The sequence below is a fragment of the Coregonus lavaretus genome (assembly GCF_964263955.1).
Source record: "Coregonus lavaretus genome assembly, chromosome: 1".
NCBI lineage: Eukaryota > Metazoa > Chordata > Actinopteri > Salmoniformes > Salmonidae > Coregonus > Coregonus lavaretus.
The window spans coordinates 87,668,515-87,811,030 of NC_139988.1; the positions used below are offsets into that span (position 1 = coordinate 87,668,515).

General features: G+C 43.2%; 8 protein-coding genes across 9 annotated transcripts in view; 4 read left to right on the forward strand and 4 right to left on the reverse strand.

Annotated features, from left to right (window-relative positions):
* Positions 1-20,858: 20,858 nt before the first annotated feature.
* Positions 20,859-25,173, reverse strand: LOC311100708 (large ribosomal subunit protein mL38-like). Of its 2 annotated transcripts, none has more exons than XM_084141665.1 (9): positions 25,075-25,173; positions 24,698-24,886; positions 24,279-24,410; positions 23,927-24,129; positions 23,734-23,806; positions 23,543-23,588; positions 23,129-23,287; positions 22,534-22,670; positions 20,859-21,049 (listed from the first exon to the last, which is right to left on the reverse strand). In XM_084141665.1, exons 1-9 carry the CDS (start codon positions 25,157-25,159, stop codon positions 20,913-20,915), a joined length of 1,161 nt encoding a protein of 386 aa, XP_083997791.1. In that variant the 5' UTR covers positions 25,160-25,173; the 3' UTR covers positions 20,859-20,912. The 2 variants fall into 2 exon arrangements, with proteins under 2 accessions (XP_083997791.1, XP_083997792.1); XM_084141666.1 differs by lacking the exon at positions 20,859-21,049 and adding an exon at positions 21,493-21,623.
* Positions 25,174-25,254: 81 nt separating this feature from the next.
* On the forward strand, positions 25,255-39,739 carry LOC311136066 (E3 ubiquitin-protein ligase TRIM65-like). Its single transcript, XM_084170131.1, has 8 exons — positions 25,255-25,339; positions 26,220-26,667; positions 26,840-26,935; positions 32,685-32,912; positions 37,556-37,724; positions 37,911-38,000; positions 38,206-38,423; positions 38,695-39,739. Exons 2-8 carry the CDS (start codon positions 26,233-26,235, stop codon positions 39,001-39,003), a joined length of 1,545 nt encoding a protein of 514 aa, XP_084026257.1. The 5' UTR covers positions 25,255-25,339; positions 26,220-26,232; the 3' UTR covers positions 39,004-39,739.
* Positions 39,585-45,236, reverse strand: LOC311136081 (WW domain-binding protein 2-like). The gene is made up of 8 exons (XM_084170154.1): positions 45,026-45,236; positions 42,764-42,872; positions 42,516-42,654; positions 42,190-42,282; positions 41,934-42,077; positions 41,676-41,798; positions 41,467-41,537; positions 39,585-41,115 (listed from the first exon to the last, which is right to left on the reverse strand). The coding sequence occupies exons 1-8, from the start codon at positions 45,082-45,084 to the stop codon at positions 41,068-41,070; spliced, it is 786 nt and encodes a 261-aa protein (XP_084026280.1). The 5' UTR covers positions 45,085-45,236; the 3' UTR covers positions 39,585-41,067.
* Positions 45,237-46,600: 1,364 nt separating this feature from the next.
* LOC311132837 (protein unc-13 homolog D-like) lies at positions 46,601-73,133 on the forward strand. The gene is made up of 34 exons (XM_084166191.1): positions 46,601-46,729; positions 53,130-53,162; positions 53,319-53,369; positions 53,607-53,663; positions 53,815-53,922; positions 54,039-54,098; positions 54,437-54,503; positions 54,669-54,849; positions 55,464-55,508; positions 55,611-55,682; positions 55,872-55,941; positions 56,183-56,287; positions 56,617-56,709; positions 57,131-57,231; positions 58,579-58,696; positions 58,783-58,904; positions 59,022-59,112; positions 59,212-59,268; positions 59,459-59,556; positions 59,690-59,741; positions 60,118-60,248; positions 64,361-64,481; positions 64,575-64,727; positions 64,893-64,988; positions 65,189-65,395; positions 65,524-65,598; positions 69,954-70,033; positions 70,830-70,944; positions 71,706-71,777; positions 71,922-72,005; positions 72,099-72,219; positions 72,323-72,446; positions 72,673-72,878; positions 72,955-73,133. Exons 1-34 carry the CDS (start codon positions 46,667-46,669, stop codon positions 73,059-73,061), a joined length of 3,336 nt encoding a protein of 1,111 aa, XP_084022317.1. The 5' UTR covers positions 46,601-46,666; the 3' UTR covers positions 73,062-73,133.
* Positions 73,065-90,652, reverse strand: LOC311132847 (RING finger protein unkempt homolog). Its single transcript, XM_084166202.1, has 14 exons — positions 90,440-90,652; positions 89,643-89,852; positions 88,758-88,934; positions 88,503-88,633; positions 88,184-88,319; positions 84,851-84,968; positions 84,589-84,676; positions 83,926-84,281; positions 81,080-81,287; positions 76,152-76,247; positions 75,879-76,064; positions 75,542-75,723; positions 74,946-75,206; positions 73,065-74,799 (listed from the first exon to the last, which is right to left on the reverse strand). Exons 1-14 carry the CDS (start codon positions 90,586-90,588, stop codon positions 74,653-74,655), a joined length of 2,445 nt encoding a protein of 814 aa, XP_084022328.1. The 5' UTR covers positions 90,589-90,652; the 3' UTR covers positions 73,065-74,652.
* Positions 90,653-97,335: 6,683 nt separating this feature from the next.
* On the forward strand, positions 97,336-99,766 carry LOC311127286 (histone H3.3A). The gene is made up of 4 exons (XM_084159093.1): positions 97,336-97,426; positions 98,382-98,515; positions 98,664-98,817; positions 98,961-99,766. Exons 2-4 carry the CDS (start codon positions 98,388-98,390, stop codon positions 99,087-99,089), a joined length of 411 nt encoding a protein of 136 aa, XP_084015219.1. The 5' UTR covers positions 97,336-97,426; positions 98,382-98,387; the 3' UTR covers positions 99,090-99,766.
* Positions 99,767-106,446: 6,680 nt separating this feature from the next.
* LOC311106920 (butyrophilin subfamily 1 member A1-like) lies at positions 106,447-127,831 on the forward strand. The gene is made up of 9 exons (XM_084149312.1): positions 106,447-106,586; positions 116,667-116,758; positions 116,935-117,033; positions 117,117-117,224; positions 117,402-117,563; positions 121,626-121,766; positions 122,913-122,964; positions 126,409-126,435; positions 126,537-127,831. The coding sequence occupies exons 2-9, from the start codon at positions 116,696-116,698 to the stop codon at positions 127,121-127,123; spliced, it is 1,239 nt and encodes a 412-aa protein (XP_084005438.1). The 5' UTR covers positions 106,447-106,586; positions 116,667-116,695; the 3' UTR covers positions 127,124-127,831.
* Positions 127,832-130,576: 2,745 nt separating this feature from the next.
* LOC311134315 (integrin beta-4-like) overlaps positions 130,577-142,516 on the reverse strand; it is a gene marked incomplete at its 5' end in the record, with an annotated part of 18,543 nt that continues 6,603 nt past the window's right edge. The window contains 14 exons of the mRNA XM_084167956.1: positions 130,577-132,090; positions 132,233-132,556; positions 132,802-132,966; positions 133,208-133,363; positions 133,776-133,964; positions 136,006-136,155; positions 136,555-136,683; positions 137,265-137,438; positions 137,700-137,891; positions 140,037-140,165; positions 140,384-140,566; positions 140,866-141,003; positions 141,207-141,387; positions 141,926-142,092. Coding sequence (XP_084024082.1) covers positions 131,945-132,090; positions 132,233-132,556; positions 132,802-132,966; positions 133,208-133,363; positions 133,776-133,964; positions 136,006-136,155; positions 136,555-136,683; positions 137,265-137,438; positions 137,700-137,891; positions 140,037-140,165; positions 140,384-140,566; positions 140,866-141,003; positions 141,207-141,387; positions 141,926-142,092 — 2,423 coding nt within the window. The 3' untranslated portion in view covers positions 130,577-131,944. The remainder of the gene's footprint in view (positions 132,091-132,232; positions 132,557-132,801; positions 132,967-133,207; positions 133,364-133,775; positions 133,965-136,005; positions 136,156-136,554; positions 136,684-137,264; positions 137,439-137,699; positions 137,892-140,036; positions 140,166-140,383; positions 140,567-140,865; positions 141,004-141,206; positions 141,388-141,925; positions 142,093-142,516) is intronic.

Sequence of the window (142,516 nt, forward strand, 5' to 3'; positions counted from 1 at the left end):
GAAAAAAAGTTAAATAAAATAACAGTAGGGAGGCTATATACAGGGGAGTACCGGTGCAGAGTCAATGTGCCGGGGCACCGGCTAGTTGAGGTAATATGTACATGTGGGTAGAGTTAAAGTGACTATGCATAAATAATTAACAGAGTAGCAGCAGCGTAAAATTCTCTTGATTGTATCTTGTTTTTTTTATATACATTTGAAGTCGGAAGTTTACATACACTTAGGTTGGGTTCATTAAAACTTGTTTTTCAACCACTCCACAAATTTCTTGTTAACAAACTATAGTTTTGGCAAGTCGGTTAGGACATCTACTTTGTGCATGACACAAGTAATTTTTCCAATAATTGTTTACAGACAGATTATTTCACTTATAATTCACTGTATCACAATTCCAGTGGGTCAGAAGTTTACATACATTAAGTTGACTGTGCCTTTAAACAGCTTGAAAAATTCCAGAAAAAGATGTCATGGCTTTAGAACAGGGGTGTCAAACTCATTTTAGCTCAGGGGCCACATGGAGGAAAATCTATTCCCAAGTGGGCCGGACCGGAAAAATCATGGTGTATATATAACTTAAAAACAACAACTTCAGATTGTTTTCTTTGTTTTAATACGATCAACATACAACATAAAGCTGGAGCCTGATGACAGTGTGTCCAAAATAGTACAAGCACAACATCACTATTAATCATAAAAAACGTCAAGTTTATTTGAAAATTCTAAAGAAAAAGAACACACAAACACACAATGCCTCAGTGATTAACAGAACTGTTTCACAGATCACAGAACTATATCAGGGTGTCATTTCTCAGGCAGAAATGTAGATAAAAATAATGAAATCCTGTTCCCCAAACAAGTGCAAGAACCACAGAGTCAAGAATAGGTTAAATATACAAATAAAATAAAATCAATTAAAAACAATAGCACATCAACATAAAAACATATAAACATAAATCTGAAAGCGTTGCTCAAACTCCCGTAACAGTCCAGTTATTTTATCTTTGAACCGCTTCATGTCTGCCACATGTTGGGTCGCGCACACATTTTTCAGACAGGGGAAGTGAGCTGCATCACCACCGGCAAGTTGCGTCTCCCACAATGACAGCTTCAACTTGAAAGAACGTATGCTGTCATAATACTGCGTGACAACTTTGTTGCGCCCTTGCAGCTGTTTGTTCAAGTTATTCAGGTGCTCTGTAACATCCACCATAAATGCAAGGTCCGGCATCCATTCTGCGGAATGAAATTCTAACACTGGTTTGCCCTTTTCTTCCATGAACTGTTCAATTTCTTCTCGGAAATCAAAGAAACGCCTCAGCACAGCACCTCGGCTTAACCATCTTACCTCAGTGTGGTATGGCAGGCCATAGATGTGGTCTTTCTCTCTGAGAAGGCTGTCAAACTGACGGTGATTCAGGCTTCTGGATCGGATGAAATTAACAGTTTGGATGACCACCTTCATGACGTTATCCATCTTTAATGACTTGCAACACAAAGCCTCCTGGTGCAAAATACAGTGAAAAGTCAAAAAGTCACGTCCTCCATTTGCAGATTGCACTTTCTCTCTGAACTTTGTCACAACGCCTGCTTTTTTCCCGATCATTGAGGGCGCACCATCTGTAGCCAGGCTGACAGCGCGGGACCAGTCCACTCCGACCCTGTCCAGCGCGCCGACGAGTGCGGTAAAAATATCAGCTGCTGTCGTTGTATCTGTCATCGGCACCAACTCCACGAACTCCTCGGTGACGGTCAATGTGTCATCAACTCCGCGGATGAAAATGGCCAGTTGTGCAACATCTGTAATGTCCGTGCTTTCATCAATTGCAACCGAAAACGCAATAAACGACTTTACTTTTTGCTTCAACTGGCTGTCCAAATCCACTGAAAGATCGGAAATCCTGTCTGCAACTGTGTTTCTTGTCAGGCTGATATTTGCAAAAGCCTGCCGCTTTTCAGGGCACACAATCTCCGCTGCCTTCATCATGCATGTTTTTACAAATTCACCCTCACTAAATGGTTTTGAAGCCACTGCGATTTCATTAGCAATGAGGTAGCTAGCTTTCACTGCAGCGTCACTGATGTCTCGGCTGTGAGTAAACACAGACTGCTGTTTCTTCAGACCCGCCAACAGTTCATTCACCTTCTCTCATCTCCGCTGTCCTTGAAAGTTGTCATATTTGTCGGCATGTAGACTCACATAGTGGCGACGAAGGTTATATTCTTTCAGCACTGCAACATGCTCTGAACACACCAAACATACAGCTTTCCCATTCAATTCTGTGATTAAATAGGATGACCATTTTTCTTGGAACACTCTGCACTCTGCGTCCACTTTTCTCTTTTTTGACAGAGACATATTGGGGCAATGAGGGTGCCAAAGCACATAATGTTAAAAGTAGAAGCCGTAATAAATATCGCGGGCAAAACAAAGTAGCTCATTGGCTGCACGTGCTTGACCTACTTGCTCTGCCCCGGTATAAACAGCTTGCTTGCTTAACACAATTGCTATTGCGCCATCCAGTGGACGCAATTGGAACAGCAGTTTATTTTATAGAAAAATTGCAGCGCATTTTTATACTTAAATTTTTTTTTTTTTTTTTTTTTTTTTTTTTAATCATCTCGCGGGCCGGATTAAACCCGTTTGCGGGCCTGATCCGGCCCGCGGGCCGTATGTTTGACACCCCTGCTTTAGAAGCTTCTTATAGGCTAATTGACATCATTTGAGTCAATTGGAGGTGTACCTGTGGATGTATTTCAAGGCCTACCTTCAAACTCAACGCTACTTTGCTTGACATCATGGGAAAATCAAAAGAAATCAGCCAAGACCTCAGAACAAACATTGTAGACCTCCACAAGTCTGGTTCATCCTTGGGAGCCAAATGCCTGAAGGTACCACGTTCATCTCTACAAACAAGAGTATGCAAGTATAAACATCATGGGACCACACAGCCGTCATACCTCTCAAGAAGGAGACACGTTCTGTGTCCTAGAGATGAACGTACTTTGGTGCGAAAAGTGCAAATCAATCCCAGAACAACAGCAAAGGACCTTGTGAATATGCTGGAGGAAACAGGGACAAAAGTATCTATATCCGCAGGAAAACAAGTCCTATATCGACATAACCTGAAAGGCCGCTCAGCAAGGAAGAAGCCACTGCTCCAAAACCGCAATAAAAAAGCCAGACTACGGTTTGCAACTGCACATGGGGACAAAGATCGTACTTTTTGGAGAAATGTCCTCTGGTCTGATGAAACAAAAATAGAACTGTTTGGCCATAATGACCATCGTTATGTTTGGAGGAAAAAGGGGGTTGCTTGCAAGCTGAAGAATACCATCCCAACCGTGAAGCACGGGGGTGGCAGCATCATGCTGTGGGGGTGCTTTGCTGCAAGAGGAACTGGTGCACTTCACGAAATAGATGGCATCATGAGGAAGGAAAATTATGTGGATATATGGAAGCAATATCTCAGGACATCAGTCAGGAAGTTAAAGCTTGGTCACAAATGGCTCTTCCAAATGGACAATGACCCCAAGCATACTTCCAAAGTTGTGGCAAAATGGCTTAAGGACATCACAAAGCCCTGACCTCAATCCTATAGAACATTTTTGGGCAGAACTGAAAAAGCGTGTGCGAGCAAGGAGGCCTACAAACCTGACTCAGTTACACCAGCTCTGTCAGGAGGAATGGGCCAAAATTCACCCAACTTATTGTGGGAAACTTGTGGAAGACTACCCGAAACGTTTGACCCAAGTTAAACAATTTAAAGGCAATGCTACCAAATACTAATTGAGTGTATGTAAACTTCTGACCCACTGGGAATGTGATGAAAGAAATAAAAGCTGAAATAAATAATTATCTCTACTATTATTCTTACATTTCACATTCTGAAAATAAAGTTGTGATCCTACCTGACCTAAGACAGGGAACTTTTACTAGGATTAAATGTCAGGAATTGTGAAAAACTGAGTATAAATGTATTTGGCAAAGGTGTATGTAAACCTCCGACTTCAACTGTATGACTTTTAATAGCCATAAATAATTTAAGAGCTACAGGGAGCTTGATATGTTCTACTCTGATTTAGCCACTATCTCCTGTATTCCTGACCCTGAGTTGGTTCTAGAACATTTCTCCTCCATATTTATTCCTCTGGCAGATAAACACGGCCCATTTAAACAATTCAGAATTAAAGCTAGATCTAAACCTTGGTTTTCTTCAGAGCTATCTGAGCTCATTCAGATGAGAAATCAGGCTTGGGACAAAGCAAGGAAAACTGACTCTGTAGTTGACTGGCAATCTTTCAGACAATTGAAAAACAGATGTACTATCTCGATTAAGAAAGCTTAATCAAGCAACTTTTTAAGCTCTATCTCTGACTCTGCTGGTGATCCTTCTAAATTTTGGAAAACAGTAAATGCACTGAAGAGTACAAATTCCTCTTCCTCCCTGACTAAGCAAGTTCTGTCTGACTCTGGCATCATAACTGAGACGAATGGGCTAAGTTTTTTAATCATAATTTTATCTCGGCAGGCTTTTATTCGAGAGAAACTGTGGTTTAATTGACCACCGGGGCTGATATGCTTGATCCATTTTTGCTGCAGTTCTCTGTCCCCCTGATTGCTGAATCATTAACCCATATTTTTAACCCAACGATTATATCTGGTACTATCCCCAAGGTTTGGAAGGTGGCCCATGTTCTCCCCCTTCACAAAGGGGGTGACCCTTGTGACCTAAATAATTATCGCCCTATTTATAAACTTTCTTGCTAGCCAAAATACTAGAATGCTTAATTAATTCTCAGCTAAGATCTTTATTATCTTTGAAATGTATTATAAATGTACATCAGTCAGGTTTTAGACCAGGTCATAGCACTATATCTGCTGCATCTCTAGTTATAAATGATGTGGTTAACTGTATGGATAAAAGGCAACATTGTGCTGCCCTCTTCATTGACCTGTCAAAGGCTTTCGATACTGTTGATCACTCACTGCTAATTAATAGTCTTTCCTCAATTAGCCTAGACCAGGCTGCATGTAACTGGTTCTAAAGTTACTTGACAGATAGAACTCAATGTGTATCTACTGATTGTGTTAAATCAGGTTTCCTGGATATTACGAAAGGTGTCCAGCAGGGGTCGATTCTGGGTCCTGTACTTTTTACTGTTTACATCAGCCTTTATTAAAGTATGGGTCGCGCAGCCGTTAATGGTGGGTCGTGACGTGTCAGAGTAAATGTATAATTATTTAATTAATTATTGAAAATTGATCCGTCAAAGTGAAGTCTGTATGTATTGTGATATGTCATTTTCCTGTTCCAGGCTAACAACTTCTCAGAGGTGCTGCAGTGGTATAACTACTCCATGAGCTCTGCAGTGGTATAACTACTCCATGAGCTCTGCAGTGGTATAACTACTCCATGAGTTTCTACAGATGGAACCCAACCTGGCCAAGCTTCATAGGAACAGAGCCTCTTCCTGCACCTGCTGGTGTTGCCAAGTGCAACTGCGCTCTCTGTTTAGTGCACTCTCTGCTTAGCAGCGGTGTCTCTGCTCCGTTTGGCAGCTGCGTGAGTGGGTGGGAGATGCCCGTGTGCTTCGCGGTTTACCAGATATTTTTACCGGCAACTTTCTTGAAGATCAAGGGTCCCAGCTTTGATGCACCTGTACTGACCTCGCCTTCTGGATGATAGCGGGGTGAACAGGCAGTGGCTCGGGTGGTATGTGTCCTTGATTATCTTTTTGGCCTTCCTGTGACATCGGGTGCTGGCAGTGTCCTGGAGGGCAGGTAGTTTACCCCCGGTGATGCGTTGTGTAGACCACACCACCCTCTGGAGAGCCCTGCGGTTGTGGGGGTGCAGTTGCCGTACCAGGTGGTGATACAACCCGACAGGATGCTCTCAATTCTGCATCTGTAAAAGTTTGTGAGGGTTTTAGGTGACAGGCCAAATTTCTTCAGCCTCCTGAGGTTGAAGCGACGCTGTTGCGCCTTCTTCACCACACTGTCTGTGTGGGTGGACCATTTCAGTTTATCAGTGAAATGTACGCAGAGGAACTGAAAACGTTCTACCTTCTCCACTGCTGTCCCGTCTATGTGGATAGGGGGGGTACTCCCTCTGCTGTTTCCTGAAGTCCACGATCATCTCCTTTGGGTTTCTTTTAACGTTGAGTGAGAGCTACTGATAGTGCAACCCTAAGTAACAGATGAAGATGAAAAATGATCAGACCTACTGTACATCTTACTGTAGAAATTATTGAACAAAGTCTAGGTTGGAACTGTTGCTGTTAAAATACAAGTAATCATTTTTATTCTGAACTGGAATAAATTGATTGAAGCAAGATGCTTTTTGAGGCAAACACACTCACACGGTTCTGGGTTTCTCATCTACAGCAGTAGATGTTCTGAGAAAGCAGTAGATGTTCTGATCCAGTTTGGCACCTCTGTCTCTCCGCTACAGCACATGGACATTTCGACCCTCCTGATCAAGTTCAACGCGTGTGAACAACACAGACACAGACAAGTGGCCCTTCACCCCTCTCCACGAGGTGGCTCAGAAGGGCCGTACTACACTGAATGTTCTACTGCGGACAAATGCTCAGCATATGTGGGACTGTTGGAAAAGCATTCCAGGTGAAGCTGGTTGAGAGAATGCCAAGAGTGTGCAAAGTTGTCATCAAGGCAAAGGGTGGTTATTTGAAGAATCTCAAATATAAAATATATTTTGATTTAACACTTTTTTGGTTACTACATGATTCCATATGTGTTATTTCATAGTTTTCTACAATGTAGAAAATAGTAAAAAATAAAGAAAAACCCTTGAATGAGTAGGTGTTCTAAACCTTTTGACCGGTAGTGTAAGTAATGAGCTTTGTGGGCACTATGGTGTTGAACGCTGAGCTGTAGTCAATGAACTGGAATAAATTGATTGAAGCAAGATGCTTTTTGAGGCAAACACACTCACACAGTTCTGGGTTGCTAATCTACAGCAGGAAGCGGTCTCCTGCCTGGCTGAGAAAGCAGTAGATGTTCTGATCCAGTTTGGCACCACATACCTATGCCAGTCAGGGTTCTCAACTCTGGTGTACTTAAAAAACAAGTACAGAAACAAACTCAATGCTGAGCATGACCTCCGGGTTGCACTGTCAACAACTGAGCCCAGAATAGACCTGCTTGTTGAAAACTTCAACCAGTCGACACACGTCTCATTAGGATTGTGTTTTCTGTTCTACATCTGTGTGATGTGATCAGTCAGTTTATTCCAGTTCAGAATGAAAATTAATTATTGTATTTTAACAGCAACAGTTCCAACCTAGATAGATATGTGTTTTTAATGGGGAAAAATAAACATGAATAGCTGTTTATATGGGTATTTCATTTCATTGTTATTGTAACGTATATGCCGGGAGTCAGGAAGCAGGTGCAGAAAGTGAGTTTAATAATGAACCAATGCAGATGACCAAATATGCACAGAACATGAGCAAAAACAATACTCCCTACTGACTGCTACTACTGGGGGCTAAATAAAGGGAGAGTAATCAGGGTGATGATGAAGTCCAGGTGTGCGCAAAGTCCAGGTGTGCGCCGGAGGAGCAGGTGTGACCGTTATTTGTCTGTGATGCATTAGTTTTAGGCTTAAGGGCGATGAAATGCACCGATATTTACATATAGTTGCACGTTTTAATAAGCTTGGGTCCCAGGAAAACACAGAATTTCAAATTTGGGTCCCAGGCTGAAAAAGTTTAAGGACCCCTGGTTTACATTAACAATATTGACTTGTCTGTAAAAAATTGTAACCTGCACTTGTGTCCCGACTGATGTACTGTACATGACAACCCCACCCCGCAGTGAAGGATAACTTTAACCCCTGGACTCGGGAGTTAGAGAAGCTGTTCAGAGATTTGTCAGTTCTCTCCCATCAATGCACAAAATTCCCCTCTAAGGCTTTGTCAGTTCTCTCCAATCAATGCACAAAATTCCCCTCTAAGGCTTTGTCAGTTCTCTCCAATCAATGCACAAAATTCCCCTCTAAGGCTTTGTCAGTTCTCTCCAATCAATGCACAAAATTCCCCTCTAAGGCTTTGTCAGTTCTCTCCAATCAATGCACAAAATTCCCCCCTAAGGCTTTGTCAGTTCTCTCCAATCAATGCACAAAATTCCCCTCTAAGGCTTTGTCAGTTCTCTCCCATCAATGCACAAAATTCCCCTCTAAGGCTTTGTCAGTTCTCTCCCATCAAGGCACAAAATTCCCCTCTAAGGCTTTGTCAGTTCTCTCCCATCAATGCACAAAATTCCCCTCTAAGGCTTTGTCAGTTCTCTCCCATCAATGCACAAAATTCCCCTCTAAGGCTTTGTCAGTTCTCTCCCATCAATGCACAAAATTCCCCTCTAAGGCTTTGTCAGTTCTCTCCATTCAAGGCACAAAATTCCCCTCTAAGGCTTTGTCAGTTCTCTCCCATCAATGCACAAAATTCCCCTCTAAGGCTTTGTCAGTTCTCTCCCATCAATGCACAAAATTCCCCTCTAAGGCTTTGTCAGTTCTCTCCAATCAAGGCACAAAATTCCCCTCTAAGGCTTTGTCAGTTCTCTCCCATCAATGCACAAAATTCCCCTCTAAGGCTTTGTCAGTTCTCTCCCATCAATGCACAAAATTCCCCTCTAAGGCTTTGTCAGTTCTCTCCCATCAATGCACAAAATTCCCCTCTAAGGCTTTGTCAGTTCTCTCCCATCAATGCACAAAATTCCCCTCTAAGGCTTTGTCAGTTCTCTCCCATCAATGCACAAAATTCCCCTCTAAGGCTTTGTCAGTTCTCTCCCATCAATGCACAAAATTCCCCTCTAAGGCTTTGTCAGTTCTCTCCCATCAATGCACAAAATTCCCCTCTAAGGCTTTGTCAGTTCTCTCCAATCAAGGCACAAAATTCCCCTCTAAGGCTTTGTCAGTTCTCTCCCATCAATGCACAAAATTCCCCCATAAGGAACTAGAGATTCGACTAGTTTCAGTTCCAAAGTATCCTCACTAGTAGTACAGCAGAGAATGGCTCAGAATATGAATACATGAATGCACATGAATACATTTGAACATGAATAAGGAAATAAAAACGACAATATCGGATAAGTATATATAAAAATATAAAAATAAAGGTCAACAGGACAGTCCTTGCATCATAATCAGGATATATAAATGATAGAAAAATGAGTAATTGATGCACATCCCACCCAAAGCTGTTGCCTGTATTTGTGGTCTAGACAGGAAACATCAACTTACTTCTGGTGATGAGACCATTAGAGACCAGACTGTTTTTATCAGCACCATTGCCACAAAACCGTTAAAGTCACAGTGCAGTCAAAAACGTGTTTTTCAAAAACACCAATAACTCTTTGTTAAGATGGAATTTTTGTTGGTTGAAACAACACCATTGTTTCAATGAGAGCTCTGGTGAGTAAGATGCTCCGTGTATTTATTACATTTGGCAAGTCAACTTGGAACTTAGGTATTATGTGACTGGCATTCCATGCACAAATTGATTCTGCATGTGTGTACCGAGGACAGACAAGTCACACACAAGTCACTACATCCTGTCCATCAATTATTCTAAGATCAACATCAGTAATCCCCTTCGACATAAGGAATGCAGACTCTGTGGCACCAAGTCACTTACAGCGTCTACCAACTCTCCCCTGCGTCACACAACACTAACGACTTACAGGAGCAATTAGGGTTAAGTGCCTTGCTTAAGGGCACATCGACAGATTTTTCACCTAGTCGGCTCGGGGATTAGAACCAGCGACCTTTCGGTTACTGGCACAACGCTCTTACCCACTAAGCTACCTGTGTTATTGTTCTCCGGTGGCTAGTAAGCTAGCTAAAATCGGCCCTTTCCTAAATTAGCCATGGATGGAGATAGGGATTTGGACTTGTGGTTTTACTTAATTCTCCGTACTGGCCAATGGTGATTCTGATCCAAACATAAATTCATACATTGTGCCCCTGGCCTGAGAGGATGTAAGTTCAACATGTAGCTAGATGTAGTATGCTAACGTTAATTAGCTGGCCTGGCGTATCGTTGCCCATGAAAGGGAGTTAGGCTAGCGAGCAAGTATTTTAGCCAGGTAGCCTAGGACAACAAAAGCTAAAAGTGTGTACTGTATGAAAGAGTCATAGACCGTTTAGGCAACATGAAAGAGGAGGATTGTCACGGATCCCCCCAGTACTGCTGCTCATTCCGTTCACCAGCTCCGGAGGTCTACGTCACCGGCCTTCTAGGCGTCACTGATCTGGTTCATTACCACCAACCCCGGACTGTCTTGTCTCATTACGCACACTTTCCTGTTGAATGCTTTCCAATCACATTTAATGTCTTATTCAACTGGCTGTGTCCCACCCTTAATCTTGTAAAAAATAGCCTCCTCTCTTCTGTCCCTTCCTGCCATCCTCCCCTCCCCAACTTTCCTCTGTACTTTAAATAAATGCCTTCCCTTATTATCTCTATTCCACTGCTCCTGCCATCTCCACACCATCACTGTATATATCATTATTTTTGCCTCTGTCTTAATCATTGAAACTTCAACATCAACATCCCCACTACTAAGTGCTTGTTTAGCCTGTTCATCTACTGCCTCATACCCCTCCACCCCCACATGGGCTGGGACCCAAGTACATTTTATCTGAATACCCATCTGTTTAATCCTGCCATGGGTTTGTAGCACCTCATAAAGCAGGTCTTGTCTGCTACGTGAGCTAAAGGACTGGAGACTCATTAATACTGCACATGAATCAGAGCAAATAACTACTCTGTCTTGTTTGACTTCCTCCACCCACTGCAAGGCCAACAGTATGGCCATCATCTCTGCCGTATATACAGCCAGATGATCTGTAATACGTTTCCTGACTTCCACCCAACATTCCTGCACTACAAATGCTGATCAAGTACATCCTGTCCTTGGGTCTTTTTAACAATTTTTGGGTATTTTTTTAGTAGACCACACAGAGCCATGGTACCGAGTAGTACCGAAGGTCAGACCATAGGTTGAAAATAGTAAATCTTTCTATAAAGATTCAAATATAGCCAATTATAAAGACGTGGTAAATCTTTTTAGACTATAAAGATAAAAAAATATAGCTAATTATATAGACAGAGTGTGGTACAGAATGGTATGAAGGATGAGGCAATGAGACTAAGTGATGTGGAGTGTGGTACCGAGTGCTACACACCACATGACCTTACTTCTATCCTGGTCCTCCACCCTCTCCAGCACTTTCAGGTCCAATATCTGACCAGGATTATAGTAGTTCACTACCACTACCACCCATCCTCTCAACCACACCTCCACCACCACATACTCCTGCTCAATACCTTTGCCTATCATCCTGTAGGGAATTCCTTGTTTTATGAAGGTGGCACATTCCCCCCCTCCCCCTATATCTCTGTCCCTACGAACCACTACATATCCCTGTATGATAAACACCACAGTCGGTTTGAGCAGTGTTTCCTGCACACAAATCACATCAGGCTTAGCTGGCATATCAACAATGAACTGCTTGAACTCCTGCCCATTAGGCAACAGGCTTCGAGCATTCCACTGTAGTACTACCACTATAACTAAGACCAAGTAATACATGACTCCACCATCGGCTGATTGCGATCATCTCGAACCTCTTCCCATGTCAACCCTGTCATACTCAAATGTCTCCCAGCAGCTTTCACTATTAGTTTAATCCTCTCCGTTTCAGACTCTACTTTATCAGTGCTATTGATAGCTCCTGCTATGAACGTCACTCTTATCACAGCCGTCAACCTTATCGGACTCATCGCCCCGACTCCCCCAAACTTCAGAATCACTTTATGTTCCTCCTCATCTCGTGTCTTATCATGCCCTTCCTCGGTTCTTTCTACATCCGAACTTCCACTAGTGTTTATTATTTATTTATTTTATTTAGCGGATGCTCTTATCCAGAGCGACTTACAGGAGCAATTAGGGTTAAGTGCCTTGCTCAAGGGCACATCGACAGATTTTTCACCTAGTCGGCTCAGGGATTAGAACCAGCGACCTTTCGGTTACTGGCACAACGCTCTTAAAACCCTCCCGTTGTCCTAGGGTCAAAATGACCCGCCACTGTGTTGAACCAACTTTATTAAATTTTTATATTTTGGGGATCATTTGTGAGAAGGAGGCAGTGATACTTTCTTTAAAGTCTCACTGCCTCCTTCTCACAAATGATCCCAAAAATATAAAAATTAAATAAAGTTGGTTCAACACAGTGGCGGGTCATTTTGACCCTAGGACAACGGGAGGGTTAACCACTAAGCCAAGTGTTGGAAGCTAGGTTGCTCTCCTCAAATGTCCTTTTCTGCCTCCTCTCTGCCTCCGTAGACCTCTCGCTCACCTTCAAACACCTACTACCTTTCTCTCCCGCTTTCTTTTTCTCTTTCCTACTCCCTCCTTTATTTGTACCGCTATGTTCCATACTTGCTTCACTTTCTTCTCCATCACTATCTCCTACCATCTCTGACCCAGTCACAGCACGGCCGAACCGCTGCCACAACGAGTAAAGTTAGTTTGTTTTTCAACCATTTATCCCACCTACTCCTCTAACCTTCTCTAGCTCTTCTTCTTCTCTTGAGTTATCTTACCTTCATTCTTACTATTTAGAAGAAGTGTCTACTGGCTACGGCGTCGCAAAATGGACAAATAGTACTATTGCCGCTGATTCAAATGATCAACTCATCATCAAGCTTTGATGATTTTAATCAGGTGTGTAGTGCTAAGGCAAAAACAAAAAATGTGCACCCCTTTGTGTCCCCAGGACCAGGTTTGAGAACCACTGCACCAAGAGAATAAGGGTTTGTCCTTGTATACCATCGGTTATATGTTAGCAAATCTTGTAAACAAAAAATACAATTTAAAAGTCACACAATATATAAGGGTCTTTCTATAAACTAGGGTACCAGTGAGGATTTCCTTTTGATACAGCTTTTCATAAATCATTTATAATAATCTGCCAATTTTTCTCATCAAATTACAGTAAGATATAAGGTGTGAACATAGCTATATTCAATCAAATTCACGAGTTCATTTAAAATCGATGTTTTACATTTCTCATTGTTGGTGTCTTGACAGATGTGTCCAAATCGTGTGACATAAAACATTACTTTTCTGTCCTTGCAATGGCAGTGTAAGTTGTCATTATATCATATATTAAGCATTAATTAGTTAAATTAGTCATTGAACCCTGTAATAATCCTGGATCTAGCTCAGTTTTTGTATAGAGATCCCATAAATGCAGTGTAACTACATAACATGTATTGTCTCCTTATGGTATGGGGTGAAAACAGTTTCCATGGGCACACAAATCCCCAAACATGTATGCAATTGCAAAATCAAATCACATTTTATTTGTCACATGCTCCGAATACAACAGGTGTAGACCTTAAATTGAAATGCTTACTTACAAGCCCTTAACCAACAATGTAGTTTTAAGAAAGAATACCCCCCCACACCCAAAAAAATAATAATTAATAATAATAATAATACTAAATAAAAGTAACAAATAATTAAAGAGCAGCAGTAAAAATAACAATAGCGAGGCTATATACAGGGGGTACCAGTACCCAGTCAATGTGCGGGGGCATCGGTTAGTCGAGGTAATTGGGGTAATATGTACATGTAGGTAGAGTTATTAAAGTGACTATGCATAGATAATAAACAGAGTGTAGCAGCAGCGTAAAAGAGGGGTGGAAATAGTCTGGGTAGCTATTTGATTAGATGTTCAGGAGTCTTATGGCTTGGGGGTAGAAGCTGTTTAGAAGCCTCTTGGACCTAGACTTGGCGCTCCGGTACCGCTTGCCGTGCGGTAGCAGAGAGAACAGTCTATGACTAGGGTGGCTGGAGTCTTTGGCAATTATTAGGGCCTTCCTCTGACACCGCCTGGTATAGAGGTCCTGGATGGCAGGAAGCTTGGCCCCAGTGATGTACTGGGCCGTACGCACTACCCTCTGTAGTGCCTTGCGGTCGGAGGCCGAGCAGTTGCCATACCAGGCAGTGAGATTTGTCCAAGTGTGAAAGGGCAGTGTGGAGCGCAACAGAGATTGCATCATCTGTGTATCTGTTGGGGCAATATGCAAATTGGAGTGGGTCTAGGGTTTCTGGGATAATGGTGTTGATGTGAGCCATGACCAGCCTTTCAAAGCACTTCATGGCTACAGACATGAGTGCTACGGGTCGGTAGTCATTTAGGCAGGTTACCTTAGTGTTCTTGGGCACAGGGACTATGGTGGTCTGCTTGAAACATGTTGGTATTACAGACTCAGGAAGGGAGAGGTTGAAATGTCAGTGAAGACACTTGCCAGTTGGTCAGCGCATGCTCAGAGTACACGTCCTGGTAATCCATCTGGCCCTGTGGCCTTGTGAATGTTGACCTGTTTAAAGGTCTTACTCACATCGGCTACAGAGAGCGTGATCACACAGTCATCCGGAACAGCTGATGCTCTCATGCATGTTTCAGTGTTACTTGCCTCGAAGCGAGCATAGAAGTAATTTAGCTCATCTGGTAGGCTTGTGTCACTGGGCAGCTCGGGGCTGTGCTTCCCTTTGTAGTGTGTAATAGTTTACAAGCCCTGTCACATCCGACGAGCGTCGGAGCCGGTGTAGTACGATTCGATCTTAGTCATGTATTGACGCTTTGCCTGTTTGATGGTTAGTCGGAGGGCATAGCGGGATTTCATATAAGCTTCCGGGTTAGAGTCCCGTTCCTTGAAATGGCAGCTCTACCCTTTAGCTCAGTGCGGATGTTGCTTGTAATCCGTGGCTTCTGGTTGGGGTATGTACGTACAGTCACTGTGGGGACGATGTCATCGATGTACTTATTGATGAAGCCAGTGACTGATGTGGTGTCTCGTCAATGCCATCGGAAGAATCCCGGGTACATATAACAGTCCTGTAGCTTAGCATCTGCTTCATCTTGACCACTTTTTTTTATTGGCCGAGTCACTGGTGCTTCCTGCTTTAGTTTTTGCTTGTAAGCAGGAATCAGGAGGATAGAATTATGGTCAGATTTTCCAAATGGAGGGCGAGGGAGAGCTTTGTATGCATCTCTGTGTGTGGAGTAAAGGTGGTCTAGAGTTTTTCTCCCTCTGTTTGCACATTTAACATGCTGGTAGAAATGAGGTAAAACGGATTTGAGTTTCCCTGCATTAAAGTCCCCGGCCACTAGGAGCGCCGCCTCTGGATGAACGTTTTCCTGTTTGCTTATGGCCGTATACAGTTAACTGAGGGCGGTCTTTGTGCCAGCATTGGTTAGTGGTGGTACATAGACAACTACTAAAAATATAGATGAAAAATCTCTTGGTAGATAGTGTGGTCTACAGCTTATCATGAGATACTCTACCTCAGGCGAGCAACCTTGAGACTTCCTTATATATTGTGCACCAGCTGTTGTTTACAAATTTACATAGACTGCCACCCCTTGTCTTACCAGAGGCTGCTGTTCTATCCTGCCGATACAGTGTATAACCAGCCAGCTGTATGTTATTCAAAATCGAATGCTTCTAACCTAGAGTCACCTTACCATGACACTTAAAACCTAAATTGATACTGTCATTAACATGGTTATTCATTAATTATGCATAATACTTGTTGGATGCGCATTTGGTGTTGAGCTGTTTAATTACAGCATGATATTTTCACACATCATCTGATCCAGAATTTTCTGAATGACAGTCAAGTGATGAACAGCTGTTCTGATGTTGCATCGCATGCGCTAAAAGCCCAAGTGCTGGAAAAAAGGTGTTTGCGAGGAATGTCCACGGCGGTTAAGAGCGTGGGGCCAGTAACCGAAAAGTCGCTGGTTCAAATCCCCAAGCTGACTAGGTGAAAAACCTGTTGGTGTGCCCTTGAGCAAGGCACTTAACCCTAATTGCTCCTGTAAGTCGCTCTGGATAAGAGCGCCTGCTAAATGACTAAAATGTAACATATTTTGGATTCTCAATCGTTAAACCGGTGAAGACAGTTGTGCCTGGATCCTCGTTGGATCTAATATCCCTAGCAAATTTATGTTAAATTAATCTGCTGTCTGCTTGATTTACAGCACGGTCTTGTTGGATTTAACAGATAAAGAAAGTATCAAGGTAATGAGTTCATGTTTTCATATTGTAATGACCCAGCTGGGTCATAAAGGAAAAGAAAGACGGGCACCAGGTGTACAGGGCAGAACACAGGTTTATTCCTACATTGGGCTATTGTTCAGGCCACAGCCCACGCCGCTAAATTCCGAACGTACACAAATATAACATGTCAAGTTAAGGGTCCTGAACAGAAGAGAGAGAGATGAGACAGTAACCCCTATTTATGCATTTCAAAACCCAGCGGGATTACCCATCATACCCCCCCAACCTTTCCGTCTGTCCTGGCATATTTAACCCCTGTTAGCACCCATGAGAACAATAACACACCCACGAACACAGCACACAATACCGGGTCGTTACAATATGTTTTAGTGACTCGGATTGGACTTGAATTTGAAGCTCAGAAATTCATTAGGCCTACCTTGAAAATCTGACATTTCCTCAATTTGGTGATTTAAAAATCCTTGTAATTATTGTAGCCAATTTATAAGTTCTCCTGCTCCCTTATAATTATCTGTGATTTAATTTTTGATCTGTTTTTTGTGGGAGATGTGGCCACTTTCGTTTGTTTCCCACCGCTTCAATTTAAAGGTGTTGCACTACTCTGTTGCGTCATTATGATGACGAGTCGACAACATCTAATGCTGGCTTCAACTTACATACAAATCCTAACATTACGAAAGGCACCTGTTTGTTTTGGTCGCTTTCTCATTATAAAAACTGCAATGGTGATATTCAAAGGGCGAGATTAATGCTAGCTACCGCTATTCATGGATTTATTATGTGCGCCTGAAAAATCTAAAGGAAAACTCATAAAAAACACTTTAGGAAAACATTTGAGCTGTGTTCGAATACCGATACTAACATACTGTATGCTACAGTGGGGGAAAAAATTATTTAGTCAGCCACCAATTGTGCAAGTTCTCCCACTTAAAAAGATGAGAGAGGCCTGTAATTTTCATCATAGGTACACGTCAACTATGACAGACAAAATGAGAAAAAAAAATCCAGAAAATCACATTGTAGGATTTTTTATGAATTTATTTGCAAATTATGGTGGAAAATAAGTATTTGGTCAATAACAAAAGTTTCTCAATACTTTGTTATATACTCTTTGTTGGCAATGACACAGGTCAAATGTTTTCTGTAAGTCTTCACAAGGTTTTCACACACTGTTGCTGGTATTTTGGCCCATTCCTCCATGCATATCTCCTCTAGAGCAGTGATGTTTTGGGGCTGTCACTGGGCAACACAGACTTTCAACTCCCTCCAAAGATTTTCTATGGGGTTGAGATCTGGAGACTGGCTAGGCCACTCCAGGATCTTGAAATGCTTCTTACGAAGCCACTCCTTCGTTGCCCGGGCGGTGTGTTTGGGATCATTGTCATGCTGAAAGACCCAGCTACGTTTCATCTTCAATGCCCTTGCTGATGGAAGGAGGTTTTCACTCAAAATCTCACGATACATGGCCCCATTCATTCTTTCCTTTACACAGATCAGTCGTCCTGGTCCCTTTGCAGAAAAACAGCCCCAAAGCATGATGTTTCCACCCCCATGCTTCACAGTAGGTATGGTGTTCTTTGGATGCAACTCAGCATTCTTTGTCCTCCAAACACAAAAAGTTATATTTTGGTTTCATCTGACCATATGACATTCTCCCAATCCTCTTCTGGATCATCCAAATGCACTCTAGCAAACTTCAGACGGGCCTGGACATGTACTGGCTTAAGCAGGGGGACACGTCTGACACTGCAGGATTTGAGTCCCTGGCGGCGTAGTGTGTTACTGATGGTAGGCTTTGTTACTTTGGTCCCAGCTCTCTGCAGGTCATTCACTAGGTCCCCCCGTGTGGTTCTGGGATTTTTGCTCACCGTTCTTGTGATCATTTTGACCCCACGGTGTGAGATGTTGCGTGGAGCCCCAGATCGAGGGAGATTATCAGTGGTCTTGTATGTCTTCCATTTCCTAATAATTGCTCCCACAGTTGATTTCTTCAAACCAAGCTGCTTACCTATTGCAGATTCAGTCTTCCCAGCCTGGTGCAGGTCTACAATTTTGTTTCTGGTGTCCATTGACAGCTCTTTGGTCTGTCAATGCAGGTCTACAATGTGATTTTCAGGATTTTTTTTCTCAAATTGTCTGTCATAGTTGACGTGTACCTATGATGAAAATTACAGACCTCTCTCATCTTTTTAAGTGGGAGAACTTGCACAATTGGTGGCTGACTAAATACTTTTTTCCCCCACTGTACATACTATTAGTTCATTTTAGTATACTGTCACGAACAGTATCCATTCAGTTGAGCGTACTAGCACTTGGCCTGTCTACCAGAAGTTGATGCTATTGCAATGCAACTGCTTGTTAGCATAACAAATTACTAACTAGACATCTTACGACTTCATTAACAATGTCAATTGAGAACGCACAACGATTATACCACTTAGCTAAATTAAGAATGATGTGAATAATCAAGTCAATAAACGTTGGTTAGTTAGATAGCATCTAGTTAATATACTGGCAAGTTTGATGTATTAGTAGGCAACTAACGTTAGGTAGCTAGCTAACATACCGGTACATACAAGCAACTGCTGTAATGATATGCTTTGCGGTTCGTAAGGCTAGCGTAGCTAGCAAATTGTCAGCGTAACGTAACTTATTTGAAAAGTCATTAGATTGCACAACATTTCTTAACATTTGTCATAATTAGTTAAAGCAATGAATTTGTATTCGCTCTTGTCAGACTTTTCCGCAAATCTGTAATGTGAAGCCACGCCCATTTCTCGAAGAATTGCATTATGGGCCCTAAAAGCACAGACATTTTTAGTCATTTAGCAGACGCTCTTATCCAGAGCGATTTACATGAGCAATTAGGGTTAAGTGCCTTGCTCAAGGGCACATCGACAGATTTTTCACCTAGTCTTAGCTCCTGAGTGGCGCAGTGGTCTAAGGCACTGCTTTGCAGTGCTAACTGTGCCTCTAGAGATCCTGGTTCGAATCCAGGCTCTGTCGCAGCCGGCCGCGACTGGGAGACTCATGGGCGGTGCACAATTGGCCCAGTGTCGTCCAGGGTAGGGGAGGGAATGGCCGGCAGGGATGTAGCTCAGTTGATAGAGCATGGCGTTTGCAACGCCAGGGTTGTGGGTTTGATTCCCACGGGGGGGCAGTATAAAAAAAAAATATATATATGTATTCACTAACTGTAAGTCGCTCTGGATAAGAGCGTCTGCTAAATGACTAAAATGTAAATGTAGTCGGCTCGGGGATTAGAACCAGCGACCTTTCGGTTACTGGCACAACACTCTTAACCACTATGCTACCTGCCGCCCCAAGTAAATGTGTGTTTACTTTGTATTTTGGCGAATGTAGTACCACAAATAGAACAAAAATAACCTCTGTGGCTAGCTACTTCTTGTTCCTCACGCTAGTCAGAGCACAGTCAAATGAATGATATGGCATGTTTTGGAGACCATTCCCCCTTCTTGTTGCAGGTTATCAGGAGTCCCTAAAACATTAAACACGAATTACAATTTCATATACATGTAAAAACGCCCATAAAAATAGATAACTGGCTAATGTTAGCTAGTAACTTGCTTGCTAAATAGCGATTTTCATAACTTTGACAAAAACGAATCATTTCTCTACATTAACATATTCCTTGCAACTTGTTTTGCATGATTCGTTATGAGACTTGTTAGAAATTGCGTAATTCAAATCTGGTATTGGAATAAGAGAAAACATAATCAAGAGATATTCAATCCAAGCTAAATTTATTATATGCAAAATGTATGTATGATAAGTATGTTGGTTCGTATACGGGCTCACTGAAAGACCACGCAGGGCACTCAGAGAACTGATCCATTGTTATGAGTTCTTCTTAAAGTACTCTGACAGAGATAGTTCCCACTCCCTGCTGGCCAATCAGGGTAGAGACTGAGCGTGGTTTAAACTTACTCAGCCTATCCGTTGGAGCACCGGCTGGTCCCAGTCCCTTGGCGCTCCACTGTTGCCAGGCATAAGTTGTTTTGCAACTTATCCAGAAAGTCAGCACTTTTGCAGTACACGTCCTTGGACGGTTCACAGATCACAATAGAGGCAGTGTGTATGTGTCTGTGAGAAATACAAGTCTTTTCTCATCCTACCCCCTAACAGTACAATGCATTCCTTCTAAGCTATTCATCACATCCAGATCCAATGATGAGAAAATAGACCCCCACAGACTATAATTACTTCCATTTGCTTACATTCTAGTATTTGCCAGCCATCTTTGCTGAAGCCCTCCATCCACATAAAACATTGTTTTTGCTCCAGCCTTCGGTCGTAGTTTTGGGAACTACTCGATTGGTCATCATCGCCCTGCGTTCGGCGCTGGTGATTTGGCTCCAATGCCAAGTTCTCACCGTCCAACGGTCCCCCCCCACTCCGCTTCTCACCGCTTTCATTTAATTGAAAATGAATAGGAAGCGTTGTTTCACCGCGCATTACTGCTTGCTAGTGTACACACTTTTCCTAACAACCTCATTTACCTAACCAGCTGCTTTAGTTTTCCTAACCTGCTATGTAAACAAACCATCTGGAGTAACAAACCATCTGGAGTGACAAATCATCAGTATCACCACACTGGCAACAGACCCAGCTGCAGATGGTATCATGGTTTAAAATTAGCTCTTTTCACCTTTTAAAAAAGGGGAGAATTCAGACAGAAATAGAAGCAAGTCAAAAGTGCACAAGAGCATCCAGACAAATACGTTTCATAGAAAAAATGCTTTATTGTATTAACTCCATACAGATTGTACACATCAGTAGATTCCGTAGGTGTGTTCCTGTCCGTCTCGGTACCTGTCCAGGTACCGTAGGGGCTGTCCATGAGGGTACTTCACCTGAGGAGGGTGGTACACAGGAGGCCGCTCAAACTCAAACACTGGCTCTTTCATGTCTGAGGGACGAAGAGAGAGAGGATGGGTGAATCTCGTCAGTCCCCCCTGATGACCTCCTAAGAGAAAAGACGATGGGCGCGTTCGACATTGCAGCCGACTTAAATGGGGAGTCGAGACTGACTGATCTATAAATCACCTTGCATCATAAACTGCTCAATATTGTTTGTAGATCAGTCAGTCAGTCACAATTTACCCATGATACATCACGGTTTTCATGCTCTCAAACATGGCCTACAGTGTTCGAGAGCATCAAATCCATGATGCGTTGTGGGTAAATGGTCAGTGACAGTCAGTCGGCAGCAGTTGTCTGCACTGTCGGCTCCAATGTTGAACACGCCCCATGTTGACTTCCTCCGGAAGGCGATCAACCCATTACGGCATTATAACCGATGACGTCACCTCTCGGGATAAGATAGAACTCCCCCAACCTGCCCATCCTTCAGATCCAGTAGTCTAAGGATACTTATCACAAAATCACCCACACAATTAAATCCCCACACTAAACCTTTCCCAGAAAGAGCATTACTCAAGGTCCACGATTGTCTTGTAAGAGACATGTCTTCAACCGCTGAGCTGCAATAGAGATAAGATGCCACAGCACACACATTGCAATGAGTGTATACCAAAGTATAATGAACAAAAATATGAACGCAACATGTGAAGTATTTGGTCCCATGTTTCATGAGCTGAAATAAAAGATCCCAGACATTTTCCATACGCACAAAAAGCTTATTTCTCTCAAATTCTGTGCACAATTTTGTTTATATCACTGTTGGTGAGCATTTGTCCTTTGCCAATATAATCCATCCACCTGACAGGTGTGGTTTATCAAGAAGCTGATTAAACGGCATGATCATTACATAGGTGCACCTTGTGCTGGGGACAATAAAAGGCCACTCTAAAATGTGCAGTTCTGTCACACAACACAATGCCACAGATGTCTCAAGTTGAGGGAGTGTGCAATTGGCATGCTGAGTGCAGGAATGTCCACCAGAGCTGTTGCCAGAGAATTGAATGTTCATTTCTCTACCATAAGCAGCCTCCAACGTAGTTTTAGAGAATTTGGCAGTACTTCCAACCGGCCTCACAACCGCAGACCACGTGTAACCACACCAGCCCAGGACCTCCACATCCGGCTTCTTCACCTGCGGGTTCGTCTGAGACCAGCCACCCAGACAGCTGATGAAACTGAGTATTTTTTCTGTCTGTAATAAAGCCCTTTTGTGGGGAAAAACTCATTGTGAATGGCTGGGCCTGGCTCCCCAGTGGGTGGGCCTATGCCTTCCCTGGCCCAACCATGGCTGCGCCCCTGCCCGGTAATGTGAAATCCATACATTAGGGCCTAATTTATTTATTTCAATTGACTGATATGAACTGTAACACAGTAAATTCATTGAAATTGTTGCGTTTATATTTTTGTTCAGTATACATTTGCAAATATTAAATTACCAGCAACATTCCCAAAGGTTGTGTGTGTACTTACCGAGTGTGTTATGGAAGGTGTTGGTAACAGACTGGTCCCACTGACTCTGGAAGAAGGAGAGGCCTGCTGGAGTCATGCTGTCCTGGTGCTTCCTGTAGAACTCTACCGTCTTAAAGCTCCGCTCTGACAGAGACACACTGGGGGAACAGAGAAGGGGGGGGGAGCATGTTACTGTGTGTGTTCGTCTGTCTGGGTACCCTATGGAATAAACTGATTGATGATTACATTTACATTACATTACATTTACATTTTAGTCATTTAGCAGACGCTCTTATCCAGAGCGACTTACAGTTAGTGCATACATTATTTTATCGAACCCACAACCCTGGCGTTGCAAACGCCATGCTCTACCAACTGAGCTACATCCCCTGCCGGCCAAATCCCTCCCCTACCCTGGACGACGCTGGGCCAATTGTGCGCGCCGCCCCATGGGTCTCCCGGTCGCGGCCGGCTACGACAGAGCCTGGATTCGAACCAGGATCTCTAGTGGCACAGCTAGCACTGCGATGCAGTGCCTTAGACCACTGCGCCACTCGGGAGACAGAAATTGATGTCATGGAGCGCGAGTGATACTTGTGTATGTCCTGTTCCTCACCATGGCGGCGGTCGGATGTCTTCATGGAAGTCGATGGTTCCTTCCTGTCTGAACAGGATGTAGACAAAGCGGTGAAAGCCGGTACCCTTGGCGGGGATCGGGGCCAGGTATTGACACAGCTCCTCTCCTGACATCACAGCCCCGCCTGGGATGTTCCCACTGGAAACAAGGAGAGGACGTCAATGACTCGCTTTTTTTTTGGCAACCAATTTGTGATTGTTGTCATTTGAAATTACAGGTGTAATAATTTTCTGATTCATCATCATAAATTAAAAACAGATTATCTAAAAAGGGTCATCATCATCCTAATCAATCAATCATCATCATATTGGTGGTTGAAGGAGTTGGCAACCACCAGACTATTTAAACCACTGACAAGTTTGACAATATAATTATCATTATTGCAATACTCACACCAGCCAGTGCACATACTCCCCTTCACTGTCCAGCAGATGCTCGTCTGAAACAAATAAATCATTGGTTTACACACAAAACATGAAGTAAATGTTTCTTTATTCATACAGTGCCACCATGTGGACATGTTAACTGGATTACAAAATTCTTGGTATTTTCTGATGGGGTGTGTGTGTGTGTGTGTGTCTGACCTGGGCTGGTGAGCAGCAGTGTCCACATGGAGCCCTCCTCCGCCTCAAAACTGACCTGAGGCGCCACAGCAGCCTGTTAAACACAGAGGCGGGGAGGTGAAATAGGAGAACACAAGTGTCTGAACAAAGATACAATCTGTCGCTAAATCGGTTCTGAAAACTACTGCATCCCCCTACGATACGTTTCTCTTACCTCTGTGGGGGTCAAGTGGTTCCCATAATGTACTTGTGCGGGACTGTCCTGGTCGTAGCTGACACACAGTGTGGTGCGGGGGTAGAAGTAGGCCATGGGGAACAGATCCTTGAAGATCCCATAGTGATCCGCTAGCCTCTGGACGTGGTATGGGCCGCTCGTCTCCTCCCAGCCTGCCTGCACCCGATCCAGGGAGATCTTAACTGGAAAAACAACAAAGACCAACATCCATAATAATCAAGATGAACTGTTACGGTCTTTGAAATTAAGTTAATATGTCTGGTTCATCAAGCTTCTCCTGTATGTAGGGGCCTGGTATTCAGTAATAGCAGGCCTAGCTGGGGGAACTTACAGGTGCGCAGACGTGTGGCTCTCTCCAGCTCTATACTACGTCTGTTCTCCTTCACAACCCTCTTCCGCTCCCTCGCTTCCTTCACCCTGGAGGGCCGACAATGTGGCAGCCCGATGTTGACTCGCTCCACATCTGGACCAGAATGACACACAGGAGAGAAGACTGAGCATGCCAGACAATAAAGGGTTCAAATGTATACTGTGTAGGTTGACATTCATCTTTATATTTTAAATCTTCTAAAACTGGGCTGATAACACTACTTGAACCAGTAACTCGGCTGCAGATGCTGGACAAATGCACTACCTCCAGTGCCATAAAGCAAGGTCCAGACCTCTTGGCAGAGCCGAAGTAAACACACTGTAGAAGGAGGGCACATTAGGTAACGTTATTGTATCAGTGTATAAGAAAATACTGCGCACCATGCCCAGGGTCCTCTTGCTCCTGATACTGTCTGTAGGTCTTCCACCAGGCCGGTGTGTTCTTAGCCTCCTCAGCTTTCTTGAGGTAGCGTGTGTAGCTGCGATACTTTTCCAGTGATTCCAAGTTTTTGTAGTCTATGTCCTCATTTGGCATTGGTCCCAATGGAGCAGACCGTCGGCATAAAATTGCTGAAATTCACAAACACATATTACCAGAATAAATATGATATGCAAGTAACGTTATAAGACATAAGCAGGGAGTAGCCACTAGCCAGCTATGCTCTGCAACCTTGCTTTCGGTATTCGCTTGCGACAGGCTCGCCATTCTAATAATTCCTCAATTTGGCACCATAATTCTGTCATCAATAACATCGTACCTGCGGTTCCAAATGTCTTGGCATTGCTGACCCCTATATCTGTGCCCGTTCGCAGCACAGAGGAGAAAACCATGCGCAACGCCATTTTGGTGGCGAGTGGAGAAATGACGAAAAACGCAAACTGTAACATCCGGCATGTGGGGTATAGCCACGTATGATATTCATGCGTACCTCGTCATCATATGGAGCTTCATATGTATTTTAGCGAGGCAGATTCTTAGCAGCTGTATTCAAATCCGATACCCTACATACATTTATTGCACTGGTGAGCTACATTTACTTTTAAATGGAATCTTATAATGATAATATGTTACGTGTTTTACCTTTGATTCATAGAACTGTACTCATATTTCGACTTGATAGCTGTCTTTTTACTAATGGTTACAAAGTAGCTAACTAGCTAGCTGGCTAAGTAGTAGCTACTATGATTTCCATTAATTTGATATAGGCTTGCTAGCTACAAACTGCTGGCTTTGCTATAGCAGGGCTCAATGGTTACCTAAATTGCACGTGTGCGCCTAAGTTGAAAAATGTAGGCGCACACAAATAAATTTAGGAGCACAATTAAAAATATTTGAGATATTAAAGCAAGAATCCTTAATTTTTCTAGGTCACACAGCAAAATATGTAGGCGCCAGTGGAGGCTGCTGAGGGGAGGACGGCTCATAATAATGGTTGGAATGGAGTTGAATGGAATGGTATAAAACATATGAAAACCATCTTTATGATACCATTCCATTTACTCCATTCCAGCCATTATTATGAGCCGTTCTCCGCTCAGCAGCCTCCACTGGTAGGCGCATATGCGAGTAAAATGGTCGCACTGTAGAGCCCTGTATAGCCTATGCAGCATCATGTGACTCATGCAATGACATCCCATAATGGAAGGTCGAGTTGCTGATCAGGTCCAGCTGTCAACATGGTCATTCTCCTAAATGGCTCTTTCTCTAGTGATGCTGTTGATAAGAAATTAATGAACATGTTACAGTAGGCCAGTATACAGTAATGTTTGGGGTTTCAAGTGACATTATGATGACTACAGTATGCATAAAGCAATCTTAGAATCAATATTGAAAGCCATATCCATGTAATGTAGCTACTGTATCAGCAACCTACATGTCCTACTTCTCCCATTAATTTCTCAGATCGACTGGAGGGATGGAGGCCCACAATTTGTCCTGTATCATTTGCTTGGACCCCTTCATGGTCCCAGTCACCATCCCATGCGGTCACACCTTCTGTCGAGACTGCATCACGGCGCACTGGGACATCAAGTCCAAGTCCGACATAGGGCCGCATTGCCCTATCTGCAATGAGAAATTCACCACCAGGCCTGTCCTGAATCGCAACGTGTCCCTGTCCTTTCTGTCCGAGGCCACAGCGAACAGTGCCAGTGTGTCCAGTAGAGACACTGTACCAGTTATGAGGGGCGACATGACCAGAGCCATGGCCCTGATTATGTGTGACCGACACAAGAAACCCCTGGTGTATTACTGCCGGACAGACAACATGTGCGTGTGCTGCGAGTGTGCCATCTCCGAGTGTAGGAACCACGAGCAGGTGCTGGTGGAGCGTGAGAGGGAGAACCGAGAGGCGAGTGACAGACAGACCTTATGTGACTGTTTTTGTGGATGTCAACGAGATTAACACACACCAAAACAATTCTGCGGTCAACATTTGTGTGCTGCAGATGTCATGGAATTGAATTCATATTCTATTGCATATCCTACACACTCAATGTGGTATTGTCCGTCTGTTTCAACAGTTACTGCTGAGGAGGAAGAGTGTGAAGGTGGGAATATGTATGGAGGAGACTGAGAGGAGCATCGCTGGGCTGACAGAAAATATTGCCAAAGCCAAGGTAAAGTCGTTTTTTTTTGTTGTGACAGTCAATACACTGTTGAAAGTACTGAAATAGTCAATGGATAGGCCTACATTGGTTCATTGAAAAAAGGTTCCCGTTCCTTGCAAAGTAGATTTGTCTGATAAGAGTCATTGTTTCAATTAGGGCTGCGACGGTCATGGAATTGTAGATGACGGTTATTTGTCAGCCAAATGTCCCGCAGTCACCATTATAATAGTCTTTTTTTAAAGACCCACATTTTCTGTTCTCCTCCACTCCTGACTGCATGTGCTGCTGCAGGGAAGGTGGGAGGTGTTGCCTAGGCAACCAAAGACTCGTTTGCTACAACACCTTGCTTGTTTCAGCAAAGAACAACAAAGTTTCATCACGTTGTAAAGAGTCTATGTTACCGTGGAAACGGACTTAACTGCATGAATGCCCGTGTGTACCGTCTTTAGTCAGCTGTTCGTTCCCCCCCCCCCCCCGCTTCTGACGCTTATTTTATTTTCATGACGGTCTTCATCCATAATCGGCGGTTACACGATTATATACGGTGCCAGCCCTAGTTTCAATAATGGTTTATTGGAAAGTTGGCACTAGAGTTCTTCACGGGTCTAACAGACCCGGAATTGAGTGGGTCCGGGTCCTAAACTCTGACTTTTATCTCGGATCCGAGTCGGGTCGGATATAATTGTCTCGGGTGTGTGCAATTAAAATTGATTTACCTACTGGACCCATCCTCTCTCTGTGTGTGAGGTGATGAGAACTGCGCAAGCTTGTTATCTGTCAGCCAATTGCAAGTTTTAAAAAAGTATAGCTTATGTCCAGCTGAAACTGGTTCCGGCTGTTCACCTCACGTGCTGATGAGGGGAGGGAGAGAGCAAGTTAAAGGAGCCTTTGCCTAGGCTACTGTTGATTGCGAAGATGAAGGCCTTTTTCATTGAACTAAAATACAGCAGGTGTAGACTTTACAGTGAAACGCTGACTTACTTACGAGCCCTTAACCAACAGCGCAGAGTTAAAAAGTAAGACAAATATTTTCTAAATAGTAACACAATAAAAATAATCATGAGGCTATATACAGGAAGTACCAGTACTGAGACAATGTGCAGGGGTACCAGGTAGTTAAGGTAATTTAGTTAATAAAGTATGTACATGTGGGTAGGGTTAAAAGTGACTAGGCAATCAGGATATATAATAAACAGAGTAGCAGCAGCATATGTGAAGTGTAAAAGTGTGTCTGTGTGAGTGTGTGTGGCGTCAATATCAAAAATATAAACACAACATGCAACAATTTCAACGACTTTACTGTGTTACAGTTCATATAATGAAATCAGTCAATTGAAATGCATTCATTAGGCCCTAATCTATGGATTTCACATGACTGGGAATACAGATATGCATCTGTTGGTCACAAATACCTTTAAAAAAAAGTTAGAGGCGTGGATCAGAAAACCAGTCAGTATCTGGTGTGACCACCATTTGCCTCATGCAGCGTGACATCTCCTTCGCATAGAGTTGGCCAGGCTGTTGATTGTGGCCTGTGGAATGTTGTCCCACTCCTCTTCAATGGCTGTGCGAAGTTGCTGGATATTGGTGGGAACTGGAACACGCTGTTGTCGTACACATAGATCCAGAGCATCCAAAACATGCTCAATGGGTGACATGTCTGGTGAGTATGCAGGCCATGGAAGAACTGGGACATTTTCAGCTTCCAGGAATTGTGTACAGATCCTTGTGACATGGGGCAGTGCATTATTATGTTGAAACAGGGGTGATGGCGGCGGATGAATGGCACAACAATGGGTCTCAGGATCTCGTCACGGTATCTCTGTGCATTCAAATTGCCATCGATAAAATTAAATAGTGTTCGTTGTCCATAGCTTATGCCTGCCCATACCGTAACCCCACCGCCACCATGGGGCACTCGCTGTTCACAACGTTGACATCAGCAAACCGCTCGCCCACACGATGCCATACACGTGGTCTGCGATTGTGAGGACGGTTGGAACGTACTGCCAAATTCTCTAAAACGACGTTGGAGGCAGTTTATGGTAGAGAAATGAACATTCAATTCTCTGGCAACAGCTCTGGTGGACATTCCTGCAGTCCGCATGCCAATTGCACACTCCCTCAAAACATGAGACATCTGTGGGATTGTGTTGTGTGACAAAACTGCACATTTTAGAGTGGCCTTTTATTGTCCCCAGCACAACGTGCACATGTGTAATGATCACTTGTCAGGTGGATGGATTATCTTGGCAAAGGTGAAATGCTGACTAACAGGGATGTAAACAAATGTGAGAGAAATACTGTAAGCTTTTTGTGCATATGGAACATTTCTGGGATCTTTTACTTCAGCTCATGAAACATGGGACCAACACTTTACATGTTGCGTTTATATTTTTGTTCAGTTGACATCGTACAGTTCAGGCTGGATTTTATTTATCTCTAGAGAAACAATGTGCAATTTGCGCATTGAGCCCACAGAAAAAAAACACAAACTAAATTTAATTCAAATAATTGAACCGACATCGGTCAATTAGTTGTTTAAAAAGCGAAAAATAATATTTTTGTTCTGTGTAGTTACTGGCTATCTAGGTCTTCAGTCAGCATGGAACAAAGGGGGGATTGTCGTTCAAAAGTCAGACACAGTTGTCAAATCAACAAATCCGTTGGTGCTGGTGTGAACCGCATATAAAAAAAGGCTTGACATCATTGATGCAATTTCAATGTTGCTTGAGTTGCTTTGTGTATCACCAAATTAGCTTGAGATGATTTTACTGCAACACTGCTCACTGCATCCAAGTTGCTTGACATAGGACTAATATGTAAATATATACTGAACAAAAATATATATTTTTTTTTATTTATTATACTTTTATTTATACAGGAGATCAACTGAGACCAACATCTCATTTGCACATGTTCCACATTTTGTTACGTTACAACCTTATTCTAAAATTGATTAAATCGTTTTTTTCCCTCATCAATCTACACACAATACCCCATAAATGACAAAGCAAAAACAGGTTTTGATAAATTTTTAGCAAATGTATTACAAATAAAAAACTGAAATATTACATTTACATAAGTATTCAGACCCTTTACTCAGTACTTTGTTGAAGCACCTTTGGCAGCGATTACAGCATCGAGTCTTCTTGGGTAAGACGCTACAAGCTTGGCACACCTGTATTTGGGGTGTTTCTCCCATTCTTCTCTGCAGATCCTCCAAGCTCTGTCAGGTTAGATGGGGAGCGTTGCTGCACAGCTATTTTCAGGTCTCTCCAGAGATGTTCGATCGGGTTGAAGTCCGGGCTCTTGCTGCGCCACTCAAGGACATTCAGGAATTTTTCCCGAAGCCACCCCCGCGTTGCCTTGGCTGTGTGCTTAGGGTCGTTGTCCTGTTGGAAGGTGAACCTTCGCCCCAGTCTGAGGTCCTGAGTGCTCTGGAGCAGGCTTTCATCAAGGATCTCTCTGTACTTTGCTCCGTTCATCTTTGCCTCGATCATGACTAGTCTCCCAGTCCCTGCCGCTGAAAAACATCCCTACAGCATGATGCTGCCACCACCATGCTTCACCGTAGGGATGGTGCCAGGTTTCCTCCAGAGTTCAATCTTGGTTTCATCAGACCAGAGAATCTTGTTTCTGATGGTCTGAGAGTCTTAAGGTGCCTTTTGGCAAACTCCAAGCGAGCTGTCATGTGCCTTTTACTGAGGAGTGGCTTCCGTCTGGCCAGTCTACCATAACATAAAGGCCTGATTGGTGGAGTGCTGCAGAGATGGTTGTCCTTCTGGAAGTTTCTCTCATCTCCACAGAGGAACTCTAGAGCTCTGTCAGAGTGACCATCGGGTTCTTGGTCACGTCCCTGACCAAGGCCCTTCTCCCCGATGCTCAGTTTGGCTGGGCGGCCAGCTCTAGGAAGAGTCTTGGTGGTTCCAAACTTCTTCCGTTTAAGAATGATGGAGGCCACTATGTTCTTGGGGACCTTCAATGCTGCATAAATTTTTTGGTACCCTTCCCCAGATCTGTGCCTCGACACAATCCTGTCTTGGAGCTCTATGGACAATTCGTTTGACCTCATGGCTTGGTTTTTGGTCTGACATTCACTTTCAACTGTGGGACCTTATATAGACAGGTGTGTGCCTTTCCAAATCATGTCCAATCAATTCAATGTACCACAGGTAGACTCCAATCAAGTTGTAGAAACATCTCAAGGATGTACAATGGAAACAGGATGCACCTGAGCTCAATTTCGAGTCTCATAGCAAAGGGTTTGAATACTTATGTAAATAAGGTATTTATGTTTTTTATTTTTAATACATTTGCAAAAATTTCTAAAAAACTGTTTTCACTTTGTCATTATGGGGTATTGTGTGTAGATTGCGGAGGATATTCATTTATTTAATGAATTTTAGAATAAGGCTGTAACGTAACAAAATGTGGAAAAAGTCAAGGGCTCTGAATACTTTCCAAAGGCACTATATACAGTATGCATTAAGAAAAACAATCAAAATTAACATTTAAAAGATCAGAAATCGATTTTTTTTAAATTTCCCAGAGGCACCAGAACATCCATTCTAAGAGTTGTTTGTAAATTGTTCCACATATAAGGTGCAGCGTAACTGAAGGAGCATTTTCCAATATGTGTAGAAACTGGAGGGATCTGAAGTGTAATGTAATTCATTGACCTAGTTTTATAATTAGTCATTCTATAAGAGATTAGAGATGTCAGATACATTGGAAGTTTTTGCATTAATGCTTTATAGATGAATAACATAAAACATGCAACAACTTCAACGATTTTATTGAATTACAGTTCATATAAGGAAATCAGTCAATTGAAATAAATTAATTAGGCCCTAATCTATGGATTTTACATGACTGGGCAGGGGCGCAGCCATGGGTGGGCCTGGGAGGGTATAGGCCCACCCACTGGGGAGCCAGGCCCAGCCAATCAGAATACTTTTTTCCCCACAAAAGGGCTTTATTACAGATAGAAATAATCCTCCGTTTCATCAGCTGTTCTGTGGCTGGTCTCAGACAATCCCGCAGGTGAAGAAGCCGGATGTGGAGGTCCTGGGCCGGCGTGGTTACACGTGGTCTAAAACTGCACATTTCAGAGTGGCCTTTTATCCCCAGCACAAGGTGCACCTGTGTAATGATCATGCTGTTTAATCAGCTTCTTGATATGCCACACCTGTCAGGTGGATGGATTATGTTGGCAAAGGAGAAATGTTCGCTAATAGGGATGTAAACTAGTTTGTTGCCAAAATTATAGAGAAATACATTTTATGTGCGTATGAAACATTTCTTGGATCTTTTATTTAAGTTCATGAAACATGGGACCAACACTTTACATGCTGCGTTTATTCAGTATAATAAGCGTTTCAAAGAGCTGTCAGTCAAGGCGAGCTCATGAATATAAGCTCCCTGCCCACTCAACCTGTCTTTTCAAACTTCCTGGTAGTTAGACATGAATGTAATTTATAAATAATTTCTATCCAAAACATATTATGGGTGATATTTTAGTCACTCAAAAGGCTATTTTACATGGGAATCAGAATGACTGTTCGGGACCTTTTAAAATGTATTTATGCGTATTGGTCGGTGGGAAAGCTCACGGATCCATTTCCAAATGGGTCCAACTTTTTGGACCCGTGAAGACCTCTAGTTGGCACCTTGCTCACTGCAGACCCAAACTACAATCCAAAATGTCCCCCCCCCCCCCATTCTGTTCTCATCCCCAACTTCTCCCCCTCTGTAGGTGACCCTGCAGCAGACCTCCCACTGGGTGAATGCCAAGTTCTCCATGCTGTTGAAGGTCCTAGCAGAGAAACAGGCGTCTACGGGGAACTTCATTGAGCAGGAGGAGGCTTCTCTCTCCCAGGCAGAGGTCAGGCTAGAGGAGCTGCAGGAGAGGGCCCAGCAACTCAGGGAAAGCCAGGGCCAGATCGCAGCCCTTAGCAACCTGTCCGACACCCAGCTAATACAGGTTAGAAAATACAGTATGCTAATCAGCTCAGAGCTGGCTTTGCATGTAAGCATTCTAGAACACTGATTGTAGATTAGGAGACTCAAGCCGAGTATACACCCAGCAGACTAATAAAAAATGTAAAGATCGACAACATTGATATTTAGCACTAACACCGTCTATCTGCAATGTTTTACCCTTCTGGTCTCAGATCAACAGTAGAAAAAAAGAAGGCTTAAATATTTGATATTATATTGTATATTCTTCAACGATATTAGGGGAGAATACCCAAATCAACATTTATTATAATAATAATAATAATAATAATTAATCATGATAATTAATCAAATTTCTATAGCGCTTTTCATAAGAATCTCAAAGCGTTTCAAAAGCAAAAAAACTAACAACCAATACGTCATCATGAGTAGCCTAGCTATACAGGGAGGGAAAAAAGTATTTGATCCCCTGCTGATTTGGTACGTTTGCCCACTGACAAAGACATGATCAGTCAGAGACAGAATAACAACAAAAAAATCCAGAAAAACGCATGTCAGAAATGTTATACATTGATTTGCATTTTAATGAGGGAAATAAGTATTTGACCCCCTCTCAATCAGAAAAATGTCTGGCTCCCAAGTGTCTTTTATACAGGTAACGAGCTGAGATTAGGAGCACACTCTTAAAGGGAGTGCTCCTAATCTCAGCTTGTTACCTCTATAAAAGACACCTGTCCACAGAAGCAATCAATCAATCTGATTCCAAACTCTCCACCATGGCCAAGACCAAAGAGCTCTCCAAGGATGTCAGGGACAAGACTGTAGACCTACACAAGGCTGAAATTGGCTACAAGACCATCACCTTGCAGCTTGGTGAGAAGGTGACAACAGTTGGTGCGATTATTCGCAAATGGAAGAAACACAAAAGCCTGTCAATCTCCCTCGGCCTGGGGCTCCATGCAAGATCTCACCTCGTGGAGTTGCAATGATCATGAGAACGGTGAGGAATCAGCCCAGAACTACACGGGAGGATCTTGTCAATGATCTCAAGGCAGCTGGGACCATAGTCACCAAGAAAACAATTGGTAACACACTACGCCGTGAAGGACTGAAATCCTGCAGCGCCCGCAAGGTCCCCCTGCTCAAGTAAGCACATATACAGGCCCGTCTGAAGTTTGCCAATGAACATCTGAATGATTCAGAGGAAAACTGGGTGAAAGTGTTGTGGTCAGATGAGACCAAAATCGAGCTCTTTGGCATCAACTCAACTCGCCGTGTTTGGAGGAAGAGGAATGCTGCCTATGACCCCAAGATCACCATCCCCACCGTCAAACATGGAGGTGGAAACATTATGCTTTGGGGGTGTTTTTCTGCTAAGGGGACAGGACAACTTCCCCGCATCAAAGGGACGATGGACGGGGCCATGTACCGTCAAATCTTGGGTGAGAACCTCCTTCCCTCAGCCAGGGCATTGAAAATGGGTCGTGGATGGGTATTCCAGCATGACAATGACCCAAAACACACGGCCAAGGCAACAAAGGAGTGGCTCAAGAAGAAGCACATTAAGGTCCTGGAGTGGCCTAGCCAGTCTCCAGACCTTAATCCCATAGAAAATCTGTGGAGGGAGCTGAAGGTTCGAGTTGCCAAACTTCAGCCTCGCAACCTTAATGACTTGGAGAAGATCTGCAAAGAGGAGTGGGACAAAATCCCTCCTGAGATGTGTGCAAACCTGGTGGCCAACTACAAGAAACGTCTGACCTCTGTGATTGCCAACAAGGGTTTTGCCACCAAGTACTAAGTCGTGTCTTGCAGAGGGGTCAAATACTTATTTCCCTCATTAAAATGCAAATCAATTTATAACATTTTTGACATGCGTTTTTCTGGATTTTTTTGTTGTTATTCTGTCTCTCACTGTTCAAATAAACCTACCATTAAAATTATAGACTGATCATGTCTTTGTCAGTGGGCAAACGTACAAAATCAGCAGGGGATGAAATACTTTTTTCCCTCACTGTAGTTTCAGTAGATGTCGGAAGTTTACATACACTTAGGTTGGAGTCATTAAAACTCGTTTTTCAACCACTCCACAAATGTCTTGTTAACAAACTATAGTTTTAGCAAGTCGGTTAGGACATCTACTTTGTGCATGACACAAGTAATTTTTCCAACAATTGTTTAGAGACAGATTATTTCACTTATAATTCACTGTATCACAATTCCAGTGGGTCAGAAGTTGACATACATTAAGTTGACTGTGCCTTTAAACAGCTTGGAAAATTCCAGAAAATGATGTCATGGCTTTAGAAGCTTCTGATAGGCTAATTGACATCATTTGAGACAATTGGAGGTGTACATGTGGATGTATTTCAAGGCCTACCTTCAAACTCAGTGCATCTTTGCTTGACATCATGGGAAAATCAAAAGAAATCAGCCAAGACCTCAGAAAAATAATTGTAGACCTCCACAAGTTTGGTTCATCCTTGGGAGCAATTTCCAAATGCCTGAAGGTGCCACGTTCATCTGTACAAACAATAGTACGCAAGTATAAACACCATGAGACCACGCAGCCGTCATACCGCTCAGGAAGGAGACGCGTTGTCTCCTAGAGATGAACGTACTTTGGTGCGAAAAGTGCAAATCAATCCCAAAACAACAGCAAAGGACCTTGTGAAGATGCTGGAGGAAACAGGTACAAAAGTATCTATATTCACAGTAAAACAAGTCCTATATCGACATAACCTGAAAGGCCGCTCAGCAAGGAAGAAGCCACTGCTCCAAAACCGCCATAAAAAAGCCCGACTATGGTTTGAAACTGCACATGGGGACAAAGATTGTACTTTTTGGAGAAATGTCCTCTGGTCTGATTAAACAAAAATAGAACTGTTTGGCCATAATTACCATCGTTATGTTTGGACAATGACCCCAAGCATACTTCCAAAGTTGTGGAACAATGGCTGAAGGACAACAAAGTCAAGGTATTGGAGTGGCCATCACAAAGCCCTGACCTCAATCCTATAGAAAATTTGTGGACAGAACTGAAAAAGCGTGTGCAAGCAAGGAGGCCTACAAACCTGACTCAGATCCACCAGCTCTGTCAGGAGGAATGGGCCAAAATTCACCCAACTTATTGTGGGAAGCTTGTGGAAGGCTACCTGAAACGTTTTACCCAAGTTAAACAATTTAAAGGCAATGCTACCAATTACTAATTGCGTGTATGTAAACTTCTGACCCACTGGGAATGTGATGAAAGAAATAAAAGCTGAAATAAATAATTCTCTCTACTATTATTCTGACATTTCACATTCTTAAAATAAAGTGGTGATCCTAACTGACCTAAGACAGGGAATTTTTACTAGGATTAAATGTCAGGAATTGTGAGAAACTGAATTTAAATGTATTTGTCTAAGGTGTATGTAAAATTCCAACTTCCAACTGTAGATCACATACACTATATATACAAAAGTATGTGGACACCCCTTCAAATTAGTGCATTCGGCTATTTCAGCCACTCCTGTTGCTGACAGGTGTATAAAATCGAGCACACAGCCATGCGATCTCCATAGACAAACATTGGCGGTAGAATGGCCTTACTGAAGAGCTCAGTGACTTTCAACGTGGCACCGTCATAGGATGCCACCTTTCCAACAAGTCAGTTCGTCAAATTTCTGCCCTGCTAGAGCTGCCCCGGTCAACTGTAAGTGCTGAAATTGTGAAGTGGAAACATCTAGGAGCAACACCGGCTCAACCGCAAAGTGGTAGGCCACACAGGCTCACAGAACGGGACCGCCGAGTGCTGAAGCGTGTAGAAATCATCTGTCCTCGGTTGCAACACTCACTACCGAGTACCAAACTGCCTCTGGAAGCAACATCAGCACAATAACTGTTCATCGGGAGCTTAATGAAATGGGTTTCCATAGCCTAAGATCACCATGAGCAATGCCAAGCGTCGGCTGGAGTGGTGTAAAGCTCGCCGCCATTGGACTCTGGAGCAGTGGAAACGCGTTCTCTGGAGTGATGAATCACGCTTCACCCTCTGGCAGTCCGACAGACTAATCTGGGTTTAGCGGATGCCAGGAGAACGCTACCTGCCCCAACGCATAGTGCCAACTGTAAAGTTTGGTGGAGGAGGAATAATGGTCTGGGGCTGTTTTTCATGGTTCGAGCTAGGCCCCTTAGTTCCAGTGAAGGGAAATCTTAACGCTACAGCATACAATGACATTCTAGACGATTCTGTGCTTCCAACTCTGTGGCAACAGTTTGGGTAAGGCCCTTTCCTGTTTCAGCATGACAATGCCCCCGTGCACAAAGCGAGGTCCATTCAGAAATGGTTTGTCGAGATCGGTGTGGAAAAACTTGACTGGCCTCCACAGAGCCCTGACCTCAACCCCATCAAACACCTTTGGGATGAATTGTTACGCCGACTGCGAGCCAGGCCTAATCGCCCAACATCAGTGCCCGACCTCACTAATGCTCTTGTAGCTGAATGAACGCAAGTCCCCGCAGCAATGCTCCAACATCTAGTGGAAAGCCTTCCCAGAAGAGTGGCTGTTATAGCCGCAAAGGGGGGACCACCAATAAATACATTTAATTAGCTTTGGGATAGAATCCTCATATTGTATTATTATTATTAACATAAATCTAATCATATTTTCTTCCTATCCTCTGTAGGAGTCTCGGCTGGTGGAGGTCCCTCGTATGAAGGACATTCCAGTGGATGTGACCCTTAACCTGCAGGAGAGGCTCAGTGGGGTGACAGACGTCCTGTCGCGGATCTCAAAGCTGGTGTCTGAGGACCTGGAGAAGGCCGTGTCTACAGCTGTGAGGCAGGACAAGCAAGGTAACCTAACCTCACTGTATGAAGGAGGAGGCTGTGTGTTAAGGTCCCCTTATTGTAATGAGGAGCATATTGTCTTACTGTGCTAAGGGAAATGCTCTATATTTAGAGAGAGCTGTGTGTGGTTTCTATGGATAGTCATCTCCAATCTGTTAATATGTCTCTGTGTTTCTCCCCCCTCTTCCCTAGGTTCTCCCCAGGATAAGCGCCCCGTCCTGGCTGTGGTCCCCAGCCCTGCTGTTCCATTACACCCAGCTGGGAAGAAAGGCCTCAGTGAATGTATGTGTTTGTACCTTACTTTATTATAAAACTCCTAACTCTCAGTAACTATAAATAATAGCATAGCAATTTATTCTGGGCTCTATAATTAGTGACCTGAATGATGTTTAAAAAGTTTGCCAACATAACCGTGATGCATCACCCATCTGTTGATTTTAGAGCCAATTTAGACTAATAAGCATCTTCTGACGTGCTCCCTCCTCAGACCACTGCACCCTGACCTTTGACCCTCGTACGGCCAACAGTCACCTGCTACTCTCCCAGGAGAATCGACGGGCAGAACACCTGACCTCTGCGCCGCGCCGTGTCCCAGCCCACGAGGCTCGCTTTGACCACACCTGGCAGGTGCTCTGCTTCCAGGGCTTCAAACACGGACAGCATTACTGGGAGCTAGAGGTGTCTAAGCCATGGGCCTACCTGGGGGTAAGAGTGTGTGAAGGCCATGGTAGCCCAATGTCATGTCAATATTAGTATTCTAGAGCAGGGCTATTCAACTCTTACCCTACGAGGTCCGGAGCCTGGTTTTCTGCTCTACCTGATAATTAATTGCACCCACCTGGTGTCCCATGGGGGGGGGGGGGGAGCAGTGGGACTGGCTTAGAGGTCCAGAGTTGAGTTTGGGAGCTATAGAAATGCGCCTGTGTCTTTCGAGACTCCCCGCCATAACCTTTGACCCCTGCGTCTCTCCCCCCAGGTGACCTACGAGGGCATCCCCAGGAAGGAAAAGGGAAAGAGTTGCATGGTGGGAATGAACGATCTGTCCTGGAGCCTCCAGCTGGATGAGCACCAGCTGAGCGCCTGGCACAACGGGCGCCGGGAGACGGTGGCTGGCCACTACCACCACTCCCACATCGGAATGCTGCTGGACTACGAGGCGGGAACGCTGACGTACTACGGAGACGGGCAGACGCGGCTGCATTCCTTCTACTGTGCCTTCACTCAGGAGCTGTTCCCCGCCTGTTGGATAGGGGAGGGCGTCAGCATTACCCTCTGCTCGCCATGACGACAACACCAAAGGGAATGACTGTGACCTAAATGTCATAAGGGACTAGTCTTGTAAAGCTGATGACAGTGTTGTGATGTCACCTTACTGTGGGAGACTGACTTGAACGGGAGCGATTAGTAAGCACACATGTGACACGGGACTGTTAATGTTCTGAAATATGGGATCAGACTCGGGACAGTGGACTAGTCTTTGGGATACTGATGTGGATTTGCAAGTTGTCCGAACCGGAAGCACAGTTAGCAACTGGAAATGACTACTGTACGGGAAACCGGTTTTCCATAAGAGGAGGGAAAAGCACATTTCTAGGGCTTCTAGAGGCTGAAGAAATTTCACAAAAGTTCCTGTTGGAATTGTACTGGAGCTGATGTTAAATGTTTTGCACTACTTTGTGTTGGAAGTTGGAACTGGACATAACTATGGTATTAATGTAGACATGGTGCCAGCCTGTTTCTGATTTAGACCACTTGTCATTTTGTCAAACAAGGCTATAAAAACACAGAAATAGTCAGGTACCCTGGTTAGCATCACAATGTGTACAGAAAAATAAAAGACTGTCAAATGAATAAAAATGGACACAATTCAACATCACAAGATCAGTTTAATAAAAATCCAATGCATATTAGTTACAATTCAGCCCATGCTTTGCTTTTGTCTTTTTTAATAATATATTTGACCATTTCAAATGAATTAACTCAATAAATTAGTGGGAGCTTGAAATAAATATATAGCCATATCTTACTTTTTTACTATACACATAGCCATGGCAGGAGCGAAGAGGCCCGATGCATAGCATTCTGAAAGTGCAAAGAATCTGCCGGCTGCATTGTGCCACAGAGAGAAAAGAGATGCCCAAATATTAAAGGTGCTCAGATCAGATTCAGGAGACTGACCTCAAACATGTCAGTAAACTACACACCACAAGAGAAGTAGATAGCCATTAGTGTTGTTCGATGAGAGAGAAGTGACTATTGATCTAAACTGTTAGTCCAGAACACTGCAGAGTGATGTGATGCAAGGAATTCTTTTATTTGTTTAATTCCTTGATGTGGTGGGTGAGTGAGTTCTAGAATGTTTAGAAGAGTGACACAGGACATGACATCATAGGGCAACTGCTCTATACACACACACACAGGAAGTAGCAGATAGCTAAAATAATCTTTCCATGTAGTTAGTTCACCTAGGATCAGGGATTCCTAGTATTCTAGCTAGCTGTCCACTATACCGGACATTATGGTTCCTATCAACACAACAGGAAAGTCTCAAACAACACTATATCCCCTTTATAGAAGGTTGTCATTTCAGATATGTAAATTGTCAACAAAAGACCTGGTCCAATGATCTACTGCTATCCTCTCATATTGAAGTTGTCACATTAAAAGCCTGTACAGACAAAGAATACATGTTTTTAATCAACAATACAGCCTTTCGCTAGCCCCTGGATAGCAGAGAAATCACTTAATTCAGCCCAGTTCGATTAGTCATCAACGGTCTTATGAAATAAATCAGCTTCTCACCAAAACGACCTGCTAAACCTTGAGCCTGCATGTCTGTCCGTTTCTGCTTTAACCAACTTGCCGTTGTCTGATCTGGCAAGAAAATTTTGTGTTTGGCAATGCAGAAAAAAGCAGGTACCCAAGAATACTACTACCTCAATCAAAAACGCCTCTGTCTTAACCTAATATTCCCGTTTCCTGACATCTTTGGCTCAAACAAGCTACAATCATATCATCAACCACTCTAGAAGAGCTGTAAGTAACACTGTTTAGTTAAAGTCAGGTGGGTATGAGAGAACTGGTTAGTGGAACTCAGAAGGGAACTGCCTGTACACGAGCTGGGGAGGGTGGAGCTAACATAGCTAGCTGGTTGCTGCAATTATCATTAAGAGGAACGTGAGTCAAGAGACTGACCAGAGGAGGGGAGGAGAAGGGGGGAATGAAAGGGAACAAGGTAGACAGAGAGGAGAGAGACCAAAAGGAGGGGTTGGTGGAAGAGAGACAACATCGGGATGGAAAGGGGGGGGTACAGGCCGTGTGAAGGAGGGGTGGGAGCTGAGATACAGCTCTACTGGGTCTTCTTGTCTTCAGTAGGGGAGTAAGGGGGGGGGTTGTCCTGGAGAAAAGGAAAAAACATACGATTACATATTACAGATATACACAGTTTGGAGAACAACATAAACTGAGTTAAAAGCATTTGATAAAAGTACTACAGTGCGCTCTCATTGGTCCTGTGCTGCTTCCTGCACAGCATTCATTGGCTGTACTCTGACCTGCTCTTTGTTTATTGGTTGGGCAGCTGTCTGCATGGACCTTCCCTGATGACCCTGCCTCTCTTACCTGCTACTGGGCCAAAGTGCAAACTATTTAAATATAAAATGGGGAGAATCCATACCCTTCTAAATAGATTAAAATGGCTTCCTACACGTCAGATTTAGAGAGGTAGAAAGGTGGTAAACGGGCGTACCTGTGGCAGGTAGGTGGGAGGGAGTGTGGAACAGCTGCCACTGGTTGCTGCCTCTGCTGCCTTTGCCTCCGCTGGTGGAAGGAGAGAGAAGTGAATGACTTAATGCTTCAGCAGCATGGGATCACTCACATCGTGCTAATTAAAACTATCATTACTGAAGGAACTTTGCAAGACAGAGTGAGAGAGTGAGAACCAAAATGTATTCTGACCTGCAGTTGTGGAGGGCAGGGCAGGGTCGTGGGGGGGCTGCTGCCCCAGGGGGGCGGAGTAGGGAGGAGGGGGCATGTAGGCCGCAGGGCCATCAAACGCTGCGGGGTTGGGGTAGAATACACCTGCAGAGAAACAGACATATTAGATGCAATAATACATGGACTGGTTTTTATGATTAAACTAATTTTTCCATTTTCAACTAGACAAGTACAAAACATTAAAAAGGAAGACAACAGTACTCTTTGTCTGGTCCGTACCTGGTGGAGGGGGGTTGGGGTAGGAGTACCCGGGTGGGGGTCCTGCCGGGTACCCATTGGCTGGGGGAGGAGGGTAGGCATAGGCCCCATTGGCCATGTAGGGACAGCCCCCAAAGCCACCACTCACAGGCTGCCCTCTGGACGCTGCACAGGGGCAGAGTAGAGGTTGGAAAGACATCCATTTAAAACTAGCTATTTAAAAAGGAGATAGTCAATGGGTAAATTGGTCACAGAATCAGCTCCAAAAGTCATTTACCTTGTGCAGCGACCTGTAACATGTACTGTCCAAACTCTATGGCTCCTCCTGCAGCAAACACCAGCTTAAAGGTGGCACAGCCCTCCCAGCCTCCTGGATAGTGACAGAAGTACAGTTACCAACTTTTAAAAACTAAAAAATGATCAAATATAATCCAGATTTGTATTTTTCCAAGTCCATTTTGAGCACAGCAGTGGTCCTTGGCTAGATACGTCTCATAAAATGTACTTATTATATTTATCTGGTACTGACAGTGTGAAGTTCTTTGAGGGCTTGTGGGAGACACAGTCATTGACTCCCTCTCTCCCTCTCACACACAAACACACCTCCGGGCTCTGCGCTGACGGTGCCTTTGATGTAGTTGGCCCCCAGGACAGGCTGTTTGACCTCACAGCCTTTCATCAGGTAGAAAGGCATCATGAAGGACTGCAGAGCATCACGACCCCCCTTCGCCACAAAGATCACCTGAGGAGAGGCAACCTGGGTTACACCCATCATATCTAGATAGGTGCCTATAGGTTAGGGGGGTTGGGTGTATAAAATGTTTGCATGGTAAAGAAGTGTCTCCTCTTACCCTGTAGGGGGTCAGGAAGATGCTCCCCTTCTTACTCTTCCTGAAGGCATCAGGCAGGCACTCAGCTTCACAGAACACCAGCTCCACGTTCTCATAGCTCATCAACACACTGATGACACACACACACACACGGCAACATATAAGGTAGACGTTGCAAGCCAATTCATTGTTCCTTTACCTAAATCAACATGACAATCATCCTTTTTCATAACCACACACTGAGCTAGAAAAAAAAAAACACAAGAGGAAGAAAAGAACATGCTTATGAGATTAGGGGGCATTGTGTAACTGTCCAAGTTGGTCAGTTACCTAAAGTGGTCCATTGCTTCTCTGCAGTAAAGAGCTAGTAAGGTATAATAGGCTTGGGTCTGGTGACACTAGTGGCTGGCAGTGATGTAAAGTACTTAAGTAGTACTTTAAAGTATTTTTACTTAAGTAGTTGTTTTTTTTTGGGGGGGGGGTATCTGTGCTTTACTATTTATATGTTTGACTACTTTTACTTCACTACATTCCTAAAGAAAATTATGTACTTTTTACTCCATACATTTTCCCTGTCACCCAAAACTACTTGTTATATTTCAAATGCTCAGTAGGACAGGAGAATGGTCCAATACACACACTTATCAAGAGAACATCCCTGGTCATCTCTACTGCCTCTGATCTGGCGGACTCACTAAACACAAATGCATCGTTTGTAAATGATGTCTGAGTGTAGGTGTGCTCCTGGCTATCAGTAAATAAAATAAAAACAAGAACATGGTGCTGTCTGGTTTGCTTAATATAAGGAATTTGAAATTATTTACACTTTTACTTTTGATACTTAAGTATATTTCAAACAAAATACTTTTACACATGTATTATTTCACTGGGTGACTTTCACATGAGTAATTTTCTATACTGAACAAAAATAAACACAACATGCAACAATTTCAACATTTTACTGAAGTTACCGTTTACATTATTACATTACATTTACATCATTTAGCAGACGCTCTTATCCAGAGCGACTTGTTTATATAAGGAAATCAGTCAATTGAAATAAATAAATTAGGCCCTAATCTATGGATTTCACATGACTGGGCAGGGGCGCAGCCATGGGTGGCTAATCAGTCAATCAGAATACGTTTCCCCCCACAAAAGGGCTTTATTGCAGACAGAAATACTCCTCAGTTTAATCAGCTGTCCGGGTGGCGGATCTCAGACGATCCCGCAGGTGAAGAAGCCAGATGTGGAGGTCCTGGACTGGTCTGTGGTTGTGAGGCCGGTTGGAAATACTGCTTCTCTAAAACGACGTTGAGGCGGCTTATGGTAGAGAAATGAACATTCAATTCTCTGGCAACACCTCTGGTGGACATTCCTGCACTCTGTATGCCAATTGCACACTCCCTCAAAACTTGAGACATCTGTGGCATTGTGTTGTGTGACAAAACTGCACATTTTAGAGTGGCCTTTTATTGTCCCCAGCAAAAGGTTCACCTGTGTAATGATCATGCTGTTTAATCAGTTTCTTGATATGCCACCCCTGTCAGGTGGATGGACTATTTTGGTAAAGGAAAAATGTTCACTAACAGGGATGTGAACAAATTTGTGCAGAAAATCTGAGAGAAATAAGCTTTTTGTGCATATGGAAAAATAGTGGGATCTTTTATTTCAGCTCATGAAACATGGGACCAACACTTTACATGTTGCGTTTATATTTTTGTTCAGTACATTAAGGTATCTTTACTTTTACTCAAGTATGACAATTAGGTAGTTTTTCCACCACTGGTGGCTGGCTAGGAGGCTAGTTACAACACCTTACCTGTTTACCTGCCAAACCCGCATGACAGATACATAACACGTAGCTATGTTCGGGAAAATAAATATCATATTTGCCAGAGCAGGCTATTTGTACAGCCACACATCGCTAGCTAGCTAGTTACTTAGCTATCTTTTGCATCTTTTGGGGGGCTAACTTAGCTCAACCTCACCCGATGAGCTGACGTGATCGGCAGTCAACATACGATGACCATCATTATGGCAAACAATAGTTAGCTTCTGAGTCCCGGCCAAGTGTTGACAAGACACAAGGTAAGATCTGTTAGCTAGTTGGTGCCTGAAAGAATACGCAATGTCAACGCTACAAAACATTTAATGGCTAGCTGGTAAACTACACAAAAAGCTAAGCTACAGACTACCTAGCTAGCTACATTCACACAGTTAGCTCACGTTGACTGATAATCGCTACGCTACTGTTAATACGTATAAGCTAGCTAACGTTACCTTTCACTGTTGGTGATAATGACGCCTCCGGATTCAGAATTGTTCTTGTTCAAAGCCATTGCGATGTCGCCTCGTGATTACAGAGTGTGGAATGAACAAAGTAAAATAATGACAGATGCGGTCTCAAACGTGAACTGGATCAAATCGTTTCGTCGCTTCCCCGTTTCACCTGCCAAGCCTGCTCCACTTTTGTTGTGATGCTGAGGCACCTGCACTTCCGGCATGCGTTACGCCCAGACGGTGATGTCATCTTCTTCTTCTTCTTCTTCTTCTTCTTCTTCTTCTTCTTCTTCTTCTTCTTCTTCTTCTTCTTCTTCTTCTTCTTCTTCTTCTTCTTCTTCTTCTTCTTCTTCTTCTTCTTCTTCTTCTTCTTCTTCTTCTTCTTCTTCTTATTATTATTATTATTATTATTATTATTCTGTGGGTTTTATGGCGAACTACAATCCAAAAGGTGTATTGCCGCCACGAACTGGACGGGTTGAAACCATACGTGATAGGGAAACGAACTTAATCCATCCAAAGAAAATAGTACATTGACAAAACAAAACTCCCACTTCTTCCTTCTTTCAATTTACCATATCTCCCTTCTCAGGCTCTAGGGCCTATCTGTCAATGTCCCCTTGAGCAAGGCACCCAACCCTAATTGCTCCTGTAAGTCGCTCTGGATAAGAGTGTCTGCTAAATGACTAACATGTCAAATGTAAATATTAGCAAATGATTTTGAAAGATGAAGGGTACTTATTGACACAGGAGGGTGAAAGTGCTCATGAACTCTTCATTTTGTTGACACCATAAATTGGTTGAGGACACAACCTTGTGTGTAGGCTACTCATCCCTGTATGTCAGGAAAAAGCACAACTCAACAAAGATTAAGTGTAACATGAAGTTATGTTTATTTTCTCTGCAGGGGATTCATTTTGGTCAAAAACAGCTAGTCTGCTCTATTACCTCACCCACCCCACACATACTGAATCAGTGTGTATACGTGTGTATGTGTTAGCCACATTCAGATAGAGCTTGCATATTCAGCCTACCAAGAGCGGTAGGTACTTTTTGTGGTCAGTGCAGGCTGCAAGAGCTCATGTTGCTGCCCACCTTCTTTAGCAGTGGTATTCTGAGAAGGTCTTATCCTGACTGTAAATGGTGTGCTGGTTTACTGTGCAGGGGTTGACCGTCCAACTTCCAAGTTTAATCTTTTGTTATATCTCGTGATATGCTTTTATGTAAAATGATTACTACTGTGGACATTTCTATGCCTAATGTAAATCAACCATGTACAGTATTTACATGTAATTGTCTTGCCTAATCCACACATAACAAGACATATCCTTTTGGGTTTTGGGGTTTGTTTGTCTGTTTATGCGTGTGTGTGTGTGTGTGTGTGTGTGTGTGTGTGTGTGTGTGTGTGCGTTCGAGAGAGGAAGAGAGAGAGGGCATTTGGACACAGATGAAGAAGTGGAAAGTCACACCAACCACCTTCTACAGGAAATGATGACTTCCTGCAAAGTGATAACTTGGCCCCGCTTTACACTCCTCTCTCTTATAACCTCTCACTGCCTCCCATCCTTTAAACACAGCAGACAACCATCAACCACACAGCCTCACCAGAGAAGGGCCTTTGGCTGTTCATCCACCTCAACCATGATGCCAAGCCAGGATAGGTTCTCCACAACCGGAGACAACCTACTGCAACCTCCCGATCAGGCAAGTACCAAACTTTGTCATGTAAAAAATAAGTTCATTTAATACAGTGAGGTCCGAAAGTATTTTGACAGGGACAGTTGTGTTGTTGTTTTGGCTCTGCACTCCAGAACATTTGGATTTCATATTGAATGAACCGTTTACAAATTACAGCAGTTTTTGTACATACAGTGGGGGAAAAAAGTATTTAGTCAGCCACCAATTGTGCAAGTTCTCCCACTTAAAAAGATGAGAGAGGCCTGTAATTTTCATCATAGGTACACGTCAACTATGACAGACAAAATAAGAAAGAAAAATCCAGAAAATCACATTGTAGGATTTTTTATGAATTTATTTGCAAATTATGGTGGAAAATAAGTATTTGGTCAATAACAAAAGTTTCTCAATACTTTGTTATATACTCTTTGTTAGCAATGACACAGGTCAAATGTTTTCTGTAAGTCTTCACAAGGTTTTCACACACTGTTGCTGGTATTTTGGCCCATTCCTCCATGCAGATCTCCTCTAGAGCAGTGATGTTTTGGGGCTGTCGCTGGGCAACACGGACTTTCAACTCCCTCCAAAGATTTTCTATGGGGTTGAGATCTGGAGACTGGCTAGGCCACTCCAGGACCTTGAAATGCTTCTTACGAAGCCACTCCTTTGTTGCCCGGGCGGTGTGTTTGGGATCATTGTCATGCTGAAAGACCCAGCCACATTTCATCTTCAATGCCCTTGCTGATGGAAGGAGGTTTTCACTCAAAATCTCATGATACATGGCCCCATTCATTCTTTCCTTTAAACGGATCAGTCGTCCTGGTCCCTTTGCAGAAAAACAGCCCCAAAGCATGATGTTTCCACCCCCATGCTTCACAGTAGGTATGGTGTTCTTTGGATGCAACTCAGCATTCTTTGTCCTCCAAACACGACGAGTTGAGTTTTTACCAAAAAGTTCTATTTTGGTTTCATCTGACCATATGACATTCTCCCAATCCTCTTCTGGATCATCCAAATGCACTCTAGCAAACTTCAGATGGGCCTGGACATGTACTGGCTTAAGCAGGGGGACACGTCTGGCACTGCAGGATTTGAGTCCCTGGCGGCGTAGTGTGTTACTGATGGTAGGCTTTGTTACTTTGGTCCCAGCTCTCTGCAGGTCATTCACTAGGTCCCCCCGTGTGGTTCTGGGATTTTTGCTCACCGTTCTTGTGATCATTTTGACCCCACAGGGTGAGATCTTGCGTGGAGCCCCAGATCGAGGGAGATTATCAGTGGTCTTGTATGTCTTCCATTTCCTAATAATTGCTCCCACAGTTGATTTCTTCAAACCAAGCTGCTTACCTATTGCAGATTCAGTCTTCCCAGCCTGGTGCAGGTCTACAATTTTGTTTCAGGTGTCCTTTGACAGCTCTTTGGTCTTGGCCATAGTGGAGTTTGGAGTGTGACTATTTGAGGTTGTGGACAGGTGTCTTTTATACTGATAACAAGTTCAAACAGGTGCCATTAATACAGGTAACGAGTGGAGGACAGAGGAGCCTTAAAACAGAAGTTACAGGTCTGTGAGAGCCAGAAATCTTGCTTGTTTGTAGGTGACCAAATACTTATTTTCCACCATAATTTGCAAATAAATTCATTAAAAATCCTACAATGTGATTTTCTGGATTTTTCTTTCTCTCAATTAGTCTGTCATAGTTGACGTGTACCTATGATGAAAATTACAGGCCTCTCTCATCTTTTTAAGTGGGAGAACTTGCACAATTGGTGGCTGACTAAATACTTTTTTCCCCCACTGTAGTTCCACATTTTAGGGAACCAAAAGTATTTGGACAGATTCTACTAATACTAAACTTTTGACCACTTTAATACAATATAATTGAATTTGTCCAAATACTTTTGGTTCCCTAAAATGTGGAACTATGTACAAAAAGTGCTGTAATTTCAACGGTTCAGCCAATATGGATGAAAATACCCTCAAACACTTGAAACCCTACCTCTTTAAGGAATACCTGGAATGGTATAAAAGTAATCCTTCTCCCCCACCCACCCCCCCCCCCCCCCCCCCCCATAAAAAAAAGGAAAAAAAAGTGGTTGTCCCACTGGCTATCATAAGTTGAATGCACCAATTTGTAAGTCGCTCTGGATAAGAGCGTCTGCTAAATGATGTAAATGTATATGTAAAATCAAAGCTGACAGTCTGCACTTTAACCTCATAGTCATTGCATCATTTCATATCCAAAGTGCTGGAGTACAGAGCCAAAACAACAACAACAATTGTCCCTATCAGGCTCCTATGTGTGTGTGTTGGGCGTTTGATGTCCTCTAAGATAACAGTTTGGGATGATGGCCTCAAAAAATGGATGCTGAGGTCAAATCGGTTTCCGAAACTTTATCTTCACCATCAGTGAAATGCTCTTATGTTTTGAGTGACTTGAGAATATCTTTGTATTGAGATGAAATGTGTCATGATCATTGATGTTTTGATAAGACTAACTGACTGTTGTTTATTATGAATGTACTCGTTTTGTAAACGTTACATGCAGTCCATTTGGTATTTTTAGATAAGATCCCACTGGGCAAAACTGGTTCAATCAATGTTGTTTCCACGTCAACAAAAACATGGTATGTGATGACATTGAATCAACATGTAAAACTCATTGGACTTGCAAAAAGTCATCACCTTTGGTTGATTTCACGTTGAATTAGTTAGTTCACAACTCAACCAAATGTACAGTGGGGAAAAAAAGTATTTAGTCAGCCACCAATTGTGCAAGTTCTCCCACTTAAAAAGATGAGAGAGGCCTGTAATTTTCATCATAGGTACACCTCAACTATGACAGACAAATTGAGAAAAAATATCCAGAATATCACATTGTAGGATTTTTAATGAATTTATTAGCAAATTATGGTGGAAAATAAGTATTTGGTCACCTACAAACAAGCAAGATTTCTGGCTCTCACAGACCTGTAACTTCTTCTTTAAGAGGCTCCTCTGTCCTCCACTCGTTACCTGTATTAATGGCATCTGTTTGAACTTGTTATCAGTATAAAAGACACCTGTCCACAACCTCAAACAGTCACACTCCAAACTCCACTATGGCCAAGACCAAAGAGCTGTCAAAGGACACCAGAAACAAAATTGTAGACCTGCACCAGGCTGGGAAGACTGAATCTGCAATAGGTAAGCAGCTTGGTTTGAAGAAATCAACTGTGGGAGCAATTATTAGGAAATGGAAGACATACAAGACCACTGATAATCTCCCTCGATCTGGGGCTCCACGCAAGATCTCACCCCGTGGGGTCAAAATGATCACAAGAACGGTGAGCAAAAATCCCAGAACCACACGGGGGGGACCTAGTGAATGACCTGCAGAGAGCTGGGACCAAAGTAACAAAGCCTACCATCAGTAACACACTACGCCGCCAGGGACTCAAATCCTGCAGTGCCAGACGTGTCTCCCTGCTTAAGCCAGTACATGTCCAGGCCCGTCTGAAGTTTGCTAGAGTGCATTTGGATGATCCAGAAGAGGATTGGGAGAATGTCATATGGTCAGATGAAACCAAAATAGAACTTTTTGGTAAAAACTCAACTCGTCGTGTTTGGAGGACAAAGAATGCTGAGTTGCATCCAAAGAACACCATACCTACTGTGAAGCATTGGGGTGGAAACATCATGCTTTGGGGCTGTTTTTCTGCAAAGGGACCAGGACGACTGATCTGTGTAAAGGAAAGAATGAATGGGGCCATGTATCGTGAGATTTTGAGTGAAAACCTCCTTCCATCAGCAAGGACATTGAAGATGAAACGTGGCTGGGTCTTTCAGCATGACAATGATCCCAAACACACCGCCCGGGCAACAAAGGAGTGGCTTCGTAAGAAGCATTTCAAGGTCCTGGAGTGGCCTAGCCAGTCTCCAGATCTCAACCCCATTGAAAATCTTTGGAGGGAGTTGAAAGTCTGTGTTGCCCAGCGACAGCCCCAAAACATCACTGCTCTAGAGGAGATCTGCATGGAGGAATGGGCCAAAATACCAGCAACAGTGTGTGAAAACCTTGTGAAGACTTACATAAAACGTTTGACCTGTGTCATTGCCAACAAAGGGTATATAACAAAGTATTGAGAAACTTTTGTTATTGACCAAATACTTATTTTCCACCATAATTTGCAAATAAATTCATAAAAAAATCCTACAATGTGATTTTCTGGATTCTTTTTTCTCATTTTGTCTGTCATAGTTGACGTGTACCTATGATGAAAATTACAGGCCTCTCTCATCTTTTTAAGTGGGAGAACTTGCACAATTGGTGGCTGACTAAATACTTTTTTCCCCCACTGTAAGTCAAAACTAGACATTGAAATGACGTCTGTGCCCAGTGGGATGTGACCATGAGTTATACTACGGCATGATCAGTGTTTCTGAAATCAGATGACACAGAGGGAGGTGTTTTCACTTCTCATAGAAGAACCACAGACAAGACATCCATAGTTTTGATACCCGCGTGTGTCTGTATTTGCATGAGTGTGTGTCTGTGTATTCATGAATGTGTGTGTATACTGAGTGTGTGTGTATTCATGGGTGTGTGTGTGTATTCATGAGTGTGTGTATATGCATGAGTGTGTGTCTGTGTATTCATGAGTGTTTGTGTATGCATGAGTGTGTGTCTGTGTATACATGATTGTGTGTATATGCATGAGTGTGTGTCTGTGTATTCATGAGTGTGTGTATATGTGTTAAGATAATTTATTAACTAACTATTTCAGTGTCTCTGTGCGTCTCCCAAAAGGTTGTAAGGCTTTTGGATCAAGAAACGGACAGAGCTCCCAGTCTGCAATAGTCAGGTCGTCTTTATTCAGAGAATTCTGCCCAGAGAATTCTGTTATCACAATTTCAGAGTCCATCTTTTATACACACACGTCATACAAAAATCCCACCCCGCTTTAGGCTGTATATTTCCACTGTACACATCTTGTAAACTCACACCTGGGTTTATCTCATGTGGTTTTCCTCTGATCTCCTGACCATCAGGTCACACACACACACACACACACACACACACACACAAACACACACACACACACACACGTGTTCTTATCATAGTCTACTCCTTGCTCGGGCAGGCTGCATTCTTTAGTTATCGCCGTCCTCACAATATCCTGCAAGCCTTTTTTCACTCCCCTTTCCCTGTATGTTTTGGGAACCAGTCTCCTGTTATTGGTTTCAATCGTTCTGCACTTCTGCTCGCCTAATTACAAGACACAAATACTCGGTTGCTGTGATGTAAACAAATTTGATTAACTCTCTGAGCTCTAGTCTACTAATTATTCATACATTATTAGTTTAACTGAGGGTGTGACATTTCAGTCATATCTTACTCACACATTTCTTTATCAATATGCATGAGTGTGTGTCTGTGTATTCATGAGTGTTTGTGTATACATGAGTGTGTGTATGTGTATTCATGAGTGTGTTTATATACATGAGTGTGTGTATGTGTATTCATGAGTGTGTGTATATGCATGAGTGTGTGTATATGCATGAGTGTGTGTGTATACATGAGTGTGTGTGTATTCATGAGTGTGTGTGTATTCATGAGTGTGTGTGTATTCATGAGTGAGTGTGTATACACGTGTGTGTGTGTGTGTATTCATGAGTGTGTGTGTATACATGAGTGTGTGTATTTTCATGATTGTGTGTGTATTCATGAGTGTGTGTTTATTCATGAGTGAGTGTGTATACATGAGTGTGTGTGTATTCATGAGTGAGTGTGTATTCATGAATGTGTGTGTATTCATGAGTGTGTGTGTATTCATGAGTGTACGTGTATTCATGAGTGTGTGTGTATTCATGAGTGTGGGTGTATTCATGAGTGTGTGTGTATTCATGAGTGTATGTGTATTCATGAGTGTGTGTGTGTGTGTATTCATGAGTGTGTGTGTATTCATGAGTGTGTGTGTGTGTGTATTCATGAGTGTGTGTGTATTCATGAGTGTGTGTATTCATGAGTGTGTGTGTATTCATGAGTGTGTGTGTATTCATGAGTGTGTGTGTATTCATGAGTGTGTGTGTATTCATGAGTGTGTGTATTCATGAGTGTGTGTGTATTCATGAGTGTGTGTACCTGTTTTATCTGTATCCTTGTTTCTTATCCTGTCCTACGTTAGTACTGAAACTGGAGACGGGTAGTTTCCTTATCGCCTTCAATGAGGAAGTCCCTGTCGGAATCTAACTAGTGTCACCCTGCTATTTGCAAGGGATCTTTCCACATTATAAACGCAGACATTTCACAAGCTCCCCACTATTGCATAATTGATATGTCACATCAAGTACAGTTGGCCTGTCTATAGCGTGTATTTCTATGATAAGTGTAGGGCCAGTGGTTTCCTGACCACCAGTGGCTAAACTGGGTTGTTTCTCTTCCACATACAGACTCATGGCTCAACCAGGAACAGAACGAGACAGGTAGAGTGAGCCGAACCTCTCCACTTCAACTGCATATTTTAAATATGCCCGAAATATGAAATATATGAATGCTAATTTTGCTATACCTGCTTCCCACAACCAAGGGTTTACTGTATAACGGTATTGTGTGTAACTGCCCCCCCCTCTCTCTCTCAGAGCTCTCCTGCCCGTAAACTGGGGATGACCAGGAGACAGAAGGACAGGAGGGTAGGTCCAGTTCCCTTTTTTTCTCCACATAAGGACTAGTGTTGTGAAGCGGTGTGAGCCAAAGCATGCTGCAACTAACATCATAATCAATGATGTCATGTCTTGGTTGCATCTGTCATTGTCAAATAAACCATCAAGTAAGCTCGTACACAATAACTTTACGAACTGTGACTTTGTGACTTCAGCACTTCCTGAGTAAAGCATCCACAGTAGATAACAGGATGGATGTACTTTCAGGACTTTAAAGAGAATGAGAACCCGGAAGAGAAAGGGAAAAGACATAAGGAACAAGAGGTATCGTTGCTATAACATCAGAATTCGGCTTCCTTTCATAGGCTTTTTTGCTACAGCCGGTGGCATTAGTTTGTCCTTTAAGAGTCCCTATTAAAGGTTGATGTTTGTCCGTTTCCTCACACTTCCTCCCACAACCCCCCCCCCCCCCCAGCTCAAGCCGCTGTATAAAGAGCTGCTGTACACCATCACCCACAAGCTGGGGAAGCCAGCCTCGGCAGAGGTCTTCACTGACAACCAGCTCCACCAATACATCAGAGAGGTGACAACCTAACCAGACTCCATTCTAACCCTCTCACAGACCAAATGCTGTGTTCTGATTCTTTTATTGTCCAAATACTAATACAGTACCTTGTTGCTATCAAACTACCCATTCAGGCTTTCTCTATGGCAGAGGATGAACACCAGAGTCTGACAGAGAGGGTCCAGTTCACAGAGGTGAGTAAGCAGAGGAGTTTCATACTTCTAGGAGAAACCATTTGACCCAGCAGTATATACCTATACAGTATCTAAGGGGGTTCTGTCCACAGGAGGTTGGTGGAACCTTAATTAGGGAGAATGGGCCTGTGGTAATGGCTGGAGCGGAATCAGTGGAATGGTATCAAATACATCAAACACATGGTTTCCATGGTTTCCATGTGTTTGATGCCATTCCATTTGCTCCGTTCCAGACATTATTATGAGCCGTCCTCCCCTCAGCAGCCTCCATGGTTCTGTCACATGGAAGAGTCCACCAATTTTATTTCGCCGCTTCTGAGTCTGAGTCTTGTCCACAGCCTCCAGTCTACTGTCTGATGGCCACTGTGAAGGAAGCCAAGGGCATCCTGGGAAAAGACATCAGTGGTACGTCATCCTCACCTCAGATCTGTGAACACAATCAAATGTACTTCAACTATTTTGATTATCTGGAGGTGGCAAGAGAGTTCTGGATTTAGGTTGGTCCGTTTAGGAACCACAGATCTAGCAGTTGTGGTCTGTGAATCCTCCAGTGTGTTATGTTGTCCCCAGGTTTCAGTGATCCATACTGCTTACTGACCATCCTGGAGGATGAGAAGGAGAGCACAACAAGACGGTCCAGACCTAAACCCCGTAAAGCCGTGGTGAAGGACGCCGTCTCAGACGAGGAGGTTTACACGACAGACACCAAGAAACAGACCCTCAATCCCATCTGGAACCAGACCTTCGTATTGTGCGTGAAGGAAAACATTTACATACAACCTAGAACCTATTTGGTATTTTATTAGGATCCCCATTAGCTGTTGCAAAAGCAGCAGCTACTCTTCCTGGGGTCCACACAAAACATAAAACATGACATAATACAGAACATTAATAGACAAGAACAGCTCAAGGACAGAATTATATCAAAAGAAAATTAAAGGCACACGTAGCCTACATATCAATACATACACACAAACTATCTAGGTCAAATAGGGGAGAGGCGTTGTGCTGTGAGGTGTTGCTTTATCTGTTACATACATAGAACATATCTATGAGTTTACTTTACATAGGGTGCCTTGAAATAGCCTGGTCCCAGATCAGTTTGTACTGCCTTGAACGTCCTGATAAAGTAAACACTGAAGCTACTCATCTAGTGTCTTTTAATTGTATTTTTAAAAAGCGTGTTATTTTTTTATTACTATTATTATTATTATTATTATTATTTTAGGGGGTATATCAGCTTTAATATTGCAGATAGATTGTGGCTTCTATCAATGTAATTTTTTGTAAATATATATATTATTTTTAATATATTTAGTGTCTTTCATGAATATTGTCAACCTCTCTCTTCCCCTGGGCTGGTAGGGAGTTTGAAGAAACTGCCAGGGCAAGCTTCCACATGGAGATGTGGTGAGTGACCAGTAATCTACTGTTTGTTTGTAAGGTTGAAGGAAAAAAAACCAACTGAAAATCTTTTTCCATATTAATGTCTGATCAATCTCTCTCTCGTAGGGACAAGGATGAGGAGGTGTCTCTGGCACAGAAGCTGGAGGAGTTCAGAACCAACTTCCATGGACTGAGGAGGTAGAGCTTACTCTCTCTCTCTCTCACACACACACACACACACACACACACACACACACACACACACACACACAGACACACACACACACACACACACAGACACACACACACACACACACACACACACACACACACACACACACACACACACACAATATCCCAATGTTGATTGTTTGTGTTCCCATTCAGGATGATCAAGGATGCTAAGAAATTAAAAGGCCAGGATGATTTCTTGGGAAGCATTGTTCTGAGACTGAAGGTAGAGCAGTTTTAACACACACGCATGCACACATGCTCACCCACCATGATGCTCACCAAGTAACGCTCACTGTGTGTGTGTGTGTGTGTGTGTGTGTGTGTGTGTGTGTGTGTGTGTGTGTGTGTGTGTGTGTGTGTGTGTGTGTGTGTGTGTGTGTGTGTGTGTGTGTGTGTGTGTGTGTGTGTGTGTGTGTGTGTGTGTGTGTGTGTGTGTGTGTGTGTGTGTGTGTGTGTGTGTGAAGGATCTGCATTGTACAGAGGATAACTGGTATGTTCTGGAGCCGAGGACAGAGACGTATCCAGATCGGGGCCAGTGTCATCTGCAGCTCAAGTTCACCCATAAAGAGGTATGGAGCTCAAGTCCATCGCTACAACTCTCCAGTAGCACATAGTGTTTAATAAAGCAGAGGTATTTAAACATAACGTAATGAACACATAAAACCAACGTTGTCAATTTAAATATATGGTCAGACTGATGACAGAAACACCCAAAGAGCAGGGTGGTTTTTCTCTAATAGTAACTGTGAGATACGTGGAAAAAAAACGTGTACTTTTCATTAACAGTAAGTGATAGTTGAACTACATTAAGGTTCTCACGTGTAGCTGGTGATCTACTGTATGACAGTGTGGTGAAAGAAGAAACAGACCCATTACAATATGTGTTTGTCTGTGACAGAGAGACGGGACGTTGAGTGCAGGTCGTAGTGCCTACGTCAACTACTGTGGGATCCTACAGCAGTTTGTCCAGTCACACATCTCTAAGCAACAGGTAACAGTTTGTCCAGTCACACATCTCTTAGCAACAGGTAACAGTTTGTCCAGTCACACATCTCTAAGCAACAGGTAACAGTTTGTCCAGTCACACATCTCTAAGCAACAGGTAACAGTTTGTCCAGTCACACATCTCTAAGCAACAGGTAACAGTTTGTCCAGTCACACATCTCTAAGCAACAGGTAACAGTTTGTCCAGTCACACATCTCTAAGCAACAGGTAACAGTTTGTCCAGTCACACATGTCTTAGCAACAGGTAACAGTTTGTCCAGTCACACATCTCTTAGCAACAGGTAAGTTTGTCCAGTCACACATCTCTAAGCAACAGGTAATAAACGGTTCAGTTCGAACATCTTACAGTCGTACCTGTACATCTAGTGGTTAATCTGTGAAGGCAATACACCTCTCTCTCCCCCAGGGTGGTGGTCCGTGGAAAGGAGACTTGTGTGGGGAAGGACAGACCCTGTTGGAACTATACGCCACTCAGAATGACCTCTCACCTTTCCTGCAGGATCTGGCGTACGTGCCACACACTCAAAACACACACACACTCTACACTCACATACATGTACACGTTGATATACAGTACCAGTCAAAAGTTTGGAAACACCTACTCATTCAAGGGTTTTTCTTTATTTTTACTATTTTCTACATTGTAGAATAATAGTGAAGACATCAAAACTATGAAATAACACATATTGAATTATGTGGTAACCAAAAAAGTGTTAAACAAATCAAAATATATTTTAATTTTAGATTCTTCAAAGTAGCCACCCTTTGCCTTGATGACAGCTTTGCACATTGTCTCAATCAGCTTCACCTGGAATGCTTTTCCAACAGTCTTGAAGGAGTTCCCACATTTGCTGAGCACTTGTTGGCTGCTTTTCCTTCACTCTGCGGTCCATCTCATCCCAAACCATCTCAATTGGGTTGAGGTCGGGTGATTGTGGAGGCCAGGTCATCTGATGCAGCACTCCTATCGCTCTCCTTGGTCAAAAAGCCCTTACACAGCCTGGAGGTGTGTTTTGGACTCATCAGATCAAAGGACAGATTTCCACAGGTCTAATGTCCATTGCTCGTGTTTCTTGGCCCAAGCAAGTCTCTTCTTATTATTGGTGTCCTTTAGCAGTGGTTTCTTTGCAGCAATTTGACCATGAAGGCCTGATTTACACAGTCTCCTCTGAACAGTTGATGTTGAGATGTGTCTGTTACTTGAACTCTGTGAAGCATTTATTTGGGCTGCAATCTAAGGTGCAGTTAACTCTAATGAACTTATCCTCTGCAGCAGAGGTAACTCTGGGTCTTCCTTTCCTGTGGCGGTCCTCATGAGAGCCAGTTTCATCATAGCGCTTGATGGTTTTTGCGACTGGATTGACTGACTTCCATGTCTTAAAGTAATGATGGACTGTCGTTTCTCTTTGCTTATTTGAGCTGTTCTTTCCATAATATGGACTTGGTCTTTTACCAAATAGGGCTATCTTCTGTATACCTACCTTGTCACAACACCACTGATTGGCTCAAACGCATTAAGAAGGAAAGAAATTCGACAAATTAACTTTTAACAAGGCACACCTGTTAATTAAAATGCATTCCAGGTGACTACCTCATGAAGCTGGTTGAGAGAATGTCAAGCGTGTGCAAAGCTGTCATCAAGGCAAAGGGTGGCTACTTTGAAGAATCTCAAATATAAAATATATTTAGATTTGTTAAACACTTTTTTGGTTACTACATGATTCCATATGTGTTATTTCATAGTTTTGATGTCTTCACTATTATTCTACAATGTAGAAAATAGTAAAAATAAAGAAAAACCGTTGAATGAGTAGGTGTGTCCAAACTTTTTGACTGGTACTGTCTGTCTTATAGGAAGTGGGTGGCCTACAGTAAACTTTACCAGAGTTTAGAGGTGGACTCCTCACTGCTGCTGCAGCAGCTGACCAGTATAGAATACCACTGGCACCAGCAGGAGCTGCCCTACCAACAGGTAACACAGGCCTTCCTTTGCTTATATGACATATTATACACTGTGTATGATCTACTAATGAAATAAACACATGAACATATGTACAGAAACAGGAGCTAGGGGACTCTCTCCATGGTTTCCTGCAGTACGGATTGTGTCTCGTGGCCAAATACCGAGACATATTTCCCCCAACGCAGGACGCTAACCCTCGCCTACACACACTGCTCAGGTACCCTGCTTGCGAGTGTGTGTGTGTGTGTGTGTGTGTGTGTGTGTGTGTGTGTGTGTGTGTGTGTCATATCTTATGTGTTTAAAACAGATCAAATGAACAAACTGTGTGTTGTAGGATCCTGTCTCAGATATGTAAGACGCGGGCGTTTCAGAAGCTGAACCCAGCTCAGTTTGACCTGCATGACAATGTCAACGACGCTGTACATGTGAGTACATATAGAAAGACCACTTTAAAGACTACAGTTAATATTGTATTAACTATCTGTTAAAGGATCCACAGAGCTGAAAGTCTTTGTTTGCCTCAGTCTGGTACACAGGAGTGGTTCACCATAAAGAAAGGGTTACATCAGCCCATGACCAAGGTAGGCTACATACAAAGGAAGAGACTCCTCCCACATATCACTTTCAAAGCACATCAAGCATTTCTTTACCCACATTCTGTAACTTTATCTCTCTTTCCACATTCTGTAACTTTATTCCCCCCTCCTCCTCCTCGTCCCCCTCTTCCCCCCTCCTCCTCCTCCTCCTCCCCCCTCCTCCTCCTCCTCACAGGACCTGACAGCGACCGTGAGTGCTCTCTCTAGGCTGATAGGTGAAGTGCAGGAGGACATCAAGCACAACAAGGACAGCTGGAATAGAGTGTTTGTCAGGTAGGAGACAGAACGTCTGTATGGAGGGAGGTGACATTATCTGTCTTGAATATGAAGAAGGTATGTCTGTTAATCACATGAATGGACTTGAATGGGTTTCTTTCTCTCTCTCTCTCTCTCTCTCTCTCTGTAGTGCTGTGCAAGTTGATGTGTTCACTGTAGTCTACCAAAAGCTGGACTCCCTGGTAAGTGGCTGTGAAAGAAAACTGCATTACTCTCTATCTCTCTTTCTTCCTGCTGTATAACTCTCTCTGTGAAAGAAAACTGCATTACTCTCTATCTCTCTTTCTTCCTGCTGTATAACTCTCTCTCTCTCTCTCTCTCTCTCTCTCTCTCTCTCTCTCTCTCTCTCCTCTCTCTCTCTCTCTCTCTCTCTCTCTCTCTCTCTCTCTCCCTCTCTCTCTCTCTCTCTCTCTCCCTCTCTCTCTCTCTCTCTCTCTCTCTCTCTCTCTCTCTCTCCCTCTCTCTCTCTCTCTCTCTCTCTCTCTCTCTCTCTCTCTCTCTCTCTCTCTCTCTCTCTCTCTCTCTCTCTCTCTCTCTCTCTCTCTCTCTCTCTCTCAGTTGGCGGGGGAGGTGAGGGAAACCCTAAACCTGTTGGAGGGTAAGATGGAGCAGAGTCTAGCCAATGGCCTGTTCCCTCTCTACCTGAGTCTACAGGCCATCCACAAAGACAAGGCCTTCCTACAGAAAAGGTCAGAGGTTACTCCCTTATACTACATACCCAGTAGCAACAAACCCTCTAAACTGGGCGCGCAGCTCCCCTCGATTGCCGTGCTGAAGAAATATGAGCCTGCACACAGAAGCACGAGTTTGAACTTCACTCAACATTCTATAGTTTTCCCCCTTTAGTTAACACTATCAACGTTTTGCTCTACTGTGGGAATTTAAATAGTAATATACCGAAACAAAACACACTATGCTAGATTTAGTATGCAAAACTAACTGTTCAAGAGATTTTCTTGTAGGCAGAGCGCATTGGAGTAGGATTCTATTCCATTGACAGCCTTGTACACAGACTAGTGCCCCATAACTAATCAGACTTGCAGTAGGCCTATATGCAAATAGCGATTGCAAAATATGTATCTGTGCCATTCACTTTGAACTGGACTGTGTTAAGGCAACAGTATGAATGGTCGGGAGTATGCGCTTGTTTTGAGATGAAAGTGAGAGCTGCATTTAGCCAAATGTTCACATTTGTTCATATCCTTTGCTAGTTAGTGAATTATTAGCCCAGTTATAGATAATTTGTAGTCAGCAATAGGGGAGTGATTGCTTCCTACAACAGCACAAAACGTGTGCATTTCTAGACATCTTTGAAAAGTGAGTCAGGTAAAGAGCTTTTTTTTATGTCTTAAAGAGGAACTGTTGTATTTTGAGACAGTCTTGAATAAGCTAAGTAGCCAATAGGCAGAGCGTAGCATAATTAGTCTCATTCTCTGTAATAATGGTATGGGAATAATAATGCATTTTATTTTGTAAAGTGATTTCTTGCATCAAACAACATTTTCAGTCACCTCCTTGTCTGAAGGACAAGTGGATAAACAGGTTAATGTCAAGCCCTGCATGTGTTTTTTCTCTCCAAAAGTCTCATGGAATGTAGGCCTACACTGAACACCACACATTAGCTGCTACAGTAGGCTGAATGATAGAACAGCTATTTCCATGTTAAAATGTTATGGGATGCGTTTTTCTCCATTGTTTTTGGTGGTAGGCCACTCTGGTAGGCCTACATTATGATCAAATAGCCACAGTAGCCGACTTGGCAGTGTTCACAGTAAACGGCAACGTTCAAGTTTGCACTGAGCAAAAATTGAGTGAACATTGCTCAGTAGTACACATTACTTACTCCCTTATACTATATACCCAGTACTACATACTGCTAACACACTACTCCCTGATACATACTCAGTACTTCACATTACTACACAATATACACTGAGTGTACAAAACATTAAGAACACCTTCCTAATATTGAGTTACACCCTCCCTCCCCTCAGAACAACCTCAGTTCAAAGGCACTTAAAATATTTTGTCTTGCCCATTCACCCAATGAATGGCACACATACACAATCCATGTCTCAAGGCTTAAAAATCCAAGACAAAAAAATGTAATTGCCTTTGAACTGAGTATGGTAGTAGGTGCCAGGCTGTTGCGGTGACCTTATTACCGTCACTCCGGCAGTCACGAGTCATGAAGGCAGTCAAATTCCACATGACCGTTTAGTCATGGTAATTAGGCTTCTCCAAGCTCTGATGCTGCTGCTGGTCATTAGTAGCCTACCAAACTTGCTAACTGCCTGGTACTCAGCAGTGGTGGAAAAAGTACTAAATTGTCATACTTGAGTAAAAGTAAAGATACATTTACATTTACATCATTTAGCAGACGCTCTTATCCAGAGCGACTTACAAATTGGTGCATTCAACTTATGATAGCCAGTGGGCCAACCAATTTATAAAAAAAAAATATGGGTGGGTGGGGGAGGGGTAGAAGGATTACTTTATACTATTCCAGGTATTCCTTAAAAATGAAAGTCACCCAGTAAAATACAACTTGAGTAAAAGTCTAAAAGTATTTGGTTTTAAATATACTTAAGTATCAAAAGTTAATGGAATTGCTAAAATGTACTTAAGAAGCAAAAGTAAAAGTATAAATCATTTCAAATTCCTTATATTAAGCAAATGTTTTTTTTTTTTTTTACGGATAGCCAGGGGCACACTCCAACAGTCAGACATCATTTACAAATGAAGCATTTGTGTTTAGTGAGTCCGCCAGATCAGAGGCAGTAGGGATGACAAGGAATGTTCTCTTGATTTACATTTACGTCATTTAGCAGACGCTCTTATCCAGAGCGACTTACAGTTTGTGCATACATTATTCTTTTTTATTTTCATACTGGCCCCCCGTGGGAATCGAACCCACAACCCTGGTGTTGCAAACACCATGCTCTACCAACTGAGCTACCTCCCTGCCGGCCATTCCCTCCCCTACCCTGGACAACGCTGGGCCCCATTGGTCTCCCGGTTGCGGCCAGCTACAGCAGAGCCTGGATTCGAACCAGGATCTCTAGTGGCACAGCTAGCACTGCATGCCTTAGACCACTGCGCCACTCGGGAGATTAGTGTGTGAATTGGTACTTTTGGGTGACAGGGAAAATGTATGGAGTAAAAAGTACATTATTTTCTTTAGGAATGTAGTGAAGTAAAAGTAAAAGTTGTCCAAAATATAAATAGTAAAGTAAAGTACAGATACCCCATAAAACGACTTAAGTACTTTACACCACTGGTACTCAGCACTCTATTGTCCCTCTAATCACTCTGACATCAATGCAAATGTTTTCGAAAATCTAATCAAACACTTCATGAGAGCTCATTAGCTCATGCTGCGCAACATTTCTATAGGCTATGCAATTGCGGGATAAAACTGAGTTATGGCCTCTATTAAAAAGAGGAGGATCCCATCAACTTTCTATAGGCTAGGCCTACTATATTTATTTATCTACTTTCCTAATATTAAGCACATTGCTTATATTTACAGCAGGAGTATAGCCTACCTGGCTGGCATGAAAATAATCCAAGGGGAAAAGCGTCCTCTATTTGCTATTTAAGTGCATAGATGACTTGTATTTTTTCCCACTGCCCGTTTCGATACAGGTGCATGATAATGGTCCATTCTAAATCAAAACAAATTTCACACATATATTATTTAATATATGTGAAGACAAGATTAAATCAAGAATAGTCTGATGGGTGACAATATTAGCCCATCACTTGTGAATTATATATTATCACTTGTGAATGATGCCCAGCATAAGAAACAATGCCTTTTTTTGTGACTTGTTCGATATAGTCGTATCACAACTAAAGTGGCCAAATAACGTCTTAAAATGAAGCACATTAATCCGCTTTACAAGGAGCATAACCGGCATATATAAGCAGCGCGTGAGTTTCAAGTTTGGGGAAGATCATTTTCACCATAAAAATGCACCTTTATAATAAAAGCAGTACATGCATAATTGCATTTGCAGTCACTTTTGATAATGGTGTTTTCCCCTAATGGAACATTCGCGCTTATAGCCTACTACCATGTGCGCATTGCTGCGCTTATAATGTGAATAAATAGCCGAATAGTTTATCAACATTTTAAGCTAAACGTGCTGATCTGTTGCGTCAGCCACATTGCATTAAAAAAGGTTTTTTTGACGCTAGTGGTTGAATTAATTTTGGATCCCATCGCATCCCACAACTGTCCCAGACTATGTTTGGAATATTGATTTCTCGCACAGAATAGAAGGTCAACTTTTGTACTATGGGGGATAGTAGATTGACATAGGCTAGTGCTTTTGCTGTTCATTAGGCCTACTCATCTTGTTGGCTGACGAAAAGTAAATGTGGACAGTTCTTCCAACATCTTCAACATGCACCTCGGAATTGGATAAGGACGCGCGCAGTTGTGTCCCGGATGTGTCTGTCTTTACTTGTAGACTGTGAGAAAGACCCGATCACGTGACGGAGAGCGGTGTACACTCAGGGAGAAGGGCACAACGCAGCACTCCGGGCCGCAAAAGGCATGGATATTTTTAGGGTGCATTACGGCCACAAAGGGGATGCCGCTGTGAAATTCGAGGCATTATCAAGTGCTTGTCAAATTGTGAATTAGAGACTATTGGAGTGTGTACAGCCTGCACAAAAAAACAAAGCAGAGCTCATGCCTTTCAAGCGACTTTTTTTTCAAACTCAATATTAGGAAGGTGTTCCTAATGTTTGGTACACTCAGTGTAGAGCTAAGGATGTCGTGTTGTTTCAGGGTTAAACTGTTGGAGCTGACTAACTTCCATGAGGGCTTCCGTGACGCGCTTCCCTATTGGTTAAACAAGGCCTTCAGTACCACTCAGGACAGGGTGGAGAGAGCTGTACAGGTGGACCAGGTAGCATACTATTGCAACACTACACCTAGAATAGAATAGATACCAGGTAATATTTACTGTATTTACCCCCCCCTCTCTCCTCTCTTTCCCCAGCTGCAGCCGCTGCAGTCAGGGATGGTGCCCATCAAACACAGCTCGTCAGCGGTAGACCTGGTGGCCTGTATCCAGCCCATCTGTCAGCTATGGGAGCAGCTCTCCTGGCCAGAACCTGAGGAGGCCTTCATGCTCATGGTCAAACTCACCGAGGTAGTGTATCATAAACATGCATTATCATGCATTATCATGCAAGTACATATAGTATCTCATCGTAACCAGACGAGAACATGCTCTGTCATACATTATCATACACGCATTTAATATTGTTGGCATACAAGTTTTAGCTCATTTTAATGTGTTTGCGTGTGGGTTCAGGACGTGTGCAAGATCGTGGTGAACTACTGTCGTATCCTGAAGGAGCGGGTCAGAGTGCTGTCTGAGAACTCTGACCACAGCAGCGCTGTCAACAGGGTGAAGGAAATAACACTCCTCCCTCTATCTATTCCACTTTCATTCCTCTCTGCTCCATCTCTTTCTTTCCTCTTTTCCTTCTCTCTCCTTCTACTTGTGTCCATCTCAATCACATTTTTTTTTTGTCTATCACCTTTTCTCTCAACTACATTGTGTTAATTTCCACCTCTCTGTGTCTCCCCCCCCCCCCCCCCCCCCAGCTGTGTGTAGTAGTGAATGACCTGGAACACCTGAGGTCGGTGCTGACCCGCCTTCCCCAGCAGCTCAACTGGGCAGGGCTTCGAGAACGCACCCGTGACGTGATAGGGGACCCTCAGTTCCACAACGTGCTCCCCTCACAGCTGCAGCATACACAGGGGGTCCTCAACCGAGAGATACGCTCCGCCTTAGAGACCGTTGGACGGAAGGTAGGAGGAGAGAGGGCTGGGGAGGGGTTAGTTGGAGCGGAGTGTAGAGAGACCCAGACCATATTGATACATTGGCCTATAGTCTCCTTCTTCAATATAGAATTTGAAGTCTCTCTGTCTCTCTCTAGCTGAATTCAGATATTGAGACGTACGTCCGCAGCATGTCTACCCGACACAGACTCCCCTCCAAGTCCACTGAAGATGTAAGAAACTGTCATCATTAGCCATTTCCAATTCAGCGATACTGGATTTATAAACAACCATTTCCTTTTGTGTTATGAGGGCCCTGTGTTTTGGGTTATCATGTCACATGACCTAGATTTTAACCTTTATCTCCAGAAATTAGAATGAAAGCAATAGAGTACCACAGTATGAGTCATAATACCCATAAAACCTAGCGGTCAAACAGGAAAATGGTTCCAATCATTTTTCCACCATTCATTTTTCCCATAGGGGATTTTAGAAACACTTAAAATAAAGGCTGTGTTTCATGTAGGCTTATCCTGGCGTGACGTTTTGATAACCGTGTAAATCTCTCTTGGACAAGGTGACTTTTATCAATACATTTGCCTGTATTTCCCCCCCCCCCCCCAAAAAAAAAAAAAATGAAATGCTAATTAGTTGCTAATGTGGCTATCATAAAGAACTACAAATGCCATGATGCTCTGGATGAGCCTGCCGAATCGAGGCAAAGGTAAGAATCTCTGGATTAACTATCTAACGTTAGCTAAATTGACAATTCTGTGAACTGTCTTGGGCAAGTTTTCAATTTACACAATACCTGTTAGAAAAGGTGTCAGCTAGAGATGATGTGCAGGAATTTGTAGTTTAGCATGATGTCTACTTTGATGCTAATTTAGCATTTTCGAATCTGAGAGTAAATAAATCAAATCAAATCAAATTTTATTGGCCACATGCGCCGAATACAACAGGTGCAGACATTACAGTGAAATGCTTACAGCCCTTAACCAACAGTGCATTTATTTTAAATAAAAAAGTAAAATAAAACAACAACAAAAAGTGTTGAGAAAAAAAGAGCAGAAGTAAAAGAAAATAACAGTAGGGAGGCTATATATACAGGGGGGTACCGGTGCAGAGTCAATGTGCGGGGGCACTGGCTAGTTGAGGTAGTTGAAGTAATATGTACATGTGGGTAGAGTGAAAGTGACTATGCATAGATAATTAACAGAGTAGCAGCAGCGTAAAAAGATGGGGTGGGGGGTGGGGTGTGGGGGCAGTGCAAATACTCCGGGTAGCCATGATTAGCTGTTCAGGGGTCTTATGGCTTCGGGGTAGAAGCTGTTGAGAAGTATTTTGGACCTAGACTTGGCACTCCGTTACCGCTTGCCGTGCGGTAGCAGAGAGAACAGTCTATGACTAGGGTGGCTGGAGTCTTTGACAATTTTGAGGGCCTTCCTCTGACACCGCCTGGTATAGAGGTCCTGGATGGCAGGAAGCCCCAGTGATGTACTGGGCCGTACACACTACCCTCTGTAGTGCCTTGCGGTCAGAGGACAAGCAGTTGCCATACCAGGCGGTGATGTAACCAGTCAGGATGCTCTCGATGGTGCAGCTGTAGAATTTTTTGAGGATCTGAGGACCCATGCCAAATCTTTTCAGTCTCCTGAGGTGGAATAGGCTTTGTCGTGCCCTCTTCACGACTGTCTTGGTTTGTTTGGACCATGATAGTTCGTTGGTGATGTGGACACCAAGGAACTTGAAGCTCTCAACCTGTTCCACTACAGCCCCGTCGATGAGAATGGGAGCATGCTCAGTCCTCTTCTTTTTCCTGTAGTCCACAATCATCTCCTTTGTCTTGGTCACGTTGAGGGAGAGGTTGTTATCCTGGCACCACACGGCCCGGTCTCTGACCTCCTCCCTATAGGCTGTCTCATCGTTGTCGGTGATCAGGCCTACCACTGTTGTGTCGTCGGCAAACTTAATGATGGTGTTGGAGTCGTGCCTGGCCATGCAGTAATGGGTGAACAGGGAGTACAGGAGGGGACTGAGCACGCACCCCTGAGGGGCCCCCGTGTTGAGGATCAGTGTGGCAGATGTGTTGTTACCTACCCTTACCACCTGGGGGCGGCCCGTCAGGAAGTCCAGGATCCAGTTGCAGAGGGAGGTGTTTAGTCCCAGGATCCTTAGCTTAGTGATGAGCTTTGAGGGCACTATGGTGTTGAATGCTGAGCTGTAGTCAATGAATAGCATTCTCACGTAGGTGTTCCTCTTGTCCAGGTCGGAAAGGGCAGTGTGGAGTGCAATAGAGATTGCATCATCTGTGGATCTGTTGGGGCGGTATGCAAATTGGAGTGGGTCTAGGATTTCTGGGATAATGGTGTTGATGTGAGCCATGACCAGCCTTTCAAAGCACTTCATGGCTACAGACGTCAGTGCTACGGGTCGGTAGTCATTTAGGCAGGTTATCTTAAGTGTCCTTGGGCACGGGGACTATGTTGGTCTGCTTGAAACATGTTGGTATTACAGACTCAGGAAGGGAGAGGTTGAAGATGTCAGTGAAGACACCTGCCAGTTGGTCAGTCAGGGACATGTTGAAAATGTCAGCATATGCTCGGAGTACACATCCTGGTAATCCGTCTGGCCCTGCGGCCTTGTGAATGTTGACCTGCTTAAAAGTCTTACTCACATTGGCTACGGAGAGCGTGATCACATAGTCATCCGGAACAGCTGGTGCTCTCATGCATGCTTCAGTGTTGCTTGCTTCGAAGCGAGCATAGAAGTGGTTTAGCTCGTCTGGTAGGCTTGTGTCACTGGGCAGCTCACGGCTGTGCTTCCCTTTGTAGCCTGTAATAGTTTTCAAGCCCTGACACATCCGACGAGCGTCAGATCCGGTGTAGTACGATTCAATCTTAGTCCTGTATTGACTCTTTGCCTGTTTGATGGTTCGTCGGAGGGCATAGCGGGATTTCTTATAAGCGTCCGGGTTAGAGTCCCGCTCCTTGAAAGTGGCAGCTCTACCCTTTAGCTCAGTGCGGATGTTTCCTGTAATCAATGGCTTCTGGTTGGGGTATGTACGTACGGTCACTGTGGGGACGACATCATCGATGCACTTATTGATGAAGCCAGTGACTGATGTGGTGTACTCCTCAATGCTATCTGAAGAATCCCGGAACATGTTCCAGTCTGTGCTAGCAAAACAGTCCTGTAGCTTAGCATCTGCGTCATCTGACCACTTTTTTATTAACCGAGTCACTGGTGCTTCCTGCTTTAGTTTTTGCTTATAAGCAGGAATCAGGAGGATAGAGTTATGGTCAGATTTGCCAAATGGAGGGCGAGGGAGAGCTTTGTATGCGTCTCTGTGTGTGGAGTAAAGGTGGTCTATAGTTTTTTTTCCTCTGGTTGCACAATTAACATGCTGGTAGAAATTAAGTAGAATGGATGTAAGTTTCCCTGCATTAAAGTCCCCGGCCACTAGGAGCGCTGCCTCTGGATGAGCGTTTTCCTGTTCACTTATGGCCTTATACAGCTCATTGAGTGCAATCTTAATGCCAGCATTGGTTTGTGGTGGTAAATAGACAGCTATGAAAAATATAGATGAAAACTCTCTTGGTAAATAGTGTGGTCTACAGCTTATCATAAGATACTCTACCTCAGGCGAGCAAAACCTCGAGACTTCCTTAGTATTTGATTTTGTGCACCAGCTGTTGTTTACAAATATACACAGACCGCCAACCCTTGTCTTACCGGAGTCAGCCGTTCTATCCTGCCGATGTAGCGTATAGCCCGCTAGCTGTATGTTGTCCATGTCGTCGTTCAGCCACGACTCGGTGAAACATAAGATATTACCGTTTTTAATGTTCCGTTGGTAGGATAACCGTAATCTTAGGTCATCCAATTTATTCTCAAATGATTGAAGATTGGCTAATAGGATTGATGGGAGAGGCAGTTTACTCGCTCGCCGTCGGATCCTTACAAGGCACCCCGACCTACGTCCACAATATCTCAGTCTCTTTCTCATGTGAATGACGGGGATTTGGGCCTTGTCGGGTGTCTGTAGGATATCCTTCACGGCCGCCTAGTTGAAGAAAAAATCTTTGTCCAATACGAGGTGAGTAATCGCTGTCCTGATATCCAGAAGCTCTTTTTGGTTATAAGAGACGATGGCAGAAACATTATGTACAAAATAAATGACAAATGACGCGGAAAAACACACATAATAGTACAATTGGTTAGAGGGCTGTAAAACGGCAGCCATGTTCTCCGGCGCCATTCAGTAGAGCTGAATAGATTGATAAAAGTCACCTTGTCCGAGAGAGATTTACATGGTTATCAAAACGTCATGCCAGGGTAAGCCTACACGAAACACAGCCCTTATTTTAAGTGTTTCTAAAATATCCTATGGGGAAAATTAATGGTGTAAAAATGATTGGAACCATTTCCCTGTTTGACCACTAGGTTTTATGGATATTATGAAAAAGCTTTAAATAAAGGTTAAAATCCAGGTCATATAACATGATTGTCCAAAACACAGGGCCCTAGTTTATGATGACTGATGAAAAGCATGTTACTGAACTGTTCCACGTGTCCACCATCCCAGGCTGTGGTTCCTCTGATGAAATTTCTGGAGAAAGAGTTGCAGTACATGAATGAGAACCTGGTCCAGGAGAACTTTAACAGGTACACACACACACACACACACACACACACACACACACACACACACACACACACACACACACACACACACACACACCTGTGGTTCAACCAGTACTGAGGATTTATTACCCACTGTGTTCCAGCATACCTCTATGAATATCTTAGAGCAGTGGTTTCCAACATACCTCTATGAATATCTTAGAGCAGTGGTTTCCAGCATACCTCTATGAATATCTTAGAGCAGTGGTTTCCAGCATACCTCTATGAATATCTTAGAGCAGTGGTTTCCAGCATACCTCTATGAATATCTTAGAGCAGTGGTTTCCAACATACCTCTATGAATATCTTAGAGCAGTGGTTTCCAACATACCTCTATTAATATCTTAGAGCAGTGGTTTCCAACATACCTCTATGAATATCTTAGAGCAGTGGTTTCCAGCATACCTCTATGAATATCTTAGAGCAGTGGTTTCCAGCATACCTCTATGAATATCTTAGAGCAGTGGTTTCCAGCATACCTCTATGAATATCTTAGAGCAGTGGTTTCCAGCATACCTCTATGAATATCTTAGAGCTGTGGTTTCCAGCATACCTCTATGAATCTCTTAGAGCTGTGGTTTCCAGCATACCTCTATGAATCTCTTAGAGCAGTGGTTTCCAGCATACCTCTATGAATATCTTAGAGCAGTGGTTTCCAACATACCTCTATGAATCTCTTAGAGCAGTGGTTTCCAGCATACCTCTATGAATATCTTAGAGCAGTGGTTTCCAAGCCTTTGAAATATGTTTGTCATCTCCCTCTTCCTTCCTTGGGCAGTCTGTTGACTCCGTTGTGGACTAACTCCATAAGGACCTTATACCAGGTGGCTACACAGCAGAAACTAGAGGGAGGACTCATGGTGTTCTGTCAACGACTGCAGTACACACTCCAGGTTAGTACACTACTGAGTACACACTCCAGGTTAGTATAGTACTGCAGTACACACTCTAGGTTAGTATAGTACTGCAGTACACACTCTAGGTTAGTATAGTACTGCAGTACACACTATAGGTTAGTACAGTACTGCAGTACACACTCCAGGTTAGTACACTGCTGAGTACACACTCCAGGTTAGTGCAGTACACACTCTAGGTTAGTATAGTACTGCAGTACACTCTCTAGGTTAGTATAGTACTGAGTACACACTCTAGGTTAGTATAGTACTGCAGTACACACTCCATGTTAGTATAGTACTGCAGTACACACTCCAGGTTAGTATAGTACTGCAGTACACACTCCAGGTTAGTAAAGTACTGCAGTACACACTCCAGGTTAGTATAGTACTGAGTACACACTCCAGGGGTCGCACAGTACTGCAGTACACACTCTAGGTTAGTATAGTACTGCAGTACACACTCCAGGTTAGTATAGTACTGCAGTATACACTCCAGGTTAGTACAGTGCTGAGTACACACTCCAGGTTCTCTCAGTACTGCAGTACACACTCCAGGTTAGTACAGTGCTGAGTACACACTCCAGGTTAGTATAGTACTGCAGTACACACTCCAGGTTAGTACAGTGCTGAGTACACACTCCAGGTTAGTATAGTACTGCAGTATACACTCCAGGTTAGTACAGTGCTGAGTACACACTCCAGGTTAATACACTTTTCTTAAGTACACACTTCAGGACATTTCTGACTGTGTGTTGCAGTGTCTGGAGCAGTGTTTTTATGCTGAGGGGAATGGACTGCCACTGGATACCCTACACACAGACGACTACAAGGTGAGTTCATGTTGGTTACATTGCACTTTATATTGTTAGAACTTTATATGGTTCTATAAGGACATGTAGAAACATGAAATGGGGGACCTTGGGTTATGAACACTGTACAATAACCCTCTTTCCTCTCTCACCTCATTCATTCAGACTCTGAAATCTCACCTGACACACAACTCTCTCAACTGCCAGCAGCTCATAGAAAAATTCCTGGATAGAAAAGTATGGGAGCAGGTAAGAGCGTATTCTATTTGTGTGGTATAGCAGTAAAAAACAGAGCTATACTGAATACATTGGATTGAATCTGCGTTTTTGTGTGTGTAACAGAAGGTTTACAGTGGAGAGAAGTACGGCGCGGTCACACTCAAAGCATCCTACAGGAGATCTGATCTTAGACTTAGAGTGGAAGTGTTGAATGCAGCTAACCTCCTACCCATGGACTCCAACGGTCAGTAGTTTCCTCTCCTTGTCTCCTTCCCTTGATCTATATGGATGTGAAAGTGCAAGACAGGTCTTCTTAAAGATCAGATATCCCTTCTGTCTCTCTCCAGGTTCCAGTGATCCGTTTGTCCAGTTGTGTCTGGAGCCTCGTCATGTGTTCCCTGAGGTGGAGCCTCGCAACACACAGATCAAGAACTGTGACCTCAACCCCTTGTTCGACGAGGCCTTCGAGTTGTAAGCACTAGCTCCAACTGCTACCCCTCCGTCGCTACATTGGTGGCAGACGAATAATCCAAGTCTCTCAGATCTTTGTTGAAAACGTGTTAGAAGAGTTAAAGCAACCACCTTTTTTCACTTCAACATTGTCTCCTACTCTTGCCTACCCTCAGGAACTATACAGGTAATCACTCTCTCCCACATCCCTCTCTTTGTCGTCTACTCCATGTACCCCCTCTATCAGTATGGTGTCATTGGAGCAGTGCCAGGCTGCGGGGGCGTGTCTGTTGGTGACAGTGTTGGACTATGACACCCTGAGAACAGACGACTTCGAGGGGGAGGCCTTCCTGGCTCTGAAAGCAGTGCCGGGTGTCGGAGGGGGGCCGGGGTTACAGCCAGACCCCTCCCCGGCCCAGATACGCCTGCCGCTCATACACCCCAAACCCAACGGTACGATTATGGTAATTCACTTATGTGAAAAGGAACACGTACTTGCATGATACTGACGTGCGCTCCTTTTGTCCAGATGACAGTATCCTGAAGCTGTTGGAGTCGCGGAGAGGAGAGAGGGAGGCTCAGGTGTTTGTGAAGAAACGCAGACAGAGAGAGAAACAGTCACAGGAGAAACAATAAGGATAATAGCAAAAATATGTATTTTATTGTTCTATACCAAAACAGACTCAATTAAACACTGTTAGTGGATGCAGTAAAGGTGTGGACTGTGTGCCAGGCATTTGTCTGTGTATAGTATAAGTGTTCTTCACAATGATATTTTCACCGGATAGCAACACACACACACACACACACACACACACACACACACACACACACACACACACACACACACACACACACACACACACACACACAGCTGCTGTGTCCAAAGCAGAGGTGGTACCTGATAGCTGGTGTAGTCAGTGCATGGGGCAATTGTGACATACAATAACTATGTATATTTGACACCAGTTTAAAATACTGTGCAATATCGAAAATGCGTTACAAATTTAAATTATGGCCCCAAATAAATGATACCTTGATTTTTATACCAAAAAAAAAGGCTGGTTGTTTGACAGAAACGAAATGGCATTTGAGTTCACATGAAGCGCCTTGTTATTAAATGAACAAATATACATTATTTCAAAGACTACACAATTGACTAGTATATATTTTTTCAAGATTGTGTTGTTAACACGCCCCCCATCTTTCCAGTTATCAAAGAATAATATTACAGACAGCAAACCTGAGAGTCAGAAACTATTTGTACGAAACACAGACTGCTGCGTCCAAATAGTCTAACATGGCTTTCCTTCCTTCTTTTCAGGCTTCCACCATATTCCCTTCCTCTAGTTTCAGATCAGTGCGAAGGAGACAAGGAGAGGAAGCATTTTCAAGACTATTGAGATGCATGCCTATAAGTCTCGTTAGCAAAACAATCACTGACTTTGCCTTCACTTCTCTAGAAAAAGCATGAAAATTCTATGAAAAATAGAAAATGTTTTTATTTTAACAGTAAAAACTAAGAAATTGTACTCCCAGCAGTCTTCAATGGTGGCCACTTACGCCTTGATCACACCGACATCATAATTGCGCGAAATGGTCCGCAGCATCATCTGGATATGTGTGTAACAAAAGTTCAACATTCACCTTCTGCTACCATTTCTGTCAAGCCGTCTACATATACAGTTTGACGCATAGGTTCAATAAATCCAATGTATGCGCCACACAGAACGCACTGCAACTGCCTCTGCAACGCAATGCTGCAAGGCTAACGCAGCGTTCCATTGGAAATTAATGTACTTCTGGTGTACCAAAACGCAATGACACTGTCGGTGTGATCGAGGCATTAGGCTGTAGCATCATGGGATAGCGGTCAAGAGTGCCCTTAACAACTGACTGAGTCAGTTGTGTGGTTTAGTTCGTAATTGTTAAAGTCAGGTCTGTGGTGAGGAGAGCTGATCCTGAATCATTTCTTATGCACACGCAGTGTTTGAGTAAAACATTTCTAATCTAGGGACAGCAGGATGGTCTCTGGGTGAGGATATCTGATCTAGGATCAGAGGTAAGAGACAACAGATTATCTATACTCCACAGCGTTAGAACAACTGGTCTGGATCTGGTCTAAAGTCAGGCACTCAGTGTTAGGGTCAACTGGGCTGTTTGAGTAAGTGAATAGGGCTGGTCTGAGATCAGTGTCGGGGGATCTGCTGGGCTGTAGCTAGTTCGGTCAGGATAACTGATCCAGGGTCTGTTCTGGACAGAGGGGGCACTCTGTAGAGCAGCTGTCACACTGTAGACCGTGTCCACAGGGCTGAGAGACTGAGCCCTGTCCTCCACACATCACACAACACTGCCTCTGCTTTCTATACACCACCTGGATGGGGGGATGAGAGAGAGAGAGAGAGAGAGCGAGAGAGAAGAGAAATATAGGGAGAAAGAGAGAGAAAAGTCTGCTAGTTAGTTGGGGAATGTTTCACATCAACAAGCATGGTTCTGTGTGTGTGTGTGTCTGTCCTCTACCTGCTCCACGGCTTGTAGACATGTACAGAGCTGGGCCTGCAGACTGACGACAGACTCTAGAGGCAGTCTGTGGATCAGCTGTAGCTGGTGCAGGGCCAGGTGGGGGTTTTCTCCTGCCCTCATGCCCTCCAGCGCCTCCTGGAGGAAGGAGGTCTGTCTCTGCGCCTGCTCCTCAGCCTGCCTGGCACGCTCTGCTTCTAAAGCTAACCGTCCGGCCGAGCCGCGAGACTCCTCCGCATCCGACTTCAAAGCCGCCCACGACTGGAGTGAGAGAGGGATGTAGAGAGAGAGAGGGCGAGGATGGAGAAAGAGAGAGAGAGAGGGCGAGGGTGGCGAGAGAGAGAGAGAGAGGGCGAGGATGGAGAGAGGGAGAGAAAGGGCAGGGATGGAGAGAGAGAGAGAGAGAGAGAGAGAGAGATGGAAAGAGAGAGAGAGAGAGAGGGCGAGGATGGAAAGAGAGAGAGGGTGATGGGAGAAACATGAGAAAAGAGGGAGGGAGCGACAGAGGGAGGAAAGGAAGAGGGAAAAATGTTGAAGTCTGACCCTTTTGATGGTTTATTGGCGTACACTAACACACACACACCTACTCCTCGTACCTGTGCTGTATGTCTCCAGGTGTGGTCCCAGTGTTTCAGTAGTCTGTTAGTATCGTCTAGTTCCTGTCGGACCCGGGCTGTCTCCATGCTCTGGCCCATGGTGGGTAGCAGGGCCGGCGGCGTACCGGGGGAACCCTGGCCTGACGGGTGCTCCCAGATACTACTGCTCACACCATTCAGACCTGTAATACAGGAGACATGAGACACATGGGACATATTTATTAACTTGAGGTGTCTCTAGAAAGTATGGGGAAATGTTTGGCCACATTTTCTAATCTCCTCTAATCTAGCAGGATTTGGGCAGAAAAATACATAATCTAAAAAGATGTCCACAAACCTAGAGAGCTATGTGATGGCCCCAAGAAGCTGCTTTCTGATTGGCTGGGCTGCGACAGATGGGAGGAGAAGAACGGTGACTGGTGGGCTCTGATTGGTGGAGAGGGCGAGGGCGAGCTGAAAGGGGCGGAGCTGCAGAGGGATCCTGGGATGTTGACGGGAGCCGAACTCTGGAGCTGGTTCCCTCCTGCAGAATCAATCAATAATTTAATCAAGCAATCATGACATTCCACTCAGGTAGGTGTGTGTGTGTGTGTCTCAGCTCCATACCCACCCAGCATGGCTCGGGGCATAGCTGAGCTGCTGTCCAGGCTTCTCTCCAGGGCAGACATCCCAAAGTCATTCAGGTCCAGGTCATCCAGAGCTGACTCTATACAACACATCAACAAAAACCAAAGGTTACTTACTCAGATCTGTCCCACACAGGGCTCTAAAGGGCATACATTTTGGTCACATATGTTCCTAGATATTTTTTTTGTTCAACCTGACAATATATTTTGGGCGCACCAGTGCAGATAATAACAGTTGTAATGATAGGCTTCACTGGGAAGTTGTTTCTGAGTGCCCTAGAGAAAAAAGCGAGCGACGGTTCGATCAATCCAAAGCTTACAGCGCCTTGCAAAAGTATCCATCCCCCTTGGCATTTTTCCTATTTTGTTGCATTACAACCTGTAATTAAAATGGATTTTTATTTGGATTTCATGTAATGGACATACACAAAGTAGTCCAAATTTGTGAAGTGAAATGAAAAAAATAACTTGTTTCAAAAACTTCTAAATAGTAAATAACAGAAAAGTGGTGCGTGCATATGTATTCACCCCCTTTGCTATGAAGCCCCTAAATAAGATCTGGTGCAACCAATTACCTTCAGAAGTCACATAATTAGTTAAATAAAGTCCACCTGTGTGCAATCTAAGTGTCACATGATCTGTCACATGATCTAAGTATATATACACATCTGTTCTGAAAGGCCCCAGAGTCTACAACACCACTAAGCAAGGGACACCACCAAGCAAGCGGCACCATGAAGACCAAGGAGCTCTCCAAACAGGTCAGGGCCAGAGTTGTGGAGAGGTACAGATCAGGGTTGGGTTATAAAAAAATATTCTAAACTTTGGACATCCCACGGAGCACCATTAAATCCATTATTAAAAAATGGAAAGAATATGGCACCACAACAAACCTGCCAAGAGAGGGCCGCCCACCAAAACTCACGGACCAGGCAAGGAGGGCATTAATCAGAGAGGCAACAAAGACACCAAAGATAACCCTGAAGGAGCTGCAAAGTTCCACAGCGGAGATATCGGAAGTATCTGTCCATAGGACCACTTTAAGCCATACACTCCACAGAGCTGGGCTTTACGTAAGAGTGGCCAGAAAAAAGCCATCGCTTAGCCGAGTGGCGCAGTGGTCTAAGGCACTGCATCGCAGTGCTAGCTGTGCCACTAGAGATCCTGGTTCGAATCCAGGCTCTGTCGTAGCTGGCCGTGACCGGGAGACCCATGGGGCGGCGCACAATTGGCCCAGCGTCGTCCAGGGTAGGGGAGGGAATGGCCGGCAGGGATGTAGCTCAGTTGGTAGAGCATGGCGTTTGCAACGCCAGGGTTGTGGGTTCGTTTCCCATGGGGGGCCAGTATGAAAAATAAAAAATAAAATAATGTATGCACTCACTAACTGTAAGTCGCTCTGGATAAGAGCGTCTGCTAAATGACTAAAATGTAAATGTAAATGTTAAAGAAAAAAATAAGCGTTTGGTGTTCGCCAAAAGGCATATGGGAGACTCCCCAAACATATGGAAGAAGGTACTCTGGTCAGATGTGACTAAAATTGAGCTTTTGGCCATCAAGGAAAATGCTATGTCTGGCGCAAACCCAACACCTCTCATCACCCGAGAACACCATCCCCACAGTGAAGCATGGTTGTGGCAGCATCATGCTGTGGGGATGTTTTTAATTGGCAGGAACTGGGAAACTGGTCAGAATTGAAGGAATGATGGATGGCGCTAAATACAGGGAAATTCTTGAGGGAAACCTGTTTCAGTCTTCCAGAGATTTGAGACTGGGATGGAGGTTCACCTTCCAGCAGGACAATGACCCTAAGCATACTGCTAAAGCAACACTCGAGTGGTTTAAGGGGAAACATTTAAATGTCTTGGAATGGCCTAGTCAAAGCCCAGACCTCAATCCAATTGAGAATCTGTGATATGACTTAAAGATTGCTGTACACCAGCGGAACCCATCCAACTTGAAGGAGCTGGAGCAGTTTTGCCTTGAAGAATGGGCAGGAATCCCCGTGGCTAGATGTGCCAAGCTTATAGAGACATACCCCAAGAGACTTGCAGCTGTAATTGCTGCAAAAGGTGGCTCTACAAAGTATTGGGGGGGGGGGGGGGGGGGTGAATGCCAAGGGGGGTGAATACTTTCGCAAGCCACTGTACATGTAAAGCATATTAAAGAACGCATCAGTGAATTTGTATTTCTTGCAACTTTATGAAGACATGGGAATGCCTGTGTCTACCACTTTGTGTAGCCAGCCAGTCATTTCTAAAGGCTTTCCCATAAAGTAGACTTACCTGGCAGAATGATACGATATCATGATGGGTTTTATCAATCGGGTGGTCTTTTGTTTTGCTAACTCTGCTATTGCGCATGCATTACATACAGTTGAAGTCTGAGGTTGATATACACATAGGTTGGAGCCATTAAAACTCGTTTTTCAACCACTCCACAAATTTATTGTTAAAAAACTATAGTTTTGGCAACTTCGTGGGACATCATGGTAAAATCAAAAGAAATCAGCCAAGACCCCAGAAAACAATTTGTAGACCTTCATAAGTCTGGTTCATCCTTGGGAGCAATGTCCAAATACCTGAAGGTACCATGTTCATCTGTACAAACAATAGTACGCAAGTATAAATACCATGGGACCACGCAGCCATCATACCACTCAGGAAGGAGATGCGTTCTGTCTCCTAGAGATGAATGTACTTTGGTGCAAAAAGTGCAAATCAATCCCAAAACAACAGCAAAGGACCTTGTGAAGATGCTGGAGGAAACAGGTACAAAAGTATCTATATCCACAGTAAAGCGAGTCCAATATCGACATAACCTGAAAGGCCGCTCAGCAAGGAAGAAGCCACTGCTCCAAAACCGCCATAGAAAAGCCAGACTACGGTTTGCAACTGCACATGGGGACAAAGATCGTACTTTTTGGAGAAATGTCCTCTGGTCTGATTAAACAAAAATATAACTGTTTGGCCATAATGACCATTGTTATGTTTGGAGGAAAAAGGAGGAACTTGCAAGCCGAAGAACACCATCCCAACCGTGAAGCACGGGGGTGGCAGCATCATGCTGTGGGGGTGCTTTGCTGCAGGAGAGACTGGTGCACTTAGATGGCATCATGAGGAAGGAAAATTATTTGGATATATTGAAGCAACATCTCAAGACATCAGTCAGGAAGTTAAAGCTTGGTCGCAAATGGGTCTTCCAAATGGACAATGACCCCAAGCATACTTCCAAAGTTGTGGCAAAATGGCTTAAGGACAACAAAGTCAAGGTATTGGAGTGGCCATCACAAAGCCCTGACCTCAATCCTATAGAAAATGTGTGGCCAGAACTGAAAAAGTGTGTGCGAGCAAGGAGGCCTACAAACCTGACTGTTACACCAGCTCTGTCAGGAGAAATGGGCCAAAATTCACGCAACTTATTGTGGGAAGCTTGTGGAAGGCTACCTGAAATGTTTGACCCAAGTTAAACAATTTAAAGGCAATGCTACCAAATACTAATTGAGTGTATGTAAACTTCTGACCCACTGGGAATGTGATGAAATAAATAATTCTCTCTACTATTATTCTGACATTTCACATTCTTAAAATAAAGTGGTGATCCTAACTGACCTAATACAGGGAATTTTTACTAGGATTAAATATCAGGAATTGTGAAAAATTGAGTTTAAATGTATTTGGCTAAGGTGTATGTAAACTTCCGACTTCAACTGTAACACCGCCAGCCAAACACCAGTCTCTTGAGGTGGGCAATTGAAATTAAAAAGCAACTATACCCTTCTAAATATTTATATATTTTTCTTCCCCAGACCACAAAAGTGGTCTCCTGGTGTGGTTTAAGCATAGTTGTGGACTTTGAAAAGTGAATTTTGAGAGTGAATAGCTGAAAACAATGGGGGAAATCCAAAACCTGGAGAATGTTTTGGTGTTAAATGTATTAGCTGGTAAAATTCTGAGTGGCTGGTAGATTTTTTCATCTACCTGCCAGTGGACCAAATAGTTAGTTTGTAGGCCCTGTTCAAAAACCATGTCGAAGGTCAGTTCCAAAACCACTCACTGGCATTTGTTTACACCTTGTTCAGTCTTGTTATCTCATTAGCTAGCTAGCTAACAACCTGGTTACTTTACCAGTATATCTAAACATCTGGGGGCACAGAAAGGAAAAGGGATAGCTTCTTTAGAAGATCAATGATCGTAGGAATGAATGACTGATCTCTCGCATGTCGCCACTCACTAACTTGACGCTCTTAAAGAGGCAGTGTAGAATTTCCAATGTAACTCATCTCAATAGTTAGTGCTTTTACACAATGTAGAAACTTATTCTACAAATGACTTTGCAATTTCAATGGCAGATTTTTTGTATCATCATTTTAGGTTCTTATAATAAACAAATGTCTTTACAGGGTTGAATAATAGTTTCTGGAGCTCAACATGTGCTTCAAAAGTTGCTAGAATTCATATTGGCCTAATATGCTATATCCCAATCAATTAAACAGATATATATTCTTGTGCTTATAGATTTTATGTTGTGCTCCTAACTTTTTTAAGTTGGGAGCACCAGTGCTACCAATGAAATTTTTTCATTTAGAGCCCTGGTCCCACGTTAATCAAGTGATCCCGTGTCAATACTCTTCAGATATATCCTATGTAATTGCCCCATTTTTTATTTAATGGAATGTTAGGAAGTAAACTACAATAGTTAGCTGCTTGTACAGTGGCCAGCTGCTTGTACAGTGGCCAGCTGCTTGTACAGTGGCCAGCTGCTTGTACAGTGGCCAGCTGCTTGTACAGTGGCCAGCTGCTTGTACAGTGGCCAGCTGCTTGTACAGTGGCCAGCTGCTTGTACAGTGGCCAGCTGCTCTGACTAAGAGTAATAAGAGTTGAAAGAGTATTCTGTGCCTATGTGACTGACTCACCAACTACAGACTCGACGGTGTCGCTGGTGGGGTAGAAGGGCAGTGCGTTGGCATTCATGCCCGAGGAGAGGCCTGGTGTTGGGGCTCCGTGGTGGCCCTGGTGGAGGGGTCCTGGAGGGGCCGGGCTGGGAGGGGTGGCTGCCAGGCTGGAGGGAACACTGGAGGACAGACTCAGAGGACTACCCACTGGGAGGAACACCAACAGATCCTAGAGAGAGAGAGAAAGAGAGGGGGGGGGGGGGGGGCAGAGAGAGAGAAAGAGAGGGGGGGGGGGGAACAGAGAGAGAGAAAGAGAGGGGGGGAACAGAGAGAGAGAGAGAGCGAGAGAGGGGGGGAACAGAGAGAGAGAGAACAGAGACAGAGCAGAAGGGTGGTGATACTATCTACTATGCAGACTAACAGTGGGTTGGGTATAGTTATAGTATAGCTATATTATAGTTATAGTTAGTTATAGGATAGTTATAGTATAGTTATAGTATAGTTATAGTATAGTTATAGTATAGTTATAGTTAGTTATGGGATAGTTATAGTATAGTTATAGTTAGTTATAGTATAGTTATAGTTAGTTATAGTTAGTTATAGGATAGTTATAGTATAGTTATAGTATAGTTATAGTTAGTTATAGTATAGCTATAGTATAGTTATAGTATAGTTAGTTAGTTATAGGATAGTTATAGTTAGTTATAGGATAGTTATAGTTAGTTATAGTATAGTTATAGTTATAGTTAGTTATAGTATAGTTATAGTATAGTTATAGTTATAGTTAGTTATAGTATAGTTATAGTATAGTTATAGTTCGTTATAGTATAGTTATAGTTAGTTATAGTTAGTTATAGTTCGTTATAGTATAGTTATAGTTAGTTAAGTTAGTTATAGTATAGTTATAGTGCAATAAGCTATGTAGCCTAATAGTTTCTGCATTCAACAACGTGAACAAGCAAGACAATGAGACAGCAAGACAATGAGACAGCAAGACAATGAGACAGCGAGACAATGAGACAGCAAGACAATGAGACAGCAAGACAATGAGACAATGAGACAGCAAGACAATGAGACAGCAAGACAATGAGACAGCGAGACAATGAGACAGCGAGACAATGAGACAGCGAGACAATGAGACAGCGAGACAATGAGACAGCGAGACAATGAGACAGCGAGACAATGAGACAGCGAGACAATGAGACAGCGAGACAATGAGACAGCGAGACAATGAGACAGCGAGACAATGAGACAGTAAGACAATGAGACAGCAAGACAATGAGACAGCGAGACAATGAGACAGCGAGACAATGAGACAGCAAGACAATGAGACAGTGAGACAATGAGACAGCGAAATGAGACAGCAAGACAATGAGACAGCGAGACAATGAGACAGCGAGACAATGAGACAGTGAGACAATGAGACAGCGAGACAATGAGACAATGAGACAGCGAGACAACGAGACAGCGAGACAACGAGACAGCGAGACAACAAGACAAGGAGACAGCGAGACAACAAGACAACGAGACAGCAAGACAACGAGACAGCAAGACAATGAGACAGCAAGACAACAAGACAGCAAGACAACGAGACAGCGAGACAACAAGACAATGAGACAGCAAGACAATGAGACAGCAAGACAACAAGACATTGAGACAGCGAGACAACGAGACAGCGAGACAACGAGACAGCAAGACAATGAGACAGCAAGACAATGACATGCTGGCTGAAGCAGCAACAGAAACCCTGGCCAATAATGTCTAATTATATAATGAACAAAAATATAAACGCACATGCAACAATTTCAAAGATTTTACTGAGTTACAGTTCATATAAGGAAATCAGTCAATTGAAATAAATTAATTAGGCCCTTATCTATGGATTTCACATGACTGGGCAGGGGCGCAACCATGGGTGAAGCTGAGAGGGCATAGGCCCACCCACTTGGGAGCCAGGCCCAGCCAATCAGAATGAGTTTTTCCCCACAAAAGGGCAGAAATACTCCTCAGTTTCATCAGCTGTCCGGGTGGTTGGTCTCAGACGATCCCGCAGGTGAAGAAGCCGGATGTGGAGGTCCTGGGCTGGTGTGGTTACACGTGGTCTGCTGTTGTGAGGGTGGTTGGACGTACTGCCAAATTCTCTAAAATTATGTTGGAGGCGGCTTATGGTAGAGAAATGAACATTCAATTCTCTGGCAAAAGCTCTGGTGGACATTCCTCCAGCCAGCATGCCAATTGCACACTCCCTCAACTTGAGACATCTGTGGCATTGTGTTGTGTGTTAAAACTGCACATTTTAGAGCGGTCTTTTATTGTCCACAGCACAAGGTGCACCTGTGTAATGATCATGCTGTTTAATCAGCTTCTTCATATGCCACACTTGTCAGGTGGATGGATTATCTTGGCAAAGGTGAAATGCTGACTAACAGGGATGTAAACAAATGTGAGAGAAATACTGTAAGCTTTTTGTGCATATGGAACATTTCTGGGATCTTTTACTTCAGCTCATGAAACATGGGACCAACACTTTACATGTTGCGTTTATATTTTTGTTCAGTTGACATCGTACAGTTCAGGCTGGATTTTATTTATCTCTAGAGAAACAATGTGCAATTTGCGCATTGAGCCCACAGAAAAAAACACATCGGTCAATTAGTTGTTTAAAAAGCGAAAAATTATATTTTTGTTCTGTGTAGTTACTGGCTATCTAGGTCTTCAGTCAGCATGGAACAAATGGAACATTTCTGGGATCTTTTATTTCAGTTCATGAAACATGGGACCAACACTTTACATGTTGCGTTTATATTTTTGTTCAGTATAGTTTGATAGTTAGAAGCTGGTTGATTTTGACAACAATAAAAAGGTACCTGTTTGCTGAGATGGTACGCCATTTCTCTGTTGCGTTGCTCCATGGCAAAACTCTTCTGTTTGGCCTGGTCTTCCCTCTCGTACCCCGGTGCCCTACCGTACCCCCCCTCTCTAGCCCAGGGGGAGTGGGGTTCGCCTCCCCCACACATCGACAGCACCCTCCCTAACAGGCCCTGCTCTGCCACACACAACCCCCCTGACGGGGAGAACGGACCTCCAGACAGAGACCCAGACCTCCCACCTCGGCTCCCAGGGCTGGAGCATCCCTCTTGGGAAGGGTAAGGGTCCAGGGGTCCTGGGGGGAGAGGTGGGGAGCTGGGGGTCTGAAACAAAGGTTCTTCACTGATAGGGGGCTCTGGGGGACAGGTTGGAGAAAAAGAGTAGATCAGTTCCTTACTTGCTAACTATCATTATAAACTGGATGGTTCGAGCCCTGAATGCTGATTGCCTGACAGCCATGGTATACCATGGGTATGACAAAACATTTATTTGTACTGCTCTAATTATATTGGTAAGCAGTTTATAATAGCAATAAGGCACCCCGCAATGCGTAGTGCCTAAGAACAGCCCTTAGCCATGGTATATTGGCCATATATCACACCTCCTCTGGCCTTATTGCTTAATCATACCACATGATTATGGGGTTGTTGTAAGACACTTACTGTTGTCTAGGTGTGCAAAGGCACAGAAAGGGCCTCTGGGGCAGCTGCCACACTGTTGCATGTCATTACACCTGGAGGATTTATAGATCTGGAGGGGAACATCAGACAAACAATCATTGAACATAGAGTTCTGTCTCGTGTTAAGCAAATGTTGCTAACTCGTACTTTGGCACAGCATCTGCCAATGCTATAAATGGATGACGTAGTTATGTTTTGAGATGAGGAGCTCGTTTCTAAAGTTAGGATGGACCTCACCACGTACCTCAGGGTGAAACTGCTGCTCGCTACGTGTGTGGCAGTACTGGCATCCCTCTTCACCTTCACACTTACTGGGGTCTCCCCACTCCTCACTGTGCTTCACAGCTGGGCACGGCAGCGCTCTGGAGAGAGAGAGAGACAGAGAGAGAGAGAGAGAGAGAGAGAGAGAGAGAGTAGTGTTGAAACCTACCAAAAAACAATTAGGAAACAACAAATTCAATCCATTCTAGACAACTTCCTGGACAAAACGTTCCACTGTAATAGTGAAGGTGTAAACTTGGCAGTAGAAAACCTAAACAGTATATTTGACCTCTCAGCTTCCCTATCAAATCTAAAAATCTCTAACAGAAAACCAAAGAAAAGTAATAACAGTGATAAATGGTTTGATGAAGAATGCAAAAACCTAAGAAAGAAATTGAGAAACCTATCCAACCAAAAACATAGAGACCCAGAAAACCTGAGCCTACGCCTTCACTATGGTGAATCACTAAAACAATACAGAAATACACTACGGAAAAAGAAGGAACAGCATGTCAGAAATCAGCTCAATGTAATTGAAGAATCCATAGACTCTAACCACTTCTGGGAAAATTGGAAAACACTAAACAAACAACAACACGAAGAGTTATCTATCCAAAACGGAGATGTATGGGTAAACCACTTCTCCAATCTTTTTGGCCCTATAACAGAGAACAAACAGCAAAAATATATACATGATCAAATGCAAATCTTAGAATCAACTATTAAAGACTACCAGAACCCACTGGATTCTCCAATTACATTGAATGAACTACAGGACAAAATACAAACCCTCCAACCCAAAAAGTCCTGTGGTGTTGATGGTATCCTCAATGAAATGATAAAATACACAGACCACAAATTTCAATTAGCTATACTTAAACTCTTTAACATCATCCTTAGCTCTGGCATCTTCCCCAATATCTGGAACCAAGGACTGATCACCCCAATCCGCAAAAGTGGAGACAAATTTGACCCCAATAACTACCGTGGGATATGCGTCAACAGCAACCTTGGGAAAATCCTCTGCATTATCATTAACAGCAGACTAGTTCATTTCCTCAGTGAAAACAATGTACTGAGCAAATGTCAAATTGGCTTTTTACCAAATTACCGTACGACAGACCACGTATTCACCCTGCACACCCTAATTGACAAACAAACAAACCAAAACAAAGGCAAAGTCTTCTCATGCTTTGTTGATTTCAAAAAAGCTTTTGACTCAATTTGGCATGAGGGTCTGCTATACAAATTGATGGAAAGTGGGGTTGGGGGAAAAACATACGACATTATAAAATCCATGTACACAAACAACAAGTGTGCGGTTAAAATTGGCAAAAAACACACACATTTCTTTCCACAGGGCCGTGGGGTGAGACAGGGATGCAGTTTAAGCCCCACCCTCTTCAACATATATATCAACGAATTGGCGAGGGCACTAGAACAGTCTGCAGCACCCGGCCTCACCCTACTAGAATCTGAAGTCAAATGTCTTCTGTTTGCTGACGATCTGGTGCTTCTGTCACCAACCAAGGAGGGTCTACAGCAGCACCTAGATCTTCTGCACAGATTCTGTCAGACCTGGGCCCTGACAGTAAATCTCAGTAAGACAAAAATAATGGTGTTCCAAAAAAGGTCCAGTTGCCAGGACCACAAATACAAATTCCATCTAGACACCGTTGCCCTAGAGCACACAAAAAACTATACATACCTCGGCCTAAACATCAGCGCCTACAGGTAACTTCCACAAAGCTGTGAACGATCTGAGAGACAAGGCAAGAAGGGCCTTCTATGCCATCAAAAGGAACATAAAATTTGCCATACCAATTAGGATCTCGCTAAAAATACTTGAATCAGTTATAGAACCCATTGCCCTTTATGGTTCTGAGGTCTGGGGTCCGCTCACCAACCAAGAATTCACAAAATGGGACAAACACCAAATTGAGACTCTGCATGCAGAATTCTGCAAAAACATCCTCCGTGTACAACGTAAAACACCAAATAATGCATGCAGAGCAGAATTAGGCCAATACCCGCTAATTATCAAAATCCAGAAAAGAGCCGTTAAATTCTATAACCACTTAAAAGGAAGCGATTCCCAAACCTTCCATAACAAAGCCATCACCTACAGAGAGGTGAACTTGGAGAAGAGTCCCCTAAGTAAGCTTGTCCTGGGGCTCTGTTCACAAACACAAACAGACCCCACACAGCCCCAGGACAACAACAACAACACAATTAGACCCAACCAAATCATGAGAAAACAAAAAGAGAATTACTTGACACATTGGAAAGAACAAACAAAAAAACAGAGCAAACTAGAATGCTATTTGGCCCTAAACAGAGAGTACACAGTGGCAGAATACCTGACCACTGTGACTGACCCAAACTTAAGGAAAGCTTTGACTATGTACAGACTCAGTGAGCATAGCCTTGCTATTGAGAAAGGCCGCCGTAGGCAGACCTGGCTCTCAAGAGAAGACAGGCTATGTGCACACTGCCCACAAAATGAGGTGGAAACTGAGCTGCACTTCCTAACCTCCTGCCAAATGTATGACCATATTAGAGACACATATTTCCCTCAGATTACAGCGATCCACAAAGAATTCGAAAACAAATCCAATTTTGATAAACTCCCTTATCTACTGGGTGAAAAACCACAGTGTGCCATCACAGCTGCAAGATTTGTGACCTTTTTGCCACAAGAAAAGGGCAACCAGTGAAGAACAAACACCATTGTAAATACAACCCATATTTATGTTTATTTATTTTCCCATTTGTACGTTAACTATTTGCACATTGTTACAACACTGTATATATACATAATATGACATTTGAAATGTCTTTATTCTTTTGAAACTTCTGAGTGTAATGTTTACTGTTAATATTTATTGTTTATTTCACTTTTGTTTACTATCTACTTCACTTGCTTTGGCAATGTTAACACATGTTTCCCATGCCAATAAAGCCCTTAAATTGAATTGAATTGAAATTGAGAGAGAGAGAGAGAGAGACAGAGAGAGAGCGAGAGAGACAGAGATAGACAGAGAGAGAGAGAGAGAGAGAGAGAGAGAGAGAGAGAGAGAGAGAGAGAGAGAGAGAGAGAGAGAGAGAGAGAGACAGAGAGAGACAGAGACAGAGACAGAGAGAGACAGAGACAGAGAGAGAGAGAGAGAGAGAGAGAGAGAGAGAGAGAGACAGAGAGAGCGACAAAGAGAGACCACACTTTATTATTGTTTTTGGGACACAACAAGTAAACAAAAACAGATGGTTCAAGCCATATCACATGTGTGTGTCAAATGGATGTGTGCATGTTTTGTACCTGTATTTGTGTGTGTGTGGACTACGCCGCCTGTCTTTGCTGTTGTGGTAGTAGGGACAGGCGTAACCTTGGCGACACAGACGAGGAGGTTTTTTACACAGATCTGTCTTGTAGCGGGACAACACATAGTTGTTATCTACAGAGAGAGAGAGAGCGAGAGAGAGAGCGAGAGAGAGAGACACAGAGGAGGGAGGGAGAGAGAAAGAAGAGAGAAGAGAGAGAGAGAAGATTGTATTAGCATTGGAATCATGGCCTTCATACTGTACGGAATCTTCCTAGGTCAGTTAAAGGATGTAATGTGTTGTGTGTATAGTCGTACCCTGCCAACGGGGTTCCTCACTCAAGATCTTCTCAATGAGGGCGGTACTGGCCGCCAGCCCCGACTGGCCCTCCCCTTCTCCTCCCTCTGCAGCCCCCGACCCCCCCTGAGACTCTATCACCTGCACCTCCCTGGAGAGGGGGACGAGACCAGTTAGAAACAGAACAATGAAACAGACAAAGAGCTTAGACTACAAGATTGAGACCCCATCTGTGGCTTTGGGTCATTACATTGTATGACGCGTCTCTACTCTACCTGATGTCGTAGACGGGACATCGTAGGTCATGTGATCCGTGTGCAAAGGCGCAGTGGGAGCCGTTCTTACTGCAGTGGCCCTTCCCGTCCGTCTCGTGGATACAGGAACCTGTCTTATAGTATCTCAGATGGTACCTCCGCTCTGTGTCGCCCGCCGTACGATGCAGGAACGGACATCTGGAAATCACACCATAGAGAGACACAATTATTGTAAATGATAAAAACATACATGGGAAAACAACGTACACATCTTGATGGGTTACGTGATATTGGCTCAGAGCTACCGTCTTCATCATTAGTTTTCCCCTTGTGTGTGTTAATAGTTTGACAGTGTGAAAGTGATAATGTGTCAGCACTTCTCCTGATCTGACTGAGTTGGCCCGGAGGTGGGGAGAGTGGTGCTGCTTTCAGCTGCAAATCACAGCAGTCAACAGCCATCACTTCAGCTATTCACCGGAATGGTTACAGGTGCTAGTCGTTAGTGGGCGTATCCTCTCACTTCATTGATAAACAGTACCCTCAATCTGAAAATAAATCCCAATCCCAGGTGCTTTATAATAATAAAATAATATGCCATTTAGCAGACGCTTTTATCAAAAGCATATTTTTTTTTTCTGTATGGGTGGTCCCGGGGATCGAAACCACTACCTTGGCGTTACAAGCGCCGTGCTCTACCAGCTGAGCTACAGAGGACCACAGAGGAAGTTCAGTATATATTCATGTCGGGAACTCAAGGCTTGACCATTCTTTTGCCCCAAAAACATTGGCTTTATTGAAGAAAACAAGACTGTCTCTGTCTATTTGCTATCTGAGTACCAATACATTAAATAAAATAAAAATCCCCAGCACACAGACACACACTCTCTCTCTCTGACACACACTCACTCGTCCCCATCAGGGCAGGTGCCTGTGCCCTCGTCGTATTTGGTGCAGTAGACGTCTGGGCTGTAGTTAAAGGTTCCGTCCCGCCTGCGGATGGGTCTGCGGCGCCGCTGGTTCAGGAAGTGCCAGTGGAAGCAGGCAAAGGGCCGGTGCTGGGTACACTTGTGCTGTACAAACAAAGGACACTGTTCTGTCCTGAACTCCTTCAGATACCTGCATGGGGGGGGGGGGGCAGAGAGGGAAAGAGAGGAGATGGTGGTGATTAATGAGTAGTGTGTTAGTGCATGTCTTATATTTGACACCAAACGATAACTAAAGCAAGCTGCAGGTGTTATTGCAACTATGTTATTATTTATTTTTATTTTATTATTTTATCGCAACTATGTTGCAGATGTAAACATGTCCCTCTAACTCTCTCAGAAACACAGACACACAAAGATAACTTATGGGCCATTAGACCAACCATTAAATCAAATCTTATTAGTGTCTTACATTGTAATTGTATTGCATTTTATAATATCCAGACAGAAAATGTTAACTCAGGTCAACTCTACATATGGATAGCTAAACACTGACAGCTCCCCAAACAGTCCACCTCTGCCTATCCAAAACACACCAACTCAGTCACGAGTAGGCCTCTAGAACGGGTACACACTAATCCAAACCTGAGATAACTGATAGAGAATACTTTAATTCAAATCCGACATGAGCAACTGAACTAGTTCTCTTAACTTCCGTGATGTTTAGGTATGTTTACCTACACACGTGAGGTTGTGCGTGTGTATATATGGTCTACGTACGTATAGTGTTGAGGTTTCTCAGGCTGTACGTGCAGGACGTTGGCGGGAGAAGTCGTGCCTCCTGCGGGCGAGGAGGAAGAGGAGGAGGAGGAAGGGCCACCGGTGGTCGTAGTCACCGACGAGGGCTGTGTATGTGTTTTCGACATCATTTTCCTCTTTAAAGCTTTAAAGCTTTTCTACCAGCGTTCTGTATCCAGTGTGCGACGAAAGTCCGCATTCTTTACTGTTGTGCGCTTGCGCCTGGTACCAGGAAGTGTAAGCAAGGACAGTACTACAGATATAACCAGATATTTCACCGGATGTATAAATGTGAAGCGTTCGGTTGGCGTTTCCACTCACTACCAAATATGGTGATGAGAAGAAGCCCAGTGGCCAGCAGTGGGAGAAGATCGAGCGAGAGTTTCTTCTTCTTCTTCTTCTTCTTCTATGATATAATGGCGATCCGCAAACAAACGTTAAAGGTGCATGCCGCCAACTACTGTGCTGGAGTGTGTGGTCAATCACGGTTTACAACATTTCTAAATCCTCCTACCTAACTCAGTACTTCTGAGAAAATAAAGAAGAGCCCTACTAACTTCTAATAGACCCTCCCCCATCCCACAAAATCCCTTCCAACCCCGTCCAACCTCAATGACCCTACACTTCAATCTTTCCCTCTCTTCAACATACTTACAACAATATAACAACACATGCTCCACCGTTTCATCGACCATACACTCCAGACACAAACCATACACATGCTTGCCAACCAGATGTAATGATGAGTTCCATGTACAATGGCCTAAGCGCAATTGAGCAAACACCACATCTTCCTTCCTAATACAACTTTTGAATCTTGGTCCATCAACCTTTCTTTGAAGGGCATATAAATGCCGGCCCTTGGGCTCAGAGTCCCATCTCTTCTGCCGCACATTTGGCCTTACCTCTACCCAGTGGAACATTAATATAAATTATATCTTGTTTCAAAGCTCTTTTGGCTAACTGGTCTATAATTTCATTCCTTTCCACACCCGAATGTGCTGGGACCCAGCAGAATCTAACTATGACACCCATTCTCTCAATTCTCCATAATAACATGAATACCTCCAATAGCAGGTCACTCCTATTAGATTTACCAGATGATAAACTATTCAATACAGACAGGGAATCTGAGTATACTATCATTCTAACAGGTTGTACGTCCTCCACCCACTGGAGGGAAACAACTATCGCCAGAAGTTCAACTGAGTATACTGACAGTTAATCTGTTAGTCTTCTACATATCTGCACATCAAATTCAGGAACGTAAACGCCTGCTCCTGTGCGGCCACTATCTGGGTCCTTGGATCCATCTGTGAAAAGAGGTAAAAAAGCATAAAAACTTATACCAATGTAATTGTCAACCAGTTTCCCTATATCACTGACTTCTGACCAATCTTTCCTTTTCTCTACCAAGGTTAGATCAACAGGATCTGGGAGTAACCATGGAGGAACGTCCCCTATCAGCACAGAAGGACCAACCTCCAGCTCCCTCAAACCACTCTCATCAGCAAGCTTTCCAACTGTCCAACCAAAACCACTGCCTTGTCTACTAGTATATTCCCAACAGTCATCTAGAACAGTAGCAGTGGGATGCTCAAGCTCACAGCCTTTCAACCTAACCCAATAAGCTAATGATAATTTTTACGCCGTATATCCAAAGGCATCTCACCTGCCTCCACTAGTAAGGCACATACAGATGTTGATTTAAATGCACCAATACATATCCTTAAAGCTATATACTGGATTCTGTCCAGCCTCTGAAGCCAAGTCTTCGCCGCTGTTCCATAAACTATACACTCGTTAATCAATTGTCGTCCTGATCAGAGCTTTATAAATATCCATCAATGATTGTCTGTCAGCACCACATTCATAACCAGAGACCGAGCGCATAAGATTCAACACCTTCTTACACTTTGTTTTAACATTTATGACATGATCTTTCCATGTTTATCGCTCATTGAACAATAGACCCTAATATTTGTATTTAGAAACCCTCCCCATAGGCTGTCCATACAGAAACAACTGGATATTATCAGCAACTTTCTTCTTCGAGAAGAACATACAACAATACTTTGCCACTGACAATTTAAAACCCCAGTCAATCGACCATCTTTCAACATCCACTATAGCTTGTTGAATAGATTTGATCACATGAGAGACATTCCTTCCCCTCTTCCAAATAGCTCCATCATCAGCGTATAGGGAAGCCCCAATACCCCTAACCTACATTCGAAAACACATCGTTAATCATAATGTTGAACAAAATAGGACTGATAGCACTGGCTTAAGGAATACCATTGTCTACTCAATAGCCATCAGATCAAATGGATCCTATTTTAACTCGAAAAGAGCGATTTAAATAAGAAGGCCAAAACCCAGTTATATAATCTCCCACCAATACCAAGTCTTTCCATCTTAATCAGTAGGCCTTCTCTCCACATAGTGTCATAAGCCTTTTCAATGTCAAAAAGACAGTAGCCATTACTTCTTTCATGACCAGAGTTTTTTCAACTTCATTGCTCACCTTTACTAATGCATCCAAAGTAGATCTACCTTTACGGAATCCACTTTGACATTGACTCAATAAACCTCTATGTTCCAGTAAATATGACAATCTGTTGACTATCATCTTTTCCATCAGTTTACACAAGTTAGAGGTCAGTGCTATTGGTCTGTAACTATCAGCATATGAAGGGTCCTTACCAGGCTTTACAAAATATATTACTGCACGTTTCCAACCAAAAGGTATAAACCCCTCACTCCAAATCTTATTAAATAATCCAAGGAGAACATGTATGACCTCATCAGGTAGATGCTTAAATATTACATAGCACAACTGATCATGACCTGGGGCTGTACATCCACAGCCTATTAAGGCTGAACAGATCTCATGGACTTGGTCTTTTCCCAAATAGGGCTATCTTCTGTATACCACCCCTACCTTGTCACAACACAACTGATTCCACAAATTAATTTTTAACAAGGCACACCTGTTAATTGAAATGCATTCCATTTTCTGATTGGTTAAGCACATTTTTTGTAACTATTGGCTATTTTTGCAAAACTCTACACACAAATAAGAAAACCTTTCACCCAATTATCAAAACATTGTAGTTCTCTTGCAAAAGCGAACACTTAAAAATGGTGTTTTCGTATCAAACAGTAAACACAAGCCATCATCTACTAAGCACACAATGTGCCAACTACACACTGATGGTATGAATACAAAACACATCTGGCTTTTGCTTTCTCTGTGTACAGATGTCAATTTGAGGTCATACTTTTGTCATAGTGTCATGTAAACATACAAGGATCCAAACTTCAAGTATTGGTGTTTATTCACACTCATCAAAACCAAGACAAAGTCAGAACACAAAATAGTAATTTCACAAAAAAAAGAAAAACAATCAGCCTACATCATGTCGTTTTTCTGGGTCCGGCCACAAAATTTCGTCCACATCGCATGCGATATCCTCCAGTCCAAGGCACCGGGGAAAATATCTCCTTGAATGCCGTATCCAGGCCTGACATGATGCCTGGTCAATATCTCCACATGCCTCCTCCATTGCCTGTAAAAGGGCTACCTGTTGATGAGGATGACGGTCGTACACTTTCCAGCGCCAGGCAGAGAAGAACTCCTCGATGGGATTTAAGAATGGAGAGTATGGAGGGAGGTTGAGTGCCATGAAGAATGGGTGGTCTGTAAACCAGTTGCGGACCAAAGCAGCCCTATGGAAACTAACATTGTCCCATATGATGACATATCGGGTATGCTCTGGTCTCTGAACAGTGAGCATGTCATGTAAGGTGTCCAGGAATGCAATAATGTGTGCAGTGTTGTATGGGCCTAAGGTTGCATGATGGTGAACAACACCATTTTGGCTTAAAGCTGCACACATGGTTATGTTACCACCACGTTGTCCTGGGACATTGATGATGGCACGTGTCCAATAATGTTCCTGCCACGTCTCCTGGTTTTACTGAGGTTAAAACCGGCCTCATCTACAAAAAGTAGCTCATGTCCCATGGCATCTGCTTCTAGTTCCATCACTCTCTGGACAAGACAAAACAAATGCAACACATCAGGCCCATGCACAGCACTACAGTATGCACTTCCGAATTCAGAACCAATGACACTATAGCTTACCTGCACATAGTCATATCGCAGTTGCTTTACACGTTCTGTGTTTCTCTCGAAAGGAACTCTGTAAATTTGCTTCATTCTTATTCTGTGGCGCGCAAGTACACGACTTAGTGCAGAAATACTTACACTGTGTATATTTTGAAAGATGGTGTCATTATCAATTATGCGCTGCTGTATTTCGCGCAGTCTTATTGCATTATTGGCAATCACCATGTTCACTATATGGGTCTCTTGCTGTGGAGTGAACATTCTTCCTCTGCCCCCAACATCTGGATGTCTAGCAATTCTGTAAAGTAACAATTTCAGTATTTTTGCATGTATGGTACTGTTGTGTTTCTCATTAGAGTATGGCAGTGCTACAAAGTAGTTACCGATTCTCATTTCGAAATGTCCTAATGATGCTTGCCACAGTGTAGCGGCTCAAATTAGGCTGAACCCGTTGGCCAGCTTCCCTCAGGGTCATCCCATGGTTGATGACATGGTCCACTATTGTAGCTCTGATGTCATCAGTTATTCTATTTCTTACTCTTCTTACCCTTCCTCTTTCCCCTCCTTGTCCTCTTCCTCTAACTTCCTCTAACCCTCTCGCTTCTTCAACTCCACGTCCTCTTCCTCCAACTTCTTCAACTCCACGTCCTCTCCCTCAGGCCTCCTCGGCCTCCTCTGATTCTCCCTCTTCTCCCTCTTACTGTTCCTTCCATTGTACTCCACACAGACAGCTTACCTGTGGCTTATTTATAGTGCTTAGGCTGATTGCAAAGTGAACTAATTATCTACAACAGTTTTCACATGTGCAAGTGTGCCAGACAGTTGGCAAAATAGTGTTAATGATAGCCATACATGTGTATAATTTTGCTAGGAGTGTGTTGGAAATTTGGTAATTGAGTGTAAGCAGTGAGTTGTGTTTAAAGTTCTGCAAAAAGAGTGTTGTGCAGTGAATTGTGCCTACAGTTTTGCAAAGTGTGTGTTACAAAATTGTAAACTGAGTGCAAAGCAGTGTTTGTGCTTTTAGTTTTGCAAACTCAGTGAGTGGTTTTGCTATACGTATTAATAGTTTTAGAAATTGTGCTACAAGAATCACGATTAGCGCTTAAGCATTCAGAAAAAACTGTAACATGAGTATTTAAAATCTCACACCTGCATTGCTTATATACTTCATCCAAAGTAACCCCACTATGTACCCTAGCAAATGTCTTCCCCAACAAGTCAGCTTTTTCTTGATCATTTCTGCCAATTTTTTGACCCACAACCAAAACTTGCTTCTTCCAGTCATCTTCTTCAACATAGACCATACATCCCCCAGCTCAGTACCCCTGCCTATTGTAGAGCAGAACTGTCTCCATGCATTACTCTTGACAGACTTAATGACCCTATGTACTAAAGCTCTCTTCCTTTGGAAACCAACTAGATTCTCAGGAGTCATATTCCTACGCAACACTCTGTAAACCCTACTTATTTCTCGAAGTTTTCTGTTCCCAAAACTAGAATCTGTTACGAACAGAGTTGACTAAGTTTCGTGTATTTTTTACCCTTTGCCAAAGTTAAAAAAATAAATAAAATAAAAACCTTGTTTAGGAGTGCAAGGGCAAACTGAGTTACTGCCCACGCACATTTCACAGAGTAGGCGTTCCTTCCCTAACGGAAATATGCAAATACATGCTAGAACGCCCCAATAGGATATCGTTAGCTTGTACTTGGCGCTGATTCCTTGTTATGCCATTTGTTCCCATTGGAAACGAAAGGCTGTGATCTATCTTGGGTTAGTTATACAGATCTTTGACATTACAAATATGGGGTTTGCTAAGAGCTGTGGGATATGTAGTTAAATGGTGTCTTGTCTCATTTGCTTTGAAACTGCAGCGTGTGGAGGAGTCAGAAATATCATTTAAATAAAGTGTCTTTATTCTATGGAGCATACATTACGTTGTACTTGACGTTTGAGTCAAACATACGAAATGTGTGCTGCTCTGTGCAAACCAAAGCACTTCACCAAAACCTGTGCAAAAATACCAACATTACATGCTTTTCCTGTGTGTGGTCATAAACTGTTACAAAACATCCCTAAAATTTCTAAACAGAGAATTTGAGAACAGAAAACCACAATGTTGTGAACAACATTCAGACATCCAAGTGAAAATTATATTAGGGACAAATGAGACTGTACAAATCTCGTTCGAAGGTCGAGAAAAAAAATGGATATTTTATTGCAGTCATGTCTGCTCAGCCAAAAAGCCATGACCATATCAACACTCACTGTCTTATACTGTGTATTCCAATTAATTTGCAGGTTTAGTCTTATAAGCCAATTGATAATACAAAGTAAGCTAATTGATACAACAACAATCCTGGTCGTTCACGAGCAATATGATCATGATACCATGGAAAAACAATCATTGCACTCTAACTAAGATTGTCCTTCAAGTCACAGCATTGTTAGAACATGTTGAGACATGTTTCAGAATAACATTTTGTTAAAACAACAATGTTTCTATTTTTTTTGCAATATTTTCAACACAAGTATTTCGCTATATTATTTCGGTTGCTATGATTGGCTACAGAGGACAGAAAATAACCAATGGGATGTTTGATTTGGTTAACCAATAAGTGAGCCACTTTGATGGATCTTTAACCAATGGTCTTACGAGTTTCTCGTTCTCAACCAACCGGCTTTAGAAATTGCTTTGTTGACGTCATGGGAAAGTATAAATATTGATTCATCACAGTTTTTTTTTCACTAGTCGCGTTGTGTGTCTCAACGAAGAGGAATACGGTCTGCTGGTCCGCCTGTCAAAGTTTTGGAATAATCCAACAGTTACAATACGGTGAGTGACTTTAGCTTTTTTGATAGTGGTCTTTCCATTCACAAAGAGTTGAAATAGTCCTCGGTTGACCTGCCAGAGGAGTTTGTCTGTAACGGCTAAATATAGCTAGAACAATAGAAATCCCAACCGAGATGTGTGAGATGGCTGCCGGCTAACGCTAGCTAACTAAATTATTCTAACGATATCAGAAATGTGTAGGTTAGTTTCATTATGCCACGTTTTCGCCATGTTAATTAGCTAGCAGTCGTCTTCCCTCTACCTTGGCTGGCTAGCTGTGACTCAATACAACGGTTCAACCAGCGTGGGGTTTCTATGGCTGTTCCTAGCTAACGTTAGCGGTAGTGCTAACACTAGGTCAGTCGTCGGTCAGAAGTTGTAACTAATATCAGTTGATTTCGACAATGATTTCGTTCTGATGGCGTTTTCCTCCTCCCCAATGCGTAAGTACAAGTCGACACTAGTAATGTTGGCTCAAACTTTCACGATTAGTTTTATTAATTCGATTTATGCTGTTCGTGCCCGCTCAAACGAACAAAGACTGCAGTGCAATTTACGCAATGTTGGCAACTGGGCCGAGGCAGCAAGCTGAGGAAAGGAAGGCGGGGTGGTGTTCATAATCGAGCGCGACTGGACCCAACGAGGCGCCTCCAGCGGTGCATTTACGCTAGATGTGGGGGAGGGGAATATTGAAATGGAAACAATTGTTACAATGACGCTAAATTGTTTCAGGCATTGCAACTATTGTCACTAATTATCAAAAGTGATGGGGACAACAGTTGGCTACATTTGTGTAAAGCGTTTATGGCTGCAACATTTTAAGCGTTGTTGCTTGTTTGTAGAAACTAAGTTTTTTGCGTCTTTAGCCGCCTTTTCACATCGACCGAAAAATGTAATGTCGTTTTTGAAGGCATTTCAAATTCTTATCGGCCTGCCTTTGACTATTTGTTTGTCCTAGTGAGAAATGGCTCGTACCAAGCAGACCGCCCGTAAGTCCACCGGAGGAAAGGCGCCAAGGAAGCAGCTCGCCACAAAGGCAGCCAGGAAAAGCGCGCCATCCACCGGAGGAGTGAAGAAGCCCCATCGTTACAGGTACTTAGAGCAGTTCAACCTGTTCTCCCAACATTTGTTTGTCTGTGTGTAGATGTAACATGAGGGAAGTGGTTCACTAACAGGTCTAGTTTTAGAATGAATACTCATCTCCTAAGTCAGTCTAACGTTGTACTGTTTTGTACCCCAGGCCAGGAACCGTGGCTCTGAGGGAGATCCGTCGTTACCAGAAGTCTACTGAGCTGCTAATCCGCAAGCTGCCCTTCCAGCGCCTGGTGAGAGAAATCGCCCAGGACTTCAAGACAGACCTGCGTTTCCAGAGTGCTGCCATTGGCGCTCTTCAGGTAAGATCACCACTGACTGCTGCTACCACACATATAGATATGTATCTGAAGGCTAATGGATGGCGTGAACAGGAACTCTTATTTTCTTAATCCCATGATTGGTCAATTTGTCCCTACTGTTTTCTCTTCCTTCTCTCCACCAGGAGGCCAGTGAGGCATACCTGGTGGGTCTGTTTGAGGACACCAACCTGTGCGCCATCCACGCCAAGCGTGTCACCATCATGCCCAAAGACATCCAGCTGGCTCGCAGAATAAGGGGAGAGAGGGCCTGAAAGGCCTGCCTGCTCCAGACACAGAATCCTATTTATCACACTTAACCATTTTGTGAATTTTTATTATTTCTTTGAGATTTTGTTTCCTTTTGTAATGCATTTTAGAATGAGGTTAACGTCAGTCATTCCACAACAAACATGATTTCAGATATGGCTAGTGTGCAGATTGGAATGTTGTAGGAATATCGTCTTGGCTTCAATTGCAAGTGAGGCTTGTTTTTACGTTTAGTAGAGGATAGAAAGTGTTACATGACTGTCGCCATATTTACTCCAGTCAGATGGCCTCGTCACATGTTAACTGGCAAATGTGGGGTCCTGGTAGGTAGTACAGGCTCTAGATGAGGTTGGTGCTCGTGAAGTAAAGAGCGGATTTTGTTCTGTCCGGGTGGGTGGTGTCAGGGTCTTTCATCCATTTCCACCCTTTGTCACGGCAGTCTGCCAGCATGTCTTGCATAACAGCTCACTCCTAGTATTCCATAGTGGTGTCAGGGGGATTGTCTGCACAGTTACTCCTCCTGACGCTGTCTGGGACGGCCAGGAGCATGACCAGGACTCCCTGTATATTCTGGACTGTTTTTTACAATGTTATTTTTCCAACATACAACAAACTTTGGCAGCTACATTTTAATATTTATGAGTGTCACATTGTCTTTCTATTAAATGTCTTTACAAGTAAATGCTTGTTTTGGTTCTTGTTGAGGATTTCTTTATCCACTAGGGGCTTTTACAGTTGATAGTCCTGTTGGATGTTTCTTCTATTGCAATTATACCTGGAAGACAAATTGCTGTACTACATGGGTTTTGACGTCAATACAGGCACAGAAAATTAAGTTCGCAACATCGTTTGCCATGTATCCAGTTGTAGCTGTATTTCTTGTCATATGAACCATTGAGCTTAAGTAGCTGTAGAAGGGGAAAATGCATTTCAATTAATAAATCTAAATTGAAAGACCTCCCCCATCCTAATATTACATTTCCTTCACCACATCCCTGCACCAGGAAGTAATCATACCAGAGGTATTAAATGTTCATTATACTCAGCGACGCAGTTGAATTCCGCGCTGGCTCAGCACCACATAGCAGAATCCTGTTGCGTTTCTGGGGTGTCTCAAACAGCCACTCGAATGCTCCAGAATGTTTTAAGGTCCTGAAGTCATTCTGATTGCCATGTAAAATAGCCTTTTGGATGACATCACCCATATTATTTGGGGATTGAAATGCTACCATTTGAGTACTTTGTTGCTCCTGGTTAATGAATACTGTGATTACAGGGTGACACAGATCATAATAAACGACTTAACGGTCCTGAACAACTTCTCCCTCAACGTGATCAAGACAGGAGGTAATTGTGGACTACAGGGGGGAAAAAATAGGACTGAGTATGTCCCCATTCTCATCGACAGGGCTGTAGTGGAACAGGTTGAGCTTCAAGGTCGTTGGTGTCCACATCAACAAACTATCATTGTCCAAACACACCAAGAGTTGACAAGGGCACGACAAACCCTATTCCCCCTCAGGAGACTGAAAAGATTTGGCATGCATCGAAGTTCTACAGCTGCACCATCGAAAGCATCCTGACTGGTTGCATCACCGCCTGGTATGGCAACTGCTCGGCCTCTGACCGCAAGGCACTACAGAGGGTAGTACATACGGCCCAGTACATCACTGGGGCCAGGCTTCCAGCCATCCAGGACCTCTATACCAGGCGGTGTCAGAGGAAGGCCCTAAAAATTGTCGAAGTGCCGGTACCCCCTGTATATAGTCTCCCTACTGTTATTTTATTTTACTGCTGCTCTTTAATCTATTTTTTACTTACCACTTATTTTTCTTAAAACTGCATTGTTGGTTAAGGGCTTGTAAGTAAGGATTTCACTGTAAGGTCTACACCTGTTGTATTCGGTGCATGTGGCAAATTTGATTTGATTTGAACAGTCATTCTGAAAAGTACTTTTTCTCTCATGCTAACGATCAGGAAGTTCGAAAAGACAGACTGAATGGGTGGGGACCTTGTATTCATGAGCTTGCCTTGACTGACAGCTCTTTAAAACAGCCTATGTCAAGCAACTTGGATGCAGTGTTGCAGTAAAATCAAATGTCAAATATTTTTTATATATCTCCCGTTTGGCATGTCTCTTGTGATGCGGTTCACAGCAGCACTGATGGATGTGTTGACATGACAACTGCGTCAGAGTTTTGAACAACCCGTCCCCTCATTTTGTTCCATGCTGGCTGAAGACCTAGCTAGCCAGTAACTAGCTAACACCAGACACAGATGAAGACCTAGCTAGCCAGTAACTAGCAAACACCAGACACAGATGAAGACCTAGCTAGCCAGTAACTAGCTAACACCAGACACAGATGAAGACCTAGCTAGCCAGTAACTAGCTAACACTATACACAGATGAAGACCTAGCTAGCCAGTTACTAGCTAACACCAGACACAGATGAAGACCTAGTTAGCCAGTAACTAGCTAACACCAGACACAGATGAAGACCTAGCTAGCCAGTTACTAGCTAACACCAGACACAGATGAAAGGGGAGACATAAGGATCTTTGCCATAGATGAATAGTATAAACATTTAATTATATTTGCTGACACCCTACAGTCAAATTTTGGCATCAGTAGAGTAGCTATCTAGCTTTATAAACCACGCCCCTCTGCAAACACGCCTTCTCAGATGTTGGTTAGAAGGCAGTACTTATTTAAATTAAGTACGAGAATATTGGTGTATTAAAATGAGAGTTAGGGTGATGTCACACTATGCCCTTAATAATCCCGCCTCCTGAATCCAACTGTTTGACATGGGGGAGGGGACCAGTAACTTTATGATCAAACTTTATCAATGTAGAAGCAACAGTCATTGGTCATCATACTTTGATCTGGTTTAATCCAAATATCATCAAATTTCATGAAAAACATGGTTTTGACTGTTCATGATCATTAAGGTAAAGATGGGGGTGGGTAAACTGATTCTAAATCTGTGGTTAAGGGTGGTAGTTTAGAGAAAAGCTTGACAGTCAATAGGTTTTGACAGGGGAAAAAAACGTGACGAGCTTGGAGAGGCCAGGGTTACAGGTATAGAAGTTGGGTTTTGTAGAAACGCCATCAGTGCGTGTTCTGCAAGCAGTATAGCGGAGGAAGGCGCGGTGATGGACAGTGAGGAAGAAGGAGAAGAGCCGAGTGTAGTGGGAGATGTAGTGTGTTGAGGAAGAATGGCTCCAGACATAATAAAGAAGAATCTGGCCCAGTAGGAGTGCCATTTTTGGAGAAAGTGGACCTTTGCCTTTTGGTGGATCCATTTGTGGTTTCAGGGTGGGTGAGAAAGGAGTTGGATGCAGTTGAAACAGTGAAGGTAACCTGTAGTGGACTTGTGATATTTCTTTGTGTTTCTTCTGACCAGAGGGAGCAGGCGCTCCGTGTCACGCAACTTGGGTAAATATCTGTTTCTTGATTTGCTCTTAGAAACAGGACACCATTGAAAGGAATGATTTCTGGGGTAATGTGGAGATGGAGCAATTGAAGTTGAACATTCCTGGTGTTTGTGACGCCCGCTGTTTGGTGCGACGCAGACCTAGTGGGGAGCGTGGTGAAACCGAAGAGTCAATGTCAGTCCTTTTGTTTTGAGTCAGAATCTCTACCAGACAAAGAAATGTCAGGATATATCAGTTATCCTGTTAGAGCTTTTGTGCCGAATCTGTGCCGGACACTTGACTTCTTATCATTCATAGCAATGGTTATCAACTGTACCGGAGAAATGGAACGTAAATCACAGAAAATAGATGTTGTGGTGGCAGCTGCAGAGAAGTATTTGGGTATACAAAATTTGACTTCAGAAGTTACAGGGTGTGTTTAGGGGTGGTGTCCCGTCCTCCCTGGCCATTGGCATGGTGCAGGAGCAAATAGGGTCAAAGTAGTGGAATGGGGTAGCGGGTTTTTAAAGAGTGCAGGTGGCAGCTGCAGAGAATTACCTGGGTGTACGATATTTTACTGCAGAGAAGTTAATGGGGTGGTGATTTACATTTGGACGAAATAGTGGTATATAGGTGTAGGATTAGTTGGTGGTGCAATTTAGTCCTTTTAGGGACAGGAATAATGAAGAGAATTTAATGAAGGTAGGCCTCATACTCCAGTACAGTAGGTGGCGGTGTATGCACCTTAAAGTTGGATGCCAACTTTAATCCCAAAGAAGAAGAGGACTACACCTGCCTGAGAACACACACAATTGTACAATGTCCAAAGAGAAGAGCATTTTATACAAATGTATGGTCTAGCTAAGGTGTGACTGTATATGTATATACTGAGTGTACAAAACATTAGGAGCGCAATCAAACCACCGGTGTGCCTGGAAGAACCTACTACCATACCCCGTTCAAAGGAACTTCAATATTTTGTCTTGCCAATTCACCCTCTGAATGGCACACATTCACAATCCCTGTCTCAATTGTCTCAAGGCTTAGAAATCCTTCTTTAACCTGTCTCCTCCCTTTCATCTACACTGATTGAAGCGTTCACTTGGATTCACCTGGTCAGTCTATATCATAGAAAGAGCAGCTGTTTCTCGTGTGTATCAAGAATGGTCCACCACCCTAAGGACATCCAGCCAACTTGACACAACTGTGGGAAGCTTTGGAGTCAACATTGGCCAGCATCCCTGTGGATCCCTATGCAAAAGAGGGTGCAACTCAATATTAGGAAGGTGTTCCTAATGTTTTGTACACTCAGTGTACGTTTACTATGTTACGTCTAACCCATGAGTCCAGGTTGGATACAAACGCTACCACTGACCTGAGCGCCATCCCTAGCTCACAACAGGGTACAGCGTCAAACATAACACATACACCTGGAAGACACAGACTAACAATGAGGAAGGAAAGTCATACACAGTTCTGAGAATGTACAGGGCTCATTTCAAAAGAGGGTGCAACTCAGTTCTGAAGTGAAAAGGCATAAAACATTTTTAATCTCTAGTAGTATAGAAATATGTTCTGTTTTTGCTGACGTGAGGAGTGACGTTTTGTTTTGAAAACGTTGTCTTTGCAATGTTTTTTATATCTTACATGCTAACATTTTGCTTTCCAACTGTGCATCAATTACATCATAATCAGAGAGGGAAGGAAACAGTTTGTAGCTCCATGTCCTGTTTGAAGTCCATTTCTGAAAGGACCATGAAAGGCTCTGAGAGAGGAAGGATATTTGACTCCGGCATCATTATTGTTGTTGGACACTCGACAAGCTGAATGTCATGAAAAGTATTTCCTGACACTAACACCAATGTGAAAACAAAACAGTCAATGAGACGAAACGATAAAGCTGGGTTGTATGACTGGAAAACAGAAACCAGTAAAACAAGCAAATTATATTATATTATATCCAAAGATAGAATGTAGTCAAATGACCTAACACAAAATAAATAAAAAATTGTAATGTAGCAACAATGTATTAGAGCCAATATGAGTGACAGAGAACAGGCCTCTAGTACTTTGGGCAGGTGTTTGATGAGGGCTAGCCTGAGGAGGTAGCTTCCTCGTCCCTGAGCTGACAACAGCTTCCTGCAGGAGGAGAGGAGGTGTTTGATGAGGGCTAGCCTGAGGAGGTAGCTTCCTCGTCCCTGAGCTGACAACAGCTTCCTGCAGGAGGAGAGGAGGTGTTTGATGAGGGCTAGCCTGAGGAGGTAGCTTCCTCGTCCCTGAGCTGACAACAGCTTCCTGCAGGAGGAGAGGAGGTGTTTGATGAGGGCTAGCATAAGGAGGTAGCTTCCTCGTCCCTGAGCTGACAACAGCTTCCTGCAGGAGGAGAGGTGGAAGTTCGCAGGAGGAGAAGTGATTGTTGACGTCTGTTACTGTCCGCCTCTTCTGTCTGAAGGTTCAGGATGCATACTGGACGAGCACAAATGCACACACACAATAGAATATAGGTGTGCGCACATTACACGGGCCACGTTGGGTAGATATGTGCACAGGCATTATGAACATATTAGGCAGACACGGATACAATAATAGACCATAGACTTATGATATGTGCCCAATACATGGACAAAATATGGCAGTCATGTGGGTGGCGTCTCATATTGCTGTCTGATGATGACAGACAGAAGGTACCTTCCCACACTTGATGGCCAAGGAGGACCCAGTTGCTTGGCAACCTGAAAACATCACCTCCCTTTGTCTATTTGTATTTTGCACTAGATTGCGTCATATGGTTGAGTGATAGAATAGAATCGAATAGAGGTGAAATGAGACAATACAGTTAGGATGCTTAGAGGCTGCAATGGTCAAAGCTGAGTGACGCTTCAAAATATTTCATACAGTGAATCCTTCAGAGATAATGTTAATAATAGCCGTCGTTTCGAATACATTGTGGCAGAATAATGCGTTTATTCTATGGTCCCCCTTAAGAAACACGATTGCAGTCAGAGGGGAAATATTGCGTCCAAAATAACCGTTTTTTACTGCAGTAATGTTGCAGTGTAACTGCAGTTACTGTGCAGTATATATATTTTGAAGCATCATTATTCTGCAATTACTGCGTCCCAAATACCAAAGTCGACTGCAGTTACTGCACTTTTACTGCAGTTTCAAAACTGCACTCTTTTTTTGTAAGGGCTGTTGAATCCTTAATGATATTTAGCCTACATCAGCACACGAGCGTAACATGAACCGTCCAACACAAGTGTCTGTCAAATGATTATGGCTAATAATGCCTGAGTAAATGTATCTATCTAGTAGATACTATCAGCTCTCGCTCAGCCAATTCCTGACTGTGGGTCCCCAAACGAACACAACATCATCTTCACCCACTCGCCATTCACCCGGTATCTAAAAGGTTCCCGAGCAGCGGTTCTTTCGGAGGCATAATTATTTCTCAGCGCAGCTGGAAACACAGAGAGCCGTCCGTCATTAAACAGTGCGTCATAGCCCCCACACGCTTCCGCGTGTCTAAAACTACCGAGACACATTTTCCTTAGTGCTGTTACAGAGGTAAACTTGATATCCATGTCCAAATAGACAACACATTTTTTGGGGAGGTTAGACTGGAAATGTCAGTGCTGCAGTAAACAATTTTCACTCCAAAACATTGTAGCTAGCCTACTCTGTTTCAGAATAACCTGCTTCACTTTGTACACATTTGCTACATTGTTTGTGTAATTGAATCATGGTCTCAAATTATATGACGCGCTATAAATGAGATGCGATACTCTGGCGACCTCTTTTGGATATAAAAAAAAAGTGCATGATCAAAACGCGTGAGACGACCTTAACAAAGATGTCCAATCGTTTCCTCCTCAGGCTATTCGCCAACTTTTCAGAAACGCCCGAACTTTCATTCGGACAACGGAGTGCTCAGTTAGTCGATCCAGTTGCAGTAGGTGGAGCCTGGTGCATGTATGTATAAGGCATAGTGAGGTGTAGAGTAGTTAGTCACACCTAAGGAGAAAAAACTTGCTTTTCTTCTCAAAATAGTGGACTAGCAATTATCTTCCCCGTGGATTCCCCAGGTAAGTCTGCTGCATTCAAATGGCTATTAATCTACAAGGTTTTCCTATTTCCTATGCATTCTGCATGCTGCGCACTCAAAGTGAAATTGTGTTTACTTGTGTTTCTTCTGTGCGCTCAGGGAGAGCGGTTGGCTCCTGCTCTGCTGTTTTACATTAGTGGAGTGCACCAGCTTATGTAATTCATATATTCGTGTTTGGGCGCAATAAACCACCCGAAAACAGTTATCTTGAAATGTGAAAATGTGTCATTGTATAGGATACATAATTACAGCCTATTGCGCATGCATTTGATGTTATGCATGGTAAATAACTGCCTAACTCATTAAAGAAATTGAGTAGTGGCTACTCAAACATATCCAACAGTCAGTAGAACTGAAATCATACAAGTGGTACTAACTCAGATGTCAATAAGATTTCTTATCATTTAATGTTTTTGAGTACTGTTAAACAAATATTATGTTATTGAGTACATTTATTTGTGTTCTGCTAATCTAAAGTTAGAGTTTTTGCAAGTTATGATTAATATTTTAAAGTCCATCTAACATATATTAAATAAGTGGTTCTTACTTAATTCTAATTATGTTTTAAGTATTTGTTTAAAATAATAAAGTAGTAGTCAAACGTCGCAACTTGATTAGTTGCGCTGATATAGAATTGTACATTTTTGTGCAAGTTATTAATATTGAATAGTGCCACGTGGCTCTGTTTTTAGAGGATTGTGGGTAATTCAAAATGTTTAGTCTTTATGATACTTTTACATAATGTTGTATGCATGTTTGAAGAAAGAAACTTATATTTCAAAATAGTATTAAGCAGTCTGTTGTGCTATGAGGTGTAATGGATCGTGATACATGCATATCAAAACCAGCGGATAAATTGACGTTCAATAATGAGACGAGCCATTCCCACCATCAAGAGTGTGCACGTCACCGCCGCTAAGGGCTTGTTTAACATGTGTTGTACAATGGACACATTAACTACATTTGATTCAACTTTCTGTATCCACTAAGGGCTACTGGGAAAGCCAGTTGTCCTAATAATGCTCTCTGTCTCTGCCTCTCAGAATATCCGTTCTAAGATCAGTATTCGTGCTGAGGACAGGCCTAAAGCTATAGAAGCTCAGGTCCTATCTTACAGTGGCAATGTTGCACAGGCCGGAACCTTCAAAGTCAAGCCTGGAGAAATAGTAAGAAACAATTACAGTGGGCTCCAAAATTACAGTTACCCCTGACTGGCAATGCATCAGCCTGCAATGATTAAAGCGCTATCTCCAGTTACTGCTAGAGGAATTAGCATTGTGCCCAACAATGCCTGCGAAGGTGTGTTAACGTGACAAATTGTCAAATACATAAAACAAAGTTGAAATGTAAGACTTGACCACTGAAAATTACTACTTACGCTGGGGGAAAAAAACAAGGTTAATAATTTAAGTAGGGGAGAGCCGGGACGAAAGTAACATGCCCATTTTCTCAGATAAGAGAAGCTAGAATGATGTAGTGAAATCATTAGGTCCCTGCAAAAAAAAAAAAAAGCTAATTCAGACCAGGTTTTGCCGAGTTATCAACAAAACGTGGTTTTGAGCAATGTACGTTAAAAAAAAAACAGACCTGGAAGTGTTTTCCATTGTAGTTGTGTTTAGTTGTTTAAGGATCCAAACATATGTCATTTTCTGAACCCATCTAGTGACTAATTAACAGCATTGGTTTCAAGTATCATGCTAGCTAGTCATGGGTGTTAGCCTGGGAGAAGTTACAGGAGAGACGAAAGTAACACAATGTTAACTGATGACCTGGAATAAAATAAAGTAAACATTTAATCACAGGCCAATGTCTCCTCTAGTTCATATTACTTTTATAATGTTAGAAAATTATGTATGACATCATTAGAATGATGCCTTAATCAATTAACTTGATGGATCAGCTAATCAAACTAATTGCCTTATAGAACAGGGGTGGTCAGCCCTCCTCTTACAGAGCTACTGGGTATGAAACCCAAATATTAACACACCTAATTCAGCTTGAGCATCACCTTCTTAGTAGAACCAGGTGTGTTAGGGCAGGGTTGGAACAAAACCCTGCAGGATGTTAACTCCCCCTGATTTAGGATAAGTCCTTTCAAGGGGTTATTGTAAGGTGATGGCATAATGCCCCAACAGCCAACTACACTGTTAGCTGTTTTTGTAATTTTATCAGTAACTTACTGTATTAATCAACAGTATAATACTGTATAAACTGACTACAGTAGATTACCATAGAATGCACATTTAAACACTGTTCATTTGTTTTACAGCACACTGTAAGACCTTTCTGTAATTTCAACAGTAAAATACTGTAGAATGCACAGTAAAATACCGTAAATGTGTTCTACAGTATTAATTATGGTGCATTGTGGGAAATTGTTGTGGGCGAGGAAAGTCTTTGGCTCACTAACATATTCTAAGGCGTGCCTTGTAAGAGGCTATTTTTCTTTGCACCCGTGACTAAGAATGCTGTACCCCTGCAGACTAAGGTAATATAAGGTCTTTCAGAAATTCTACAAACCTTGTCCTGAAACCCTACAGTAACTTACTGGCCAATTGCTGCCATTAATTTACTGTAATTCATAATACAATACCACATTTTTGGAGTGCCAAAATCCTTTTGAACACTGATGGATGCATGTTATTAGTGTTTCTTACTTATTAACATATTTTGAGGCGTGTCATGTAAGAGGTTATATTTGTTGCACCCGTTAGTGAGAGTGCTGTACCAGTTTAAGTGATATGTGGTATTGATTCCTCAATAATTACATTTGTGTAGGGGACAAATCAGAGCGGCAGCAAGTCATAGATCTGTCGTTGTCATTGAAAGCAAGTCTAAGAAGCAGTAGATCTGTTCTATGTGTGCTATTTCTATGCTTCCCGTTCTTAAGTTTAGTTTTTGCCTCTTTTGGTTTTGTTCAACAATAAAGTACTGTATTGCTGGTTTGCTATATATTTACTGCAGCATACTGTAAATGATGGTGCCTTGTGGAAAAATATTGTGGGAGGAGAAAGAATTGCTGTCTCATTAACATATTTTTAAGGCATGCTTTGGAAGGGGCTATATTTGTTGGACCCGTTAGTGAGAGTCCTGTATCAATTTAAGTCATATGTGGTAGTCGTTATCTAATAATTAAATGTATATAGGGAACAGATCAGAGTGGCAGCGGGTCTTAAAGGTTATGAACAGTCAAACTCATTTGAGAATATTTGAAGGAAACCAGATCAAAGTATGAAAAGTGACTGTTGCTTCTACGTTGATAATGTTTGATCATTAGTTATTGGTCCCCTCCCCCATGTCAAACACTTGGATTCATTATTAAGGGGACAACGTTACATCACCTCTCATTTTAATACACCAATGGTAACATGATATTCCCTAACCTAATTTAAATAAGCACTGCTTTGTAAGCAACATTGGAGAAGGTGTGTTCGCAGAGGGGTGTGGTTTAAATAGCTACTCTACTGGTGCCAAAATTTGACTGTAGCAAATATAATTACAAGTTTACCATATTCATCTATGGGAAAGATACTTATATGCTTCCCCTTTCATCTGTGTCTGGTGTTAGCTAGTTACTGGCTAGCTAGGTCTTCATCTGTGTCTGGTGTTAGCTAGTTACTGGCTAGCTAGGTCTTCATCTGTGTCTGGTGTTAGCTAGTTACTGGCTAGCTAGGTCTTCATCTGTGTCTGGTGTTTGCTAGTAACTGGCTAGCTAGGTCTTCATCTGTGTCTGGTGTTAGCTAGTTACTGGCTAGCTAGGTCTTCATCTGTGTCTGGTGTTAGCTAGTTACTGGCTAGCTAGGTCTTCAGCCAGCATGGAACAAAATGGGGGAAGGGTCGTTCAAAACTCTGACGCAGTTGTCAAGTCAACACATCTGTCAGTGCTGCTGTAAACCGCATCACAAAAGACATGCCAAACGGGAGATGTATACTTTTTTTTTTATATAATTGATGCAATTTCAATGTTTGAGTTGCTTTGCGTGTCACCAAATTAGCTTGAGATGATTTTACTGCAACACTGCTCACTGCATCCAAGTTGCTTGACATAAGGCGTTTCAAAGAGCTGTCAGTCAAGGCTCATGAATATAAGCTCCCTGCCCACTCAGCCTGTCTTTTCAAACTTCCTGGTAGTTACCCATGAGAGAAAAAGTACTTTTCAGAATGTCTGTTCATGACCTTTAAACCATTTACAGTTTTTTGATTTGTAACAAGCATTGCTCAATACTGTGGATACATGTGCAAAACTCTAAATACAGTTATCACAACAACACTCTATGTGGCAACCTGTGGATCATTTGTCATTGCTTTGACACAAAATGCATTCAATGACAACAACTTTCAAATTACATATACTTGTCTCACAAAAACACATTTACCAACAAAACTCTATGTACAGTGGGGGAAAACTAAATTGGTGGCTGACTAAATACTTTTTTCCCCCACTGTAGTTCCACATTTTAGGGAACCAAAAGTATTTGGACAAATTCAATTATATTGTATTAAAGTGGTCAAAAGTTTAGTATTAGTAGAATCTGTCCAAATACTTTTGGTTCCCTAAAATGTGGAACTACAGTGGGGGAAAAAAGTATTTAGTCAGCCACCAATTGTGCAAGTTCTCCCACTTAAAAAGATGAGAGAGGCCTGTAATTTTCATCATAGGTACACGTCAACTATGACAAACAAATTGAGAAAAAAAAATCCAGAAAATCACATTGTAGGATTTTTAATTAATTAATTTGCAAATTATGGTGGAAAATAAGTATTTGGTCACCTACAAACAAGCAAGATTTCTGGCTCTCACAGACCTGTAACTTATTCTTTAAGAGGCTCCTCTGTCCTCCACTCGTTACCTGTATTAATGGCACCTGTTTGAACTTGTTATCAGTATAAAAGACACCTGTCCACAACCTCAAACAGTCACACTCCAAACTCCACTATGGCCAAGACCAAAGAGCTGTCAAAGGACACCAGAAACAAAATTGTAGACCTGCACCAGGCTGGGAAGACTGAATCTGCAATAGGTAAGCAGCTTGCTTTGAAGAAATCAACTGTGGGAGCAATTATTAGGAAATGGAAGACATACAAGACCACTAATAATCTCCCTCGATCTGGGGCTCCATGCAAGATCTCACCCCGTGGGGTCAAAATGATCACAAGAACGGTGAGCAAAAATCCCAGAACCACACGGGGGGACCTAGTGAATGACCTGCAGAGAGCTGGGACCAAAGTAACAAAGCCTACTATCAGTAACACACTATGCCGCCAGGGACTCAAATCCTGCAGTGCGAGACGTGTCCCCCTGCTTAAGCCAGTACATGTCCAGGCTCGTCTGAAGTTTGCTAGAGTGCATTTGGATGATCCAGAAGAGGATTGGGAGAATGTCATATGGTCAGATGAAACCAAAATAGAACTTTTTGGTAAAAACTCAACTCGTCGTGTTTGGAGGACAAAGAATGCTGAGTTGCATCCAAAGAACACCATACCTACTGCGAAGCATGGGGGTGGAAACATCATGCTTTGGGGCTGTTTTTCTGCAAAGGGACCAGGACGACTGATCTGTGTAAAGGAAAGAATGAATGGGGCCATGTATCATGAGATTTTGAGTGAAAACCTCCTTCCATCAGCAAGGGCATTGAAGATGAAACGTGGCTGGGTCTTTCAGCATGACAATGATCCCAAACACACCGCCCGGGCAACGAAGGAGTGGCTTCGTAAGAAGCATTTCAAGGTCCTGGAGTGGCCTAGCCAGTCTCCAGATCTCAACCCAATAGAAAATCTTTGGAGGGAGTTGAAAGTCCGTGTTGCCCAGCGACAGCCCCAAAACATCACTGCTGTAGAGGAGATCTGCATGGAGGAATGGGCCAAAATACCAGCAACAGTGTGTGAAAACCTTGTGAAGACTTACAGAAAACGTTTGACCTGTGTCATTGCCAATAAAGGTTATATAACAAAGTATTGAGAAACTTTTGTTATTGACCAAATACTTATTTTCCACCATAATTTGCAAATAAATTCATTAAAAATCCTACAATGTGATTTTCTGGATTTTTTTTTCTCATTCTGTCTGTCATAGTTGATGTGTACCTATGATGAAAATTACAGGCCTCTCTCATCTTTTTAAGTGGGAGAACTTGCACAATTGGTGGCTGACTAAATACTTTTTCCCCCCACTGTATCTACAGACCATTTTGCAAATGTTAAGATACCCTTATCAAAACTGTTAAACTGTTAAAACTGTGTTTTTTACATTGCTACAGTAAAAGCAAAATAGAAATCCTAAAATAATAATAATAACTCTTAATTATTCACAGCTGATTTTCATTCTACATTACGGAACTGAAGACATACCCAGGTGTTTTCCATTTTTATGTCATTACCATCTCTACAAAAGCGGACATCTTTGGAATATATTTTACATAAACATGGCCCCAGCCAGAGATTGTGTAGTGGCTTACAGAGGTGGGAGAGTTGCCGGGAGAGGCAGAGGATTACGTATCCGTGGTGGAAGACGACTGAGGGGAAGACCCAGAGTTGTAGTGTCAGATGAGATTAGGGCTACAATCATTGATCATGTTGTCAATCATGGTCTATCAATGAGAGATGCTGGTCTCAGAGTGCAGCCAAATTTGCAACGCTCAACTGTGTAATCTATTATAAGAACCTTCCAGCAAACGAACAGGTAAGATATTCATTCTGCATGGGCATCAAACTGTACTGAATATTACTGTAGAGTAGTAAATCGAGCAAAAGCTCTTCGAACCACTTGTGTGTAATTTTATTTCTGTTTTAGGACCCAACGGTTACCAAATGGAGGGGGGAGAGGTAGGATTTTCTCTGCTCAGCAGGAAGCTGTAATTGTTGACATGGTAATTAGCAACAATGCCATAAAACTCAGAGAAATTCAAGAGAGAGTGTTGGCAGACAAAAATACATTTCAAAATGTTGAAAGTGTAAGCACGACAACCATTGCTAGAGTCTTGACAAAGCATCATATCAGCATGAAGCAGGTGTACACTGTTCCCTTTGAGAGGAACTCTGATCGTGTCAAGGAACTCCGGTACCAATATGTCCAGGTAAGATGACTATATCCTGTAATACAGTGCTGTTTATACTGTAAACAAAACCCACCAGAGCACTGCACACTCAGCAGTGATTTCAGTTACAGTATACTGTAATGTAAACTACTGTTATAGAATAACTGTTATGTTGCCCTGTGGATTGACAATATTTTAGAGTGTCATGGAGCTTGAAGCCAACACCCCACATGTTCGTCTTTATGGATGAGGCTGGTTTTAACATGGCCAAAACACGCCGACGTGGAAGGAATGTGATTGGGAAAAGAGCAACAGTGAATGTCCCGGGCCAGAGGGGTGCCAACATCACAATGTGTGCCGCAATATCCTCTGAAGGATTGCTGTTACATAAACCACTAATTGGGCCATACGACACAGAGCGCTTCATTTCATTCATAGATGACCTCTATGGAAGGCTTTTGCCAGGTGAAGAAAGAGGGCAAGTCAGAAGAAATATGGAAACCTGGGTGATTGTATGGGACAATGTGGCATTTCACCACTCCCATGCAGTCACAGAGTGGTTTGCAGCCCATCCCAGGATGGTGTCACTTTTCCTCCCCCCTTACTCTCCCTTCCTCAACCCCATATAATAATTATTTCCCTCATGGAGGTGGAAAGTTTAATGATCAAATGTCACTCTTGGATGCAATGAATGCAGGATGCCTGGATATCTCTGCAGAAGATTGCCAGAGATGGTTCAGGCATGCACAGACATTATTTCCCAGGTGTATTGCGCGAGAGGCCATACGGTGTGATGTGGATGAGAACTTGTGGCCCAATGCAGCAGACAGGGTTGACTAGCATTGTTATGTATCTGTTTCATTTTGACAATATGCTATGCATATTCATAGTGTGTGTATACACTTTGTTTAACAGTACTGTAATTATTTAATTTTGTGTATTTTGGAATTACTCTGCAATTTGCAAAATACAGTCATTTGCAAAAATACAGTAAATTGTATTGAAGCATATTGCAGCCTTTCTGCTTTATTTCTTTACATATCTTGCAGGACATTCTATACAGTACAGGTTTGCCACTCTTCTTTTGTAAAAATATGATATTAAAGACAAATGAACACATTTTCAAGTGGTAGCTGTTTTTAGAGGTTTGTAGGTCATGATACTATGGATGACACAGTGTGCATGTCCTGAGAGACTGTTAACTTTCATTTGGTAGAAAGATTTGCTTTAGAGACATGTAGGATCTGCATTGCCAAGTTGTTTTGATAACTGTATTTAGAGTTTTGCACATGTATCCGCAGTATTGAACAATGCTTTTTAGCAATCGAAAAAAACTGTAATGGTTGAATATTTACCCCTGTCCATTTGCTCTGTTTTGCCCTGTAATCACGGTTAGTTTGGAAGCCTTTATTTAGGCCTCTAGAAGTGCAAGTGATATAAAACAACTAGTATTAATTAACCTGCTTGCTCTAATCCCTTGTAATACAGTAATATACTGTAGAAATAATTTTCTTACAGTTTAATAGTCATTTTACTGTGTTTTCATTGCTCTGGCATCAAGTTACCGTGAATATCTCAGCATTGTATTGGCACTATCTTATCATAAGATATCTTGTTGTAATTATAATTATTTTGAAGACCAATTTATCCTTAACTACAACAACATTTTCAGTAAAGGTTAAAGAAAAGTTTTACTTGCTATGACTATGATGTAAAAAAATTAAATCAACCTTGGTTGAATGCACTGACTGTAAGTTGCTAAGGACAAGAGCATCCACTAAATGACTTAAATGTAAAAATGAAAACGTGCAAAGAACACTGGGTAATATGCCGATGCGCGGCATATTACCCAGTAATGTAATTCCAGTAATATACTGTAAATGAGATTACACTAACATTTTTGGTACCATAAAATGGATTACAGTAGCTGTACTGTAAAATAAATTACAGGAACTTACTGGTCAATTACTGCCAGTAAGTTAATGTACATTTTACAGGAATTGTTTTAGTGTAGCCGTGAAAATTCATTGTTTGCCAACATTTCCAAACACCCAGCAGCATGGTTATTCTACTGTGTTCTCCTTGGAAAGTTAATGATCATCTTTGACCCTTTCCGACTGCTGCCTTCATCAGAAAAGGTTAAGCAAATCCCTCTTCTACATCAAACTAACTGCAGGGTTCAGGCCAGGAGGATGCTGCTGATTCAACACGGTTGTTCTGTGGGCTGTGAAAAAACACTCTCAGCTGCAGCTTCACATCTCCTTGGGATATCTGCCTGACACCAAGGCCATAATTGAGATGCATCGACCCACACACACACTTATCCTGAAAACATATTACTCTGCAGCTTCTCTCTCTCTCTCTCTCTCTCTCTCTCTCTCTCTCTCTCTCTCTCTCTCTCTCTCTCTCTCTCTCTCTCTCTCTCTCTCTCTCTCTCCTCTCTCTCTCTCTCTCTCTCTCTCTCTCTCTCTCTCTCTCTCTCTCTCTCTCTCTCTCTCTCTCTCTCTCTCTCTCTCTCTCTCTCTCTCTCTCTCTCTCTCTCTCTCTCTCTCTCTCTCTCTCTCTCTCTCTCTCTCTCTCGCCAGTTTTAGGTGAGGCCGTCCTAATGAGGACCTCTACTGCAATGTAGTGATTTAGAAGTTGCGCAGTACACACACACACACAAACACACACACACACACACACACACACACTTCCCTACTGTACCCACTTGTCCTCTACTCATACATTTCCGTATTCTGCGTCTCATCGATTTGAGGTGCCATTGGAGCCCAGTCAGCTATAACTCAGGCCCAACACTGATAGAATGAGTGCCAGCTAATTCTAAAGCTGTGTGTATCACTGTGCCAGAGTATTGAAGCTGTGTATCACTGTGCCAGAGTATTGAAGCAGTGTATCACTGTGCCAGAGTATTGAAGTTGTGTATCTCTGTGCCAGAGTATTGAAGCAGTGTATCACTGTGCCAGAGTATTGAAGTTGTGTATCTCTGTGCCAGAGTATTGAAGCTGTGAATCTCTGTGCCACAGGACCTTTCTCTCCCCCCCCAGCTGCCAACATGATGAAGGAGTGCCTCCAGTTCCTCATCGAGCCGGCGACAAAAATCAAGACCCGCCTCAAGGTAGGACCCTCAGACACCTCTCAACTCTCAGACACCTCTCAATAGTACTGATATTTGTCCTTGTCAAGAGAAAGAAAGGATTGGTTCGTTTCCCATCTGTGGTTTATCTGTGTAGTAATTTTCCCTTCACCTTTCCCCTTCTTTTTCTCTCTCATCCATTGCTCTCTCTGTTCTAGGAGTCTCGGAAGAAAGTGCCAAATGAGAAGAAAGAATCTTTAGTGGAGAGTCAGCTGTTCATAATGGAACTGGCCAGGGAACTCAACAAACTGTGCCAGGTACACACATCCACAAAGACACACACACACACACACAAACACACACAAACAACCACTCTCTCTCTACTATATTATCTTCTCAGAGGTCAAAGGTCCTAGCCCACATCTGGACCAGTGAAGACAACTGGCCTCCCGGTGTGTGTAGACAATTCATAGTAGAGTGGGCGGCCGTGCTAGAGAAGAGAGCCCAGGTGAGCACTGATGTTTGAAAGCTGTTTGAAAGTTTTACATTATAAAGCCTTTTTTTTTTCATGAAATATATCCTTTGTCAATGTTTTCTTTGTTGATAAACTATTATTAGACCTTGATATGAGACTTGTTATTGCAGTTTTTACTTCATGACCTCTTTACGGACTCTTTTGATTTAGCAGCCAAGGAGCATGCAGACGGAGCTGCAGGCTGAATGGCCAGAGAAGAGGGACTGGAATGGTCACCTGTTGTGTATGATGGAGACAGTGGGAGAGTATGACATCGGAACCCACAAACGGGTCATCATGGACTGGACACACCAGCTAAGAAACAGACCAGAGGTAAGGAACGTGGGAGGGATTGAGTCACTAGAGTCAAATCAAATCAAATGTATTTATAAAGCCCTTTTTACATCAGCAGATCTCACAAAGTGCATATACAGAAATCCAGCCTAAAACCCCAAACAGCAAGCAATGCAGATGTAGAAGCACGGTGGCTAGGAAAAACTCCCTAGAAAGGCAGGAACCTAGGAAGAAACCTAGAGAAGAACCAGGCTCTGATTGGTGGCAAGTCCTCTTCTGGCTGTGCCCGGTATAAATATAACCCCACACACTTTGCCAAAGCACAGCCCCCACACCACTAGAGGGATATCATCAGACTGCCAACTTACTACCCTGAGACAAGTCTGAGTATAGCCCATGAAGATCTCCTCCACCGCACAAGCCCGAGGGGGGCGCAAAACCGGCCAGGAAGATCATGTCAGTGACTCAACCCACTCAAGTCAAGTATAACGAAACAAGCCTGGCACGACGTGATGCACCCCTCCTAGGGACGGCATGGAAGAGCCCTAGTAAGCCAGTGACTCAGCCCCCGTAATAGGGTCAGAGGCAGAGAATCCCAGTGTCCCAACATATCACTAAAGTGGTTTACTACGCTACTACTTGTTGACAAATTGACAAAGACGCATTGTTGTCCTTCTTTATCTAATTTATTCTCTGGCACAGCGAGTAGTTTACGGTTATCAGAGCTGTCGCTATCCCTTGGCCCTTTTCTTTCTTTCTTTCTTTCTTTCTTTCTTTCTTTCTTTCTTTCTTTCTTTCTTTCTTTCTTTCTTTATCTCTCTCGCTCTCTCTCCCTCTCCTTCCATTTCTGCCTCTGTCAGATTCCAAGGCTGTCACACCTCTTTGATTAAAGACTTGCTGTTGCTCCAATTACACTCCCCCCCTCCCTCTCTCTATCCCTCCGTCTCTGTGATTAAGGAGCTGCTCTCTGTCCCAGTTCATCCTCATCTCTCCCGTGTTGCATTAGTGTGCATGGGTCATTCTACAGATTCGGTGACATTTCAGTATTGTCAGTGTCCCAAGATGTACTAGTGTTATAACTTGTCAGAACATTTATCAAACTACACTTAAATTACAACATTTCAAAGTTTTACATGTTTTTAATATGGAGTAGAGAATATGATTTTAAACAGAGATGAATTTCAATACTTATATGTTTGCTTTTCTTAGGAGTATTAAGAATTTCGCCTGTCCCTATTGACCATCATGCAAATGGCGTGACTCATTTTGAGTACACAGTGTTAAATAATAATGCTTTTTTTTTGTTAAATTAATTGTATATGCCCCCTTATTATGCATAATCCATTTTCTCAGCATAAGACATTTTATTTTCTGAGAAATTCAGGCTTTTACCCCTGTCCTTGTATTTCTTTCAACCCCGTAACGCAACAATACCCCCACTCACAATTAAATAATGGTTTGATCCTGTGGACATCATTTATGAGGAAGTGACATCATACAAGTCTTCAGAGAAGCCTGGTGTGACAAGTGGTAAGCTGCTCTCTCACTTTTTATAAATATTTCATGTTTTTTAAGCACATATGGGCTTTGTCAATCTCAGGTATTCAACTCTGTTGGGGGGGGGGGAATTCATAGTTAAGATTTTACCAAGAATTGTTTTTATAGCTATGAAGTATAACAATGTATTTTGTTGAATAAGGCCATGTGGCACACTGCTAGCTGCTAGCATCCCGAATTAGCAACAGATTAGCACAAAATCTTCAACCCTGTCACATTCAACCCCATCACATTTTTCAATGTTACGGGGTTGAATGGCTGTTACAGGGTTGAATAGCTGTTAAATCTTAGCAATATTTAATGTATATTGCTTAATACCAATCATATTTTCTTGTTGAATGTTTGTTGTTTACGGTTTTACAGTATCAACTAAAAGTACGAGGAATTTTTGAAAATAATAACTTAAAAAAAGTGACAATTAATTTGTTCTCTCTCCTATATACATTGACATATTTAGGAGTATTATCTGCAAGTTCATGTTCATTTTACTACATAGTGATTAAAAGGATACAATATTTAGTCTTGAAGAGTAAGCAGGTCATTGACTTGACCTTGACCTACAATTTCAGATTCAACAATGGAAAAAACAGCAGCAGAAAGGAAACACACATAGAGAGGAAGGTGAGGGACATCCGCGCGCCGGTGGTCAGGTAATTCTCCTGGACATGGGAAGGGAGCACCAGATGGTGTTGGTGCAACCCTAAAAAGAACCGCAGACAGGCTGATAAGTCAAGGATGTGACATCCCAAATGCTCATACTCTGTACAGGGTCTTAGAGGAGAACAACACTGCCATCAAGCTTTGCTTCATTGAAGACGAGGCCATCGAGAAAGCCGTCCAAGGTATGCCAGCCAATTTGCCAGTAGTTCCATCCACAATGCGGATCCACCAAGTTGTTTGTGTGGCTGCAAGGCAAATTGCACAAATTGCCAAATTGTGATGTAAGCTGTATGTGCACAGTCCACAACAAGAAACTGGAATGCCAGTGTTTCAATACACAACATTTCACATTTACCCCTAAAGTTACATCAGTCGTGTCACAGAGGGAGGTTGATTGGGCAAATCCAGACATATGCGGGAAATGGTGCGTGGCCAAATATGATGACGATTTCTATCCCGGAATAATTCTAGCCACAGATGAATCCCATGTGCAGGTCAAATGCATGTGCTGTGCTGGACCAAATAGGTACTTCTGGCCACTTCTTGATGATATCCTGTGGTATCCATTTGAGGACATCTTGGAACACATTGATCCCCCTAAACCGGTGACTTCTAGGCACATGGAAATACAGAAGGAAGTGTGGGCTAGGCTCTCTCAGTAAAAATGGTGAACAAACTGTAGGCTTACCTATAGGTTATTAATGTTAAGATGTTTGCTTAATGTTCAAACATTCAAACAACACAGACATTCCTGCCATTACTCTGGATATTTCTATGAAATCAATGAAAATGTTGTAACTGTTGTTAGTTTATTAATGTGTTTTAATCTGTCTAGATTTCATCTTGATTGTTTAAACTTTAAAAGCTATGTTGACAGTAGTTTAAAATGTTAAAAAATGGCAACATGTGACCTATATAGGTTATCAATGTTAAGATGTTTGCTCAATGTTCAAACAGACTCCTGCCATTATCAGATGGATATTTTTATGAAATCAATGAAATGTTGTTACTGTTATTAGTTCATTAATGTGTTTTACTCTGTCTAGCTTTCATCTAGATTCTTTAGATTTTAAAAGCTATGTTGACAGTAGGTTTAAAAATGTTTAAAATGTTTAAAAAATGGCAACATGTTAGTGATCTCAAAAGATAAAACATATGACACGTGATGCTTTTCACTCAACCCTGTTACATGATTTTCAACCCTGTTGCGGTGCATTCATCCCTGTTACAAGATTATTTTTTTACATTTTTGTATTAAATACACAAAATATAACATCAATAGTGTTTTTATTGTGTGTATTAAATCAGGGTAAATAAGGCTATTTCAATTTTGTCAGGAATTACGCAGCATTCTTGCACATTTCTTGCGAAAATGTGGAGTTAGATTAGAAATTTCTTCATCGTAAACTGGAAAGGATGGTGCTGGTCAGTTTTTCTTGATTTTCTCTTTAATTACAATATGCCATTATTTACAAGGGACATCTAAACTGTGAGATTATGCCAGAAGCTGATCTCAAGCTTATTGGAAAAATGAATAGTTGAATAACAAAATGACTGTGACGGGGTTGAATTAAATTGGGACTTGTTTGAGAAAATAATACAGAATAATAACTTAATACTCTACATTGAGATGGGAAAAGGTATTTTCTATCAAGTACACACATTACTTTGTCACATCAAATAAAAAAAAGCTTAAGATTTGAATGTTCATTGTTTCATCCTCCTCAATCACAAAAGGCACCGAATCTGTAGAATGACCCGCATATGAAGGACTTATTATGTAGCTATGTATTCAGAGGGAGACTCCTCCTCCTCCCTCCTACCTTTCTTCTTTTCATTTCTTAGTGTATAAAGTAAAAACCATATGGACTTACCTCCCTCTAGCCCAGTATCTGGCCCGGTGAGGCCGTATTGATGACGTTGGATGATCTGGAGTTCCAGTGGAGGAGGGGCCGTCTGCCGAACCTTCTCCCAGCCATGGAGCTGGTCATGTGGGTCGTGCTGAGTGCAGACAGCCCTGACAAGGTGTGTGTGTTTCTATGAGTGAACCAACAAAAATAATAACACCATTGCCTTTCTTGAAATAACACTCGCACTTTTATTTTCTTACTTGCACTGAATTTGCTGGTAGCTACTTATTGAGGAAAATATTTGCTTACTACGACTGTGAAATGCAGATGTCTTTCTAAGCTATCTTAAGATGAATGCACTACACACTAAAAACAAATGGCTCTATACAGTGCCAAATAAGGGTTCTTTGACTTGTAACCATAGCAATATGGAAACTTTTTTTGAATGTTCTATGAAGAACCATGCTCAGAAGTTTCTAAATGGAACCTGTATGGTGCTATAAATAACCCTTTCCTAAGGTTCTATAAAGAACCTTAAAAAGAAGGTTCTATATAGCACCAAAAAAGGGTTCTGCTACGTGTACAACCCTTTTTGGGGCTAAATAGAACCCATTTTTATGGTTCTTGATATAACCTTCATGGATAATGGTTCTATAAAGAACCTTCCTTAATCTCAAGGTTCTTTGTAGAACCATACAGGTTTTTTTTATTCTGTTTTAATAGCCATATTATGTTGTTAATAAGCCAAAGGTTTTTATTATTTCATTTATTAACAAGTTGAATCAGGTGTGCCAGCTCTGGAATAGCTGGGTTCCCGTGAAGATAATTGAGAACCACTGACTTAGTCAACCATTCTCAATTGATTCAAGCCATACATGAGTCTTTCACAAGACTCTGTCACTGGCCATAGTCAGACAAAACATTTAATAATGTAACACAACACATCAGATAAACTGGAATGACACTCTCACTCGCGGTTGCACAAAAAGAGCTGTGCACAAACCACTCCCCAAAATATTAGAATGAGTCTCCGCCCCTACATTTTAATTATCACTAAAAGAGGAAAGAACCCTTTTTTGAACTGCAAGGAACATTGAAGGGCTCAAATGGTTCTTTGGGTCAGTATGGTTCCACATAGAACCATCACCTTTCCAAAGAACCCTTGAGGAACCATCATTTTTTAGTGTGTAACTGTAAGTCACTCTGGATAACAGCATCTACTAAATGACTAAATTGTTATAATTATTCATCAATTAAATCTGCATGATTAGATACACATCCCGCAGATAAACTCACTCAAGCCTATCCTCTGTGTCTGCAGGAGGACGTAACCAAACAGTGGCTGATCAGAAAACAGAGGAGTCAGAAGATCGGTGTGTAGAGCTTTGACACATTGAAGTCATCAAGAAAGCTTTAGGCCTAGATTCTATCAGATCAAGAGTTAACCGGGGATGGACGACGCCCGCATAGCAAGTGTTTGGGTGGCGCCGGAAGTGGAACTGAGTTGGAGCTGTCATATCAGTGAGCAGCTGCTCATGTGGTCGTTGTCAAGAAGCCACACCCATCCCGCTCGCGTTAGACGTTCAGAACGAGAAAGTGTAGGTTACGTACAAACAATGGCCATCAAAATGAAATGAAATACTGATGATTTCTAGAAGCCTAATCAAGGTGTAGATTACATTCCAAGTGTTCGAACTTGTAAACACGGCCGCATGGGATTTCTAAATGTGACTCCGTGCAGCCAATGGCAACGTCCACAATAGGTATAATGGGTGTATTCGATTATGCTGAACCGCGGGGAAGGCCCTTCATGTCATTGGGTGAAAGTGGGGAGGGAGGAGCGCCCTTCTCAAATCGAACTGTTATCTGTGCCGCTTGGTCATTTTGTCAACAAGGCAGCATGGTAGATTGTCCAGAAACATACAGTTGAAGTCGGAAGTTTACATATACTAAGTTGACTGTGCCTTTAAACAGCTTGGAAAATTCCAGAAAATGATGTCATGGCTTTAGAAGCTTCTGATAGGCTAATTGACATCTGAGTTTAAATGTATTTGGCTAAGGTGTATGTAATCTTCCGACTTCAACTGTACATCTCTTTTTTCATAAAATACATATTAACATGTTATTGTGATGGGGAAACTAAGCTTCCTGAAGCATTGAGGTTTTCCAGCCAATTGTGTCGAAAATAGGTTCATTATTCGAGGCTTTGATAAAACACAGTGTACACTAGTGGCACCTGCTGGTCAAAATAATTTAGAGCAGCCAAATTATTATAGACAACGTCCCACACCCCGTAGCGCGTACACAAGGTAGCCTTTTTGTCTTCTACCAAACCAATACCAAACCAATCAGGTGGTTGTTCAACAAAACGAAGCTTCGGACGTCATTGATCACGTGCTTCTGATAAAGTGATACAGGCATCGGCACGCTGCTTCAAAGTACACTGCTTAGCGATTTCGACGCATACCTCAGAGCTCCGGCATCAAACGTAACATCACTAGAATTTTCTAAGTAGTTTGCATTGGGAAGACAGATAAAGCGTTTTTATCAAAAGCAATCACTTTTGCATTGAAAAACACGGAATCCTACTAATTACTACACGTGCTTAATTACGTCACTTTTGTTTTGAGCCGACTACGTCGTCGGACAGAGCGGGGCACCTGGCACACGCCCGGGAGGCAATCAACCTTCACCCGATGCAAATCACGCCAACACGGGTGCCCAGATTAATCGAACCCCCTCATTACTGGGAGCCACTTCTGGATTTGACCGCTCTAACGCAGTTCCAGCTCCGACACCGCCAAAACAACAGCTATGCAGGTGTCGGCTAGCGCAAATCTGATTGAATCTTGCCCTTACACAAGTGTTACAGCAATCAGTGACAGAGAGCTGTTGGAGATCACAGGTGTGTCAATGTGTGACAATGAGAGCTGATTATGCCAATGAGAGCTGATTATGCCACTAAGTAAGATGACGGGTAATATTAAATCAGTGCTCAAGAGATCACATCAGATTCATAGAATTTATGATGGACAAATCAATCGGTCAGCCTTTGATTGCCATTAGGGCGACATCCCAGCAAACATGACCCCATCGGCCCCATGTGGGTATTCGCCTGACACAGGCTAGCCAGTGCCTCCAGGATTTCGCAGGTTGTTTTTGGTGATATTTGCTTGCAAAATTGCTTGATTTTTCTGCGGCAATTCTGACATTTCGCATGGCAATATGCAATGATTTTCTCCAATATGTCACGACAAGGGAAAAAGTGTTGTTGACGTGTGGCTTGATTGATCAATATTATGCGGTGAATGTGCAGTGATTGGTTGAAATTGCTAGCCCTCTTTTTGTACTGCAGTGATGGGTCAGTTTTATGCGATAATATTACAATGATTTGTCTGTTTTATGCGGAAATAGTGTGGTGATTTATCAAATTTGCAAGCCCTCGCCTCGCATAATATGCAGGGAATTGTTGATTTTGCTAAACGATTTGCTATTGCAGAATCACGGAATCCTGGAGTGACGGGCACACTAAGCCTACACCAGCCCAACACAGGCTAGACTACACCAGCCCAACACAGGCTAGGCTACACCAGCCCAACACAGGCTAGCCCAAGTCCTGCTACTTCACAACGTAGAGGCAGGGGCTTATTAGAATATTTGGGGCATGGTTTGCACACATTTATTTTTGTGCAACCGTTACTGAGAATGTCGTTCCAGTTTAAGTGTTCTGTTGTGTGATGCCCAAATTGTTTTTGGTCTTGTACACTGCCACTGATGAAGTTTTCAAAAATACTTAAATAAGTGCATGTGACATATGTGAAACTAAACAGTTTTTCTTGTCAAAATATACAGTGAGGGAAAAAAGTATTTGATCCCCTGCTAATTTTGTATGTTTGCCCACTGACAAAGAAATGATCAGTCTATAATTTTAATGGTAGGTTTATTTGAACAGGGAGAGACAGAATAACAACAAAAAAATCCAGAAAAACGCATGTCAAAAATGTTATAAATTGATTTGCATTTTAATGAGGGAAATAAGTATTTGACCCCCTCTCAATCAGAAAGATTTCTGGCTCCCAGGTGTATTTTATAGAGGTAACGAGCTGAGATTAGGAGCACACTCTTAAAGGGATTTTGTTGTTGTTATTCTGTCTCTCACTGTTCAAATAAACCTACCATTAAAATTATAGACTGATCATGTCTTTGTCAGTGTGCAAATGTACAAAATCAGCAGGGGATCAAATACTTTTTTCCCTCACTGTATGTATGATAGTAACAACGTAACACATTCACTAAATACCTTTTAATGCTTCAAAATGTTAAAATGTATGCATTGAATTGTAATAAATACATTCCTATTAAATAATAGATTAAAACATATACATTGGCACAGGGTGTGCAGCCCAAATGGGGCCATTATTTTAGCCCACATTGGGCCGATATCATGCCAATGTGGGGCATGTTTGCTGGGAAAAGACAGACGTTTTTCAGGCAAAGTGAGGGCTGCCCTCACCAGATATGTGCTGCCCACGCTGGACCAATGCCTTGGGGGCCAATGTGGAGCCCATCAGCCTACATGGGGCCAATATTTTAGCCCGCATTGGGGGCCCACATTGGGGGCCCACATTGTGCCAATGTGGGCATGTTTGCTGGGATGGTTGATGAATCACTTGAAGTGCTGCCAATTGGTATTGATGAAACATTTTAAAGAAGCGGAATGGACAATCATGCCTGAGAACTTGGCGTTTAAGAAACAGAAAATGGGTTAAGATTGAACTTTGACAGTATTTTAACCCCAGTTTTGTTTACACTTTCAGATGCAGCCTGCTACATTCCCCACAATGGTATGTGAAACTAATGCTGGACTACATTTTTATTGAGGAGTAAAGTAAGCTGTAAATACAGTCATCCTTTTTCTTACCCTAACAACAACTTATTTTCTCAGTATGGAACTGGATCTGTGATGCTGCAGAGGAAGTGACCCTTGACCCCAAGACAGCCAACCCTGACCTCCTCATCTCTGATGACGCCAAGCGCATGCGCTGTGGCCTGGAGCAGCAAGACATCCCTAATTGCATGCGCCGCTTCGACGGCTGGTGGTTGTGCGCTCTGGGAAACGAGGGCTACGTCTCTGGGCGCCATTACTGGGAAGTCGAAGTGGGCGACCGGGACTGGCGGCTGGGCGTGGCTAAAGCCTCCGCCCGGAGGAAGGGTTACAGTGCCCTCAACACACAGACGGGCTACCTCACCCTGAGGCTGGAGAGGGGCTCGGACCTCAAGGCCCTGACGGTGCCCTCCACCCCACTGCCCCAGATGCTGGTCCCCAGGAAGGTGGGGGTCTACCTGGACTATGAGCAGGGCCAGCTCTCCTTCTACGATGTGGAGAAGAGGTCCCACATCTACACGTACAACGAGACCTTCACAGAGAGAATGTTCCCCGTGTTTGGGACTGTAGAGGTGGTGAGGGATCTGGTGATCAGGCCGGCACAGACCAGGGAACCCTGCCTCTGCCCTGGACCCTGTCTCTGGTGATAACGTATTACAGTGTTCTTCAAACCTGGTCCTGGAGAGCTAGCTTGGAATCCACACTGAATATTGTAAATGTAGCAATATTCAGTGTAAATTCCAGGCTAGTGGAGTGCAGGCTTTTGTTCTAGTCCAGCACTGTCACACCTGATTCGATGGTGTGATGATTAGTTGATTGGTTCATTCAGGTGTATTAAAACTAGGCTGGAACAAATGCATGCACTCCTTAGGACCTGGGCTGAAGAACAATCATTACCCCCACCCTGTTACACTTTTTATTACAGTGCCTTCATGCCACAGTACTTCAGGGTACAAAGGAACTGTAAAAGAAAGTGCTGCCCAAATTACCCAAAAGATTGGACGTAGTTGATATGTAGTTCAGCAAGAGCTTGCACACAGAAGACAGACACAGAGAGAGAGACAGAGACAGACAGAAACCGACAGACAGACAGAAACCGACAGACAGACAGAAACCGACAGACAGACAGACAGACAGACAGACAGACAGACAGACAGACCGGTCGTTGTGGGGAAAGACAGAGCATGCAGTAGTTCATTCTTCCTCTCGGATTCTCTGACTCCACTCTCCAGCTTGCCAGAGTCTCATAACGTGTATCAGTCTATTTTTGGAAGTTGCGGTTGATATTGACAGTGTGTATAATGGTCTGATAACAATGCTTTTTTTTCCAGTCATCAATAAATTAAGAAAAATCGGTTTGTGGTCTACAAAGGTGTGACATTAGGGTTGCAAAGGGAGGGTATATTTACATTTACATTTTAGTCATTTAGCAGACGCTCTTATCCAGAGCGACTTACAGTTAGTGAGTGCATACATTATTTTAGTTTTTTTTAGTTTTCATACTGCCCCCCCCCCGTGGGAATCGAAACCCACAACCCTGGCGTTGCAAACGCCATGCTCTACCAACTGAGCTTCATCCCTGCCAGCCATTCCCTCCCCTACCCTGGACGACGCTTGGCCAATTGTGCGCCGCCCCATGGGTCTATTACTGGTAACTTTCAAAGTTTACCAGTAAACTACCAGAATTTTTGTAACTTTCAAGGATTTTCATCACATTACATCTAGTGGCCTTTATGGGTACTTCAGATTATCACAGGTGTCTGTATTTATCTCTGGTCCTCTATGTGGCCTTATCACATGTAAAATAATATAGAAAATAATCAAAATAATAAATAATAAAATAAGATGATTTTAAAATAAAAAATGAATGACAAAGCTGTAAAACCTGATCCTAAATATTACCCATCAACTTAGTCAATAGCATTGATGTTTAATATGAGGGTTTCAGCATTAAACATGCTTTATATTATTTACACCCTTTTATTTATTTTACTAATGTCAACATGTCTTTGTTGTAAATGTTTCGGCGCCAAACTGGTGGCGGTTGGGAAAAAAAGTAAATAGTGGGAAGAGTTAATTGAAAATAGAGTTGGGGCTCTATTAAATCAGGATCCTGGCATTATACGTAAAGCGGACGTTGCCATTGGCTGCACAGAGTTGCATTAAGGGAAAATCACATGCAGCCTTCTTTACAAGTTCGAACACTGGAATGCGAGATGTAATCTAAACCTTTGATTAGGCTCATTAGAAATCCTATTTATTTTGTTTAATGATTTTCAATTTGAGCATAATTATTTATAGCGTAAGACTTTCTCGTTCTAAACTTTTGAAGCTAGTGGGATGGATGTGGCTTGCTGACGGTGATCACAAACAGCTGCTCACCGATTTGAAAGCTCCAACGCTCTCGCCGGTTAACGCTTCATCTGATTGAATCTAGACCTTCATTGAAAATACCATTGTTGATTAGATGCTTTTTTCATTCATTAGGCTTTTTTCTTCTCTTGAACCATATGGTCTATCTACTAGAAACTAATGGACAAAGATATACAAAATTCATACTATACAGTGCATTCAGAAAGTATTCAGACCCCTTGACTTTTTGTTGTGTTACAGCCTTATTCTAAAATTGATTAAATAGTTTTTCCCCCTCATCAATCTACACACAATACCCCATAATGACGATGCAAAAAACAGGTTTTTTGAAATTGTAGCATATTTATAAAAATATCACATTTACATAAGTATTCAGACCCTTTACTCAGTACTTTGTTGAAGCACCATTGGCAGCGATTACAGCATCGAGTCTTCTTGGGTATGACGCAACAAGCTTGGCACAACTGTATTTGGGGAGTTTCTCCCATTTGTCTCTGCAGATCCTCTCAGGCTTTGTCAGGTTGGATGGGGAGCGTTGCTGCACAGCTATTTTCAAGTCTCTCCAGAGATGTTCGATCGGGTTCAAGTGCAGGCTCTGGCTGGGCCACTCAAGGACATTCAGAGACTTGTCCCGAAGCCACTCCTGCATTGTCTTGGCTGTGTGCTTAGGGTCGTTGTCCTGTTGGAAGGTGAACCTTCGCCCCAGTCTGAGGTCCTGAGCGCTCAGGCTTTCATCAATAATCTCTCTGTACTTTGCTCCGTTCCTCTTTCCCTCGATCCTGAATAGTCTCCCAGTCCCTGCCGCTGAAAAACATCCCCACAGCATGATGCTGCCACCACCACCATGCTTTACCATAGAGATGGTGCCAGGTTTCCTCCAGACGTGACGATTGGCATTCAGGCCAAAGAGTTCAATCTTGGTTTCATCAGACCAGATAATCTTGTTTCTCATGGTCTGAGAGTTCTTTAGGTGCCTTTTGGCAAACTCCAAGTGGGCTGTCATGTGCCTTTTACTGAGGAGTGGCTTCCGTCTGGCCACTCTACCATAAAGGCCTGATTTGTGGAGTGCTGCAGAGATGGCTGTCCTTCTGGAAGGTTCTTCCATCTCCACAGAGGAACTCTGGAGCTCTGTCAGAGTGACCATCGGGTTCTTGGTCACCTCCCTGACCAAGGCCCTTCTCCCCCGATTGCTCAGTTTGGCCGGGCGGCCAGCTCTAGGAAGAGTCTTGGTTCCAAACTTCTTCCATTTAAGAACGATGGAGGCCACTGTGTTCTAGTGGACCTTCAATGCTGCAGAAATGTTTTGGTATCCTTCCTCAGATCTGTGCCTCAACACAATCCTGTCTCGGAGCTCTACAGACAATTCCTTCGACCTCATGGCTTGGTTTTTGTTTTCTATTTTTAATAAGTGTGCAAAAATGTCTAAAAACCCGTTTTCACTTCGTCATTATGGGTATTGTGTGTAGATTGATGAGGGAAAAAAATAATGTAATCAATTTTAGAATAAGGCTGTAACGTAACAAAATGTGGAAAAAGTCAAGGGGTCTGAATACTTTCCGAATGCACTGTATATATATATATATAAAAAAAATGCGTATTCAAGAATAAATTACCCAAATTACCATAGATTGCCTGATAATTACCAACATTTGTGACAATTCTGGTAACTTTGGTAAATTACCGGTAGTTAGCTAACCTGTACATGAGCATAGACAGAAATGCACCTAGAGGTGGTTTATATTCAATCTTTATTAAGTGTAATAAAATAGACAGATATAAAAAACAGTAAGTAACTGATGAATAGATATGATGAAAAAGTATAAAAATGGTTTGCCTTTTACATTTTTGGTATATTTATGAAATGTTAATATGACTATTCACAACAAATCCATCAAATTAATCTCCTAATTCATCTCGCCATGTCTTACTAAGTGTAAGGACTCTTTACAATGGACAGCATTTTTCATTGAACCAAAGCACAGCATAGGTTTGAAAATGCATTATGAAGACAATACAATGTTTTTGTCTCAAAACATATACCTCGATCTATTGCTAGAATATATTCGTTAGACACAAAAGGTTTTTTAGACTGAAGCATTCTGAAACAATGACACAGTAATGAGATATACACATTTTAACTATGAAATGCTGTTACCTGGGAATGCCATATTTGAGGTTATATCTACATTATAAATGTAATATATGCGATTTAGCAGACGCTTTTATCCAAAGCGACATACAGTCATGGGTGGCATATATATCTATTTTTAAGGGTGGTATGGGTGGTTCTGGGATTCGAACCCACTACCCTGGAGTTGCAAGTGCTATGCTCTACCAACTGAGCTACAGAGGACCATTATGAATGCATTAACTTTGTTCAGATAAGGATGGGAAATAATAAAGGAAATGAAATTGGCAAAACATGTTTTTACACAAACAATACATTGCAATACAGTATTTGGCATCAACATTTCAATTCCATTTCTTCAGACATACAGAAAACACATCAGTCTAATATATATGTAATGGCTGTGAGAGTTACCAACAATCCAATAGTAAAATGCACTATGAACCCCTACAAAATAACATAATTTAAGGTACTGGCAGGCATATCATCAATTTAACAAACTGCAGACATTTGCAGACATATAGTCGCCAAAGCAGCCAACCAGTACAAAAACTCTTACATACTCTCTTCATCTCTCCGCTAATCTCTGTCAAAAGATATATTAGCAGGAGCCGACTCAACTTTAACTATTGAGAACTGACCTCAGATAAGTGTAGTGGCCTTATCTAAAGCCTCAGTGTGATGGCAGGTAGAAGCAATAGAGTGAGCCATGAGTAGTATTTGTACAAATTACAGACTTCCAACAAGACACATCTTTGTTGGGGTGGTAGATTTCTTTGAACGTAAAATGTTTCCAACAAAATAGAAACAAGCGACAAAACTATAAACAAAATAATTAAGAATGAAATGAATCCCATGTCCGACAGATGGTAGGACAGGACAGGAGCCATTGTTTGTAACAGACAGAGAGGAGAGGAGGACATGTTGGGCACCATGGACGCCGCCATCTTGTTGCTGACCTTTGACTTCAGGACTTGTAGACTGACCTCTCAACCTTCTTGGTGACGCTGCTGGTGCCGGCCACCTGCATGCTCCTCTGGACCACCTCCTTCGTCACATGACGTGTCACCATGCCGCTGGTCTCTGTGTGTCCCATCATAATCATACCGTCTCCTAGGGGGAGGAGAGGGGGTTAAGAGTGTGAGGGAGGATGAGACGCTGTCTGTTTGTGTGAGGGAGTGAGTGAGAGAGTGACAGAATGAGTGAGTGAGAGACAGAGTGAGAGACAAATAAATTTATTAAATTGATACACTACCTGAGTGGTAGGGGTCGTTGATCATGGTGTGTGTAACGTTGGTGTGTGTGCTGGGGTCGTTGATCATGGTGTGTGTAACGTTGGTGTGTGTGCTGCCCTCTGTTGGAAGTTGGTACACATCTCTCTTGGTCGAGGACTGACTGCTGTACTGAGACATGCCGCCTAGTCCTCCTAGTTGAGACATGCCTCCTAGTCCTCCTAGTTGAGACATGCCTCCTAGTCCTCCTAGTTGAGACATGCCGCCTAGTCCTCCTAGTTGAGACATGCCGCCTAGACCTCCTAGTTGAGACATGCCTCCTAGTCCTCCTAGTTGAGACATGCCTCCTAGTCCTCCTAGTTGAGACATGCCTCCTAGTCCTCCTAGTTGAGACATGTCTCCTGCAGAAGGGAGAAGGAGGGACAGAGAATCATACATTAGTATACAATATCATTCCAAATGTACAAACGTATAGAATACTGGCTTCTAAATATGAAACCCAGTATGGTCAACTTAAAGTGAGTACCGACACCTTATTCATTTCAATTTAAACACTAAATAAAATCCAAGATAAAAGAGACTGTCCTCTTACCCCCATCCTGAGACTCGATGGTGATGATGCCCTCCCTCTCGGGGCCGAAGCCCTCGGTCGTCCTGGCCTGAACTTTGAACTTGTACGGCATGTTCTCAATCAGGTCCGGAACCGTCAGACTGGTCTCAGCGCTGTCACCGCTCACCTGGAAGGAACGCACGTCACCTGGAGGGGAGATGGAGAGAAGGGGGAAAGTGGGGATTAGAATAGGTAATGAAAGTGAACATAAACAGGACTACGAAAGTTAATGGTCATTTACTAGCATTGTCCATAACAAGTCAAGAAGACCGGCAAAATTGACATGTGTCTCTGTTGATCACGTCAATGTATAAATCCTAGCAAATGACTATTGACAAAAAGCTCTAAAATCCCCCAAATCTGATCTGGAGTCAGTGCTCAGTCTCACCTCCTCCGTGCAGATGTTCACAGGTGACCACGTAGCCCAGGATGTCTCCGTTGGGTTTGCGGGGTTTTTCCCAGCTCAGCTGCAGTGCCTCGGGGGACAGAGCTGTGAACACCAGGGGGCCGGGAGCACTGGGGGTACTGAGAGTGAAGGGAGAACCTGGAAGGGGGGGGGAGGGGGGGGAGAGAGAGAGAGAGAGAGAGAGAGAGAGAGAGAGAGAGAGAGGGGGGGGGAGGGGGGGGAGAGAGAGAGAGAGAGAGAGAGAGAGAGAGAGAGAGAGAGAGAGAGAGAGAGAGAGAGGGGGGGGGAGAAAGAGAGGGGAGAGAGAAAGAGAGGGGAGAGAGAAAGAGAGAGAGAGAGAGGGGAAGAGAATAAATGGGGAGAGAGGGAAGGAGAGACAAAGGAACAAGGGAATGAAAGATAAAAAGAGGGAATTGGAGAGCGAGAAAGTAAATGTTGAGTAAATCAGAAACAGAGAGCTAGAGGTCATAGGTCAGAGGCGAATCAGCTAACCAAAGGAGTGAGGATACGAAGGATCCACAATGGGAGGCAAAGACGTATCGCTGATTACCTGGCATTGGGCTGAGTGGGCTGTTGGGGTCCACAGCTGACTCTATGGTGATGACTCCCTCCCTCTCCTGTCCCCAGCCTTCCTGACTCTGAGCCTTCACCTTGAACAGGTAGGAGTGGTTAGGCAGCAGGTCTTGCACCACCACAGAGTTGTCTGCTGGGCTGGACATGTTTATACGCTTCACATCACCTGGAGAGAGAGACAAGGGGTTTAATATTACTGTAGAGGGATGCTGGGGCAAGGCTATGAGATCTAAAAAAGTTGATAGGGCTTTCTTCAAATCCTACCAGAAGTCTTCACGGATATACCCAAACCCGATTACCCAAGATCCTACCCGAGATCCGACCCGGTATCTGAATTACGCTGTCAGTGTGATCAAGGATTAAGGCCATTCTACTGCCAATGTTTTTCTATGGAGATTGCATGGCTGTGTGCTCAATTTTATACACCTATCAGCAACGGGTGGGGCTGAAATAGTAGAATCCACCAATTTGAAGTGGTGTCCACATACTTTTGTATATATGGCATAGCTTGATGTAGAGGTCTTCACGCATATACCCGAGATCCGACTCGGTATCCGAACAGGTTGGATCCAAAATACGGTAGTTGACCCTCGGATAATGCTCGGCAGCCACGGACCTCGGATCAGTCTGATCATATGTGAAATGCTGCCCAGATCCCAAACTATATTTGAAGAAAATATCCTGATGATAAATAAATATCCTCTATAAATCACATTTGCTACGCATGGCAGTTGGTTCAGTCAATAGGATTCATCTCTCTCCTCCTCCTGTCTGCCTCTCTCTCTCTGTCTGGCTTGAGCTCTCGCTGTAGCGAACTTGCAACATTGTTTCAACTGGGCCTTCACTGTTTTCCACTGGAGATATGGGATCAGCAATATGTTGCTATTTCACACGAGGCGTGGTGGTTACTTAGGCCTATCGAGAAAGAGTGAGGAACTATTGTCGTTCACAATGGTTGTAAAACACTCTGTTGACTTCCTGTGTGAGGCGATGGAACAACCACTTTGAGAAGCTCCGCAGATCATACATGGTGGTTAGTTAAGACGATCAGAAATATTATCAGACATCCCCAAATGGCAACTTTTCTAGGCCTACATTTGCACACAGGCCAGGTACTTCTATGCGTGCTCTAACAAAAAATATAAAAAATAAACATTAACAAACAATTCACACAATGAAACAATGAATGCACATGAATTAGCGGGAAACAGAGATCATTCTGCAGAGACAAGACTAGTAGTGACATCACCACACACCCCTTCCCTTCTCACTGTGTCCACATTTTAAATGAGGGATGTCATTTATGAAAACACTAAGCTGTAGTGTAGACCACGACTCAATTATTTTAGATAGGCCTACAACAGAAAATGCATGTGAACCGTTAATGTTCACTGTCTAACAGACAAGCCAAAACAATTATGTTGGCGTGCGCAGCAATGAAGCTGCATTAACGGTTCACATGCATTTTCTGTTGTAGGCCTATCTAAAATAATTGAGTCGTGGTCTACACTACAGTTTACGGCGGGAGATAGCTTAGTGGGTAAGAGCGTTGTGCCAGTAACCGAAAAGGTAGCTGGTTCTAATCCCCGAGCCGACTAGGTGAAAAATCTGTTGATGTGCCCTTAAGCAAGGCACTTAACCCTAATTGCTCTTGTAAGTCGCTCTGGATAAGAGCGTCTGCTAAATGACTAAAATGTAAAAATGTAAATGTAGATCCATTTCAGTCTGACACAGACCCGATCCAGTTTGGATCTGATTCTACCTCATCTCTGACATATTTTGGATCGGATCGGGTATTGATTTTCAAAAACAATTACCGGGTCCTGTCAATGTCGGAAGGGAATTTCAAAGATCCAATTCGGTTCGGATCTCAATTTCAGGATCCTATTCAATCAAACCTGACAACTATGTTAACAGGTTCCAAGTGAAAAACAATATTATTCTTCTGCACATCAACAAAACACAACGTGTTCAGAATGTGACAGATGGTCATGGGTCTATACCCTCAACGTGTTCACAATGTAACACATGGTCATGGGTCCATACCCTCAACGTGTTCACAATGTGACAAATCGTCATGGGTCTATACCCTCAACGTGTTCACAATGTGACAGATGGTCATGGGTCCATACCCTCAACGTGTTCACAATGTGACACATGGTCATTGGTCTATGTTCACAATGTGACAGATGGTCATGGGTCCATACCTCCATTGAGCAGCTGGTAGAGGACACAGTACCCCAGAACATCCCTGTCACAGTGGGGCTCCTGCCAGCTGATCTTCAGGGCCGTAGGGCCCAGGGCAGAGAATATCAGCCTGCTGGGGGTGTCAGGGACCCCAGGGGCCAAAGGAGATTCTGACGGGGGAGAGAAAAATATGTAAATGAGAGAAGGGGAGAGAGAGAGATGGGTTTAGGGAAGGAGGGAGGTTAGGGGTTAAGTGGAGTCAAAATTACAGGAGTTACATAGACTATCACTAAATGAGATCGGATTAGTGAGAGGGGCGTGAGCGTGATGCAGAGAGAGAGAGTGAGAGTGAGAGAAAGACGGAGAAAGAGATAGCTTTCCCTATAAAAAAAAAAAAAACATGCATCACACCAAAAAAACTGCTTCAGCAACACAAAGCCTTCCTGTCACACTAGCTATGGGCATGGTAAGCCCTACCATGCAGCCATAGTGCTCTTCAGGCCCTGCTATTGTCCCAGTGGTGTGAGAGAGGACAGCTGTGTGTGCTGCAGACAGACAGACAGACTCACCCTGGAGCACCCTGTCTAGGTTCAGCAGTGCATCGTTGACATCCTCAGACTGGGTCCTGGCCCGGAAGGCCTGAGACATACTGTAGGCGTACTGGCTCTGTGACTGAGCGGGGCTGAAGCCATACGTACCTGAGGATGCAGGGAGCAAGCAAAAGGGAGCAAAAGGAAGGAGAAGGAGGACAGGAGAGGGAGGGAAGGAAGTGAAAGAGTGGGGGAAGTAACAGAGGGAGGAAAAGGAGGGAGGAGAGAGAGCGAGAGAGAGGAGAGGATTGAAGGATGGAGAACATCAGGAGAAGAGGAGAGCGACAGTCAGCATAGCGCCTGCATAGCTCTGTGAAGCCACCAACCCCAGTAATCGATAACAGATATCCAAGCCATCCGCCTCATGCACCTCATCAGTAAGCCTGCTGTAGATTATTTGTATATATGATATTTATAGCCATGATTGCTACAGACAAACAGATGAGCTTCTTCCAGCTTTTAACAGTAGAGGTCAGAAAGATATGAAAACTATGTGACGGATTAGCAAAGAACTCATAGTCAAAGACCTCATAGTCAAAGACCTCATAGTCAAAGACTTCATCTCAATGGCTCGGTGTAACCTCATGCCTGTGACATGTGTCAGTGTGGACTGTAAATTATCAGCTCTTTAAACTCAAAGAGCTGAAAATATGCTTAAAAATATATGTTTAAACTTCAACTAATCTTACTTTGGCCATCTGTGTATCCAGACAATCCACTGGGCAGGTCTCCTATGACGATGGAATCTCGGATGTTGTCGTCATACTCATAGTAACCTCTGTTCTCGGATCGCTTCCTCATGACAACATTCTCTGTGCGCGTCCCGCCCCCAATCACCTGTGTGCGGGAGAGAGAGTTTCCTCCTGTAGGAGAGGAGAAGAGACAGGCGTAGAATAATGATGACTACCAAATACATCGATTCTGAGTGCAAGGTCGTCAAACTTTTGGTGTCAACACGTTTCGCATTGAAACTCGAAATCTCCAAGTTTGCTGAACTCTGTATAGGGTACTGTTCTGGTGAAGACAAGCCAGCTGGAATTACTTGCCACTGTCATATCATCGTAAGTCAACAGAAAGATTCAAAAGCTGACACATTTTGAGAAAGAATCTGCATCCATCCGTACCTTGTCCAGAGAGGTATGTTGTGGTGGACTCCGTGGTCATGGACCCCCCGGCCCCTCCTCGGTGGCTGGAGCTGAGGGTGGACATGGGAGACACCTGGCTGTAGCTGGATGAAGACATTTTGGCACTGCGCGACATGGAATTATTACCCCCGGGGAAGAGGAAGTTCTGTTCCAACCTGCCGTTCGTTGGTTCTGAATGATAGAGGAGAGCCAGAGGAGAAAGAACATCAAGAACATTCTGGAACCCAACATAACCCAAACCAAACATTCTGTAACCCAACATAACCCAATCCAAACATTCTGGAACCCAACATAACCCAAACCAAACATTCTGGAACCCAACATAACCCAAACCAAACATTCTGGAACCCAACATAACCCAATCCAAACATTCTGGAACCCAACATAACCCAAACCAAACATTGTGGAACCCAACATAACCCAAACCAAACATTCTGGAACCCAACATAACCCAAACAAAAAATCTTGAAAAAAAATAATTGATTAAAGTATGTCAATAGCGGCAAATCACAACAAACTGCAAGAGAAACGGCCACCTTACAACCTTAGACTGAACACAGGGACATACATATATTTGGTATCACCACTTTCACAGCCATGAGAGGCCTTTATACATAGCCAGGTCAACCGTGATACAAATCAGTATTAGACGTCCATCCATCCACCTGAGGACATCAGGAGATGAGGTGGAAACCGGCCACTAGGGGCAACAGTGAGCGCTGTTACCTTCAAGTAGGTTTCAGTTTTGCTAGGGCATTGTGGACGGGGATGGTGGCTGGGCGTAAGCATCAAAAGGTTGCATGTTCGAATCCAGCGATAGAAAAGTAGTTTTTGAGATTTTTTGCTGTAAGCCTATCCCAAACTGTAACCCTTACCTTAACCATTCAGAGTTAATGCCTAACCCTAACCCTTAACCATTCAGAGTTAATGCCTAACCTTAATATTTTGGAGTTAATGCCTAAACTTAACCTGCCTACTTCCCAGGGCATCTCTCCACATAGAGGTGTAAAGAGTGCAGACAGGAGAGACAGAGGCGCACCTGGAAAATCCTGTCATGACCATCAACTGGCGGTGGGGCAGTTGATGCCTGGAAGTGAAGACCCTTTGGGTGGGAGGGTTGAGGTGCAACAGGGGAAGAGGCCAGACCAGAACCAGGGGTAGGGGTAGATTGGAGGGCGGAAACGTGATGTTGATTAGAGATCTGAAGACTTTGTGCAGACAGAGGTGGTGGCATAGGGGGCTCTGCAGCTGCATTGGGTGGTTTGTGCCTGACGTACACAGTAGCTGGCATGCCATCTGTCTGTTGTCTAGTGGACTTCACCTTGATGGGGTGTCTGTGTTCGGCTGGGCCGGGGGGTCTCGTCGGTGCTGGTCTCTGTGTCTGTGCTGAGGCGGTAGGGGATCACATCCACATGCCTCTTCCAGGACACCGAACGCAGGTCCAGCTTGGAACCCACCAACTTGATAAAGCCTTGTTATGGAGAGGAGAGGCAAGCAGGCGGGGGGGGGGTCTGGATTGATGGTTGGCATGGCAGTTGTTTTTGTGAAGCGAGGTGATTAGAAGGAGTTGACAGAGGAGGAAGAGGAGGAGGCTGGATGTATGTAGATTATGTGATATCTAAACTACAGAGCAACGACAGGTGAGGTTTGACTGGCATGATAAAGCCATGAAGAAGAACATAAAGAAGAGACACCATTTTGTGATCTGATGGTCTAAAATAAAGTCTGTTTATTAAAAGACACTTCAGAGAGAGAGAGAGAGAGAGAGAGAGAGGGGGGGGGGGAGAAGGAAATAAATAAATAAAGAGAAAGAATGAAAACAGAGACAGAAAGTGAAAGAGAGCGAGAGCAATGGAGGAGACCCTCCTATTTTGTCAGCCATTTTGACCGTGACACTTTAAGACCTTTTTTCAGTTTCTCTTTCTTTCTCTGTCTGCTTCAGTGAGCAGAGGACTGGACTACAGAAGATGGATAGACACGTCTCTTTCTGCTCCACGGAACCCATCTATAACTGTCCTGTCCTGTCCAGTCTGCATTCACTCGGTTTCACAGAGCACTGAAGCTCACTGGCTTCATTAGCGGGCTACTGGCCCAACACGTGTAAATCTAAAACAACAAGCCAACATGGAAAAATCCCTTTGGTGATCAACACAGCGAGCTTCATCCCCATTAGCTGTTAATTAGCAACAACTATTCTTCCTCTGGGTCCACTCAAAACACAATACAAAACCAAACTCCCAGTACACCACTGAAGATAGACTGCAGAGAGACGCATAATACCAGCCAGGAAAGGTGCCGTAGTCTGTGGGTACCCACCTTCGTCTGAGACGCTGGGTCTCTTGGAGCCTGTTGGTGATTTCATGACCTCACTGCTGTACATCAGATAGCCGTCGTACTCATCGCCCGCCTCCGCGTCCACTATAGGGATGTCTGGGATGATAGGGACTACAGGTAGGAGGGGGGGGGGGGGAGAGAGGGAGGAGGGGAGGAGGGGAGGAGGAGGAGAGGAGGGGGGGAGGAGGAGAGGAAGAGCGATGGATTAAGGCAAGCTCTCTTGAAACATTCGCTTTCTGGTTTGCTAGACACAAATGTTTAGCAGTAACAATCAAGATCATATTAGATGCCTTCTAGACGGAACATCTCTTCTGCTCTAATTTACTCACTGGACATGGGTCTGGTGGGCTGGGAGGCCAGGTTGATGGTAGCTTCTTTGAAGGGACCCCAGCCAACGCTGTTCTTAGCACGGACCTTATAGCAGTAGGTCTGGGCTAACTGCAGGTTCTCAATCAGCAACATCCTCTTCTTAGGGTTGTCTATCTTCACCTTCTTCGCTGCACCCATCGGCTCTACAGGCGAAGAGGGAGGGAGAGGAGAATGTGTTGAGACACGGACACACCAGTAGCGTTTGCCGGCCGAGAGTACTTAGCACCTCTAAACAGAGTGCCGGCCGTAATTTGCGAACCGAGTGCAAACCGATTTTACATGTAGAATAGCATGAAAATGTTGTCAGTCAGACTAAAACACAGCGCGAATGATCAGCAGACGAACGGCAGATCAACATTCAGTGTGGTGTGTGTGGTCCTTTAGAAAGTCTTAAAAGCACAGACATAATTCTGAGATTCTTTTGATTTGATTGGTCACTCACTCGTGTCGTCATTGATGGGCGTGTAGAGAACCTCGTAGGCGGTGATGACACCATTGGTCTCTGCAGGCTCCGCCCAGCTGACCTGAGTGACAGTTGGACTGATGACGTTAAACGCCAGACGGCCGGGCTCACTGGGGACTGGAGGAGTAAGGAGACAGGAAGTGAATCACAAGGTACGGAAAGGCAGAAAACGATCCACACAATCTTTGAGCTTACGTGCTGTGTCGACCCAACAACATTCAACTAAGAAAGAAAACGGTCCACAATCCTAGAATTGTAGTTTTTCAAATAAAATATATGTAGTACATCTTTAGACAGGAACAGGATGTGACCTCACTCACCATCCTCCAGGGTTTGACAGGGCACCATGTCGCTGTAGCTTCCGTCTCCCAGGCCGTTGTAGCCACACACTTTCATCTCATAGTCACAATAGGGGTACAGGTTGGCCAGCTCAGCATGGGTTGTCTTCACATCCATCACCTGGGCGTCAGCCTCAGGATCCCCATAGATCCAATACTTCACCTGGTGACCAGGGAGAGGGAGGTTGGAATGAACAATCATAAAGGGACCACAATCCAACGTTTATTTGTATATTCCAAAATCACAATCCAAATATTTTTTGTACGTTTTTTATTTTCAAAGTCAATTTTTTAAACAATAGTTCAAAGTTCAGTGAACGCTAAGGAAAATAATCTCCCATTTTCCACCAGTAAAAGTTGCCAGGTGTGTAATCTATTGAGTTCCTCTGTTGATGACCTATGCTCCTTACAGAGTAAAGGGTTTAAGTCAAGGTAAGTCAAGTCCTGTACAGTGGCGGCTGGTGGAAGGAGCTAAAGGAGGACGGGCTTATTGTAATGGCTGGAACTGAATTACTGGAACGGTATCAAACACATCAAACATATGGAAATCATGTTTGACTCAGTTCCATTCTTTCCATTCCAGCCATTACAATGAGTCCGTCCTACTATAGCTCCTCCCACCAGCCTCCACTGGTCCTGTATGACAGTTCCTCTCAGTACCTTGTTGTCCAGGGGGTTGGATCCTGAGGGGGGTTCCTTACCTTGTAGCCCAGGGGTCTTCCTAAGGGGTCCCAGTTAAGGCGGATGCTCCGGGGGCCGGTGGCTTTGGCCTTCACGTTGGTGGGAGGGTAGAGACGGCCACCAGGAGATGTGGCTGTCTGGTTGATGAAACCCATACTCTGCTGTATCTGGACATTCTCTGGGACTCCTGAGGTGAGGAGGAGAGGCGGAGAGGAGAGGAGGAGGAGAGGAGGAGGGGAGGAGAGGAGGAGGAGAGGAGGAGAGGAGGAGGAGGGGAGGAGAGGAGGAGGAGAGGAGGAGAGGAGGAGGAGGGGAGGAGAGGAGGAGGAGAGGAGAGGAGGAGGAGAGGAGGAGAGGAGGAGGAGAGGAGGAGGGGAGGAGAGGAGGAGGAGAGGAGGAGAGGAGGAGGAGGGGAGGAGAGGAGGAGGAGAGGAGAGGAGGAGGAGAGGAGGAGGGGAGGAGAGGAGAGGAGGAGGAGGAGGAGGAGGAGAGGAGAGGAGGAGGAGAGGAGGAGAGGAGGAGGAGAGGAGGAGAGGAGGAGGAGGGGAGGAGAGGAGGAGAGGAGGAGGAGGGGAGGAGAGGAGGAGGAGAGGAGAGGAGGAGGAGAGGAG

Excerpts from the sequence above, each read along its gene's own strand:
- LOC311136081 (XM_084170154.1), bottom strand. The coding sequence starts at position 45,084 with ATGGCTTTGAACAAGAACAATTCTGAATCCGGAGGCGTCATTATCACC. Across the intron at positions 42,873-45,025 it reads ATTATCACCAACAGTGAAAG|TGTGTTGATGAGCTATGAGA; the intron begins GTAACGTTAGCT and ends GTGTGTCATCAG. Across the intron at positions 41,538-41,675 it reads CCTGCCCTCCACAACTGCAG|CGGAGGCAAAGGCAGCAGAG; the intron begins GTCAGAATACAT and ends TCCTTCCACCAG.
- LOC311127286 (XM_084159093.1), top strand. The coding sequence starts at position 98,388 with ATGGCTCGTACCAAGCAGACCGCCCGTAAGTCCACCGGAGGAAAGGCG. Across the intron at positions 98,516-98,663 it reads AAGAAGCCCCATCGTTACAG|GCCAGGAACCGTGGCTCTGA; the intron begins GTACTTAGAGCA and ends TTTGTACCCCAG. Across the intron at positions 98,818-98,960 it reads CTGCCATTGGCGCTCTTCAG|GAGGCCAGTGAGGCATACCT; the intron begins GTAAGATCACCA and ends TCTCTCCACCAG.
- LOC311132837 (XM_084166191.1), top strand. The coding sequence starts at position 46,667 with ATGATGCCAAGCCAGGATAGGTTCTCCACAACCGGAGACAACCTACTG. Across the intron at positions 46,730-53,129 it reads TACTGCAACCTCCCGATCAG|ACTCATGGCTCAACCAGGAA; the intron begins GCAAGTACCAAA and ends TTCCACATACAG. Across the intron at positions 53,163-53,318 it reads CCAGGAACAGAACGAGACAG|AGCTCTCCTGCCCGTAAACT; the intron begins GTAGAGTGAGCC and ends TCTCTCTCTCAG.
- LOC311132847 (XM_084166202.1), bottom strand. The coding sequence starts at position 90,588 with ATGATGTCGAAAACACATACACAGCCCTCGTCGGTGACTACGACCACC. Across the intron at positions 89,853-90,439 it reads GAGAAACCTCAACACTATAC|GTATCTGAAGGAGTTCAGGA; the intron begins GTACGTAGACCA and ends CCCCCCATGCAG. Across the intron at positions 75,207-75,541 it reads CCTGGAGACATACAGCACAG|TCGTGGGCGGCTTTGAAGTC; the intron begins GTACGAGGAGTA and ends CTCTCACTCCAG.
- LOC311136066 (XM_084170131.1), top strand. The coding sequence starts at position 26,233 with ATGGAGGCCCACAATTTGTCCTGTATCATTTGCTTGGACCCCTTCATG. Across the intron at positions 37,725-37,910 it reads TGTGAGGCAGGACAAGCAAG|GTTCTCCCCAGGATAAGCGC; the intron begins GTAACCTAACCT and ends CCTCTTCCCTAG. Across the intron at positions 38,001-38,205 it reads GAAGAAAGGCCTCAGTGAAT|ACCACTGCACCCTGACCTTT; the intron begins GTATGTGTTTGT and ends CTCCCTCCTCAG.
- LOC311106920 (XM_084149312.1), top strand. The coding sequence starts at position 116,696 with ATGATGAAGGAGTGCCTCCAGTTCCTCATCGAGCCGGCGACAAAAATC. Across the intron at positions 116,759-116,934 it reads AAATCAAGACCCGCCTCAAG|GAGTCTCGGAAGAAAGTGCC; the intron begins GTAGGACCCTCA and ends TCTCTGTTCTAG. Across the intron at positions 126,436-126,536 it reads CTGCTACATTCCCCACAATG|TATGGAACTGGATCTGTGAT; the intron begins GTATGTGAAACT and ends TTATTTTCTCAG.
- LOC311100708 (XM_084141665.1), bottom strand. The coding sequence starts at position 25,159 with ATGGCGTTGCGCATGGTTTTCTCCTCTGTGCTGCGAACGGGCACAGAT. Across the intron at positions 24,411-24,697 it reads GCAAGAGGACCCTGGGCATG|ATGTGGAGCGAGTCAACATC; the intron begins GTGCGCAGTATT and ends ATTCTGGTCCAG. Across the intron at positions 23,807-23,926 it reads ACCACTTGACCCCCACAGAG|GCTGCTGTGGCGCCTCAGGT; the intron begins GTAAGAGAAACG and ends TGTGTTTAACAG.